Source organism: Cygnus olor, chromosome 1, assembly GCF_009769625.2.
Source record: "Cygnus olor isolate bCygOlo1 chromosome 1, bCygOlo1.pri.v2, whole genome shotgun sequence".
Classification (NCBI taxonomy): domain Eukaryota; kingdom Metazoa; phylum Chordata; class Aves; order Anseriformes; family Anatidae; genus Cygnus; species Cygnus olor.
The window spans coordinates 115,586,313-115,700,389 of record NC_049169.1 but is presented as its reverse complement, the minus strand read 5'-3'; the positions used below and the strand labels follow the sequence as shown (position 1 = coordinate 115,700,389).

Below are 114,077 nucleotides of genomic sequence, written 5' to 3'. Positions count from 1 at the left end.
ATCAAGCACACAACTCTGAGAAGAAAAAAGACAGACACACATTGAGAGAGAGAGAGAGAGATTTAAAAAATCCAGGACAAAAAAAAAAAAAAAAGGCAGCTACAAATGAAGGTGAGGACAACCAGGCAGGGACAAAACTCTCACTCCTCCTAAAATAGACAAGGAAACAGTAGTAGCTTCCAGGCTTTACAGCAGGGTAAGCATTACAGGCGGTGGATCGGTGCAACCCACAGGAAAGAAAAAGGACAGCACAAGAAGAAATGAGCTGGGAAGGGCAGGCCAAAGTGGAAGCATACGAGCAGCAGGAGAGGGCAGATTTACAGTACACTCACAGGAGTATTTTCAGTGTTTTATTGATAGCTCTGGTGTCTCTGTGCAAGAACTAGTTCACATGGAGAAGCAATACAGCCTGGGGGAACACAGTGGTCAGCGTGGATGTAGCTGCTAAGATACAACGTGTAGGAAAAGTTCAACTGAGAAATGTGGAATAGGCAGATGAGAAAAAGGAAGTGTAAAATACAAAAGGCAAAATATTTTACATGGAGTTTTCATTTTTAAAAAAATCCTTGACTTTAACAATTTGCAACTTGTTGATTTTAAGTGGTTTGGCCAGAGTGTAAGGAACACTGAGGAAAAGATTTAGAGAGTTTTTGAGAACTTTTTTGTTTGTTTGTTTTAATATTTACTGGAGAAAAACATTTGTGTTTTTCCTTTCAGAACTGTTTCTAAATCTACCTAAAAGTCAAAGGATCTGAAAGCACAAAGAAACGTATCCCAGTGTAAAATGCTCACACAACTATTGACCCAAATTAAAACCCAATAAAAACAGTTTATCCCAGACAGAATGTCACTTTGCCACTTCAAAATATGCATTGTTTTGGATGATTTCTGAATTATGCTTTCTCTCTTCCTGTGCCCTGCCCCAAATATTTTGGTAGGTGTAGTGAAATATGAGTGGAAAGGATATCGGTAGGTTTGAACAGCCCGAAGATGAAGTTGAGAAAAAGCTTATGGTCCGATCATGAGAAATGCTGGGAGCCTGGATTTCTGGAAGCTAGGAGCTGGGAGTCTTCACTATGCTGTCAGTGAAGCTGGGAAGGAAAACATAGTCTAAAAAGAAAAAAAGAAATGGAAAAAAAAAAAAGAAAAAAAAAGAAGAAGCAGTTGTACTGGAAGGAAGTTATATAAACTAAAGAGATAGTTTTCTATTTAAGTTCCCATGTGATAAGACTTGGAAGACATCAACACATATATTACTTTCAGATGATGCATCAAACAAACCACCAGTGACACTGAATTTTCCTATAACACTAAGAAATTATTAGGATCTCTGCAGCGAGTATCCAACTAAAAAATTCCAGTATTTTTTTGGAAGTGGGCTGGAAATCTCAAGAAGGATCTTACAAAAACACAGTAAAGCCCTGACCTAGGCCAGATTTCCCTTTCCCTTTCTGTTGTTTACTTTCCCTATTTAGTGGCACATCATCATAAACCCTCTCATTTTTTCTCATGTCTTTTTGTGCCTGACATTAATACTTCCCTATCTATACTGGTAATACTCACATAATGCTATTTGAGAAGAACGCAGTCAGTCAGTTTAAACAGATCTGCCTTCAGATCTGTTTAATATTGAAGAACATAATCAGTCTTTCCTTTCATGTTAGGTATACTCTGTATAATGGGTGGGATTTGTCTCTAATTTTAGCTGCCTAGAAAATTGGTATCTAAGCTAGTCATGCAGACTCTCTTTCAGTCAGTGGAGAGAAATGGGCATCCCCAAAGGAAAATTCAGTCTTCTTAAATATTTACCCTGATTTGGGATTAATTGGCTTCTAGATCATCTTGGCTTCCCAATCAACTGGGAAGGGCTCCAGACACCTAACCTGGAATAGCTATGGCCAGTGCTATAGAGATGGATGCCACCCAAGCTATGTTCTTAGTCCACTTTTGTCTTCAACTAACATTTCCTGGAATAACAAAAGAAGCTTCACACATTTATTTTATGTGAGGTTTTATTCCTGTTTTTCTATCTGAGTACTCCAACATCCTTCTTCTGAAATTCAAGGCCAACAGATTCAAGAGCAAAACACCAACTTATTTCTTAACATTTTCAGTTGAAATTCATTTCTGTGTCTATTTCTACTGTCTATTGTACTGATGGAATCAGTAGAGCATACAGCACTTGCTTTTGTTTGTCTGAGCTTTTTCATTCAAGCAAACTGAGGTGAACACTGGAAAAAAGTAACACTAAGAGCAACGGATTAGCTCAGCCCTGCAGAAGACGGTGATCCATTACTCTGGATCTAAGTAGCCCTCAGTTACCACAGCCAGTTGATCCTGAGACATGCTAGGAGGGAACAGGAAAGCACATCATCATTCTTCCTGCTCAAACAAATAGTTATCTTGTCAGAGATGGAGCATAATTTATAAGAACTCGGTGCTTTCAGTTGATGTCAACATAGTACACTCCCGTAGTTTTCATGAGAGGAGAAATAGCAAAATGTCTCCCACACGTTGCACTGGAAGCAGATAAGAGCTGAATACCTCTAGGGAAAAAGTTCCCCGTACAGAGGCTATATCAGACATATCTTTGCAACCCTACAGTGCTGCCCCACATGGCAGCTCTCCTCAGAAAGGAAATGGGATAAGAAGGGGAATTGCCTAAGCAACCAGTGTGCTCTAGGGATGGGCATAAGCTACAAATCCATACCAGGAGCAGCCGTAACCCTTTCACAATCCCTCTGCTTTTGCCATGATTTCACATGTCTTGGACCATATTCTCTAAAAAGGCCTTCAGGACTGCACACATTTCTGTGTAAACTGGACCCAAGACACATTTCATACCCCCATGTGCAGCCAGGAGGCTGAACTGCCTGCTTCATCATGTCCTGCACGCTATCTCAGCAAACCTCCACGATGCTTAACACCCTCTTCTCCAAGCCCCATGTCACCTTCATCATAACCAGACATGTGGGCGCGGTGGCTGTAAGTCAGAGCTAAGAGCAGCTGGATTTTAAGCATCGCATCCCCCTAGAGTGCACCTTTAGGGGCAGGCAGCACAGACTGTAGCCTCAAGGTTTGAGCACTAGGGAGCAAGTGACAGCACTCATGCAGTAATGGCCAAGGGGAGAAACTTCAGCAACACTGTCGTGAGCAGATTGGGTGAAAATAATATTCTCACAGCCTGACGAAAAGGCTGAAGACTCAATTCACAAGGCAACTCGACAATTAGACATGGCACAAGTCTTCTGAAACTCTTTTCTTCAGCTTAAGCTCCCTGTACAATGCCTGAAGAGAGCATCGGGCACCTGGGAAAGGAATGCACAGAAGTCAGCAGCAAACGTTAGGCAAAAGGAAATGCCAAGGAAAGACTCATGCCTGGAGGACTTGGATTAGTCTCTGAAAGCTGTTTCCAAAGGGGATTCTCAGCCATGGTACTGCCTCGTGTTTGTCTGACAGAAAGCTCCAACCAGCACCTATCCCACTACACCCAATTATCCTGCTGCTGCATGTTCATCTTGGTGCTGAAAAGGACATTTCACATTCAGCCTCTACTCAGTTTCAAGAAAGGTCATGGACAGGCCTGTGGGGCTGGACGAGGTCTGAGTCACTTAAAATAAGTATTCTCCGGGGAAAGCAGTAGGTGTCACTCCCACTGCTGTTGTTCTGCTTTGAAAATGTCGCTAAACACTAACTGAATGCAACCCTCCCCTTTGCTTTCAGTGTGAAGTGGAAAAACTTCAAGAAATCAGGGGTTTCACCCCAGGGTATACAGCTTTTCTACAAAGGACAGGAGACTCAGATTCAAGCTTCCTGCTCTAGGTTAGGTGGAGCAGATACGGTGCTTGCTAGAAAAACACTTTAACCATGGACATCCTAAGGAGACACAGCACTTTTCCCAGTCCTGTCACCCTCACCTGGTTTTCTACATGCTTGGCAGCAGAAGCACAGGAGATTTGGGATTGTAGACTCTTTCTGAGACATGTGAGACTCAGCAGACAAACGTTAATTATTCTGCAAGGCCATGGCATTTGACACATCTCAAAGATCATTTTATAAGTGACATAAAGCTCCCTCCCTTATCAATGAAAATGTATACATTTATTTCCTGCAGTACCGAAGTCCCTGGGAGATAATAAGCACGATTCCCAGGCAACAAAAACAGGCTGTTGGAGTCTCAGCCTCATGGAGAAGTTGCATGTTCTGCTTTAGCTTAGGGGAATGAAAGAAAGAAAGAAAAAAAGCACCTCAAAACCAATGACGTATTGAGAAAGTTGTCCCACTCACTCCCAGTAGCCCACGTGAGACTGACAGGGGAACAAAGAGTCAGAGCACTTATATCATCCACCTACCAGGATGGTAGAAGAAAGGAGCATAGCAGGAGCTGGGAAGCTTAGTACGAGTTTATTTGCTTGTTACATGTACTTGGCAATGCTTTTGTCCAAGATTACATCTCAGAACAAGAAATGCACGTGATGCCCTCACTTTACAAGAGGTGCCTGATCTCTGGGAAGCCTCCCAGGGAAGCAGAGCTGTCATTACCTGTAAGGCAGCCAGACCGCGGGCCCTGAACTGCACCAGGTTTGTCGTGGTTTGCAGAGTGAGCTTGTGTCAGACCTCACAGACATAACGTTTGGTATTGGTCATCCCACAGGCTTGACATGAAAGCCTTTCACAATGAGCGTTTACTAATTCACTGATAGACTGATAAACATCAAACTAAGCGGCCATATCTGCTAGTCTGACCCCTTGTACATCACCAGTCCTTCAGTCACGCTCAGTGACCCTGTATGGCAGACAGCAATGTTCAGCTACCTTCTGGACAAGCGTTCTGATTTGATTTGAAGGCATGAAATCAAGGAGGGAGAAGGTTATCTTTTATAGTTTATTCTACCATGTTGTTATTTGCTGTAAAATAATTTGTACAGTATTTGTGTGTCTACCATGGTTTCAAGCTGTTTGCTTACATGTGTAATTAATCAGGTTAAAAAAACCTTTACAGTTTCTCATTTTTCCCTCCCTGGTCCCCAAAAGATGGATATTTAGACGTAATAAGTTGCATCCAATCTTCTTTTTGATCAGCTAAACAGGCTGAACTCTTTAGAGCTCTCTGTAAGGCAGTTTCTCCAGCTATCTAATCTTTGGGGTGCTTTTTTACACCTTTTCAGCCTCTCTTTAAAACAGCTGATGCCAAAAGTTGCAGCATTCCAGTGACAATCTCACTAATCCGATATCCAGAGGTAGCATTACCTTACGGCCCTGTTCATGCACTGCTAATCCAAGCATCCCATTAACCTTTTTTGGCCACAGCATAACTGTGGGAGATTACGCTGATTTGCTTACCCTTTGATTACCAAATCCTTTTCTGAGTCCATTCCTGTTGGGATACAGCATCTTATTCTGTAGGTACGACCTTCTTTCTTTATTCCTAAAAGTGCATCTGTGCAGTCAACTACTGAAATACATTTCACTTAAATGGGCCAAGCTTATCAAGAAGTCAAGATCGTTGCGTGCAACAGTCCTAGCTTCTTTGTTTACCATTCTGCATAAGTCACACACCTTAATCAGTAAAGGAGTTATATTTACTTCCGAATCACTGATGCAAATATTTAATCACTTCAAGCCTAACACCAGAGGAATCTTAATCAAAACACATCCATTAGAAGTTTCTCCAATGATGACTGCCTTAAGGTATGTTAGTTTACCAGTTGGTAAACTATTTCGCTTATTTTATAATACTGTACAGTACTGGACGGGTTCTCATAAGATACCAAGTCAAACCTCGCACGAATGTAGCTGCATCATGTGTGAGCGTGCATATATTTTCATAAATCAGTATGGTGCCTGCTCATAAAAAATGGAGCTACGTTCTGTCTCGGGCAGACTCAGAAAAGGGCAGTATTCTCAATGCGTAGTATTATGTATTATGTTTGATGGTACAGTTCATTATTAAAGCCATTAAATCATTTTTTTTTTGCCTCAAGCTGCTGTCACACTCCCAAACCCAGTCTAGCCATTGCTCTGGCCTTTTTTAAATTCTGGTGCAACGTTTTTAGGAATAATGAAATTTCTTCAGGACTCCAAGTTTCGTACAACTTCATAAAGGTTCTCTAATGAGATATGTTATATATTTGTGTAAAAGAATGTAAACTGTCCAGGTCAGTGATTTAAAAGTTTAGTGCCAGCAAGTGCTGTGTAGCATCTCCTTCCACCCTAAGGGCCTGGAAAATACTTCTTTGAATTTATTGACTTACTCGTGCCATGCAGCTCCTTTCCGAACACTAAACAGAAATATTTGTTAAATTACTCTGCTGTTTTCTGTGGTGTTATCAGGCACGTCGGGTTCATAGCAGTCTGTCCCACGTGCAGAGCACTACTGGGACTCTTCTCTTGTTGTCTTGCTTGCACAGAGGCAGACTGGCACCAGTGGTCCCTCAGCAACCACTGGATCCCAGTCCAGTGAGACAGAAAGTCCCTAGCTGGTTCCCTGTGTTAGGCATGGTGCTTTTAAACATTACCAAACTGGTACTTGTGGATCTCCAGCAATGGTTCGCTACTGAAGCTTCTCCCATGTTAAAAACTACTTTTCTTTCCATCAAGCTGCACTCTGCATGAACAGTAAGCATCCTTTTCTTTTTTTTTTTTTCCTTCTTTTCTTCTTTTTCTGAATTAAATAATTCAGATCTGCTTTCCACATCATCTGTGCATGCACTGTGGACATCTGGAGTTTCCAGATGTAGAGTGGCCTTGGTGAGAAGCTCCTTGCAACCACACACACATATGCCCCCAGTATAACCGGTGCTCAGTGGCAGAAGGATGTGTCATGAAGGGCAGGACCACATGCCCAAACACCCCGCACTGACATTGCAATTCCTTGAACTCAGCTCAGATCACTATTCTGAGAAGAAGACGTGCCAGAGGGATGTGACAAGGTAACCCCGCATCTGATGGAAATGCCTGATGAAAATGGAGCGTCCTTTCATTGAAGATGCCTCTCCAGGTTTGTAGCAGCCTCCTAGCTTTTTGTTGGGAAAGGAAGGTGAGGAGAAGAGAGGGAAAGAAGGAGCCCACAGACAAGTCATGGATGGAAGCTTTCACTTCCCAGCTCCCGCCAGCCTGGATGGCGCGGTGGATTGAAGGCCAGCACCTGCAGCCTCCCCATCCAGAGCCTGAGCAAGCTGACAGGAAAACAAGCAGGTTCCTGCAGAGCTGTTTGACTCTGGCAGTTTTCCAGTGTAATGCTTTTGGACTGAAAAAATGACAAGCAATTTTGTACTTTGAGTCTGTGTCAAAGGTAATTCCAAAATTGAATAGCCATTCAATTGAAAATTGAAAATTGAAAAGCCCCTCAACTCCCCCACCTCTCTTAAGAGCCAAGAAATCAACTAAAATAAAAAAGAAATCACTAAATATTGTGCTTGTAACCTTAATGAAAGAATGACTAATTAAAGTCATCATGAAATAATTACATACTGCATTGTACGACATAAAGAATGAAAAGGGAGACTGTTCCCAGCTACCCATGGAGACATCATTTAATAAAAGGGAATGAGACAATTGCAATACAGGCTGTAGGACAAAGCAGGAAACCCTATTTCCTCATATTTAAGATACCGATCACTTCTGACATTGCACAAGCGAAATAAAATCGGATTACCCTTTACAGTGACCCAAGAGCTTCCTTTGCTAGAATTTTTTCAGCAGTGACAGACTGGCCCTTGTTTTCCTGAGCTGTGAATACACCTTCCATACATTTGCACCACTGAGTTGCAAAAGGCATTAAGGACATCCCAGCAAATACGGATTTATCATAGCGAAGCAGGTACCAGTTATTAGCGTGAGACTGAAAAACTTGAGGTGAATGGAGAATTCAAGCATGGCATAAGCTGGAAACTCTCTCTCCTCTAAATAAGACTTTCAGCACTTTCTGTTAGAATAAAGGGAATTGTTCACAGAGCAGTATGACCACGCTCATCATTATTAATAGCAGGTCAACCTCAAGGCTCCACGACCATAAAAAATAGGAAAGAAGGGGCGGAGGGGTTTATCCAGTTTCCATTATGCTATCGGATGAGACATCCACTGCTGCCAGCTTGCTTGTCTGAGGCAGGCGGGTTGCTAGCAGCGAGAATCAGAGCAGGCGTCTCCTGTCAGGCTTGCACAGCAATAGCACGTCCCTGCTTCTTCACCACCCTGAGAGCCCCATGCAGTAGGCACAATGAGTTTGCAAGGCTGGGTGGTGATTCGTCATGAAGGAGTGAAGCAGTCACAATTCTCCTTTGCCAGTTTCCTTAGCTCTGTCTGTCTGCACTGACAGGTCCTAGATTTACGACTAAAGGAGTGAAAAAATCTTGTGCCAGTGGTGCCTCTTAGAGCTGCAGGCTCCCAGTTGGATGCTGCTGCGGCTGAACTCCCCAGGCTTGCAAAAATTGCTGTTCTCCATCACCCAATATAGAGCCCTACCCAGGCCTATACTGTCACAGACCTGCTAACCCACCCTGCGAGGTGCTGGCATGACGGGCAAGGCCGGTACCTTCTGCCAAGGCATGCAAGCTGGGGAGGGGGTTTCCTCTGAGACCTGCAGCTGTCTCCTAATGTAGAGGTCCATGAGTTAGTGTTGGTCTAGTTTCTCTTCAGAGTCAATGGAGAGAAAGAGTCATTTCTGGGTGGTTCTAGCTCATCTGAAATAGACACCTAAAACAAGGGCGGATGAGTCATGTCCCAAAGACGCTCACTTTTCTCTGCTGACCACCACAAATGCCCTCATACCCGTCACAACATCACACAGCAAATCCCTGCCACCCACTGGGGACATCAGACCCGCTGCCCCTGAGCCTGGCAGCTCTTGGGGGAGCTGTGCCCCATGGGTTTAGGCCCCAGTCAGCAGGAGGAAAGGAAAAGGATCTTTTCTTTAAACACCGATCAGGATTTGGAAACCAAAGCACAATAATCAGGCTCTTCTATGTGACGCTGAAGAGCAAGAGAACTCACTGATAGCTGGCACTCTGCAGCCATCCATTTCCCTAGACAAGAGGAACGATTAGACAGATGAAATGACCTTAGTATAATAGTTAAAGAAAATGTCACTTGGAATATCAGACTTTTTAATTAGCTGAGAGCTAATATTTAATTACATTTTTTGATTTATAGGGTGTTTTTTTTACATAGATAATTCGGCCACACTCACAAAATTATATCTTTTTAATAGTTATTTACTTAAGCTGCTGACTCAGTGAATCCAATGCAAAAAGCCCCATGAGAAACAGCTGTAAAGATCCATTCAGTTCTGTGAGGCTTCTGAATGTGAGAGCAGAAAATGTTTTGAATGTACTTGACGTACAATTAACATTTTAATCGGGAGAACAGGATGTTTAACGGTGAAACGAGATGAACTGAAGTTTAGGAGCTGCTATCAGGCCACAGAGATGATGCCACAACAGCAGTGGCAAACTTCAGCAAACACAGCAGTCCCTGCCTCAGGCTGCCAGTGAGTCCTTCACCTGCTGCTGATATGCCACCTTGCACAAACCCAGAAGTAAGCAGAAGAGTAGAGAGTGGAGGAAACAAATCTAACCCTTTTTCTTTGATTGTTTTCATGGGTTTCAGGGCCAGGCTTTAAACTGGTATTTAGGCACTCAAGGACACAGGTAGGATCACGCTGAGATTCCCACAGACACCTTCATCCCTTGCTTTTTGGACTGCAATCCCACAGTTTAACTAGCGTAATCTAGTGACTGCTTGTGTAACTAGAGAGACGTATGGCTCTTCATGCCTGTGATGGCCCGGCCACAGAGTCTTCATCACAGAATGATGAAATGTATTCATGGTCCAGGTCCCTCTGGCTGTGAGGGGAATACCTGAGACACAGGCAACAGGGTCACAGGTAGGGACAGCAGCTCACCAGGTTGTGCCAGCCACCCTCCCAAATACAGATCGCACAGCTGCCTCTGCTGGGGATATGCTATCCTTTAGACAACAGACTTACTCAAATTGCAGGGGGCATCTCCCACTGTGCAGAGGGCTACCAGGGAAGTGCCACCCACCACCTACTCCCACTCTGGGCATCAACTTTGTGTCCTTTCACTGGTGTTCCTATGGTGTTTGTGGGGCTCAGCACGGGCAGCTCAGCCTCCCCGAACTGCCTGCTCAGCACATCTGCACATCGGCACTGGGGAGTGGGGAAAAGGAGAGGCTACATGCAATAAATCTGGAATTCTTGGACTATTTGACTTAAACAGATCTTGGAGCAGCTGGTATGGGTGCAGGGAGCACCATCTGGTGGGCACGGCTGCACAGTGCAGCATTTCCTCGATCTGATATCTTCATGAATAGTCTTCTGTCCGTGTCTAATCAATGTATTTGATTTTGTATGATTTTTGGAAGCGCGAATGTAGTGTTATGCTCATCCAGTCTCAAAGCCAAACAAAGAAAAAACACCTTTCTTTATGAAGTTGGAAGCATATATAGGAGAGGGAATAATTGCCACTAAAGTAACTTTGAAGTTGGTGTCCCCCCCCCCAACCCCATTCCCTTTTTTCATTAACCCCAGATTTTTTACACTGTTTGCTTGACTGTGCACATCTGCCGTGGGATCACACAGCTACACTGACTCTGCAACAAGTGGAACCAATCTGGAAGAGCACAGAACTGCAGAAAAAATAAGCTGGACTTGGCTTAAGCTATCTCAGTGGCCACATAGGCAATAAGTTGATTCTGTGGAAGGACCAAGTCCTCCTAAAAGGATCACGATTCTTTTAGAGTCCCACCTAACCTGCATTCACATTGCTGCCAGCAAAGGATCATTGCGAGCTGAGAAAAGGGTATTTTCCACACAAGTAAAGAAAGCTCTTATTTCTTTGTATTTCAAATATCTCTTATCACTACATATTCTAGCATAATTTCACATATATCTGACCATGCAAAGTTCAGATCTTCCCCCGCTAACAAGAGCTACTGAAGGGAGGTGTGACTGAGGCCACACAGCACAAAGCAGCTTCAGCTGCTCAGGGCATACTTTTAGCTGGGGCCATGAGACAGCCAAGGGGATGTGAGCTGGCCACATTGAGTCTTCCGCTGCAGGCTTTCTAACCATAGCACTATTATTTCTTAAATGTTTGAAAGCGGAGTCCTTAAAGAACCAGTTAACACTGGAAACAGGCATGTTTAGACAGCAAAAATGTTTAAACCTAAGCACTGTTTAGCATCAGTGCTGTTTGACTCTGTTTATGAAATAGAAACTGGCTTTCTAGCCACTGTCCTAAAACCTTGGCTTTGATCACAACATACATAATGGGAATGGCAGATCAAGTGACTAGCACTTAGAAGGTAGCTAAAAATTTGAATGGCAGAGGCTAATACCACCCTCGATAGGATAAGACCCACTAAAAAGAGAGATTGCCTTCTACCTGCAGATGGAATACCGGGTTAGGTCGGCCTTGTCTTCTAAGCCAGCATAGTAAAACTTACACAGGAAGCTGAAATAACTCTCCAGATACTTACACTACTGACACCCATGGGAAAAATACCATGTCATGAGCCTCTTTAGAGGCCAGAAGGCAAATGCTGCTGAAAAGGGGAGCATCCAAATCTTGCAATTGTTGCAAAAAGAGTGTAGCATCTTGACGGTTGTGGTGAACCTTCTCTGATGCTCTCATTTGAATGCCACCCCAAAAACTTTAGAGGGCACATCTTACAGAGGTTCACATGAGTAAAACATGTATTATCATTGGCTACATTCCTCCTGTATCTACAAAAAAAAGTGTGATACATTAAGTGATGGTTGATGTATGCTGGGTCAGTGTTCTACTTTCATATTTCTAACATACTTTGTGCTGTCCTACAACATTTGCTTTCTAACGTTGTCAAGTTTTCACTTACTGCTTAGTTTATTTTATTCAACGTTTATAACCTTAAGTATTTTGCTTCTAATTTTTCCTGTTTTGTAGAGAATCCCTTTGGGCTGGAAATCCTGTCAGTACCACAGATGAGTTGTCCCAGAACCTTTCTCCCTCTGCACCACAATCTGCAGAACTCCTTTGTTTGAAAATATTTTCTCTCCTCCTGTGTGACAGACTGTACAACAGTGGTGAGACACTCCAGCCACCTGTATCATAGCAGGGGACAAACTTCATCACAGAATCATAGTATGGCTTGAATTGGAAGTGACCTTAATGATCATCTAATTATACCCCGCTGCCATGGTGAGGAACACCTCCCACCAGACCATGCTGCCCAAAGCCCCATCCAGCCTGGCCTTGAGCACCTCCAGGGATGGGGCATCCACAGCTTCCCTGGACAACCCGTGCCAGTGCCTCACCACCCCAACTTCATCAAAGTGAAGTAATAAAACCCTCATATAGAGGGCTTAGCCCCTTGTGCCAGTCTTCAGTGAAACATGAGGCAGGAGATCTCCAGGGCCAAGTATGGTGCTACATCCCAGATGATGGCCCCAGTAACTCTTGTTGGCTCTGTTCCTCCCACCAAGGAGCCAGGCTGCCCAGCAGCCTTCACAGCAGCCCTACTGTCGGTTACATGAGAGATCCCCAGCATGGGAGCTCCATTTGAAGTGTTTGGAAATAGAGTGTAACTCCCAAAATAATGTTTAGCCAGGTGTTGCTTAATATAAGTTTCTAAGGAGATGAGACCTGTGTGACTGGGCTGACCATCAGCTTACCATCCCATCTGTCTATTCAGTTGTTTTCCCTCCAAAAATGTTGCAGCTCTTGGTCAAACTTGAAGCTGTGCTGATGCCTCCAAAGACAGGCTCAAGTACACCAAGGTTACTGAAGTTTGGTGAAAATCAAAGGTTTTTAATACTGCTTGCGCTACGGAGAAGCTCAAGAGCTGTTGATAGTACTGGCCACCCTCCCCTCCTGCAGCTAGAAGAGGCTCCAGTGTACACAGCAGAAAGAGCAGATGCTTTCAAAATACAAAATTGTAAAAATAGAGATTTTATTTGTACAACATTTTTGAAAAAAAAAAATCATTTGAAATACCACTTTTCTTCAGATATAAAGATATTTTGCAGGAGCAAGTCCCAGAGTTCCATAGTACAACCCTGCTGTACATGGTCTTTAGTTCAACATTATTTGCAAAGACATCCGAAAGGTTTATTAACAAAGAGAGATTGCTGTTCAAAGTACACCCTCAAAAAAGAAGGAAAAAAAATATTAACATAAGCAAGAATGTTCATTTGTGTTTTCAACACACAGCTCACCAGAGAACCGGTATTTACTGACAGAATACATTGTCAAATGACTGCTCAGTGAGTATAACAGCAAAGCCAGCTATGTTTAAAACCTACATGAAAGAATTCTAATAAATATTAAGCATACTGAATTTCCATCAGAGCTGGGCCATGCATTCATACCCCAGATCTAAGCAAAAGGACAGCCAAGCTGATACTACATGGAAGGATAAGGGAGAACAATTCATGCAAGAACCCTCTTTCACAGATCCCTACAACACAATGAAATAAAATAAAATAGAAATAAATAAAATAATACAAAATCTAGACAGGAGTGTAAATCACCAACACAACCTTGTGTGCAAAGATCCCCTAGGTACACACAGCCTTCCCTTCTCAACCAGCAGTGTCCATTGGCCTCAGACAGTGACAGTGCTGCTAAGCCAAGGGGAGAGGAGCATGGCTGGGTGTGACTTCCCTCATCTGGGTGCTGATACAACCTGAACTAAACCACCCTACATGCAGTCAGGCCAGCACATAGATGGCTTCACCTTTCTGCTTAACCAAGGCCCTTGGCAAGATTCATCTAGGAGCCAAGCTGTAGCTCAGGAAAGGAAGTATAAAAACCTGGCTGCACCCCAGGGAGAGCACTCCACTGCTCTACTGAGGCCCTTTGTGTGCTGATGTCCTGTTCTGGGCATCTCCTTACTCTAAGCCATGTCAACTAAACATAATCTGAAAAGACAAGGGGCACAAACTATTCAGGGGCATGAGCCACGGTCTCAGAACATCACAGGATATTCAGTGCTTCAGCGTGAATGGTGAGCATTGGCATACAGACAAAATACACAGACACAGGGAGAACTGCTTTGAGATGAAATACATAAATCCTACTGAAAATATGTACAACAATACACTACCATTTATTATTTGTTCAACATGTTCCAAGGAGAAAAATACTCCATGGAAGAAACAGACCGCAACCTCATTGGGACTGCAGCTGAGAGCCATGAAAACAGACAAAGTCTGTTTCTTTCAATTTCTCTAGTACACAGGGTCTCAAGCCACGACACGGGATCCCTTGGGCTGCTTTCAGTGGACTCCACATTGGGATTCTCAGGAGCAAGGCAAAATGGCGTTATATGACACATGCTTGCTCAGCTGTTTTTGACAGGTGAAACTAGATGAAGCATTTGTCTCCCCTCCCCCATCTTTTGGTAACATGTTAAGGCTATAAAATTACTGGTTTCCTGTTAAACCACACCTGTATCTAACATGCTATACATTTGTCACATATGGGCATTTGTTTCTTCACAGCCCAGGAATTAAGGAACCAGCCTTGAATTCAGGAGCCTCTGGATCAGGTGTCTGTTCTGCCAGAGACTCCTATGGTAAGTCCATATAGCCCAGATCTATCCCTCTTCCTTTCAGACTCAAAACTAAACTGCGTATGCTGAATTGTCCTGGGCTGGCTCATTCTGCTAACTGAAGAGAAAGAGGCATCTTCATATGGTAATAAAAATCTCAGGTGAGGTGAATCACCCTTTGCTAAGTGCATAAAGCTCAACACAATGACTCTGGGCACAGACGTGTAGTCAAGTGATGTGCTACAGGTACTAGGATCAGTCAGTTTGCTGTGTCACCTAAATATAAGAGAGTATTGAGCAGTTCAGATTCTCTTTATAGCCAATGGTTAGGAATCATTGCAATATTTATAGTGGATCGTCAGAACAGAAGTTTCTCTGTGCCTCAGTCTCCCACACATTCAACGAGGAAAATTCCCCATTCCATACCCAAGAGCAATGTCAAAAGGCTAATTCAACAGAGGTTGTTAGGAGCTCAGGAATGGACATTGAGAAGGAAAGGGTTGAGTTTTCTTAGGTTAACATAAACCATTAACAAAGACAAAAGGATTTTAATACAAATATATTAATTCCCCCCCACCCCCCCATCCAAAATATGTAAGTCAAACTGGTGGCTTATATTACAAGTGCTTGTAGACAAAATTTCCTAGGAGTTCTTTAGGTTCAACTAGGTATTTACCCGATCTTTTCTTCATCCAAATATAAACTGATATTACCAGAAAAATTACCACTAATGCAATTCCAAGTAAAACTCCAAGGACAATCACTGCCACTTTCCAGGAGGAACTTTTTTCAGCTGATGACTGAGAAGACAGAGCTGAAAATTTAAAACATATTTCGGGTATGTTAGCTAGAAACAATAAAAAGTAGGCATAAGACAGCATGGAGACCTGAGTGACAGCTGCATTTCACTTTTGGATAGCTTTGAAGTTTTTGAATAATATAAAAATGTGTTTGTATGTAGCAAAGATTTGTTAACTAGGAAATGTTATGAATGCCTCTCTCTCTGATGGTCCTTGAGCTCTCTTGGTGACATCCATTATCAGCAGATCGGAGGATTTGCTTGGTGGAAAGTGTCTGGAAGGTTCTGGAAGAACTCCAGTTCTCAGTAAAAAGTCTCTTTACAGTGTGAAAAAGGGGTGTGAAATGGAACTGTACATAATGTAACCCTCACAGTCCTCCTTATACGTGCACAAGCAACTTTGTAAAATTAATTGGGACCTAGTCTGCCATCCATACTAACACCTGCATGTCTTACTCCATGATAAAGGCTCCAGATAAAGGCAATGAAAGGCCTGTAACCCATGTAAGTGTATCTCATCACTGTAGTAAAGATGCATGTAGTAATGGTGGAAAGGCACACAGACTAATAGTGCTAGACTAAAAGTGCTAGCCAGCCTGTTACAAAGAAAGTATATTAACTTAGGTAGAAAGAGCAACTATGTTGTATGAAACCCCCCCAGCTCATAGCAGCTCAAGGTAATAAGTGTTTTACCACTACTTTGAGTATGACAGATACTGTATTTTGGACAAATACCTTTCTGCACACTTTCTACTTTCCCTCTCTGCCTCTCAGCAGCTCTGCAGTACTCTGAGTTGGTAAATACACACTGCCTCTGGTCAGGGGAGCAAGTGCCAATGGTTTTTGAGGGCTGTCCATCAGACAAGAAGAAATCCATACCCAGAGAGCAGTATTGCAGATGCCACTAGAGAAGAAACATGGATTCTCCTCATTCCCTTCTCCACCAAAAGCCCATCATTTAGGATCCATTTGGATAGTACAAAAATGACTACACACTATGACAAGAAGCTCTCTTAGCCCTCCTTCTACGTGATGAGAATCCATCCTTTAAGTCTGGAACTAGGTACATGCATTGGCTCATTAAAATAGCTTTGTAAACTACATGATAGCTGGAATATGTTTTCTGCGAATGTTTAAATAGGTTATCTGAAATATGTGAATCTCTTAAAAGGAAGAAGTTAATTTATCAGTTTTTATGCAGGGTAGGAGATCTGACTCTAATCCCCAAACCATCACAGAAAAAATGTTTTAACATCACTTACATTGTACAGTTACTTCAACTTGGTCACCAAACTTTCTCTTTAATATTTGACTTAGGTATTCCTGCACAACGTTCACACCAATGGGCTCTTGGTTTTGCAGTAGAGAAATAAAATAAGCAATCACACTCCCAGGTCTGAATCCAACCATCACGATATCAAAGTGGTCATCTTTAAGTTTGATGCGCATTTCTCTAACAATCTGTGTAAATGGAAATTGATATTTGTTCCATTGTGTCAGTCAAATGAGACAGAGCAAGAATTATTGCATACACACATCAGGATATTCACTTTCTGCATTTATCATTCCTTCAGGGCTATCTCTTTGGAATAACAAACAACTGAATAATGACAGTAATTTTTGTCTGTACCACTACAATATTTACAGAAGGAGGATTTGGGAACAATGCAGTCCGTGACTGAAAATACGAAATAAAATTTTGACAGTGAATGGGAAGTTCTTTGTGCTTATAAGAAAAGAATTTTAAATTGCTTCTCATTAAATATTTTAGTTTTGAGTACTAGGAAAGTAATATACTCCTCATCAGACAACATGCTTTGGTCAAGGCTGTCCTTGTTGAGCAAGTGATTCATATGCTGTTTTATCAAGGTGGTATTATCTTTTTCTCCTGTCACAATCTTGATTTAATAATTAATCTAAGTGACCGATGCTGCTAATTGAATAAAAAATTCTTAGCACATTTAAAGTGGCAAAGGAGATTACAGGAACTTACTTCTGTTTTGATACTTTCAGACATTGCTTTGTAGTCTTCACTGTCAGAGTCATAAAGTGTATGATTAAATGTCTGGCTTTTTAACAAAGCACTGCACGCAAATACTTGGTAATCTGAAAAAATACGTATATTAGGTGAATCTTGAGATGTCACTTTATAATTGCTTTATGGACTTTGTTATCTCATGCTATCAGCTTATAATACTAATCGATAGAAACAGAAACTAATCAAATAGAAGGAAAGAAGTATATCATGTCAGTGCATCTAATGTACTGGCTTCTGAACCTTCAGAGTTGAATCCTTTTCCTCTTCAAATTTGTCCACCATCGCAATCCTCATGACTTCTTAGTCATTCCTATTATAATTTAGGGCACATCCTACTTCCTAATTCAACAGCCATTCTCCCACTGATCTCAGCAGAAGCAAGAACAGTATATTAGATTCTGGAAAACACTGAGTATGTTTCTATCCTCCTAAGTAGGTGGATAAGCCCTAAGCCAAAAGAAGTCTTCTTTGCATAGAAAAGTCCAGTCTAAAAATAGAGGTGGAAGTTGACACTAAAGTTTGATGAAGGCAGCTTCCTTACCAAAGAAGTGTGAACTTCAGATGCTATGTGAATTGAGACAACAAAACAGATGATAAAATACTCATGAAAGATACTATACCGTGAAATGATACCCTATATTTATGAACAAATAAATTTTAAAACGCTGTAAAACTTACTTGAGCATATAACATATTTTAAGTCAGGACAGCCATGATTCTGTGGTAAGCAAAACCCAGTTCTGTTGAAACAGGAAATCGGATCTGTAAAACAAATAACAAAAAAAAAAAAAAGAGAATTGCCTCTGTGCATGGGTGATTGTTGCTAGTAAGAAAATGATGGGTTGAAAAACCCTCTCTTCACTCTACCTAGTCCATCATACCTCCAAAGTGAAATAGGTGAAAGAGATTTAATCATAACCAAGGAATCACTGACATAGCAGGCCCTTTTCCCAGTGAGAATTTAGAACTGCAGACTATAAAAATGGAGCATATCAGAAAAGAGGCAGGTGGTGGGTGGGTAGGTGGTAGTTGAGAACTTTATTGAGATAACACTGAGAACTCTAAGTTCTTATGGGGGATAAAGATACATGTTTTGCTATGTGCTTGTACTACTTGGGTAAGCTGCAGATAGAATTTTCAGAAGTAAAAGTCATTTGCAATTTCATTTGAAAACAATATGCACCATGGAGATTCAAAACCCCAGAACGCTTATCTAGATTGGCTAATAAGAATTACTTATAATGGTTCAAAATAGTAGTAAAGGCTGGTACTGCAGTTTTTATATGGTTAGCTCATACTGTGCAACTCTAGCTCCCCTCACAGAACTGTGTAATGTAATCTGTAACTCCACATAAAATTCAGATGACTTGGTGTTTATTGCCAAGATTAATCTTTTCAATTACCTCACAAACATATTTCTAGTAAGGCTTCAGACTACAAAAGGAAGCATTTTTGTTGTTGTTGTTTAGAAAATAGGGGAGCTAATAAACGAAAGCTACTGGACTGAAGCACTGAAGCAAATTGGATGGAAATTATGTTGACAATTTCTTGGCTCTGTGTTCCTAAAGCTGATGATAGAAGGGAAGTCCATAAGATGGGACCTCACATTTAACTGCTAGAATAATAGCCCTAGAAGGGTTTTGAAAAAAATCAGACAACCTATGAGAGAACTGAAAAAAAAGGTTGCTAGAAAGAGTTACATTTAGAGGTCAAGAAATACTGGAAGAAAGTAAGAAATGCAAAAAGTTAAAATCAGATATTTCAAAAGTTATTAAAAGAAATCATGAGACTTTTCTCAGCCACTGATAAAGTATGATAAAGTGCAATGTAATTTTATCAAAAGGGGACTGTGCTAAAATAACCTAATAGCTTCCTTTGACAAGCTGGTTAAGATATCTTCCAATCTTTTCCAATACAGTGCCAAGTAATTTTTTTTAGTGGAAAAAATGTACCTAAAGGAATAGGCTAATGGGAAGATGTAAATGGGTAGCTTTAAAAGAAGAAATCTTGCTCTAAAGGGCTATTACATGTGCTGTTCCTTGAGAATCAGTGCAGGCATAGAACTTGCTTTGCATTTCCATTATAGATCTTGCCAGAAAATACAGGAGTTTGCTTATAAAATGTGATGATGGCATAAGGTTAGCAGGCATCATTGACACAAGGGAGAATTGAGATACCTTCCAGAAAGAATTGGATGAAGCTAAAAGCAATGGGATGACATTTCCTGAAAGCTGGGATGAAATAATAATAGAAATGTCTCCTCTAACCTGGGATTACAGGCATTGAAAAGAAAAGGGGTTCAGTGGCTGAGCTGATCACAGCTATGTGTCACCCTCTGATGCATCGCTCAATACAATTCCAGTAGAGATGAGAATGTTAACGATGTGGTAAGCACACTCGTACAACCTTGTCTGGACTGCTGCGTGTAATCCCAGTCGCTCACATTCAAGAAAGATGACCTCCATTTCAAACAAATTAAGAATGATGGGGCCCTCCATGGGAAAGAAGAACTCTTCTTAGGAAAGGAAACTATAAAAGAACAGCTTGTCTAGCAAACAAAGGCTGAGAGCACTGTCCACAGAAAAGTTTATTAATATGGCAGGGAAGGAGAGCATTATATGGGGAAAGGAAGAGAGAGCAACTATTTAAATTAGAGGACAATGCTGGCATAAAAGCACATTGATATGGATTTGTCCTGGACTTTTAGGCTGGCAAGTTGGTAGTGTTTTCAGAACATCAGAGCATTACAACCCTGGAACTGCTTGCTATTTGTAATAGTATAGGAAAAATACCCAATGCATTTCAAGACAACTGATAAATGAGTTGATGAGAAACCTCGATAGTTTTTACCTTATAAATAAATACCTATACTTAACACACCACTTGTTGCAAACTTTGTTAAGAGACACGTATGGCTCAGCATTGCTCTAAGGGCACTACACAGCTTTTGTGTGGTCAGAGGCAGGCAGAGGAGTATTTTCAATTAAAGAAAGTTCCTGTCTGCCTGCAACATTTTTTTTGTAGAGATAGTTTACCCATGATGTGGTAACTATCAGTGCACAGACAGCGAATAAGGTCCTTCTGAATGCCCTGGAAGCTAAACTGTTGGATCCAGATGATACATACAGTCCCTAAGTGATTCGTAAGAAAGGCAGTGTCATTTGGGAGGCCGTATGCATAATATGAAAAGTTTAGTCAAAAGCATTAGATGTAGGGAAAAGATGTAAGCATTCAGAATTGCACACTTCCCAAAAGATGCTTTCCAGGTGTATCTCAAATTTTAAGAAAAATATTCAGCATATATTCTACTTTTTGTGATATAGTAGTGACAAAACTAAACAGTTTGTTTTAATGTCTATATCCTAGGACAAAATTGAAATTATAACAATAGCAATTAAAGACTTCCTGCATTCATAAAAGAATGTGCAATCTAAGCTTCGCATTACCACAATGTTTACTGTTAAATTTGCAACCAAAATATCTTGACTTTTGTACAAAATTATCTGGTTCAACAATACAGCATGGACAGAAATTTTACAGAATAAACACTCAGTCTTGCAAACTCCTGTTTAATCCGAGCAGTTCTGTCCAAGTAATGGGATGAATCAGATAAATAAAGACAACTTACAGGAACAATAGTCTACGAAATCAAATCCAAATTATACTGTAAAAAGATATTCTGAGAGTATATTCATTAAAAAGAAATGACAGTATGATCAAGGAATTACCTGTTCGGACACTCACTGAAGTCCTGCTATTCTCAGCACAAGATAATACTTTTACAGATATTGTATATACATGACCAGGAAGCAGATGTTTGAATATAGTTGTTGTCTCATTGGTGGTTTTATTTCTCTCTTGGTTTCCATCCACGAGGGAGATGGTGTAGAGAATGCCTCTCTTGCCACCCTCTGTGGTCCAGCTGAATTGTATTGCTTCCCCAGTCACATTCTCAACGTTTATGGACACTGGCACTGCAAAGTGAAAATGTTTCATGCAGCTGAGAGGGACTTCATTTCACTTATGTAATTCTAAACATTTAATATTTAATCAAAAAAAGTACAAATTTAACCAATATAATTTTTTGTTGGTTTTCTGTGGGCTAATTTCAGCTTTTCATCCCATTCTCCTGCAAGAGCAGAAAGAAACAGTTTGCTCTATAGAGGTAAATTATATATTAATGTATATTATTTGATGGCTCCAAAGCATAAATGGGTGGCATTCTGCTTGCTTCTAGTCTTTCTCACCATAACAAGGCAGCTGCTGTGATGAGTGTTCTGAGGTAGACTGCTATTTGACTCATGGTGATGTTTGATATAATCAGGTGGATGGATTCACCAAAAAGCTACCATGAAACCCTAAGTTCGAAGCAGTAGACAGAAATATAACAACTGTGCTTCATAATAACATTACAAAAATCACACAACACAGTGATAAACCACTAGAGGTAGGGGTAGGCGTTTTTGACCTTGTAGAACCTCACTGGGTCCGGAATGGTTTTACCAAGATGTAGAAACTTCCTTGGCTAATATTTGTATAATTATATGTTTGCAATGGTTATCTCAGGCTTCTCTTTCTGAAGTTATATCTGGAAAATTTACTTCACAGCTGATATGACTGATGAAAAAGATTATCATATCTGATTTTAATAACTAATCTCAGAACATTTTTATACTAGTATTCAATATTAAATATTTACTTACTGCAAGCTCCTGATGCAAATGGGGTAGCAAAAATGGAATTAGCTGTGGATCCTGTAAATCTACCTGTAGCACTTTTTGGAGGGACTGTAGTCATCTGTTCTGTAAAATAGCAATTTGGAGGCAATGACTAGAATTTCTTTTAGTTTCACCAAGTTTATGTGATTTATTTTCATAAACAACTTTCAAAAAACAAGCCCAGAAAATATGCTTCCATTGTTTGTCTGAATAGTTAGCTACGGTACCCTTTCTCATATCAAATCCCATCCATCAAAGGCCAGTATAAGGAAACATAATAAACTATTATCCGAGAGAGGGTCAGGAAGGGATAAGAATTATATGCAAATTTTTAATCTTTTTAAAAATATTATTTATTATTTATATATGATAAAAAATAGTTACGTGAAGGTGGATTCTGCTTTTGTTGACACACTCTCCCTGGAACTTGTGGACTGTTATCTGTGAATCCTTTGTTGCATTGACAGGAATAACTTGCTCCTTCAGCAGTGCAGGTAGCATGTTGCGAACAATCATTTAATCCTGGCTGACAACTATTCCTTGCTACAGTACAGTTAAATAAAATGGAAAAGGAAGAAAAATTTTTAATCAGCTATGAAAAAGAGATAAACAGAACATTATTTGCAATTGCCTAATCCCACCTAAATCCCATTTCACTGGATGATATCATTAATGAAAGATACACCACTATTTGAATTCGTAGTCTCGCATGCATTCATACCTTCTATAACAGTCCTTTTAAGATCAGCTTTCAATACTGTACTCATGTTAAGGGACTTCGTAAAAGCATCTGAAATCTCTGTCACTGTTATGTTTTCTCCTACATTCAACACAATGTTGAAGAACACAATCACACTTCCATTCCTGATGCTATTAATTACAATACGCATTTTTCCTTCCACTATTAGTTTTAGGATCTCCGTTGGCAGATGTTCTTTTATCTGCAAGGTAAAAAGTTTAAGTTATTATATTTTTTCTCCTTTAAAGCTAAGAGTTGTTACAGCAATACGCTGCCTATAATTCATTTATATATATTATATGTACATAAATTATATTATTTATATATATCCACCATAGGGTGGGAGTATGTGTAACTGCCAGACAGAATTTCATTTAAATCAGGGCTTCAGAGGACAACAACAACATAAATGAGATGTAAGGCCTCGATAAGTACTGCTTTGTTTCTAACCATCATACTTTCTTTCACAACCACACTTAAGATTATTCATACCTGGACCCTCGTGACTGTTGACATGAAAAAGAGCCCAAAAGAAAATAAATTTGGAGTTAAAATTCCTAAGGAAAATACCTCCATAATGAAGCGAGTTTTGAAGTCCTTAAATGCTTTACTTGATTTGTTCTCATATTCAGGTATGAAATCTTCATTAGTAATCCTAGTGGTTCCATTTAAGACTTTAGCAGCTGTGGAGATATTAAAAACAGAATAACCAGCAAAAGTATAGGTTCTGTTTAAAAATATTTCCTCAGATAAACACCTCTAAGGAAAAGTGCAAACCAGAGGTGTATGTGGACAGGTTAATTCCCTGCACCCCAGCTGGCCAAAGCATAACTCTTAAACACTTTTTGCCACTCACTGATCACTGTATTCCTCACCTTTTATTCGATGTGTCTCTGAGAGAAGAGGACAAGACATTATGAGAAAGGATGGTCCACCATACCCTTGGGCTGTGTGCCTCACAGCAAGGCAGCTTTGAATAAAATGCAAGAGGCATCCCTTTGACCTGCACCCCATTGACTCTGTACCTTCCAAGATGTTGATTCATGCACCAGACAGTTAATCCTGGAATCACGAATCGTGCTGTCCCATGGGAGGACAGAGCAAGACTCCAGGTATTTCAGCTGGGAACCTAACTGCACTGGCAGATCTTACTGAAAGCATTTGCCATAGAGCTGCTGCTCACAAGAAGAAGCTGAGAAGTGGGAAGTAGGAGCTGCAGGACTCCAGGATTTCCTAGGCTACATGGCTACAGGACAAACGTGTGTTTGAACCTGTCGTCTACCATGTAACCAGGAACTCAAAAGGGGGCAAAACTTGCATGTGAAGATACAAGAGCAGGGCAGGCTTGTTGAGTAGGGAGCTGTGAGAGACAGACATGTTGAACAGTGTTTCTAATTCAGCAATGTTTTGAATATGGCAGAAACATAAAGGAAGCTTTGGATCTTAGCTCCATTGAAAATCTGAAGATTGGTTTTTAGTGTCTGAAAGTTTGGCCTTCCTCTTCCTATTCGTTTCAGTTTATAGCTTATTCATGTCCAGGAAGGTGCACAATGGAAAAGGTCTTCATTGTCAGGCCATGTGTATGTCAGTCTACTAATGAAAAAAATGGAAAAGATCCTGATAAAATACCTGTCCGAACTGTCATCGAGGTACTGATATTCATAGAGCAAGTTAAAACATCCACAGATATTTTGTATTCGTGATCAGAAAGCAGGTTTCCAAATGCAATGCTGGTTTCATTTATGTTCCTGTTCTCCATCTCTCTGTATCCCTCCCACAGACGCACGCGATAAGGACTGTCTCTTGTGCCACCTTGAGGTTTCCAGCTGAACTGTATCGTTGTGCTTGTCACATTCTCCAGCCGTGTAGAGAGAGTGACAGGAGCTAAAAAGGAAAAAGGAAATCACTGTAAGACATGTTCTTATAGTATGTGTGTTCCTAGGAATGAAGTATTACTGCAAAACTCGTTGTCTACAGAAAAAAAAAAAAAAAAAAAAAAAACCACGAAAAAAATCTTTTATAAAGGTATGAAAAACCAAGTTCTTCATCATACACATGGATATGCCATCATGAATACTATGACAGCACTATGAAAACAAATTAGGGTAGGATTAACCCAATAGCTTTGTTTTCAAACCAGAAGATTATTATTTTCCAATAAAGATTAAAACCAAATAAAACCCAAAATACCATGTCTTTTTTATTTCTGAGGAAAAAAGGTCAGTTATTCTCCAAATTTCATTCCATGATAACCTTTCCATCCATTAAAAGCAAAAAGAGATTAATTATGGCATACTATATGAAGCAGAAAGGTAAACATTTGGCAAACAATAAATAAAAACTAGAACAATATTCCCAGGGGGGGAAAACAACAACCAAGAAAAAAGAGCTGTGAAAGGACAAAAACATTGTTGACAAATTCCAACAAGAACGGGATTTCAGATAAAGTACACTACAATAAAAAGAGAACTGAAGTAAACTGAAGGAATACCTTGAGTACTACGTAACACTAATTTAAAAATGCAATAAATCTAAGGAATATGTTATGAATGAGATAAAAAAGAAAAACAGAATGCAGTATTAAACAAGAAATTTAAATGAGGATTGGAGAATAAACAAGTAGCAGTTATATATTAAAATATACTTCATAATAAGGGAAAAATAAAATATAAAAAAAGAAAAATAAAAAAATGCAATTAAAAACAAAATTAAAAATATACAAAAAATATAATTAAATTAAAATATCCTAACAAAAGATTCAAAAATTTACAGTTACAACGAGAAATACTCACTACATGATCCAGACAACGGTGGATGAACAGATGCAGGTGGACTAAATTTAGCCATGTAGATAGTAGTCTGCATGCTCCCATCTCCAACTGCCACCGTGACAACGGAAGCAGCTGAAACAGATGTAAGACCAAGGGAAAAGGAAGTCTTGTCACGTGCGTCAGACGTGGTGCCGCTCACCAGGCCGATGGTGGGACTTTCACCTAAGCCTGTACGAGTCGTGGAAGGGCTAGCAGCAGAGGCCACAGCTCTAGAAGGAAACGGGCTGGCTGCGGAAGATGACGTGGACACAAAATGTGGTGTGGAATGCTCCTGCTTGAGGTTGGTAGTGGTGAGAACCGTCACAGTGCCCCGCCCAACACTCATAGTGCCAGCAGTGGACCAGGGAACAGGGGACGGGAGGCCCGTGGATGGCTGGGACGTAGCTGACAAGCTTGGCTCAGCCCTACCGCTGCTGCTGCTTGGCCCACTGCTGAACGGTGCAGCTGAGGAGACAGCAAGGGAAGGTGAGTAGCTGCTTCCTGCCGAGCTAGACGTCAGAGACATGGACTTGGCACTGCCACTCGTGGTGACCACACTGGTCGCATTGTTGTCCTGACTCACGGGTGTGTAGGCAACTGTAGTGGCCTCGCTCCCACCAGACACCCCGACGGAGCTCCCTGTCCTAGATGGCACAGTTGGCGCCGTCTGCGTCCTCACTTCTCCGGCTGCTGTAGTTACCACGGAAGCAACTGACAAAGATGTTAGAGGGAGTGAAATGGAAGTCTCGTCACGTGCGTCAGACGTGGTGCCGCTCGCCTGGGCCATGGTGGGACTTTCGCCTAAGCCAGTACGAGTCGTGGAAGGGCTAGCAGCAGAGGCCACAGCTCTAGAAGGCAACGGGCTGGCCATGGAAGATGACGTGGACACAAAATGTTGTGTGGAATGCTCCTGGTTGAAGACAGTCGTGCTGAGCAACGTCACAGTGTCCCGCCCAATGCTCATAGTGCCAGCAGTGGACCAGGGAACAGGGGACGGGAGGCCCGTGGATGGCTGGGACGTGGCTGACAAGCTCGGCTCAGCGCTACCGCTGCTGCTGCTTGACCCGCTGCTGAACGGTGCAACTGATGTGCCAGCAAGGGAAGGTGAGTCACTGCCTCCTGCCATGCTGGACATCGGAGAAGTGGACCTGGCACTGCCAGTCACTGCGACCATGCTGGTCGCATTGTTGTCCCGACTAGTGGATGTGTAGCCAACAGTGGTGGCCTCACTTACGCCAGACACCCCAAGAGAGCTCCCCGTCCTAGATGGCGTAGTGGGCGCCGTCTCCATCCTCACTTCTCCAGCTGCCGTGGTTACCATGGAAGCAGCTGACAAAGATGTGGTAGGGAGGGAAATAGAAGTCTCGTCACCTGTGTCAGACGTAGTGCCGCTCACCTGGGCCACAGTGGCACTTTCACCTAAGGCAGTACGAGTGGTGGCAGGGCTATCAGTAGAGGCCGGATCTGTAGAAGCTAACGGGCTCACCTTTGAAGATGACGTTGGCCCCAACTGTGCTGTGACATGCTCCTGCTTGAGGTTGGTCGTGGTGAGCACCGTCACCGTGCCCCGCCCAACGCTCGTACGGCCAGCAGTGGACCAGGGAACAGGGGATGGGAGGCCCGTGGATGGCTGGGACGTGGCTGACAAGCTTGGCTCAGCGCTACCACTGCTGCTGCTTGGCCCACTGCTGAACGGTGCAGCTGAGGAGACAGCAAAGGAAGGAGAGTCACTGCCTGCTGTCGATCTGGCTGTAACCGAAACAGAGCTGGCACTGCCGCTCGATGTGTCTACGCTGGTTGCACTGGAGTCGAGACTCACGGATGTGTAGGCAGCGCTGGTGGCCTCACTCCCGCCAGACACCCCGACGGAGCTCCCTGTCCTAGATGGCACAGTGGGCGCCATCTGCGTCCTCAATTCTCCGGCTGCTGTAGTTACCACGGAAGCAACTGACAAAGATGTTAGAGGGAGTGAAATGGAAGTCTCGTCACGTGCGTCAGACGTGGTGCCGCTCACCTGGGCCATGGTGGGACTTTCGCCTAAGCCAGTACGAGTCGTGGAAGGGCTAGCAGCAGAGGCCACAGCTCTAGAAGGCAACGGGCTGGCCGTGGAAGATGACGTGGACACAAAATGTTGTGTGGAATGCTCCTGGTTGAAGACAGTCATGCTGAGCAACGTCACAGTGTCCCGCCCAACGCTCATAGTGCCAGCAGTGGACCAGGGAACAGGGGACGGGAGGCCCGTGGATGGCTGGGACGTGGCTGACAAGCTCGGCTCAGCGCTACCGCTGCTGCTGCTTGACCCGCTGCTGAACGGTGCAGCTGATGTGCCAGCAAGGGAAGGTGAGTCACTGCCTCCTGCCATGCTGGACATCGGAGAAGTGGACCTGGCACTGCCAGTCACTGCGACCATGCTGGTCGCATTGTTGTCCCGACTAATGGATGTGTAGCCAACAGTGGTGGCCTCACTTACGCCAGACACCCCAAGAGAGCTCCCCGTCCTAGATGGCGTAGTGGGCGCCGTCTCCATCCTCACTTCTCCAGCTGCCGTGGTTACCATGGAAGCAGCTGACAAAGATGTGGTAGGGAGGGAAATAGAAGTCTCGTCACCTGTGTCAGACGTAGTGCCGCTCACCTGGGCCACAGTGGCACTTTCACCTAAGGCAGTACGAGTGGTGGCAGGGCTATCAGTAGAGGCCGGATCTGTAGAAGCTAACGGGCTCACCTTCGAAGATGACGTTGGCCCCAACTGTGCTGTGACATGCTCCTGCTTGAGGTTGGTCGTGGTGAGCACCGTCACCGTGCCCCGCCCAACGCTCGTACGGCCAGCAGTGGACCAGGGAACAGGGGATGGGAGGCCCGTGGATGGCTGGGACGTGGCTGACAAGCTTGGCTCAGCGCTACCACTGCTGCTGCTTGGCCCACTGCTGAACGGTGCAGCTGAGGAGACAGCAAGGGAAGGAGAGTCACTGCCTGCTGTCGATCTGGCTGTAACCGAAACAGAGCTGGCACTGCCGCTCGATGTGTCTACGCTGGTTGCACTGGAGTCGAGACTCACGGATGTGTAGGCAGCGCTGGTGGCCTCACTCCCGCCAGACACCCCGACGGAGCTCCCTGTCCTAGATGGCACAGTGGGCGCCATCTGCGTCCTCACTTCTCCGGCTGCTGTAGTTACCACGGAAGCAACTGACAAAGATGTTAGAGGGAGTGAAATGGAAGTCTCGTCACGTGCGTCAGACGTGGTGCCGCTCACCTGGGCCATGGTGGGACTTTCGCCTAAGCCAGTACGAGTCGTGGAAGGGCTAGCAGCAGAGGCCACAGCTCTAGAAGGCAACGGGCTGGCCGTGGAAGATGACGTGGACACAAAATGTTGTGTGGAATGCTCCTGGTTGAAGACAGTCGTGCTGAGCAACGTCACAGTGTCCCGCCCAACGCTCATAGTGCCAGCAGTGGACCAGGGAACAGGGGACGGGAGGCCCGTGGATGGCTGGGACGTGGCTGACAAGCTCGGCTCAGCGCTACCGCTGCTGCTGCTTGACCCGCTGCTGAACGGTGCAGCTGATGTGCCAGCAAGGGAAGGTGAGTCACTGCCTCCTGCCATGCTGGACATCGGAGAAGTGGACCTGGCACTGCCAGTCACTGCGACCATGCTGGTCGCATTGTTGTCCCGACTAATGGATGTGTAGCCAACAGTGGTGGCCTCACTTACGCCAGACACCCCAAGAGAGCTCCCCGTCCTAGATGGCGTAGTGGGCGCCGTCTCCATCCTCACTTCTCCAGCTGCTGTGGTTACCATGGAAGCAGCTGACAAAGATGTGGTAGGGAGGGAAATAGAAGTCTCGTCACCTGTGTCAGACGTAGTGCCGCTCACCTGGGCCACAGTGGCACTTTCACCTAAGGCAGTACGAGTGGTGGCAGGGCTATCAGTAGAGGCCGGATCTGTAGAAGCTAACGGGCTCACCTTTGAAGATGACGTTGGCCCCAACTGTGCTGTGACATGCTCCTGCTTGAGGTTGGTCGTGGTGAGCACCGTCACCGTGCCCCGCCCAACGCTCGTACGGCCAGCAGTGGACCAGGGAACAGGGGATGGGAGGCCCGTGGATGGCTGGGACGTGGCTGACAAGCTTGGCTCAGCGCTACCACTGCTGCTGCTTGGCCCACTGCTGAACGGTGCAGCTGAGGAGACAGCAAGGGAAGGAGAGTCACTGCCTGCTGTCGATCTGGCTGTAACCGAAACAGAGCTGGCACTGCCGCTCGATGTGTCTACGCTGGTTGCACTGGAGTCGAGACTCACGGATGTGTAGGCAGCGCTGGTGGCCTCACTCCCGCCAGACACCCCGACGGAGCTCCCTGTCCTAGATGGCACAGTGGGCGCCATCTGCGTCCTCACTTCTCCGGCTGCTGTAGTTACCACGGAAGCAACTGACAAAGATGTTAGAGGGAGTGAAATGGAAGTCTCGTCACGTGCGTCAGACGTGGTGCCGCTCACCTGGGCCATGGTGGGACTTTCGCCTAAGCCAGTACGAGTCGTGGAAGGGCTAGCAGCAGAGGCCACAGCTCTAGAAGGCAACGGGCTGGCCGTGGAAGATGACGTGGACACAAAATGTTGTGTGGAATGCTCCTGGTTGAAGACAGTCGTGCTGAGCAACGTCACAGTGTCCCGCCCAACGCTCATAGTGCCAGCAGTGGACCAGGGAACAGGGGACGGGAGGCCCGTGGATGGCTGGGACGTGGCTGACAAGCTCGGCTCAGCGCTACCGCTGCTGCTGCTTGACCCGCTGCTGAACGGTGCAGCTGATGTGCCAGCAAGGGAAGGTGAGTCACTGCCTCCTGCCATGCTGGACATCGGAGAAGTGGACCTGGCACTGCCAGTCACTGCGACCATGCTGGTCGCATTGTTGTCCCGACTAATGGATGTGTAGCCAACAGTGGTGGCCTCACTTACGCCAGACACCACAAGAGAGCTCCCCGTCCTAGATGGCGTAGTGGGCGCCGTCTCCATCCTCACTTCTCCAGCTGCCGTGGTTACCATGGAAGCAGCTGACAAAGATGTGGTAGGGAGGGAAATAGAAGTCTCGTCACCTGTGTCAGACGTAGTGCCGCTCACCTGGGCCACAGTGGCACTTTCACCTAAGGCAGTACGAGTGGTGGCAGGGCTATCAGTAGAGGCCGGATCTGTAGAAGCTAACGGGCTCACCTTTGAAGATGACGTTGGCCCCAACTGTGCTGTGACATGCTCCTGCTTGAGGTTGGTCGTGGTGAGCACCGTCACCGTGCCCCGCCCAACGCTCGTACGGCCAGCAGTGGACCAGGGAACAGGGGATGGGAGGCCCGTGGATGGCTGGGACGTGGCTGACAAGCTTGGCTCAGCGCTACCACTGCTGCTGCTTGGCCCACTGCTGAACGGTGCAGCTGAGGAGACAGCAAGGGAAGGAGAGTCACTGCCTGCTGTCGATCTGGCTGTAACCGAAACAGAGCTGGCACTGCCGCTCGATGTGTCTACGCTGGTTGCACTGGAGTCGAGACTCACGGATGTGTAGGCAGCGCTGGTGGCCTCACTCCCGCCAGACACCCCGACGGAGCTCCCTGTCCTAGATGGCACAGTGGGCGCCATCTGCGTCCTCACTTCTCCGGCTGCTGTAGTTACCACGGAAGCAACTGACAAAGATGTTAGAGGGAGTGAAATGGAAGTCTCGTCATGTGCGTCAGACGTGGTGCCGCTCACCTGGGCCATGGTGGGACTTTCGCCTAAGCCAGTACGAGTCGTGGAAGGGCTAGCAGCAGAGGCCACAGCTCTAGAAGGCAACGGGCTGGCCGTGGAAGATGACGTGGACACAAAATGTTGTGTGGAATGCTCCTGGTTGAAGACAGTCGTGCTGAGCAACGTCACAGTGTCCCGCCCAACGCTCATAGTGCCAGCAGTGGACCAGGGAACAGGGGACGGGAGGCCCGTGGATGGCTGGGACGTGGCTGACAAGCTCGGCTCAGCGCTACCGCTGCTGCTGCTTGACCCGCTGCTGAACGGTGCAGCTGATGTGCCAGCAAGGGAAGGTGAGTCACTGCCTCCTGCCATGCTGGACATCGGAGAAGTGGACCTGGCACTGCCAGTCACTGCGACCATGCTGGTCGCATTGTTGTCCCGACTAATGGATGTGTAGCCAACAGTGGTGGCCTCACTTACGCCAGACACCCCAAGAGAGCTCCCCGTCCTAGATGGCGTAGTGGGCGCCGTCTCCATCCTCACTTCTCCAGCTGCCGTGGTTACCATGGAAGCAGCTGACAAAGATGTGGTAGGGAGGGAAATAGAAGTCTCGTCACCTGTGTCAGACGTAGTGCCGCTCACCTGGGCCACAGTGGCACTTTCACCTAAGGCAGTACGAGTGGTGGCAGGGCTATCAGTAGAGGCCGGATCTGTAGAAGCTAACGGGCTCACCTTTGAAGATGACGTTGGCCCCAACTGTGCTGTGACATGCTCCTGCTTGAGGTTGGTCGTGGTGAGCACCGTCACCGTGCCCCGCCCAACGCTCGTACGGCCAGCAGTGGACCAGGGAACAGGGGATGGGAGGCCCGTGGATGGCTGGGACGTGGCTGACAAGCTTGGCTCAGCGCTACCACTGCTGCTGCTTGGCCCACTGCTGAACGGTGCAGCTGAGGAGACAGCAAGGGAAGGAGAGTCACTGCCTGCTGTCGATCTGGCTGTAACCGAAACAGAGCTGGCACTGCCGCTCGATGTGTCTACGCTGGTTGCACTGGAGTCGAGACTCACGGATGTGTAGGCAGCGCTGGTGGCCTCACTCCCGCCAGACACCCCGACGGAGCTCCCTGTCCTAGATGGCACAGTGGGCGCCATCTGCGTCCTCACTTCTCCGGCTGCTGTAGTTACCACGGAAGCAACTGACAAAGATGTTAGAGGGAGTGAAATGGAAGTCTTGTCACGTGCGTCAGACGTGGTGCCGCTCACCTGGGCCATGGTGGGACTTTCGCCTAAGCCAGTACGAGTCGTGGAAGGGCTAGCAGCAGAGGCCACAGCTCTAGAAGGCAACGGGCTGGCCGTGGAAGATGACGTGGACACAAAATGTTGTGTGGAATGCTCCTGGTTGAAGACAGTCGTGCTGAGCAACGTCACAGTGTCCCGCCCAACGCTCATAGTGCCAGCAGTGGACCAGGGAACAGGGGACGGGAGGCCCGTGGATGGCTGGGACGTGGCTGACAAGCTCGGCTCAGCGCTACCGCTGCTGCTGCTTGACCCGCTGCTGAACGGTGCAGCTGATGTGCCAGCAAGGGAAGGTGAGTCACTGCCTCCTGCCATGCTGGACATCGGAGAAGTGGACCTGGCACTGCCAGTCACTGCGACCATGCTGGTCGCATTGTTGTCCCGACTAATGGATGTGTAGCCAACAGTGGTGGCCTCACTTACGCCAGACACCCCAAGAGAGCTCCCCGTCCTAGATGGCGTAGTGGGCGCCGTCTCCATCCTCACTTCTCCAGCTGCCGTGGTTACCATGGAAGCAGCTGACAAAGATGTGGTAGGGAGGGAAATAGAAGTCTCGTCACCTGTGTCAGACGTAGTGCCGCTCACCTGGGCCACAGTGGCACTTTCACCTAAGGCAGTACGAGTGGTGGCAGGGCTATCAGTAGAGGCCGGATCTGTAGAAGCTAACGGGCTCACCTTCGAAGATGACGTTGGCCCCAGCTGTGCTGTGACATGCTCCTGCTTGAGGTTGGTCGTGGTGAGCACCGTCACCGTGCCCCGCCCAACGCTCGTACGGCCAGCAGTGGACCAGGGAACAGGGGATGGGAGGCCCGTGGATGGCTGGGACGTGGCTGACAAGCTTGGCTCAGCGCTACCACTGCTGCTGCTTGGCCCACTGCTGAACGGTGCAGCTGAGGAGACAGCAAGGGAAGGAGAGTCACTGCCTGCTGTCGATCTGGCTGTAACCGAAACAGAGCTGGCACTGCCGCTCGATGTGTCTACGCTGGTTGCACTGGAGTCGAGACTCACGGATGTGTAGGCAGCGCTGGTGGCCTCACTCCCGCCAGACACCCCGACGGAGCTCCCTGTCCTAGATGGCACAGTGGGCGCCATCTGCGTCCTCACTTCTCCGGCTGCTGTAGTTACCACGGAAGCAACTGACAAAGATGTTAGAGGGAGTGAAATGGAAGTCTCGTCACGTGCGTCAGACGTGGTGCCGCTCACCTGGGCCATGGTGGGACTTTCGCCTAAGCCAGTACGAGTCGTGGAAGGGCTAGCAGCAGAGGCCACAGCTCTAGAAGGCAACGGGCTGGCCGTGGAAGATGACGTGGACACAAAATGTTGTGTGGAATGCTCCTGGTTGAAGACAGTCGTGCTGAGCAACGTCACAGTGTCCCGCCCAACGCTCATAGTGCCAGCAGTGGACCAGGGAACAGGGGACGGGAGGCCCGTGGATGGCTGGGACGTGGCTGACAAGCTCGGCTCAGCGCTACCGCTGCTGCTGCTTGACCCGCTGCTGAACGGTGCAGCTGATGTGCCAGCAAGGGAAGGTGAGTCACTGCCTCCTGCCATGCTGGACATCGGAGAAGTGGACCTGGCACTGCCAGTCACTGCGACCATGCTGGTCGCATTGTTGTCCCGACTAATGGATGTGTAGCCAACAGTGGTGGCCTCACTTACGCCAGACACCCCAAGAGAGCTCCCCGTCCTAGATGGCGTAGTGGGCGCCGTCTCCATCCTCACTTCTCCAGCTGCCGTGGTTACCATGGAAGCAGCTGACAAAGATGTGGTAGGGAGGGAAATAGAAGTCTCGTCACCTGTGTCAGACGTAGTGCCGCTCACCTGGGCCACAGTGGCACTTTCACCTAAGGCAGTACGAGTGGTGGCAGGGCTATCAGTAGAGGCCAGATCTGTAGAAGCTAACGGGCTCACCTTCGAAGATGACGTTGGCCCCAACTGTGCTGTGACATGCTCCTGCTTGAGGTTGGTCGTGGTGAGCACCGTCACCGTGCCCCGCCCAACGCTCGTACGGCCAGCAGTGGACCAGGGAACAGGGGATGGGAGGCCCGTGGATGGCTGGGACGTGGCTGACAAGCTTGGCTCAGCGCTACCACTGCTGCTGCTTGGCCCACTGCTGAACGGTGCAGCTGAGGAGACAGCAAGGGAAGGAGAGTCACTGCCTGCTGTCGATCTGGCTGTAACCGAAACAGAGCTGGCACTGCCGCTCGATGTGTCTACGCTGGTTGCACTGGAGTCGAGACTCACGGATGTGTAGGCAGCGCTGGTGGCCTCACTCCCGCCAGACACCCCGACGGAGCTCCCTGTCCTAGATGGCACAGTGGGCGCCATCTGCGTCCTCACTTCTCCGGCTGCTGTAGTTACCACGGAAGCAACTGACAAAGATGTTAGAGGGAGTGAAATGGAAGTCTCGTCACGTGCGTCAGACGTGGTGCCGCTCACCTGGGCCATGGTGGGACTTTCGCCTAAGCCAGTACGAGTCGTGGAAGGGCTAGCAGCAGAGGCCACAGCTCTAGAAGGCAACGGGCTGGCCGTGGAAGATGACGTGGACACAAAATGTTGTGTGGAATGCTCCTGGTTGAAGACAGTCGTGCTGAGCAACGTCACAGTGTCCTGCCCAACGCTCATAGTGCCAGCAGTGGACCAGGGAACAGGGGACGGGAGGCCCGTGGATGGCTGGGACGTGGCTGACAAGCTCGGCTCAGCGCTACCGCTGCTGCTGCTTGACCCGCTGCTGAACGGTGCAGCTGATGTGCCAGCAAGGGAAGGTGAGTCACTGCCTCCTGCCATGCTGGACATCGGAGAAGTGGACCTGGCACTGCCAGTCACTGCGACCATGCTGGTCGCATTGTTGTCCCGACTAATGGATGTGTAGCCAACAGTGGTGGCCTCACTTACGCCAGACACCCCAAGAGAGCTCCCCGTCCTAGATGGCGTAGTGGGCGCCGTCTCCATCCTCACTTCTCCAGCTGCCGTGGTTACCATGGAAGCAGCTGACAAAGATGTGGTAGGGAGGGAAATAGAAGTCTCGTCACCTGTGTCAGACGTAGTGCCGCTCACCTGGGCCACAGTGGCACTTTCACCTAAGGCAGTACGAGTGGTGGCAGGGCTATCAGTAGAGGCCGGATCTGTAGAAGCTAACGGGCTCACCTTCGAAGATGACGTTGGCCCCAACTGTGCTGTGACACGCTCCTGCTTGAGGTTGGTCGTGGTGAGCACCGTCACCGTGCCCCGCCCAACGCTCGTACGGCCAGCAGTGGACCAGGGAACAGGGGATGGGAGGCCCGTGGATGGCTGGGACGTGGCTGACAAGCTTGGCTCAGCGCTACCACTGCTGCTGCTTGGCCCACTGCTGAACGGTGCAGCTGAGGAGACAGCAAGGGAAGGAGAGTCACTGCCTGCTGTCGATCTGGCTGTAACCGAAACAGAGCTGGCACTGCCGCTCGATGTGTCTACGCTGGTTGCACTGGAGTCGAGACTCACGGATGTGTAGGCAGCGCTGGTGGCCTCACTCCCGCCAGACACCCCGACGGAGCTCCCTGTCCTAGATGGCACAGTGGGCGCCATCTGCGTCCTCACTTCTCCGGCTGCTGTAGTTACCACGGAAGCAACTGACAAAGATGTTAGAGGGAGTGAAATGGAAGTCTCGTCACGTGCGTCAGACGTGGTGCCGCTCACCTGGGCCATGGTGGGACTTTCGCCTAAGCCAGTACGAGTCGTGGAAGGGCTAGCAGCAGAGGCCACAGCTCTAGAAGGCAACGGGCTGGCCGTGGAAGATGACGTGGACACAAAATGTTGTGTGGAATGCTCCTGGTTGAAGACAGTCGTGCTGAGCAACGTCACAGTGTCCTGCCCAACGCTCATAGTGCCAGCAGTGGACCAGGGAACAGGGGACGGGAGGCCCGTGGATGGCTGGGACGTGGCTGACAAGCTCGGCTCAGCGCTACCGCTGCTGCTGCTTGACCCGCTGCTGAACGGTGCAGCTGATGTGCCAGCAAGGGAAGGTGAGTCACTGCCTCCTGCCATGCTGGACATCGGAGAAGTGGACCTGGCACTGCCAGTCACTGCGACCATGCTGGTCGCATTGTTGTCCCGACTAATGGATGTGTAGCCAACAGTGGTGGCCTCACTTACGCCAGACACCCCAAGAGAGCTCCCCGTCCTAGATGGCGTAGTGGGCGCCGTCTCCATCCTCACTTCTCCAGCTGCCGTGGTTACCATGGAAGCAGCTGACAAAGATGTGGTAGGGAGGGAAATAGAAGTCTCGTCACCTGTGTCAGACGTAGTGCCGCTCACCTGGGCCACAGTGGCACTTTCACCTAAGGCAGTACGAGTGGTGGCAGGGCTATCAGTAGAGGCCGGATCTGTAGAAGCTAACGGGCTCACCTTCGAAGATGACGTTGGCCCCAACTGTGCTGTGACACGCTCCTGCTTGAGGTTGGTCGTGGTGAGCACCGTCACCGTGCCCCGCCCAACGCTCGTACGGCCAGCAGTGGACCAGGGAACAGGGGATGGGAGGCCCGTGGATGGCTGGGACGTGGCTGACAAGCTTGGCTCAGCGCTACCACTGCTGCTGCTTGGCCCACTGCTGAACGGTGCAGCTGAGGAGACAGCAAGGGAAGGAGAGTCACTGCCTGCTGTCGATCTGGCTGTAACCGAAACAGAGCTGGCACTGCCGCTCGATGTGTCTACGCTGGTTGCACTGGAGTCGAGACTCACGGATGTGTAGGCAGCGCTGGTGGCCTCACTCCCGCCAGACACCCCGACGGAGCTCCCTGTCCTAGATGGCACAGTGGGCGCCATCTGCGTCCTCACTTCTCCGGCTGCTGTAGTTACCACGGAAGCAACTGACAAAGATGTTAGAGGGAGTGAAATGGAAGTCTCGTCACGTGCGTCAGACGTGGTGCCGCTCACCTGGGCCATGGTGGGACTTTCGCCTAAGCCAGTACGAGTCGTGGAAGGGCTAGCAGCAGAGGCCACAGCTCTAGAAGGCAACGGGCTGGCCGTGGAAGATGACGTGGACACAAAATGTTGTGTGGAATGCTCCTGGTTGAAGACAGTCGTGCTGAGCAACGTCACAGTGTCCCGCCCAACGCTCATAGTGCCAGCAGTGGACCAGGGAACAGGGGACGGGAGGCCCGTGGATGGCTGGGACGTGGCTGACAAGCTCGGCTCAGCGCTACCGCTGCTGCTGCTTGACCCGCTGCTGAACGGTGCAGCTGATGTGCCAGCAAGGGAAGGTGAGTCACTGCCTCCTGCCATGCTGGACATCGGAGAAGTGGACCTGGCACTGCCAGTCACTGCGACCATGCTGGTCGCATTGTTGTCCCGACTAATGGATGTGTAGCCAACAGTGGTGGCCTCACTTACGCCAGACACCCCAAGAGAGCTCCCCGTCCTAGATGGCGTAGTGGGCGCCGTCTCCATCCTCACTTCTCCAGCTGCCGCGGTTACCATGGAAGCAGCTGACAAAGATGTGGTAGGGAGGGAAATAGAAGTCTCGTCACCTGTGTCAGACGTAGTGCCGCTCACCTGGGCCACAGTGGCACTTTCACCTAAGGCAGTACGAGTGGTGGCAGGGCTATCAGTAGAGGCCGGATCTGTAGAAGCTAACGGGCTCACCTTCGAAGATGACGTTGGCCCCAACTGTGCTGTGACATGCTCCTGCTTGAGGTTGGTCGTGGTGAGCACCGTCACCGTGCCCCGCCCAACGCTCGTACGGCCAGCAGTGGACCAGGGAACAGGGGATGGGAGGCCCGTGGATGGCTGGGACGTGGCTGACAAGCTTGGCTCAGCGCTACCACTGCTGCTGCTTGGCCCACTGCTGAACGGTGCAGCTGAGGAGACAGCAAGGGAAGGAGAGTCACTGCCTGCTGTCGATCTGGCTGTAACCGAAACAGAGCTGGCACTGCCGCTCGATGTGTCTACGCTGGTTGCACTGGAGTCGAGACTCACGGATGTGTAGGCAGCGCTGGTGGCCTCACTCCCGCCAGACACCCCGACGGAGCTCCCTGTCCTAGATGGCACAGTGGGCGCCATCTGCGTCCTCACTTCTCCGGCTGCTGTAGTTACCACGGAAGCAACTGACAAAGATGTTAGAGGGAGTGAAATGGAAGTCTCGTCACGTGCGTCAGACGTGGTGCCGCTCACCTGGGCCATGGTGGGACTTTTGCCTAAGCCAGTACGAGTCGTGGAAGGGCTAGCAGCAGAGGCCACAGCTCTAGAAGGCAACGGGCTGGCCGTGGAAGATGACGTGGACACAAAATGTTGTGTGGAATGCTCCTGGTTGAAGACAGTCGTGCTGAGCAACGTCACAGTGTCCTGCCCAACGCTCATAGTGCCAGCAGTGGACCAGGGAACAGGGGACGGGAGGCCCGTGGATGGCTGGGACGTGGCTGACAAGCTCGGCTCAGCGCTACCGCTGCTGCTGCTTGACCCGCTGCTGAACGGTGCAGCTGATGTGCCAGCAAGGGAAGGTGAGTCACTGCCTCCTGCCATGCTGGACATCGGAGAAGTGGACCTGGCACTGCCAGTCACTGCGACCATGCTGGTCGCATTGTTGTCCCGACTAATGGATGTGTAGCCAACAGTGGTGGCCTCACTTACGCCAGACACCCCAAGAGAGCTCCCCGTCCTAGATGGCGTAGTGGGCGCCGTCTCCATCCTCACTTCTCCAGCTGCCGTGGTTACCATGGAAGCAGCTGACAAAGATGTGGTAGGGAGGGAAATAGAAGTCTCGTCACCTGTGTCAGACGTAGTGCCGCTCACCTGGGCCACAGTGGCACTTTCACCTAAGGCAGTACGAGTGGTGGCAGGGCTATCAGTAGAGGCCGGATCTGTAGAAGCTAACGGGCTCACCTTCGAAGATGACGTTGGCCCCAACTGTGCTGTGACACGCTCCTGCTTGAGGTTGGTCGTGGTGAGCACCGTCACCGTGCCCCGCCCAACGCTCGTACGGCCAGCAGTGGACCAGGGAACAGGGGATGGGAGGCCCGTGGATGGCTGGGACGTGGCTGACAAGCTTGGCTCAGCGCTACCACTGCTGCTGCTTGGCCCACTGCTGAACGGTGCAGCTGAGGAGACAGCAAGGGAAGGAGAGTCACTGCCTGCTGTCGATCTGGCTGTAACCGAAACAGAGCTGGCACTGCCGCTCGATGTGTCTACGCTGGTTGCACTGGAGTCGAGACTCACGGATGTGTAGGCAGCGCTGGTGGCCTCACTCCCGCCAGACACCCCGACGGAGCTCCCTGTCCTAGATGGCACAGTGGGCGCCATCTGCGTCCTCACTTCTCCGGCTGCTGTAGTTACCACGGAAGCAACTGACAAAGATGTTAGAGGGAGTGAAATGGAAGTCTCGTCACGTGCGTCAGACGTGGTGCCGCTCACCTGGGCCATGGTGGGACTTTCGCCTAAGCCAGTACGAGTCGTGGAAGGGCTAGCAGCAGAGGCCACAGCTCTAGAAGGCAACGGGCTGGCCGTGGAAGATGACGTGGACACAAAATGTTGTGTGGAATGCTCCTGGTTGAAGACAGTCGTGCTGAGCAACGTCACAGTGTCCCGCCCAACGCTCATAGTGCCAGCAGTGGACCAGGGAACAGGGGACGGGAGGCCCGTGGATGGCTGGGACGTGGCTGACAAGCTCGGCTCAGCGCTACCGCTGCTGCTGCTTGACCCGCTGCTGAACGGTGCAGCTGATGTGCCAGCAAGGGAAGGTGAGTCACTGCCTCCTGCCATGCTGGACATCGGAGAAGTGGACCTGGCACTGCCAGTCACTGCGACCATGCTGGTCGCATTGTTGTCCCGACTAATGGATGTGTAGCCAACAGTGGTGGCCTCACTTACGCCAGACACCCCAAGAGAGCTCCCCGTCCTAGATGGCGTAGTGGGCGCCGTCTCCATCCTCACTTCTCCAGCTGCCGTGGTTACCATGGAAGCAGCTGACAAAGATGTGGTAGGGAGGGAAATAGAAGTCTCGTCACCTGTGTCAGACGTAGTGCCGCTCACCTGGGCCACAGTGGCACTTTCACCTAAGGCAGTACGAGTGGTGGCAGGGCTATCAGTAGAGGCCGGATCTGTAGAAGCTAACGGGCTCACCTTCGAAGATGACGTTGGCCCCAACTGTGCTGTGACATGCTCCTGCTTGAGGTTGGTCGTGGTGAGCACCGTCACCGTGCCCCGCCCAACGCTCGTACGGCCAGCAGTGGACCAGGGAACAGGGGATGGGAGGCCCGTGGATGGCTGGGACGTGGCTGACAAGCTTGGCTCAGCGCTACCACTGCTGCTGCTTGGCCCACTGCTGAACGGTGCAGCTGAGGAGACAGCAAGGGAAGGAGAGTCACTGCCTGCTGTCGATCTGGCTGTAACCGAAACAGAGCTGGCACTGCCGCTCGATGTGTCTACGCTGGTTGCACTGGAGTCGAGACTCACGGATGTGTAGGCAGCGCTGGTGGCCTCACTCCCGCCAGACACCCCGACGGAGCTCCCTGTCCTAGATGGCACAGTGGGCGCCATCTGCGTCCTCACTTCTCCGGCTGCTGTAGTTACCACGGAAGCAACTGACAAAGATGTTAGAGGGAGTGAAATGGAAGTCTCGTCACGTGCGTCAGACGTGGTGCCGCTCACCTGGGCCATGGTGGGACTTTCGCCTAAGCCAGTACGAGTCGTGGAAGGGCTAGCAGCAGAGGCCACAGCTCTAGAAGGCAACGGGCTGGCCGTGGAAGATGACGTGGACACAAAATGTTGTGTGGAATGCTCCTGGTTGAAGACAGTCGTGCTGAGCAACGTCACAGTGTCCCGCCCAACGCTCATAGTGCCAGCAGTGGACCAGGGAACAGGGGACGGGAGGCCCGTGGATGGCTGGGACGTGGCTGACAAGCTCGGCTCAGCGCTACCGCTGCTGCTGCTTGACCCGCTGCTGAACGGTGCAGCTGATGTGCCAGCAAGGGAAGGTGAGTCACTGCCTCCTGCCATGCTGGACATCGGAGAAGTGGACCTGGCACTGCCAGTCACTGCGACCATGCTGGTCGCATTGTTGTCCCGACTAGTGGATGTGTAGCCAACAGTGGTGGCCTCACTTACGCCAGACACCCCAAGAGAGCTCCCCGTCCTAGATGGCGTAGTGGGCGCCGTCTCCATCCTCACTTCTCCAGCTGCCGTGGTTACCATGGAAGCAGCTGACAAAGATGTGGTAGGGAGGGAAATAGAAGTCTCGTCACCTGTGTCAGACGTAGTGCCGCTCACCTGGGCCACAGTGGCACTTTCACCTAAGGCAGTACGAGTGGTGGCAGGGCTATCAGTAGAGGCCGGATCTGTAGAAGCTAACGGGCTCACCTTCGAAGATGACGTTGGCCCCAACTGTGCTGTGACATGCTCCTGCTTGAGGTTGGTCGTGGTGAGCACCGTCACCGTGCCCCGCCCAACGCTCGTACGGCCAGCAGTGGACCAGGGAACAGGGGATGGGAGGCCCGTGGATGGCTGGGACGTGGCTGACAAGCTTGGCTCAGCGCTACCACTGCTGCTGCTTGGCCCACTGCTGAACGGTGCAGCTGATTTGCCAGCAAGGGAAGGAGAGTCACTGCCTGCTGTCGATCTGGCTGTAACCGAAACAGAGCTGGCACTGCCGCTCGATGTGTCTACGCTGGTTGCACTGGAGTCGAGACTCACGGATGTGTAGGCAGCGCTGGTGGCCTCACTCCCGCCAGACACCCCGACGGAGCTCCCTGTCCTAGATGGCACAGTGGGCGCCATCTGCGTCCTCACTTCTCCGGCTGCTGTAGTTACCACGGAAGCAACTGACAAAGATGTTAGAGGGAGTGAAATGGAAGTCTCGTCACGTGCGTCAGACGTGGTGCCGCTCACCTGGGCCATGGTGGGACTTTCGCCTAAGCCAGTACGAGTCGTGGAAGGGCTAGCAGCAGAGGCCACAGCTCTAGAAGGCAACGGGCTGGCCGTGGAAGATGACGTGGACACAAAATGTTGTGTGGAATGCTCCTGGTTGAAGACAGTCGTGCTGAGCAACGTCACAGTGTCCCGCCCAACGCTCATAGTGCCAGCAGTGGACCAGGGAACAGGGGACGGGAGGCCCGTGGATGGCTGGGACGTGGCTGACAAGCTCGGCTCAGCGCTACCGCTGCTGCTGCTTGACCCGCTGCTGAACGGTGCAGCTGATGTGCCAGCAAGGGAAGGTGAGTCACTGCCTCCTGCCATGCTGGACATCGGAGAAGTGGACCTGGCACTGCCAGTCACTGCGACCATGCTGGTCGCATTGTTGTCCCGACTAGTGGATGTGTAGCCAACAGTGGTGGCCTCACTTACGCCAGACACCCCAAGAGAGCTCCCCGTCCTAGATGGCGTAGTGGGCGCCGTCTCCATCCTCACTTCTCCAGCTGCCGTGGTTACCATGGAAGCAGCTGACAAAGATGTGGTAGGGAGGGAAATAGAAGTCTCGTCACCTGTGTCAGACGTAGTGCCGCTCACCTGGGCCACAGTGGCACTTTCACCTAAGGCAGTACGAGTGGTGGCAGGGCTATCAGTAGAGGCCGGATCTGTAGAAGCTAACGGGCTCACCTTCGAAGATGACGTTGGCCCCAACTGTGCTGTGACATGCTCCTGCTTGAGGTTGGTCGTGGTGAGCACCGTCACCGTGCCCCGCCCAACGCTCGTACGGCCAGCAGTGGACCAGGGAACAGGGGATGGGAGGCCCGTGGATGGCTGGGACGTGGCTGACAAGCTTGGCTCAGCGCTACCACTGCTGCTGCTTGGCCCACTGCTGAACGGTGCAGCTGATTTGCCAGCAAGGGAAGGAGAGTCACTGCCTGCTGTCGATCTGGCTGTAACCGAAACAGAGCTGGCACTGCCGCTCGATGTGTCTACGCTGGTTGCACTGGAGTCGAGACTCACGGATGTGTAGGCAGCGCTGGTGGCCTCACTCCCGCCAGACACCCCGACGGAGCTCCCTGTCCTAGATGGCACAGTGGGCGCCATCTGCGTCCTCACTTCTCCGGCTGCTGTAGTTACCACGGAAGCAACTGACAAAGATGTTAGAGGGAGTGAAATGGAAGTCTCGTCACGTGCGTCAGACGTGGTGCCGCTCACCTGGGCCATGGTGGGACTTTCGCCTAAGCCAGTACGAGTCGTGGAAGGGCTAGCAGCAGAGGCCACAGCTCTAGAAGGCAACGGGCTGGCCGTGGAAGATGACGTGGACACAAAATGTTGTGTGGAATGCTCCTGGTTGAAGACAGTCGTGCTGAGCAACGTCACAGTGTCCTGCCCAACGCTCATAGTGCCAGCAGTGGACCAGGGAACAGGGGACGGGAGGCCCGTGGATGGCTGGGACGTGGCTGACAAGCTCGGCTCAGCGCTACCGCTGCTGCTGCTTGACCCGCTGCTGAACGGTGCAGCTGATGTGCCAGCAAGGGAAGGTGAGTCACTGCCTCCTGCCATGCTGGACATCGGAGAAGTGGACCTGGCACTGCCAGTCACTGCGACCATGCTGGTCGCATTGTTGTCCCGACTAATGGATGTGTAGCCAACAGTGGTGGCCTCACTTACGCCAGACACCCCAAGAGAGCTCCCCGTCCTAGATGGCGTAGTGGGCGCCGTCTCCATCCTCACTTCTCCAGCTGCCGTGGTTACCATGGAAGCAGCTGACAAAGATGTGGTAGGGAGGGAAATAGAAGTCTCGTCACCTGTGTCAGACGTAGTGCCGCTCACCTGGGCCACAGTGGCACTTTCACCTAAGGCAGTACGAGTGGTGGCAGGGCTATCAGTAGAGGCCGGATCTGTAGAAGCTAACGGGCTCACCTTCGAAGATGACGTTGGCCCCAGCTGTGCTGTGACATGCTCCTGCTTGAGGTTGGTCGTGGTGAGCACCGTCACCGTGCCCCGCCCAACGCTCGTACGGCCAGCAGTGGACCAGGGAACAGGGGATGGGAGGCCCGTGGATGGCTGGGACGTGGCTGACAAGCTCGGCTCAGCGCTACCGCTGCTGCTGCTTGACCCGCTGCTGAACAGTGCAGCTGATTTGCCAGCAAGGGAAGGAGAGTCACTGCCTGCTGTCGATCTGGCTGTAACCGAAACAGAGCTGGCACTGCCGCTCGATGTGTCTACGCTGGTTGCACTGGAGTCGAGACTCACGGATGTGTAGGCAGCGCTGGTGGCCTCACTCCCGCCAGACACCCCGACGGAGCTCCCTGTCCTAGATGGCACAGTGGGCGCCATCTGCGTCCTCACTTCTCCGGCTGCTGTAGTTACCACGGAAGCAACTGACAAAGATGTTAGAGGGAGTGAAATGGAAGTCTCGTCACGTGCGTCAGACGTGGTGCCGCTCACCTGGGCCATGGTGGGACTTTCGCCTAAGCCAGTACGAGTCGTGGAAGGGCTAGCAGCAGAGGCCACAGCTCTAGAAGGCAACGGGCTGGCCGTGGAAGATGACGTGGACACAAAATGTTGTGTGGAATGCTCCTGGTTGAAGACAGTCGTGCTGAGCAACGTCACAGTGTCCTGCCCAACGCTCATAGTGCCAGCAGTGGACCAGGGAACAGGGGACGGGAGGCCCGTGGATGGCTGGGACGTGGCTGACAAGCTCGGCTCAGCGCTACCGCTGCTGCTGCTTGACCCGCTGCTGAACGGTGCAGCTGATGTGCCAGCAAGGGAAGGTGAGTCACTGCCTCCTGCCATGCTGGACATCGGAGAAGTGGACCTGGCACTGCCAGTCACTGCGACCATGCTGGTCGCATTGTTGTCCCGACTAATGGATGTGTAGCCAACAGTGGTGGCCTCACTTACGCCAGACACCCCAAGAGAGCTCCCCGTCCTAGATGGCGTAGTGGGCGCCGTCTCCATCCTCACTTCTCCAGCTGCCGTGGTTACCATGGAAGCAGCTGACAAAGATGTGGTAGGGAGGGAAATAGAAGTCTCGTCACCTGTGTCAGACGTAGTGCCGCTCACCTGGGCCACAGTGGCACTTTCACCTAAGGCAGTACGAGTGGTGGCAGGGCTATCAGTAGAGGCCGGATCTGTAGAAGCTAACGGGCTCACCTTTGAAGATGACGTTGGCCCCAACTGTGCTGTGACATGCTCCTGCTTGAGGTTGGTCGTGGTGAGCACCGTCACCGTGCCCCGCCCAACGCTCGTACGGCCAGCAGTGGACCAGGGAACAGGGGATGGGAGGCCCGTGGATGGCTGGGACGTGGCTGACAAGCTTGGCTCAGCGCTACCACTGCTGCTGCTTGACCCGCTGCTGAACGGTGCAGCTGATTTGCCAGCAAGGGAAGGAGAGTCACTGCCTGCTGTCGATCTGGCTGTAACCGAAACAGAGCTGGCACTGCCGCTCGATGTGTCTACGCTGGTTGCACTGGAGTCGAGACTCACGGATGTGTAGGCAGCGCTGGTGGCCTCACTCCCGCCAGACACCCCGACGGAGCTCCCTGTCCTAGATGGCACAGTGGGCGCCATCTGCGTCCTCACTTCTCCGGCTGCTGTAGTTACCACGGAAGCAACTGACAAAGATGTTAGAGGGAGTGAAATGGAAGTCTCGTCACGTGCGTCAGACGTGGTGCCGCTCACCTGGGCCATGGTGGGACTTTCGCCTAAGCCAGTACGAGTCGTGGAAGGGCTAGCAGCAGAGGCCACAGCTCTAGAAGGCAACGGGCTGGCCGTGGAAGATGACGTGGACACAAAATGTTGTGTGGAATGCTCCTGGTTGAAGACAGTCGTGCTGAGCAACGTCACAGTGTCCCGCCCAACGCTCATAGTGCCAGCAGTGGACCAGGGAACAGGGGACGGGAGGCCCGTGGATGGCTGGGACGTGGCTGACAAGCTCGGCTCAGCGCTACCGCTGCTGCTGCTTGACCCGCTGCTGAACGGTGCAGCTGATGTGCCAGCAAGGGAAGGAGAGTCACTGCCTGCTGTCGATCTGGCTGTCACGGAAACAGAGCTGGCACTGCCAGTCACTGTGACCATGCTGGTCGCATTGTTGTCAAGACTCACGGATGTGTAGGCAGCGCTGGTGGCCTCACTCCCGCCAGACACCCCGATTGAGCTCCCTGTCCTATACGTTGTAGTGGTCGTTGTCTGCATCATGACTTCTCCAGCTGCCATGGTGACCACGGAAGTAGATGACAAAGATGTGGGGGGGAGTGAATTTAAAGTTATTTCATTTCATTTTCATTTATTTTCTCTATTCATCCTTCCATTTTTATCGGCTTTCTCATTTTTATATATATTTGATTTTTTTTTTATTTTATTGATTTCAAAATATTTATTTTTATTCTACGTCATTTAATAAATTTTAATCAACTTTTTGTATGCACTGATATTTTTTGGTCTTTTTTTTCTATGTTCTTTTGCTTCTCTAAATTTCTTGTACGTTTTTCTATGGTAAAATTGTAGAGAATTAACTAGGAAAATACTTTTTCCAAAGATTGCAATTTTTAATATATTTTGTCTTCTTTAGACTTTTTATTTTTTTTTTTTTTAGCCAAATATGTCTTCACTATACTGTTTGTCTCAGGCATGGTATAACGTTTATCCTGAATGTATTTTTTTATATATCCCAAATCATTAATTGTCTTTGGAGAAAATTCTTTTTTTGTTGTTGTTTTGTTTTTTTTTACCTTTACCTCTAATTATTAATCAATAGTAACTACTGTTGTTTGCAAGCATGAAGACTGTAACATTTATTACCCTCCTCATATTTCTTTAAAGGGAAAATCAAATCCTTTTTCTGTTGTGAGTATATACCGACTAGTTCAGACTTATTTCATTTACTTGCCCTACTTATTCTATCTTGATTTTGAGTGCTGTTTTTTTTTTTCCTTCTAAAACAGATATAGTTGTGTTTTTTTTTCTGTTGTTGGTGTTTTTTTTTGTTTGTTTTGTTTTTTTCCCCTCAGTGTAATGCTCCTTAGCAACACTTAGTTAATATCCTAGCTCTTTATTTTCGGGTGTGTGAATCTTAAAGGATCCACGCACCGTGTGTACTAAAGTAGCTAAACCAAAGAACTATACTAGTTAACTTCTTTTGGCTAACATATCTGTATAACCAAAGTGGCATTTATTGTATCATTTAGTATATCCTTAACAGTGTGTAATTTATACATATTTTGCAAAATTCCTCCTACAGACCTATAAATTTTCTGCATCCCAATACAGCTGCATCCCAATACAATACTCTCTGTATGTATCCCTTGGATTCTTAACAGCAACTACTGATAATCACTAAAGAAACTTACACTCATCTGTATTGAATGACATGGAGCTAGACAGTAAGAGTAAAATAAGGGAGGACTCTTAGTTTCTAGATCTTGCATTACAGTGAGTGAACAGCACAATTAAAATAACCCTGTCCACATTTTCTTATCATTTTTTTCCCAAAGAGTCTTTCAGGGAAGAAAGATTGGCAAAACAGAGCGTTCATTGGTCTCATAACTAAGAAATTTAAGATTTAAGACCAAAAAACATCAGAAAATCTGGTCAAATGCTATATGTTTCATCTTTTTAGATGAGTCTTCCACATACTTTGCTCTCATTGTTTTATTTACTTGCAGCTTTATGCCCCCACTAAAATACCTACTGAAATATACATATTTAAGAGAAATTTAAAAATCAATTGTAACTGTAAATATTATGTGCATTTATTTTATGTTGATTTTTAGCCACCACCCCACCACTCCCAAGATGATTGTTTCAAATCTATCTCCAGGACCTCCTCTAAATATATCACAAGGGTAAATAGTAAGATTTTAACTTACACAGAAGAGAGAAAATGAAGTGCCAAAGGTAATTCCAAGTCCCCATGATAAGTTTTCACCTCCTTACTGTACTCTTTCCATTTGTGAAACTGACATTTTGGATTGAAAGCGTCAGTAATTTAAATAGGGTGAGGCTGCATTGTTACGTCTCAGCCTCAGCTAATCCCTCACACAGGTGGGATCACAGCCAATGTAATGAAATTCTCACACCTGACTCGTACTATAATAAATTCTGAAGTTTTCCGTTGAAGTATGCTTGCTTTTCTTTAACAGAACAAAGTCTGAACGTGATTCAAAGTCTAGTGAGTCAAAAGGAAAGACTTGCAGAATTCAGTGGGCAATGTATCACACCTGAACACTGTTCGATATTTGAACAGGAGGGTATTTTAGCAATCTTGGGGCTGGGTAATGCATGACTGAGATACAGACCTTGTTTTGAGTTCAAAAGCCTAGCCCTAATCAAGAGATACAACTTTTTCCCCAACCACATTTTCCAATATTTTGAATTATTTAAGAGTAGATGTTGAAGTATTCAGTTCTAACATGTATTTTTATTGGATTAGAATGCCAAATTGCTACAAATGCACCGAAGAGACATCAACCTTTGTTTTTTCCAATACTATAAAGAGGTTGTAGCAGCCACAAATCTCTGCTAGTTCACCTCTTTGGACTAGGTGGAAAATACTAGATAACCAGGTCTCTTATTCTTACCTGAGTTTGTCCATGTTTTCTTTAGCAAGTAAGCACCCCCTAACTATAGGGAGTTGATACTGACAGACACAGCTTGTCACCTGCCCTGGGTCACATCTTCACCCACCTTCCTTCTCTTCAGTGACCAATACTGACAGAAACCACAGACCTCTGTGTGCCTGGGAGCTCATCAATGACTTAAACATTTACATTATCTCATATTTTTAATAGTCATTCCTGCCTCAGGTTTGCTTTCAGTCACAAAATACTTGGGCTGCTAAACAGACAGAGCACTTGTGGAGCTTCACAAGGGGAAATGTTTCCCTCTTACTCTTCAGCTCAGAGGGTCTTAATACCCACCTTCCTGGGGGCTGCTGCCTGTGCTGGCACAGCAAGAGTACTTAAATTTCCTGCACTCCCTGTTTGGAGTGGAGATTCTTGTATTATATATATACTTGTACTAGTTAGTCTTTAATTGATAACCTGCGCCTCCATTACAAAAAGCATTATCCTGTGTCTTTCTTCTCTCCTACATCTTCCTCAGTGGATTTCACTCTGTTTCATCATTTTGTTTCTTTAGAACTATATGGGTCCTGTTTTCCTAGTCACACAAGTTAGGACACTCATTCTCCAGCTTTCTCATCATTTGTTAGGAGAGAGTGAGGAAATGAAAGATATAAATGAAAGTAGCAGAATATGTTTCACTGTTCTTGGGACATTCACTCTGGCTTTCCACTGAAAATACTCTATGTGATGTGGTTAGGATCACAGACTTGATGAAAGACCATTACCTACCTGACAATCTGTCAAGTTTTCAAGACCTAGAATATCTATAACTACATTAATCCTAGATTTTGCTCCAGCAGATATGGTTTTTAAACTTAGTTTCATTTTGGTTTCCCTTTGACAGGCAGGTGAGATCAAGGCAAACAGTCCTTGAAATGAACCCAGGAAAATGTATTGTTGTTCTTTGGTGCGAGGCAGCAGATTTCAGTTTTGTGCTTTGTTTGATGTAGGAACTCCTGACGCAGTCAGATGTTTTCTTAGCAATCACTTGTTTACAGTTCCAACTGAAACGCTTAAAGAATGCATACGAGCTATTTTCTCTTGCAGAAATCATTGGAAATTCCATCTTCCTCTTACCCAGGAGTCCAATGTCTTCAGGCTCCTCTCTCTTTTGAACTCCCATTAGCCTCACACCACTCTTCAGCTCATGCTCTGCTTGGACACTTATGGTAGTACCACTCCACATGCGAGGGTAGTGTTTGTACCTAACCTCCCATGGCCTCTGCAGGTCCTACTTATCTGTGAACAAGCACTCCGGTCCTTTCGAGGAAAGGGCAAGGTACGCCCCTCATTACCTTTCTTAGCCAGGGTCACCATCTGTGTCACGAAATGAGCCATAGAAAACTGGCTGCAAAGTCTATCTACTAAAAACAGGTTTTTAATTATCTTAGAAGAAACACTACTGTTTTTTAGCATACAATAACACTTGACTTGTTTAAAAGGGAAGTTCTTTATGAACCAAAAGAACAAACCAAGTTTAGATTTAGTAGTATAGGCCAATTTTTACTGATATAAAGCAAACGGGATATTACCTTAACAAAATAAATAAATAAATAGATAAATAAAATCTATTCTTTGTGAGCTAGTTAAAGTAGACAAGCTATTTGTTGCCAGAACCAAGGCTCAAGTAAGCTTCCCTGTTAGGCAGCCTGGATTCCACTTTCTCTTTTTACACCTGTGACAATTTATGCCCCAAGCGCAAACTAATCTCTAATTCAGCTTGCTATACATTTTACCGTAAAAGTTGTTTAAATAAAAGTTGTTTAAAATGCAAAACAAGTTTTACCACATCCTTAGGCCTTAGCTTCCCAATAAAATGGAAGTTAAAAGAAATATAGAGAGCAGATGCAACTGGAAACGCAGTATCTTTTATTAAGTCTACTAACACAACGGGGAAAAAAATACTTGTGGACATCTAAGCCCCTCAGTCAACTTGAATCACTAGAAGCAAAAATTACGGAGAAATGTTAGTGACTTCACAGCTGAAAGAAAAATAACCTATTTTGATGTATTCATTCTTTTAATGCCAGCCATCACTGATCATTTCCAGATTCTCACCTGCCCACTTACTAGTCAAAGATGGAATTTCTTGGGGGAAATTACAATTCAGGGGAAGAATACAATACTGTTTTTAATTTCTTTTATCATGTTGAAATACCAAACTAACATATACAAGAACCAGATAAAACATATCAGTACTGTCAGTGAGGATGTGTTTCATGGTCTTGCTCTGTCAGTTTGGGGAGTGAAAGAAAAAGTGTTCTTCCAAGCACTAACTGTTCTTTCCACATTCATAAGAAGTGCCTTATCACTGAATATTATCTTCAGTTTTTATCAAGCTTATTCAAACTTATCTTCAGTTACTTAGTGGGTGAGCCTCATTTCAAAGAGTTCAGCTTACCTTAACAATGTATATCTACATTATTCAGTGGAAAGCAATGTGCTTGTTCTAATACCAGCCTGTTATATATTAACTCAAGACTGTCTCTTACCTTTTTATTTTGTATTTGCTTTCTCATTAATAACGAATGGAAGTGAGGTTCTTCCTTGTCCAGAAGAATTTCTGGAAGAATTACCTTCTCATGTAGTAATTTCAGTGCCAGAGAGAACGTTCTCTTTTCAACAACTCTTCTACTTGCAACTGATTTATCAATTTCTAATTCATTGTGATGTTCGAATCACACAAATATGAAACATATTTTCTACTGCTCACAAAAGTCATTTCTGAGTCCTCAGGCCACCTTGCATTAAACCACGCTGCCAGCTCTGAAATGACCAGTCAATACTCATTGATGATGAAACACAGTGGGTTTTATGCACAGCACATATGCATATTGAGTAGATGATAAGACAGTTCTAAGCCATGCTTTGTGAAGACAAAGATCCACTAAAAAGAAGCATATTGCACACATCCCAGCCATTTGGGGCTTGGTGCAATGTGGAGGAAGGGGAGAGGAAGGACAGTCCCAGGTGGACAAAACAAGTTTCTGGCCATAAAAAATCACAAACAAGAAAAAAAAAAAAAGACCTAATTCAAAGAAACAATTCCCAAGAACCTTAAACTCATTTGGCTTCCATCTCCCCATACCTCATTATCCAAAGCGAACACAATCACACTAAAAAAAAAATCACGGTTATCATGACAGGAAAAAAAAAGGAAACAAACAAGGGCAAGAGATGCCTTTTATTTGCCTCCTAGATTTGGGAAACTCTGATGTCCACATTGAGATACTTTTTGCTGTCGTTATATTCCTAGGAAATTTAGGACGGAAGAAATAGGAATGCTGAAGGCCTTTCTATATATGGGAGCTTGAGGCTTTAGGAAAACAAATGTCATCAAACAAGAAGTGTTGAGACTGTATTTTGTATTGTGAGTTAAGGGACTTGGAGTAGCTGTATCTCAGTGCACCTGGACCTTCAACTTTGGCAGCGGGGTAATCTGGAGGGAGACCTTTCACAGCTGAATGGGGACTTTTTATATTGGCTGCACTCCTGTGCCAGGGGTCTTTTTTCTCACCTTTTATCACCCCAGACAAAGAGCTACAGCAAAGCCTGAAAGGAGTTACCCCATATAGCAATGGAAACAGACAGGCTGCTTTCACCGTTGCAAAAATCTGTTGCAAAATCACTGAGAACATGTTTTTAAAAAGTCACTCAGCAGTACTGATTTCAAAAGCAAATGGAATCTAAACATATATTTTAGATGTGAATCATTTGCCATTGGGTTTTCAGTAAGATAAAACGGGTTTCCTAGAAACTATTCCTGTTAAAGTTGGCAAAGCATAGTACCTTTTGTGGAGGGCTAATGAGGCATGGTGTTGAGTAGAAAGCCACAGAAGTAATGAGTGTACTTTAACTAGCTCTGACGAGATGAAGCCCACATTTTCCTCCTCAGACTTGCATTGCATTATCCTAGAAAGAGCGGATGGAAGACAAATCAAGTACAAAATACAAGGGCAATAGTGAACAGCACGGATAAAGAATCGGAGTTACAGTTAGCTGAATTGTGAACCCAGAGTTCACAATGTAGGTTGGAAACTCTGCAGCTTCCAGACAGACATATCATGGATTTGTCAAAATGCTCTACTGTGGAAATAAGAATAGCATAAAACAGAGAGAAGCTTTCCACGTGGAAGAGGAGGCATGTCTTCTGGGGAGAAGGGAAGTTCTGCATTTGGACAGAGCACAAAAACAAAAAAAGCACACCATCATCAGAGAATATGTCTACTTCACCCAGCAGCTCTCCATAAAGATACCGATCCAAGCTGGCTCTAGAATCAGAATCAGGAAAGCCCAAGAAACCCTGATGTTCATCTCAATTAATTAGTCCTGACAAAAAAAAAAAAAAAAAAGATAGCATTATGCTAATGAGACTATGCTGCTGCTGTGACTTGATTACCAACTTTTCTTGACTTTGTTCTGTGCTGTGCATTAGATGCATTAATGCAGTCACAGCTATGTCAGGGACTCTGTAACACAGCACCACATAAAGCTGTGTAGAAAAATTCTTCCTGTAAGTTTGGCCCAGGAAAAGGAAGAAAAGAAAATGACTCTAAACAAGAAAGTCCAGTTCTCCACCGAGCAGCATCACTCACCCAACATCTGCTTCAGAAAGACATCCAAATAGCCCATTGCCAGATAACAAATATCCATGTTAATCACAAACCACAGATGAGAATTAAGAAATTAGCTGTGGTTTCCAGGGTAGAATTCAAAAGACAGTGCTCAGCCAGGAATTATTGCCAATAATAACAATAAAAGTTCATTACATAGAGCTGGCATCCAAAACTAAAACAGTGACTCCCAAGGAAAATCACACTGTCTTGGAGGCTTGCTGCATGATATCTAATGCCCTTCCCACAAACTAACAGAAGACTGATGTTAGATACAAAGAGATCAAGCTCCTGTCAATGTGACTACTGATACCCACTGTTTCAATGTCAGCTTCTCTCTTCATGTCTCATTCTCCTAATCCAGATCTTTTTTATTATTTTTTTCCTCCTAAATAGAGCTTACTAGCATCACTGAGAAGTTCCCCTCATGTAGGAGAAGATCTATGTTCTGTAGCATAACACTTGTAACTCTATATAGCATGTCAAACCTTCTACATATGCAGAGACATAGCTGCCATGGAGAACCACAGAAACTTTTCAAAATTTTTTCATCTTTTTTGAGGGTTACATTTTAACAGGATGTGCTATTTGAACTGACTCTTCATGAGACCACAAAATCATGGGATTTGAAACTAGTGCTGGGCATGTAGGGCATATGGCTAGAGAAGAGGGTGGGACTGTCCTTGGCAGCTCCCAGGTATCAGATTGGTATGGCTGTACTGTCATGTTGCATCTTCGGTGCCTTCTGTGAATCAATTCCTGGTGTATAAAAGTGTTTAAGCAAGGAGCAAAAGCCATGAGCACTTATTTATAATCAAGTAGGTACTTTAGTGGCTGCTGGATTACAGCTTGACAACACAAAGCTGAGACAGGAAAACATTTCAAGTGTAGAGTGCACAGGGCAAGAGTATCTATAGTGAATAAAACAATATTAAAATCATTAAAAATATTCATAATAAGTTGAGCAAACATTACGCCCATACAGACATTGGCAAAGCTGTTTGACTTCAGTGCCTAACGATTTCCACAGCACCTGCCATGTGAGATTTTCAGAACAATTTACAAACATGATTTGGCTACTTTTTACAGTGCATCTGCCCTGAAGGTTTCTCTGAGTATCATTTCCTGGATTTTCTTAACAGAGAAACGGAGTGCTTAGATTGCTTCCTCACCATAAGATAGCTTACTTACACAGAAGAGTCCCTGAAGACTATGAGTACCACTACTCAGCGTCTAGAAATATGTCCACTTCTGCTAGAGACAGCGTTCAAGTGAGTGGGTGCAGCAAAGCAATTGGTATGACAGAGAGGTGGAGGACTAGCATGCTGAAATTTCAAACACTTGGGAAACTTTCTGTTCCCCTCAAGAAAGCTTAAAAGCCATATAAATTTAAGCAATTAAAGAATGTGAAGATATGTATCCTGTTTGTTTATTTCTACATTAGGAATGCAAACAGAGTAAGCTGGGGAGAACTGTAGGCAGGAACTCTTACTGTGTGGTAGGTGGATGGGGATAGAGAAGCTTTAGCAATAATACTTTGCTAAGTCCCCTGTTTGGTTCTGAGAAGAAAGCTGTGCCACTTCCTTATGATGTATGTGTTACAGTCACAGTGTGGAACCAGCCATTTCACTGCAAGACTTAAAGTTTTGGACATTTCATCAAATGACTGCCAGCACAGGTATTCTGTTACACTACGTACTGGAGTCTGTTTCTCTCAGGCGTCTTATGTAAGATCAGGATGGCATTTCTGTAAGCACTGTTATGAACCTTGGCTCTACAGGCATCTGGTTACACTAACAGGAGACAGAGGAATTCTTTGCTGGACATTACGTGACACACAAATTTCACTTGAGACCCCACAACTTCTAACTGATCAGATTATCAGATTACAATGGATGACACCATAACAAAGTTAGCAGCCAGTATATGCCCTCCACCCCAGTGCAGGGAGACTGACCACTGATGGGTCTGACATCAGTTCACTCAGCAAAGTCTTCCCAAGGGTAATGATAACATGGGATTAAAACAAGAGCTCCTGGCTTTCAGAGAACACTAAGATACTCTTGGATTTTTTTTAATATTTTTTTCTCTTCATTTAGTTGCCTTTCTGGAATTTATTTCTCCAGCAAGGAAAGTAGGAAAAATACAGGTATTGATGGCAGATCCCTCTTCTTTTCAGATATGATCTGCAAATGATGCCTGGAAAACATCTTTCCAGACATGGTTTCCTTGAGGATGCGCTTTAAGTTCCAAAAGTTGCACCTAAGAAACATTTCACTGGTTTCTGCATCCAGAGCCAGGATATCACTGCAGGCCTGCATGTTGGAAAGGCACATATCCTTTACTCACACAACAGAGAAGCTTCATGACTGTGTCCATGCATATATTTATCTCTATATTCAAACTATCAGACTGGATGACATACTCACTTGCTATGGATCCACTAAGCTGTATCAGTAACCAGCAGCCACAGCACACTGCAGAAGAGGTCAGGATACCTCTGAGGCTTTCCTGTAGAAGTTCTCAATGATGCACAAGTATATCATTAACGCTAAGACTTTTAGTTCACTTTACCCAGTAATGCGTCATTTCAGATCACCGTGACAATATTCGATAGAAAGTTCTTTCGGCTGCCTTTCATTAAAGACTCTGAGATATACCCCTCCTCTCCAGATGGATTAAAAAGGGAGTACGGTACCTGTAGTGTGTATGAATCATAAATACTCCCTGAAGAAAGGAAGTTGCTGGAATGAAAAAACCTCAGTGCTAAGGTCTTTATGGACTATGTGTCCCTACAGTTTAAAAGTACATAGGGAACACATAAATATATGAACACATGAAATATAAACCATGAAGAACACTAGCTGTTAATAACTAACTTCCTTTTCTGGGATGTGACACATTACTGTACGGCAGAGATAATACTGTATGGCTTAAAAATAAACCTAAATCTTTTTTAGATCAATTATTGGTCATTTCACATAATGCTTATTTCTTCCACTATCACTTTTTACACTGAAATCCCTTAAGAGAAGGGACAGTCATGTCCTACAAAGGGTCAGCCAAACTAGCCTCCCTGCCCTACCTTAAGACAAACTAGCAATAATATTTGTTTAGCTTTTCTATCCACCCCTTCTTCCCATTACAGTTGAAAAGATGAAAGGAACTGTGAATTCAGCCTCGGGAAGGCTGCGCAAACCAGAAGATTCTGAATTTGTCTTGCCACAGGCTGCTGACAGACAGCTTTCTGCTCAGCTCTGCTGAGTAACAAAGGGAGGGAAAGGCACACTGGTGGGTGAGGCAAAGAGAATGGGGAAGCAGGCCAAGGAAGGAGCCTTTCCTCCTTTGTGTAATCCAGAGAACACACCATACTTTGCAGTGCTAACAGTGAAATTAAATTTGCCAACTAACCTCCAGTTATCCTGTTAATGACTGAAACAGCACGTAAAAAAATGTAGGGGGAAAGGTTTATATACAAGTGTAAAGAAAAGTACACAGCCAGGGTATTTAAATATATACAACAATACAAATAACCCTGAAACATACCACCTTATAGGTTTCTTTCTTAATTGTGTTTTTTGTTGGCTGAGTGAACACATTTTTATAAACCTGACTCCAATTTTCACTATACAGTCTGTCCAATTAAACACCACGGTTAAGATCACAACTATATAAAATTAACTTACAAATATCAGAACCTGCTCTTTTTTTTTTTTTTTTTTTTTTTTTAGGAGGAAAAATAAAGAAGTGCAAGTTCTGATCTTACCATTGTGGGTTTGTGGTTTTGTGTTTTCTTTTGTTTTGTTTTGTTTTTTTCAATACATTCTTTTCTGTGTGCTCCTGGAGCTAGGATGTTTGTAAGCACCTAATGGCATAGCTTGACAGCAGGGTTGTTGAGGCTTTTTCCCATCATCCATTATTACTATGGTGGCATGTTGTGACTGACTGCACTCTGCTGGCACTAGATACACATGAAAGAGGAAGGAGAAGACCAGGACTACACCACCTGAGAGGAATTTTGGGAAGAAACCATGGCTCAATCACGTCCCAACTCTGGGGTCCCAGGGGTCAAGTAACCAGATCAGCTTTCAGGACCAGCAGATCTCTCGGAAAGCAGGGCAAAACTGAAGGCTTGAGTAACCAGCACAGCAGGTCTCCAAAAGGTCATGTTAGCAAAGAGGCTCAGTGGACTGAGCATTTAGGTATGAGATGTATTTAGCTCTGCAACTCTCTGGAATGTTTGCAAAATAGAGGTATGGTGGCCTGTGCTGACAAACGCACACAAAATTTCAGCACTTGCCTTTGAAGTCTCAGACCTGTGTAGTGACCTCTGTTAATGAGTAGAAACCTCATACTATATTGGAACCTCATATTAGATATTGGCCTTTTCTTTGCTTAGTGCTTGTACTGGCAAATGATGTCAACTCAAGGTGTTCCTTTTTTAATCAACAGAGATGTACTTGGACAGTCTGAAGATTAACATGAAAGTGTCTTAAGCTGGAAAAGCTTCTGCCCTTTCCCATACATCTCACTAATTCTGGTCTGAGTGCATCCTCTATCGGGGGACTTCTGCTGTCACTATCAGCGGATAGTCATCTATCAGGCCTCTACTGTTTCCCAGACACCATTACTCTTCAACAGGAGATGTGTTTGTGAGATCCACTCTCCTGTCCTTCCTCCTTCCCTCTCTCCCCATGTTTACCTGTGACCAACGTCAGACCGGAAGCCATGCGTACTAACACAAAGAGCCAATGAGAAGAGATGTCAAGAGCACAAAGATTAGGTATGACCCAGCAAAAATGAGTATGACTGGATTAGTCAGTGCATGCATCAATTGAACTTACAAATATGTACTCATATTTCTTCTTTATTTGGTCCGAAACTGTCTATTTGATTTGGTGTTTCAAACTGGACAGCTTTATCCATGCTGGCACTGCTAAGTCCATGCCTATTTGTGTTTCTATTTACATACAAATTTATTCTGTACAGGATGATTAGCTGTCTGTATCTATAGACAACCTTCTAATTTTTCTTGTTTCCTACGTATTAGCGCTGGGAAGGAACAATTTCCCAAACCATATTTAGAATCACAGAACGATAGAATGGTTTGGGCTGGAAGGGACTTTAAGATCATCTGGTTCCAAACCTACCGTGGACAGAGACACTTTCCACTAGACCAGGTTGCTTCAAGCCCCATCCAACCTAGACTTGAACACTTCCAGGGATGGGGCATCCACAGCTTCTCTGGGCAACCTGTTCTGGTGCCTCACCACTCTAACAGTGAAGAATTTCTTCCTCATATCTAATCTAAATCTATCATCTTTCAGTTTAAAGCCCTTACCATTGTCCTATCACTACATGGCCGTGTAAAAAGTCCCTCTCTAGCTTTCTTGTAGGACCCCCTTTAGGGTCTCTCTGGAGCCTTCCCTTCTCCAGGTTGAACAACCCCAGTTCTCTCAGCCTGTCTTCACAGGCGAGGTGCTCCAGCCCTCTGAGCATCCCCGTGGCCCTTCCCAGGACTTGCTCCAACATGTCCGTGTTCTCATGTTTTACCACCCAAACTGTGGTCACTTGCCACCACAGGTGAGTATATTTAGCTGGTGCAGTGAATTTACTTGCTAAATTCCAGCCTTGTCAGAAGCTCAGTTTTTCAAACTGTTTTCGACCAAACTATTGTTGGCTGAAGTGGAGAGCTTTGAATCAGGAATGAAAAAGCAGCTTTCAATAGTGATGCAATCACACAGCAGGATACCTCAGAAAAATACAACTATAAATGTATTCAGGTTTTAATCAAGAGATAAAGTTCCCCCTCACGTTCTAGCTGGTCAAAACTGGAAGAAAAGAGTAGACGCAAGACAAAATTAACAACATACATAATCTTGATGTTGGCTCACTTAATACCTCCCCTTGGCTTATTTTCTTAACCTGGGGAAATTCCCTAAGACAACACAAATAGAAAGTTAACAGCTTTGCCAGTTGTTTATCAATGGAGAGGTGGAACTATAAAATGAGTCATTCTCTTATCTGTAAAGATCAGTGACACAGAAATGTTTTATTGTGTATAAATAAGAGAATTTGTAAAATACATGTTCACACAGATACGAGGATGCAGTAATTCAGAGAGCTAAAATATTGCACAGATACATCAGTACTTTCCACACAGAGAGATCACAAGGAGATGAGCAGAAAATACGTTTGAGAGCACAGCAGAGGTAAAGACACCTGAAAGAACGCTCACACTACCCTCACCCTCCAAAATTTGGCCCTTCATTTCTAATGTGTACTACAGCATGATGCACTCCCGCTCTCATTTCAACTCAGATGACCGTAAATGCTCAAATCATGCCACTGGCTGCAATAAGGGAAGAGTCATTTGGGCAGCTTAAAGATATAAAACAAGATCTGTATTATGGAAGCTATTTCCATTTGAAGAAGCATCAAAATAACTCAGTATCCAGCTCTGTAAAGAAGCCTTTGATCTGTATGGCATTGCATAGAATCTGCTGCTTGCAACAGGACAAAAAAAAAGAGAAGGCCGTAATAGGCATAAAGTATTTATGAGATGAAAACACACAGCAAACAGCAATAAATTGCAAACAACTAAATGATGATATCCATTGCTATGTTGAAGGAGAGGTCTAAAAAGGTGCGGAGGAATGAGTGAGAATATTCTTCTCTGAGGTCAGAACCACTGGCACAGATCTAAAAGATATTTACAGAAGAGAAAGCTGGAGAGGAAGCTCTTTACATGTTTTGTGTGTGACTCCTGTATTACACATGGACAGATTATCGATGATAAGCTTCCTGTGTATGTTTCTACAAATCCCTTTGATGGCTAAATCTACATATTGAGAAAATACAGATATATGTGACACAAAAAAATATGGCAAATATACTGCAGCAATAAATGCACGTTGCCAAGACATACAGAGTCATTAAGCTTTAAAATCTGCCAGAAAGGAAAACCTCTTAAGTAGTTTGTATCAAAAATATTAAACATGTTCACAATAGAAGAAAAAAAAAGTTTACTGGTAAAGAATGTGGTAGCCTGTGGTATTCTCAGTATCTGTATCTGGAACCTATTGAGTGGTATAGGAATATGTTTGTAGGGTCTAAGTATTTTCTGGGATATGAGTTAATATAAAGCTTGTGAAAGTGCTCACAGCTTCCCTGTCAGCAATTTCCTAGTGAGTTTTAGAGGCAATTAGCACTGGTATTGATAACCTTCCTGCATGTCTTTTAGGACTAATTAGCAAACATCTCACTAAGAGGGCCACATTTTCCTAGGCCGTACAGAGTAGACAGTCCCTTTCTAATATGTTCTCATGTATCTACCAGAGCTTTTAGACTCTGAGCAGCTTTCTCGCAAGTATGGAAATTCTTCCATATTCAGCCCTGGTGATTGTTAAGCGTAATTCTAAAAGCGACTGGTTTAGAAATGGAAAGATTAATCCTCCAAAAAAGGTCTGCTCATTTAGTACTAAATGTCATAGTATTTATATCAGATCATTTACCCACCACCCATATCCTACATTCAGGAAATAAAACTGCATTGATTGACAAGTTTGGGGCAGGGTTTCAAACTCTTTTGGGCAGTTAATAATTTGTCATCTACTGCTTAGCAAATAACAGGAATAATGTTCCAAGTCACTAGAAAATTCTCATGACAAAACAGAACGCTTTAATGTCCAATACTGAACAACTTGCCTCTTCTGCCAGGAAGGAAAAATCTAGCAGTACAAAATCATGTGGGGGGGGAAGTAGTATAACAACAGCACTTTCTTCAGGCATAATGCATAGCTGGCTTACCTTATTATGTGTGCTTCTGTTGCCTCCTCCTGGTTTTGTAATTATGGATTCTGGAAAAGAAAAGGAAGCAGCTGACCTTGTGGTGTTACACAATAGGATGAGAATTAAACCTAAGTATAACATATGAAGTTTAGGACTTGGGTATGCTCCTGTTGACATGAAGGGGAAATTTAGATGTTTTCCATGCCAGCTGTTCTCAACTGAAAACATTTATCCTGAAAACATTCATCCTGCTAATGCAAGGCTACTGCTTTAATGGCCCTACCAAGCTTTAACTACAGCTTTGGGTCAATGCATCCTCAGAGACATTGCCTTGCAGACTTTTAAAAATGTTAAGTAGCGTATCCAGCAAGTGGGATTAGTCGCAGTGATGAGAACTATCATCACTACCTCCTCCTCCTTTTCTGGCTACTATCTGCTAAAAGCAGCATGATCAGATGAGGTGCCTAGCTTTACACAAGACTCCAGGGTTTGCATGCTGCATGGACAGAGGATCCCATACAAAGCAATAACTCAGATAGCCAAGCTGCAGCGAAGGGCAAGACCTCATATCAGTTTCCTCATATTGCTTGCCTGCAGGCTGTAGGCCTTGCTCAGCAGATCAGCTTCTGACACTCTACTCCAAAAGGGCTATAGAGGGGAGCTTAAGATCCACAGGAGTGGTATGGTGGTATTATCGTGCCAGGGATGCATACTTACACTTCAGGATTTGTGACACCAACACCCAACACGTGGGCAGTCCGCATCTTTCACTGTATCATTAATGAGCACTGCTAAAATTTGGCTCTGGCATGAAGAATTCACTTTTGAAGTGTGGAGATGCATGTCCCAAGATCCCACGCAGAGTCCCATACTGCAGCTCTCCCATTTCTGCAGGCACAGCCCTGACAGGCAGCAGTGCTCGTGGTGTAGCAGAAGGCTGAAATGACGAACCCTGGTGCCCATCTCTGAAACTGCCTCTGCCCCACCTGTGGGCCCATGCCTCTCCCCACTGCTGCCCCTCGATCCCCCACAGCAGGTCCCATGGTTGCACAGGCCAGCTGCCCGCAAACAGCCTGAGGCCAGAGCTCAGCAGGAAACCAGCCCCAGCTGCCGTGGCTGGGCCGCCATGTTGTGGTGAGGTGTCTGGGGCTGGGGCGCGGCCATGCTCAGGGCCACCAGCATGGCATGAGTCACCCACTAGTGCCAGCCTCGGCTTTCATCCAGGCACGGCAGTGGGGGGAAGCAGCTGCTTCTCTTGCCTGGCCAGGGTACAGCCCTGCATCGGGCAGGTTCCTTCCATCTGCTCTCCTTGTCCTTGTGCTGTGTGCCCAGAGGTCAGCACCCAGCCCCTCATCTTGGCTGGCAAGGTGCTGCTCTGTAGAGTAAACTGGGGCTTTCTCCTGCTGTTTTTAGAGCAAGGTTTTGCGTAAAGCCACCCTCCCACTCTGCAAATCCCTCTGTGTCCCCTACCATCAACACAGGCATGTGCAGTGCTTTGTGAGGACCTGCCACTCATGACTGTGAAGCCATCTTTGGACAAAGCAGAGGCTGTGCAGCCAGCAGTACCACCATGTCCTCCTGGAGAGAGGCGAAACAAGTCAGGACATTAACTGTAGCTGTAGTCAGTGCATCCGTCAAGGCCTCTTGAAGGAAAAATGCAATAATAAACTTTTCCATGAGATTTTACGTAGGTATATTTTTCATATAAGGATGGTTTCCAAGGGCACCGTGAAGCACTTAATACAGCAGCTGTAATCTCGTGTTATATGTGTAACTAGATACATGCGTGCAGATAAACCTGTGTTGCCAAATATGCAGAGCGTGAATAAGTGACTGTCAGGAGGAGGTGAGCAGGGTCCATCTCACTTGCTGAGGAAGCTCTAAGGGAAAAGACAGTATTATCTGTATCTCTATGGGGGCTGAGGAAGAAGGCAACCTCCTAGAAAATTTCCTTAGAAGACAGATACATCTTGTTCAGCTGACAGTCACTGGCACGTGTTCTTTTACAAAAGAAAAATCTACTGTTGAATCACAGAAACAACTTAAGGGCTTGTTCTGTCCTTTACCAGATCTCCCATTTCTTCCATATTGTCTGCCAAACACAACAGGAACTCCATCAGGAAGTTGATATGCAAGCTGATCTCAAGCATCAGGAGCTGCCAAGAAGGGAGGCTGTATTTTTACTCAGCATCTCACTTTTGAAAAGCCCAGGTGCCATCATGTTAAGTTCAATTGCATTTCTTACTCTTAATTTCAAATTACATAGCTCCCATTAATAATCTCCTGGCTTCTCACCGCCCAATTAAGTAGCTGAGCACAGGCCTGTATAAAGAAGGTTTCTGAGAGGCAATGTGTGTCACACTTTGCACTCAGTGACAACTGGCTGAGACAGTCACAGCAGCTGGATGAATACGAATTGTGTTGGTGCTTTGCTGGGAAAGTGAAAGCAGTAAAAGCAATGATGCACTATACCAAGACAATGTACAAATATCAGGTCCTCATGTCAGTGGGAAGACAGCACCAAATATGGCTGCAAAAAAAAGAATTCACCAGCATAGGCAATATCAGGTGTTCCTTTCTCTGACATACCTGGCTTTACTCCATGAAAATACCAATAACAGCTTAAGGAATGAATTTTGGAGTGAGTACTAAAGAATAACAAACCTGGAAGTTACTAAACATGTATCTTTCCAGGGAGGTCATGCAGCCTCCAATGGTCAGAATTAAATAGTTGCAAAAGTACTGTCTTATAAAAGAAGTCCAGAGTATATGACCACAATCATAGCCTGCGCATGCTGTCACACTGGCATTGACTTTCATAGAAGTCAAATGAGATTTAGATGTTATTTTCAGGGGAGAGACTAAACTTTGCAAGGTGATGCTTCTCATACACATGTAAGACAATAGATGTGCCTTCCTCCTGTTTAAGAATAAGATGTCTCAGCTGTAGCCACACAAGAGAAGATGAAGAGAACAGGGGGTCAAATAAATGCTGACTAATGCAAGAAACAGGCAGCACTATTTAGTATCTCCAGAGGAAAAGTCAGGTGATCTTTGAATGGACTGCATAATGCAGTCTCAAACTACCTGCCAGCTGAAAATCTTGTAGAACATAAACAAAACAGCTCCAGAAGGCAATCACATCTTGTTCAACTGTTACTCTTGACTTTTACCTTACTGAAAAATGAGAGCTGAGGTGTTTGGTTTGGCCCTGCGCTATGCAAAAGCTGTTCTGTAAAAAAAAATAAGTTGGATAAGAAAGCAATTCATATGTAACACTCGGTAGTGAGTCTCTCAGGTTTGGCATCAGAACAAATGCAAGAGCTTTCTACGTGTGTGTGCTAGTAATAGCCATATTTGTTGAAAATACTGAGATGAAGCACTTCCTTCATCCTTTCAGAGTACAAAATATCAAAGGCAGCTAATAAATGAGAGCACTATTTGTGGCCAGCATTTCATATCAAAGCTTTAGGCAGTGTAAGAGGCAAAGCCATGTACTCCCTGAGTGGATTTGAAGAGTTTAAGTACTCTTGAGCATAAACCATGAAGAACTCACACTGTCAATATTGTTATTAGCTGCCAGTACATTCCCAAGGATATAGCAGTATTGTTTGCTGGAAAGATTTTACCCAACTGAAATTTTTACCCAACTGTCTCTGCCAGAAATACAGTCTCTTCTTGGCATTTAGAAGTCATCATAGTTCTGAAGTGAGCAATGTTTCTTTGTATGTTGGGATGGATTGGTGTCAGCCTGTTGAGAATACTGCTACCACATAACCTATTGCACCTTGCCTGATCCACTTCCAAGTACCAGTGAAAGTAGCTCCATAATGCCACCATACTTGGAGCTCCCCAACACTCACTGTTTTTATCGAGTTTTCCTACTTTTCCATAGATTTTCCCAAAGACTCCATCTAACAGGCGAAAGAGTGAAACGTCCCATCTAGCAAGGTGCCAAATATTCACTGTAGCATTGATAAACCAACTGGGGCATATTTTCCCTTCTCATTGTCCATAAGTTATGACCCTCCTCAGAGTTATACGTAGCAAAAGCAGACCAAACAGCCAAGGAAAAGCAACTGTCAAGAGACTGTGTTCTTCACAGGATTAAAGAAAAAAGATCGTAAAAGAAAAATGTCGCTTTTCTTTTGAAATGGGTTACTTCCAGAGTAAAGCAGGAAACAGACAAAATCACTCCTGTAATGAGTGTTATTACTTCAAGTAAGCCTACGAATACTTGTAAATTTCTGAAAGTTCTCAAATATTCATTAACAAACTTTCTCTGAATGGAAAGGGAGAAAAAAAGAGAAAAGAAAAAAAAAAAAAGAAGGAAAAAAAAAGTGGGATCAAATCAAGCTCTATTTACTGTGTAAGTGTACTATTCCTAACCATGCAAAATCCTGTCTAACACACACACAAACACACACCAAGGTAAGTTGATAAAATTACTAACTTTTTTCATTCTTTACAGTTATCATGTCAACAAAGCCAGTTACTGGGCAGCAACATGAATTTACCCTGCCCATCCTAGTACTTTTATAGCCTTGGTTATATGAAGGGCTGAGCACTAGCTGATTTAAAGAGTATAATATGAGTAGACATTTCTGGATTCATTGCAAGCACTACACCGGTGATTTATTACTGACATTTTAACACAGCATTGAAACCTCTTTGTCTTGGTGCTTTACTGTTCTTTCCATCCCATCTCCAAATGTTCCATCTGTTGCTCACTTCCCCTTTTATATTTGCATCACGATTGTTTATAGTGTACAAATCTTTGTGACTGTATTTGTATTAAGTCTCTAAAACTCTTCCTTCTGTGGATTTCAGAGGAAAAAAACACTCTGTTTCGGAAAAGGAGGATGGGAAAGGCAGAGATGGCTTTCAGAGGGTTTTGCAGCATGTGAAATGGTGCTGCACAAAGTGTCCTGTGTTATGCCCTGGCAGACCATGTTCCCAAGAACATTTTTAGTACAAGGCTGTCCACATAGCCAGAGGGAAGGGATTTGAAAACAAAAAAACCACAGCAGAGATACCCTGAAAACCCTAGCCTGAAATATCTGCAGCTAGGCCTGCTAGCACTATGAGAGATCAAGGAGAGAGGAGAAGAAATCTGCCAAAAAAAAAGAAAAAAAGGCAGAGGCCTTGAAAGGCAGCACCTCTATAACAAGGATACTACTCAGCTGTATGTTTGCCACAAGTCCTGCATGACAGGCCCCAAGGCAAACTATGTTTTGCTGAGCAGACCAAAGAAACCATTAGGCGGCTCTGTGCTCTCAGCTTTCTATCACACTGTAGCTAACATCATGTTTTTAGATCAATTGCAATTAAACATTTTCAGTTCCTCCAACTTGTTTCCTTCCTCAGCCTACAAGAAAACTTTCCAAACAGGCATTAAAAAGCCCACTCCTTTATATTTTAATGGACAAGGAAATTTTCCAGTTATCTCAGCTTTTTTCCAACCCTGCTGGGACCAGAGTTTGGCAACGTTATAACATGAGAGCAAGGAATAATGATGAGTGTTTTGCATCAGGTGTCAGCAATATGGTGTTCTCAGTGAACAATGGAGACATTAGGCACACATACTGCTGGTCTAAAATGCTTCTTAGGAAACAATGTAAAAGGTCAAGGATAACTCTTCAGATTTTATTTCTACACATTTTTAATTGTCTCAAATAATTATCTAGAGCCAGTTTTTCCTTACCAGAACAAAAGGTGGGCAGCCACAGACTGGAAAGGGGAGATGGTCAGTGCTATTCCTCCAAAAGAGTTCTCCTTGGTTGTGGAACTACTTATTTGGTAAAAGTACCCAGTCACTGGTGTAGGGAACTGCCCATGGTGTCTAAAATGAGTCCTCCAAAGCCATCAAACCTTGTCTGAGCAGCAGATGGAGTGAAATAAGTATGGCCAGAGGAACCCTACTGCACCTCATATGTAATACCTCAACCAAACATCCTGTTCTGTGCCTCAGCATGAAAAGGAGACAAAAGGAGATACGGCGCTGAGAAAATAGTGACTACTAGCCACTGAAAGACGGAAGACAGGAAAAAAAATGATGAATAAAGAAAATGTGTGGCAGCTGTGTGACGCTTTTGTGACACAGATGAGAAAAGAAGCTCTTGGAGAAAGTGCTGATGCTCTTCCCTGCTTTTCACACTTGGCTCCAGATGAGTCCACCAACATCCTCAGGGACACCAGTTTCAGACTGGATCACCACATTACTGGATTTCTATTATTGGGTTGTGAATGGTGAATACTCTTTTGTTTGTCTTCACCACAAGCCATAAAACTGAAAATATGTTTGTCCTTTGCAATGGTGAAGAAAGAGACTCTCAGTAAGCATAAGCGTGCATGTTTGGTCCTTGGTATTTGCAGACCAATGTTGTTTGGATAAGGTCATGTGTTGCATTGTGAGTGATGTTTGAACATTATGCTAATACTTCAACAGTTCTTCAGAAGCTGCCACGTTTACACAATGCATGTCTTAATGCCTATGGCTAATTCATGAGAGAAAAAAATAACAGTACAAAAACCAACAATAAGATATGACAGTGATTTTATTAAGACACCAAGACACAGCTATTCAGATAGTCACAATATCAGTTTCTGCTGAGCATGTATGTATCAAACAGAAGCTTTTTCTTTGCATTTCAATCTGAAGACTAGTGCTCAGCTTTTGTAAATAGCATAGCTCCATTGAAATCAATAGGCAAATCTCTAGTCCTGTCACTTTCAGGCAGTTTACAATTGTAAGTACTGTAAACTAGAAAAATACGTTTAGTAAAATAAATTATTCTTTCATTGTGTGCAGAAGGTAAATGTATATTTGAGAGCAAACAGCAAAAGCGAGGAGACTCATACATTATAAAAACTTAATGGTTGTGCTCATCAAACCTTAAAATTGCAAAGGTAAATTGCAGTTTCATTAATGAGTTGTAGCCAACTGATTTTATTTATTTGTTTATTTTTATACCAGGATATGGGAACTGATATTTCAGCAATGAAGAGACAATGAAATTAACTTATGGATTTTCAAGGTAAAACCTCCAAGATCAGCCACTCATTTTACAAAACATAGGCCAAATCCTTTACCTGGTTATCTTAGTACCTAACAGCAATTGAACTAAGGGGATAGAAAAGCAGATTTCCAGTGCTTTCCAGCTTGTTTTTTCCAACCCCAGAAAGGAGTCCTGCAAGAGCTGCTCACTGTGTGGAGATTTTTGTTACGGTTTATCCAGCTGAACAGATTGTTGTGGTATCCAGCGGAGCACGGAAACTAAACCTTTGCTGCTGCAGTAGTGGTAGGGTCTTGCAGCCAGCTGAAATACGGCTCAAATTTATATCTACTGTATTGCAATTGGAGTGCTCTCACTTCAATAGGCAGCACACAGTGTACCTCAACTGCACAATCACTCTTGTCCAATTAAACAGATATAAGTAGGTACCAATTGAGTTATCTGGAAAAATATGAATTGCCAGAGTCAAATTTATTTATTTTTTTCCCACCAAGCCCTTATCAATTAAAGAATTTACAATCAAATCTCAAAACTCATGCTGAAGAACATACGGAGCAGGCTAAGCCACAGATTCATGATGCCTTTTCTTTATTTTGTGGCAAATCAACTACTTGTTCTTCAGCTTCTGTATACTTAAGGCGTTGCACAATTAGGTCTTCAACATTGCTGCAGCTCAAGGTTTCAACCTCACCTTAAGTAAATAGTGAATAACAAAGTAAAAATGAGATCTCTCAAAGAGTTTGCTGATTTACTTCCTGGAATATTTATAGAAACACGAAGCTGTGAGTAGTAACGACACAAGTGATGCCAAGAGGGGAAAAATGCAATGTGGCACAGTGGGACAGCCAAATCTTGGAACTTTAATAGAGAACTGTGAAGTCTCTCCTTTTTCCCTTGTATTTTTTTTCCATGGAAAAACTGCCAAGGAAAGTGATTTCAACCTGGAGCTGCAGTCACAAATAGTTCTCTGGACATCAGGGAAAAGCCAAATTGCTAACAACAACAACAACAAAAGTAGGGATACAGAAGCCTTTTACTTGTGACATTAATTTGGAAGAGCCAGTGTTGCAACCAGTTGTAACCACCATCATGAACAGTAATGAAAGCCAAATGCTGAGTAAAGACAAGCTTCAATTCTCTGTGAAGAGACACATTCCAACTAGGAAAAAAATAAATAAATCACAATTAAGAAATGTAATGAACTACCTTACAAAGACAGTGAGGTGTGTAGGGAAGGAGAGATGAGTTGTTCTGGCATTTAAAAGGAGCCATTACTTGAGACTACAACATGGAAATTATATATAAACATTATAAGCCTGAAAATATCCTTTATGCTACAACCTCATTGCATAAGTCCGTAACTGCCATTAATATCAAGTATTGCAGTCACTCATGACCAAGAATGCAGAATGATGAGTGAAGATAAGCCAGTCTTCTCTCTGCAGAGAGACTCAGAGGCTTTATGCATAGGTTTTAATTTAATGGACCTAGATATGCCCTTTACACTGGGCTATGGCTCCCTAGCGGGACCTGTAACGCTGCACCAAGAAGGCTGCACCAAGACGCCCCGGGTGCTTTCCCTTCGGGCTCCAGACTGGCAGTCCTGCCCAGGTTTCAGGAAGCAATCAGAGCATCGTCCTCACCTACAGAGGTCTCACGGAAGCTGCCCACAGATGACTACAGAAGGTGATGTTTGTAATATAAGACATGGGGAAACAGGCTATTCAAGAATTTGAAAGTATGTAGCTGGGATACCGGTTTCCCTGTCCTTTCTCTGTCATGTGCTTAAGAGTCACTGCACCCAGTGAAGCAAACTGTTATCTGCAAATACCATCATGATGAGTCTAGTGAATTTGCTGTGTCATGGCAGCTGCCTTGTCGTGTGTGAGGCCTCCACCAGGAAAGAGTTACTCGCTACCTGGGGCAACACTGTCAAATAAGCCCTTGCCCAGGAACAAAATGAGATCAGATCCGCAGTAAACATCCTTGAGTTGTGAAGCAATGTTAGGTATTATTTTTCAGGAAGCCAGCTTTCTAACCTCTTTTTCCTGTTCTTAAAGGCACAGAGATACAAACTGTGGTGAGCAGCTAGATTTTACAGAAAGAAAAAAAAAAGTGCTGAATCCTACAGCATTCTGAAAAAGTGTTAAGTTTCTAAATTGCAGAGGCAGAACTTGTTGTAGTGGTTAACTACTCGGAGAAGTCTTTTCAGACTCTCTGCAGGTACTTGCAAGCACCACTTATACATTAGCAACAGTTGCCATTGTTTATGTCTAATATCCCACCATTTTTTTGAAGAACAGCCCCCTACAATAAATAAAATGAAACCCAAGCTTTTGCAGAAAGGGATAACTTCTAAAGCAAATTAGCTTCTGAAGCAGGCTTATAAAGAGAGCGACAAAGTTTCCCTCCTTTATTATACTAACCCATGATCCAAAACTAAAAGCAATATGCTTTTTGTGGATATGGTTATCCACATGGTTCTTCAAAAGTGGCAAGTCATTTACTATGACTGAGACTAAAACCATGAAGAAAGATGAGGAAGAGAAAACTATCCTCCTCCTCCATGTTCTGCAGCATCTGAAAACAGGCAAGAATAATAGGAATTTTCACCCAGTACAAAAAGGACAGGAGGTTTGAATAGCCTTAAGTAGAGGATGCTCATCTGCAATATTTAACCATTTCAGGAAGAGCTAAAGAGCTAAATAAAGTAACTTTCCATAATTCAGTACTTACTGGTAACTTGGAAATCACTAATCATAGAACACTTGGTAGCTGAAGTTGTCGGACTTGATTCTGAAGTTGTATCTTCCCATCTTTCGCTGGTACTGGAAAATGACAAGGCTCACAACTCCCACCACAAAGCCAAACACAGCAACAACAATAAGGATGATGTATCCAACTCCCATCCCAGACTCCTTCTCTGTGTTTGAATCAGATGCTAAAAAAGAAAGAGGTTAAAAACAGAAGCTTTGAAACTCTTTTTTTTTTTTTCCTGGGGTAAAAAGACAGTCAAGCTGTATAACCTTGCCTACAGATTAACCAACATGTGTGCCAAAGCCCAGAGCTGTGATACAGCATTGATTCAGCCTTTTGGGGAAGGTAATTCTCATTAAAAGGTCTATGAGCCACAGTCCCCCATTCATCTATGACTGTTAAAAACTCTTGATTTGCATTTATCTCATGGGTAAACCTTCTTTAAACACAAAACATTTAGGGAAGGATTCTCCATGTGTGCTGAGTCTCTAAGCTCCCATTCTAGTTAGCAGAGATCTGGCCAGTGCAGCCAGTGGAGCCACACTGAAGAAGTCACCATGGGCTCAACTCTGTAGCCTGAGTACAGACATTTAGTGCCACTTGAGAAGCCCAAGGATGTCTACAATATCTGCACAGGTCTGGCAGAAATGTCATGGGACCTGCAGGAGACCTGTAGTCCTCTGGAACAGCACCAAGACTGGTGGGGAAGGAGGGAGTGTGTCACCAGAAGCCGTCTCAAGGAGCACAAGATGCCTACGTGTGGGCAAGGGTCAAGTCCCTTGTTGCCCTAGGCTCCAGTGACCATCAACAGAACATGTTTGCCTGGTTCACATATAGATACTCCAATGTAATTGTCCAAATCTGCAAGCAGAATCCCCTCTCACGTAACGTTATACCTCTGTTTCTGTTTGTACATACACTCTTGCATGCTTCTAATTCATTCTTGTGAATGTTCGATGTACCTACAAAAGCATCTCTTTGCATATGTTTACGGGACAGCACTCATAGCCAAGCACTTGTGCAGTACCTGATGTGCACAGAAGACAACTAGTGATGCATACATGCCAGTAATTAGAAACAAGATTTTTGGCCAAATGGCCCTGTCAGCAGCCATGGAGGCACATGTTGGCAGAGTCCAAGCTACGTAATGTCCAGGGATCATTCCAAGACAGGCCAAGGCAGTGTTGCACAATATATTTGCGCCTATTTTGAATTTTGGTATCAAACAAAGGAATTAAAAAAGAAGACGCACAGTCAAAATGATAACCCCATAGCCCAACACAGATAGGACAGGACTTCCTGAATATAACGTATCAATGGCCTTTTCTATAGCATGTGGCTAGTAGTATAGGTAGAGCAGTTAGGACTTTTTCATGTTTTAATGCAGCAGCTTACCTGACATAGCAATTCACATTGTCTCCTTCAACACAGAGCTGGATATCACTGCCTATGTCTAGCCTCACACTCAAAATGCAATGTGAATATCCAAACTGGAAAAAAAAAAAAAAAAGACTACATCTTGTAGCACCACACAGCTACAGCTTTGCTGTATTGCTGTCGTGCCACCTGAACAAAGCTCCCCTCACCAGAGTTCCTTTCGTGTGATGGCCATTTTTCAGCATTAGAAATGCATCAGGGTCTCCAGTGCAAATGGGAGTGAAACCTACCTGGTGCAAGTGTTGTACAAAGAAAGTGCTGTACAAATTCATTGCTAAGTTTTAAAAAAAGAACTAAACCAGACATGAACACTGAAGGCCTATTCTAACAGACTAATACTAACACATAAGGGAAGAAAAGTACAATATGCTGCGTCAGAGCCTGTTTCAAGTTCCAAAAGAACACTGTGGCCATTACAGTAGAGGGAAAAAAAATACCCCAGATCCATTATCAATCCATCACTAACCTATCTCCACAGACAGAAAAACTTAAGTGACTGGCAAAACAGGCAACCAGCAAGAGGAAAGAGGGTGAGTTCTGTCTATTGACAGTAGCCATGTGTTAAAACTGTGATGTTGCTGTGTACAAATACTCTCAATGAGTGTTTTACGCTAATACAATACGAATGCAAATGGCTGGAGGAAGCCAAATGAACGAAAATGTTAGAGGCAGCAGTTGCCCTTGAAAACATCACTTGGGGTAAGTGCAGAAGAGGCAGAAGCATAACAAATTAGACCTTGCTTATACACAGAGCTGATGTTCGCTCTCTATTAGCCTGTACTGCACCACTCTGCCAGATTGACCAGGGTGCTGTGTATCAGCTAGGCTGTGCCACCTTCTCTCACAGTAATAACGAAATCAATATCAGGGAGTCTAAGGAAATATGGCAATGCAATCTCTTATCTCTTCTGATTTTGGACTTCAGAGCTCAAAATAACCGTGGTCTAAGAACAGTGTAAAGTACACCAGAAAAACTGATTGCAATCTAAGAGATGCAAGCCGCTTTTGCACTGTACAATTGTAATTACTGCTTGATTGTGTGGCTGTTGCACTTGCTATCCTGTGCAAACAGCTACACTTTTTTCCTCTCTCTTTCATTGCCTTGACAATCTGATAGTCACTTCATCAAGGAGGGCACACGCTTTTCCACACTGTCACATGGCTTCAGTGAGAACTTCTGCTCCTTGGAAAAATACACAGAGAGTTTTGTTTCAACACGCTTTCAGGTTCCTGTGCAGTGAAAAAGAATCTTAAAATGGTGCTTACTCTGCATCCCCTTTTTACAGGCACCTGTTTGTAACTCACCAGCAGATTTACACAGAGGTCCCCAGGATGTTCTGTGGGTAGCGATGATTTCACCGGTTTTCAGGGATCGAGCCGCGTGGCATCTCTGCAAAACCAATTCAGACTCCAACAAGTCACATGGCTAATTAATAATACAAATTAACACTAATTAATAATACAAAGCCTTCTGATGAGAATGGAAAGCCCAGTGCTGTTCTGACCCACTGAGGTTTTTGTTTCTTAATGTTATGTGTTTGTTTCACTGAAATGAGCACCCAATGAAAGTTCAAAAGAAATGGCATTAGAGAAACATCAGTCTGAGATCTCTATTTTGAAACACTGGAAAACACTGCTGCGAACAGACATTTCACATAGACAACCTCTTTCTTTTCATTAACTCTCCATTTGTTTTGGAGAAAGCTTAAAGGTTGGATTAGATGATCTTCGAGGTCTTTTCCAACCTAAATGACCCTATGCTTATGGGAGAATAAACTTCTCGCTATTTCTATATGCCAGGGTTTTACAAACATTTTCGTTTGGATGCTTCTACTGCACATGGCAGGCATAGAAGATTCTACAACCAACACCAGGATCAGCAGTGGCAACATTTGCCCCCTGCCAAGTTGTGTCCTTTGAAAACAACACACAGCTCTTCAGAAATATGTGGACTACTCATCTGGGAACTACTGGTTTGAAAGCTGTGCCCAGTGAAAGGCTGGGGATGGGCTAGCTGCTTTAGCTCTGTGTGAGTGACATTTGCACAATAGAGAGCACATTCATCTTCTGGATACTTCCTTGGTAGTGCTGTTCAGTTTGTTTTCTGCCCTTTTGTCCTAAGTAGGTTATTCAGAAGACACTGTGATTCTCCTGGAGGTGCACACAGTATCAGAGAGACTGCAGTACCATGCTATAACCAGAAAAAGAAAGCATCTCACCAGCATTACCAGACTCATTGCACTGAGACCTCTACAGTCCCCTCTCAGCAACAGTGTCTTTAGCCAGGCCAGCCTCTGAAAAATACCCACGTAGCTGCAACTTTGGCCTGCCCTTGAATAGATTTCCCAGTACTTGTCTTCTACAGTACTTCTCCCACGTAACGTTTTAATCTCTACCTAAAATACTGAATACTCTAACTTTTCCTAAGGGATAAATTTTGTACAGGAGAAAGAACAACATATTTCCTTTTTTTTTTTTTTTTTTTTTTTTCCTAAATACGTATGAGTAATATAGAATATACGAAGGAAGAGGGCCTCACTGATTAACCCTGCTGTGCCTTGTTTACTGCAGATGTCAACCTTCATTAGACCTCTAGGCCTCATTTTGGGCAACCATTACCCCATCACTGACCCCTGTAATGCAGATCATAGCCAGGCCTTCAGTTAGCCGAATTCTTAAACTCTAATCCATGCAGCTAAAGCCTGCCCTAACAGAAAACCCGGCAGCTCCTAGCAAAGCAATTGGTTGATTCCTTGCAGCAGCAACACCAGCCCACACAACCCGTGTCCGGCCCATCCCTTGTATTCCTCTGCCTCGCACGTACCACTGTGTCCCTCCTCAGCTGTGCAGGACACTGCTTGAGCAACCACACCGTGAACCTGGGGAGGGATCCACCACCTCCATGGGGGGCATAGCCTGGGGATTGCTCATGCACTGATTTTTAACACACAAAATCAGCTCTGAAACCTGGGGCCATCTTTCTAGCTGTCAGTCGTGTGTCCTGTTCCTACCTTTTTTATTATTATTATTTTTTTTAATCTGGAGGAAGCTTTGCACTTTGAGAAAGGAAACAAGCATTTTCTGCTGGCCACTTTGAATCTTTTAGGAAGAGATTGGTTACTTTATAATGAGCTTAAAATGAGTTATTTAGAGCTAGAGGAAAGTGTTAAACAATGGAGGAGCAGCAAGCTGTTAATGAAAACATCCTTGACAGAAAAAAAAAAATCACAGGAAGGCTGGCAGAAGAAGGGGAGAATTCCTGTGTATAGGTTATAAAGGAAAAAAAAATCAGCAAAAACTGATGTATTATTTTCATTTATTTCCATGGTAGCAACACATTTTTAGATTAAGCAGTGTGTATCACTTACTTAGAAATAAAAGAAACAAAAAAAAATGCTTTGGAGCACAGTAGGAAGACAATTAGGAACTGAAGTTTTTTATGAGAACAGTGCTTGGTTTCCTACTTTAAAAGCAACAGGGTTTTAAAGAGCCCTGTTAAACTCTATTAGATTCACAGCCCTGGAAACTTAATGCCATGGAGCTTCCTCTGTGGCACCTAAACTCTGACTTGGAGGAGCAAATCTCTAGGGGAAGAAGAAAGGATAGAAAGACATCCCAAATCAGTTTGGTCAGACACTGAAACTGCCAATAAGGGTGGTAGTTTTTCTGTGGCATGTCCATCTGAGGTGGCACATTTCTGAACAGCCTTTCTCACTGTAACTTCTGTTCTTCATCTTCTGGCCACCCCTAGGCAGAGGTGAAGTCCCATAACTTTCTGACACCCGTTTCTGTGCATGATCCATGCTTTTCACTGCAAGGATAGAAACAGGAAGAAAGGGGGATGCTTCCACATGGCTGTAGTCCTTTCCCACTCCTCCCTACTCTCAGCAGGGGATGAAGGAGCTATTTGAAACCCTGTTTGGAAACATGGCTTCTTCAATTCCACAAAAGGACTGCATGGCAAAGGAGAGAGAAAAAGCACATAGCAAAACCCTTACCGTCCTGCAGGTGCTTCCTGGTGTCTCCATACAAATACGAATTTTGCAGTGTAAGTAAACTACAGAATTGTTGACAAAGGAAAAAATTTTCAGCTTAAACTGTGCTTTGCTTGAATTCCCATTCTCTAGCAATGTGGTGTACGTATTTGGGATAGGACAGCTGAAAGGGAGAAGAAAATACACACATATCAGGTAGGGCTATAGAAGACATGTTGTGGTTATAGCACTTAACTCAGGTTGTAAGACTCCTTTAAAAAGCCACAGCCACACACTCCATGAAGCAACTCTCCAGCAGTGCAGGGGTGACAAGGGGCTATTTGCTGCTTTGCTGTCACAGTAAGCAAATAGAGCAGGAGATATGAGAGGTGGTTGGGGGGTTGCAAAAGAAGGGAAAGAGTGACAGAAAGAAGGATTTAAATGTGGCTTCACCAAACAAAAAGTGAAACTAACAATATATTAAAAGGAATGGCTTTTGTTACTGAGTAAAAAGACTATTCTGTATTTTAAGGTGAAGGATGAGCATAGGGGACATGATATCAAGGTAAAATTAGGTATCCAAACAGGAACAAGCCTCCTCTACCAGAAGCTGCATTAATACTGTCTGTGAGTCACAACACACAGAAATCAATCAACTTACACCTTCAGTGATGAGAGTTACATAAGCTCATGGTAATATCCAAATCATGGAGAAATGGGTGAAACACACATTTTTCAAAAGTTCTTTCCCTATTGGCCATGAAAACCACCTATTTATTTTGGTCAAACGTGCAACGCCTTTATGGGGAAGACAACCAAACTAAAACAGCTACCACATTCCACTTTAAAAATATTTTCTTTTCGTGCCTACCTTCCTTGTTCAGAGAAGGTGTGGCCAGTCAAAATGGTAAGGGACAGTGTATATGAATGATGAAAACACACACAAAAGGCATTTAAAATATAACACATCCGTAGTCAGTACCATTCAAGGTAGGGCACACGATATTTGCAAGTGGCATTTGCTGTACCTGTTGCTGATAAAAGTAAATGAGAGGGGATCCACTGAATTGTTAGTCGGAGTCGCCCAGCAGTCAGTGAGGACCACCTTCAGCTTGCTGTCTGCTCTCTGGATCCCCACCTCAATCAGTATGTCATCACTGGCAGAGACACTGAAATTTTTTGGTATTGGGGAGTTTCCAATAAACAACTGCATTTCTGTTCTGAAGTGTCCAGATCCATGTAAATCCTCAAAAATGGTGTAAACTCTGAAACAGGAAGTAACCACTTTTAAAGACCACAAGTTGGAGTGTTTCTGTAAGTCATAAAATGGTGCCTGTTTCTCCACCTCTTGCACATATAAGTAGTGAAAGATGCCCAAGAAGCTAGAGAAGTGTTCAAGAGAAAAGGGTGAAAATGAATCAAGTTCTCAGTTGAGATGGTAGGAACCATGGAAATGAAAAAGGGAGAAACCAGATGGCGTAATGTCTTGGCAATATAAATAGAGCAGATAGAAATATCTGAGTGCACCTGAAGGAGAACAAGACTATGAGATGCCTTAAAGTTCAAATAAGGAGAGTAAAACCTTAGTGCAGAAGACAAGAGCCTAGAAATTTAAGGAAAAGGAACAAACCTGAACAGTAAGTGAGAGATATGAGAAAATTAGGGGTTAAAACTTGCCATCCTCAACAGCAAACCTAGCACCCACATAGCAGTCTGTATGCCTGCCTCAGTTGAAGAGACATCGTTGTTATATTTAAAAAGCAGGTGAATACTCTTATTGCTAAATGTGGTTGCCCAGGAAGGCAAAGAGCAGGAATCCTGCCTCCCAAGGCTGCACCGGTAGCTCCCAAAGCTTTATTTTCACCGATGGTTTAGCTGGGCAATGGCCAAGCTTGGTGGCTGTTGGGTCTGCTGCCACCTTAGATGGAGTATGACAGAAGCACACAGCAGGGATCACCTGAGAATGGGACACTTAAGAAGGCAGACTATTCAGCACAGAAAGTACTGTCAGTGGGTCCAGCTTAGACCCCTTTCTTAGAGGGGGGAGAGATGGGTGATCTCTCCCATGAAGCAGCATTGAGTCACACACCAGCATTTCAAAGCAGAGGGAGATGTTCCTTACCCCTCTGCAGTGTATCCAGAGGAAGTCAAGAGATTGTTTTGAAACACACAGTGAATGGGACTGGCAACTTTTAAGTGGTGGATCACTCCCAGAGCAGAAACGTCATTCCGAAGTATGGTTTTCACTACGGTATTACTCACGTTCTGGAAAACAGAAAGAAAGCACAACTTGTGAACACCACTGCTTCTAGGGGTATAGCAGCTTCAAGGACTTTGGAATTCTCCATTCTTCAGACAGATTAAACCTCCAGCATCTTTGTTGCTGTAGAGCTAGACAAGGAAAATCCATGAGCCTTCCTCCTCTTCCTCAATCTGCAATGATCACTGATCCACGAGGGATTTTCCATACTTGGATTTGTTCTGAGCATAGAGTTTGGTTTGGGATCCATAGAGGCAGCCATCAATCTTTGCCCCATTACTGGGAACAACTGGGGTGTTCCCTAAATATGATGCTCAGATTGCTCTTAAGAAAAGAGAAGCTTCTGAGACAGCTGCAGGAGGAACCTAGAGAGGCATGGGAAGTGGGTCTCAGTTGGGAGAGACTCTTGAACCTTCCTGCCTGACCCCAAAGATGCCCTTCTCTTTCTTGCTTGCTCCCATACCCAAACAGAGGGTTAACTTTCCACTTACAGGAAGTTTTCTTTTTCCAAAGACATTGGAAACATGAAACACGTTGCACAACATTTCAGCAACTAATAGACTCCACTTCCAGCTAAGGAACAATCATTGCCCCTCCACCCACCCCGCTCCACCTCCCACCCAAGAGAGGGAGAAAAAAATTCTTCAGGGTTTCTTCACATTCCCTGTCTGAGGGGACTTACGGTTTCAACTTCAGTGCCACATTCACTCCAGCCAGCCTGCAGCACAGCATGAGTGCCATTGCTGATGCTCACGTTGCAGCGAGGCTCCCCCAGGTACAGGGAGGACTCAGGGATGGATTCCTGATCTAAAAATCCCTTCTGGATGGCAAGGACAATCTTCTCGATTTCACAAAACACTCTCACCGCATCTTTAATGGAAACCTCCTGGGCAGGTTTAACAAGGGGGACGGGAGACGCTTGAGGAGGAACATCAGGAGCTGATGCAGAATCCGCGGTGAGAGGAGGCAGCACCACACTGGAGAACTTGGTGTCCTCCAGAGCCTTGTGCTCAGTAGCAGAGAAGTTCAATGAAGCAAGGGAGGAAACATAAGTCGAAGTCTGCAAATACGTTGCAGGTAAAACTGTGTTGGGTACAGGTTTCTTGTCCATCACTGTTGCCTCCTGGCTGGTAGGAAATGCTGAAGAGTGCCAAAAATAAAGGACTGATGTAATTTACAGATTCAGATTGATTTCATAAGGTAAAAGCAAACACATATGGGGAAATTCACAGTTTCCTAGTTTGTGTGGGTTTTTATGTTTGGTTTTTGTTTTGTTTTGTTTTGTTTTAACCAGCTCTACCTGTTGTCAAAGCTGTGGCTGTTTCTTTTTTTGGTTGGTTGGTTGGTTGGGGTTTTCGTTTTTTTGTTTCTGTTTTTGTTCTTTAAGAAAGAGCCCGTGAGATATATATGGCACGAGTGAGAGAAGCCTAAGTGCTTTATTTCCTGAGAACTGCAATAATTAATGTGTTTGAGTAAAGCTCGTACATACAGCTTTTGGGTGATCAGTGCTTGCAGAAGATCCACAACTGCAAGTTGCTGAGCAGCGTTCAGATTTTTTTTGCCTAGTATTGTGGAAGACTGCACACTTCTGGCTACGGGATGCAAACAGGAACAGAGTCTGTTAAAAAAACTGGCCCCACTTGTGAGAAGTTGGTATCCAGAATATATGACCCTGAATGCTTTGGAGACATCATTTTGGGGGTGACATGCAGGACAAACCTTATGTATCAGGCCCTTATTGCACACATGTACCCTGAGAGACACAGTAAGGAGCTGAACAAATGCTCTGGTAGGAATCTTTAATGATTCCAGGAAGAAAGTGAACAGGGGAAATGGTGAAGCAGAGACAGAGATCAACGTGTATGCCAAACATCCTGCTTCCAGCACAGGCTCTGGGGTTACCATGGCTCTTTGGCAGTAGAAACAACCTAAGTATCTGACTTAGCACCCAGATAATAAACTCAATTTGCAGTGGAACAGGATGCGTCTCATTGCATAAAAAAATCTCTTAAGCAGTTTTTAATTAGTTGTACATACAAATAACATTTATTTCCCAAGCAACATATATATACGTATATATGTGTGTGTGTGTATACATGTATATATATATATATACATATACACACATGTCCTTCTGGAGCTCCCCACCTTTCACGAGTGTCCCAAACTGAAAAGATGCTGATTTGAATGTAAGCTGAAAAAAAATTCCGGGCTCTTTTCAAGTTGAGTTCCCCAAAAACTCATTGTCACACTACTAAATGTGTTGGTTAAACAAAACTGAGCAAAGGTTGGAATCAGTTCACAAATCCTTGTGACTTCAGCCAATGAGTATCTTATCACTGCGGTTACAAAAACATGTACAAGTACAAATTACGGAAGAAACCTAAAAGAATTTAGAAGCTTAAAGACTCATTACATGTCAGCTAACAAATGATTCCAGGAAAGACAGAAGAAACTAGATGAATTGACTGTTGCAAAACACTCATCTGTAACACTATGTTAACTTTTTGTCCCTGAGGCAATACAGAGGTCATACTATGCACCTGCTTTCTATGACCTTTTCTGTTAACTCTGCTCTCTCTGCTATCCCCTCTGCTACTGCTAATGGAAATAACTAACATTCCTGATAATCATATCTACTTTTAATGGCACATATGAGAAAACAGAAATATTAAAATAATCTTACAGAGACAGCATTAAATATTAATATAATAACTCAGATTATTCAAGTCAGAAATGCTTAAATCCACTGCAAGACTCTTTCCATTAGCATGTAGTTGAATAAAACAAACCAAATTGATCCCTCACAAACTTCAAGGCCTGTGGCAAGTGTGACTTTGATCCAATAAAGATAATAATGATAAGAGTTAGGTTAGCCATTAGATAATAATTTTAAAAAATTGCCTTCACAGTTTCTTCCAGGCCTTTCTGGATGCACATCAGCAAATCCGTCATTGCAACTGCACTGGTAAAACCCAAGTGTGTTATAACATGATGCATCCGGGGAGCAGTCATCTTCTTCACTCTTGCATTCATCATAATCTGTTGGGTATATTTAAGGTGGAGAGCATACAAATCAAAATGTGTTGATTCTGAAACAGGAGCATGACCATATCATCATGATATCACGGTGGGATTGTACTTCTTAGGTGTGAAACTCTACTGTAGGTGTCAGGTAGCTGATGGATGTAGAAGAGGTGGGATATTGGAAGCACAGCCTGATTGCATGGACACTGGCATAACCCTCCAGCAGCAGTGCTGCCAGTGCTGCTTAGCAGATGCTCACTGAGATGTAGGTACCCCACTCCAGAGCTCGCATCCTTCTAAACTGACCAACAGCCCAGGGCAACATTTCTAGCACCACCACCATCTGCCTCCCCCATTCTACCATCCTGAGGAGGTGGTTAATAAATGCCCAGCATGAACGAAGCAGTTTGGAAAGCAGGGGGTCTGTGTGACTAGTCCAAGTTGCAATCTAATTGAAAGAAAAAATATGCTTTTCTTCCCTTTCTCTTCCTAAGGCCTAATCACTGCTGCTCAGATATGAATGTACCACCATCAGTGAGATTCAGAAAGCAGCAGTAACCAAGCACCTGCTCTATGGGGACCTATCCCTGAAACAAGCCATCTGTTCTAACACAGCTTCCAGGGGCAGGCGCTCCACAAAGCATGAAATAACCATCATTTTACTAATTAACATAATATGCAACTTTCCAGATTCACAGCTGTAAGGATAACAGGCAAAGAGAATGTACAGGATAGGCCGTATACATGCTTCTGATGTCATTTTGCTTGAGATTTTAATTGACAGGTTATAACAATAATATTTGGACAAACTTATCATGTTGAGGATACAGAATTTGATACTGTTTTCAGAGATGACACATCAATTTGTAGAACAGGATTCACCAGCACTTAGTCAGAAGACTAATTTTGATTGTTACTGACTTAAATCACATATAAAGAAAACGAGGTTTTACAATAAGCCATTGTGCTGATCTTGGTAAACTGTGTGCTTTCATCTGAACTGCCAGCCCACAGGTTTATGAGGGAAACACACACTCCCAGTGCAGGAATTCACATTTTCATTTATTTGTTCCTTGGTTTCTATCTCATGCAAAATTATCAGCGCGAAGGAGAGGGTAATGTGTTTCAAAATAAATTTAAACAGAGCTGGTTATGTCTGTGTACGTGGACCTGTTTCCACTGGTAGATTATAAAACCCTCAGTTTGTGATCACAGTTTCTAATATCTCCATATCTTCTTCTCTATAAAATTATTACTAGCTATAAACTAAAAGACTAGTTGGTTCCTATCAGGTGTACCTCACTTCTTATTCAATCTTTTGATGTTCTCTGAAAAAGCATATTGGATGGATAAGCAGAAGTGATAAAGGAGAGAGAACGGTGTCTCATCCATGTGTTTTACAGATGTTTTCACATCAAAAAATAAAGAATAATAATAGGTTTTATCATCTTTTCTAACTGAAGAACTAGTAGGATATAAGCTGCTCCTTACCATTTATGGAGAGACTGCTCTTGTCAACTGTGAAATAGGAGCTGTGTTCAAAGGCATCACGAAAAGTGGTGATGATGTAGTAGATATCCACATCTTCTGCAATCAGTAAATGGAAACTTACCACCGTGCTCCCATTAGTAATACCAGTTATCAACACTTTAATCAGACCAGCCTCCATTTGCTGAAGGACCTTAAGGGGCAGAGATTTGTGTACCTGGAATAAAAACAAAATGCATGTGAAAATGGACAGGTAGAAGTAATTACATTTTTGGCATTGTACAATGCCCAAAAGATAATATTATGCATTATAATTGCACTTCATACTCTGGAGGGAAGCAGCAGAAAAATCACTCTTGTTTATAACATTTCCACTCTACAGCAGCTGAAGGAAATGGTGTATACTTAACTGTGAGCATTAGACAAGATAAGTGATTAAGGTACCTCATCTGCCATTTGGCACAGGTCCTTGCAGAGGCCTCTGATATCAGCAAGGGAGGGAGGAAACTGCAGGAGTCGTAGCATCATAGAATCATTTAGGTTGGAAAAGACCTTCAAGATCATTAAATCCAACCACCACCTAACACTACCAAGTCCACCACTAAACCTATTGAGAAATCAATAAAATTCACAGTCTGTACACAGTAGCCTTGCAGATCACTTGCGGCTTAAGGGAGAAAACGCCGCCTTTGTTGAAGCATGCTGGGCCTTAGTCCCAGTAGCCTCCTTGACTGCAGAGGAGAGCAGGACGGTTGGCTTTCTGCAGGATGGGAAAACACGGCTCTGCTTGAGGCTTTCAGCTTCTCTGCCTTCACTTCAGACGGAGACACCAGAGAGAGGAACAGACTGGGGGTGTGTATTCAACCCCTTCCTTTCCCAGTCTTGCAAGCCAGGTACCTCTGGAGGGCAGCCGCCCACAGAAAGATCTCCTCCTCCCACAGGAGGGCGGTCATGGGGCACGGCTCCCAGGCGCATGCAGGAGCCTAGGGAGCACACAACAGCTTTGGCATTTCCAGCACCATTCATTCCACCTCCAAGCCCAGCACCAGCCAAAGGAGGAACAGACACAGGCCAGATGGCATCATCTCCCAGGACAAACCCAAGATGTGACAGAAGGCTAATATTAATTCAGCTGTAAACAACATGTTGAGAAAACATTACACACAGAAAGGCAGCCCTGCTTCGGAGAAATTGGGGGAAAAAAAAAATCCACAAGTGTTTCCCTCTTCTTCTGGTTGCCCAAACAAGGGGCACAACAGGACTGCACGGGACTCCCTGCCTACCTGCACATCCCAAGGGAAGCAAAGCATGCACACACACACGTGCAGAGGTTTGCACTCCTCCTCTGACCCCAACATCTAGCCACAATGCATGCAGAATGCATACATTCTCATGTACACGGATCCCTGTGTTTTGTAATACCTTCCCCACATGTCTGGCAAGTCTTTTTAGATCCTTCCACATTTACAAATAAAAAGTACAGTGACAGGAAGCGTGAGATGTAGCTTTCAAGCCTGGATGAGGCAGGTAGTACGGGCTGTTCTGAGCTGTTGGTATTACCATCGTGCTTAGAAGCTGCCAGCAGAAGTGCAACAGGAGAGTGTCTGTGATAAAGGAGCTGCTCTCAGCAACACAAGGACAAATCCCCTGCCGTCCTTGTCATCCCCTCCTCTTCCATCAAGACACAGGGCTCTGGGATGCATGCCCCTTTCCCTTTCTGCCATTTTGCAACCACGTGCTGAAAAGCTGGGGGTCTGGCCTAAGTTTTCATCTTTTCATCGTTTTTGTCTGAACTTGTGGACTTTACATACACACACCTGTGACATCCTCCTAGCCCATCTGATTTCACCAGGATTCCCTTCTCATCTTTCTCCTGAAGATTTCAATTTATTGATGCTTCTTTTTACCTCATGTTTGGGATTTTTGTTTGTCTGTTAGTTCGGGTGTTTTTTGTGGTTGTTGTTGGTGATGATGTTCGTTTTGTTTCTGTCTTTATCCATATTTTTCCTCAGAAAGCAAGACTCGGAGCTTGACAAGCTTGACAAGCATTCATTTGTATTTGTCACCACTAGGTGACACTGCAAAACCCTTTATTCTGAAGGCTGCCTGATTTCACTACAGGTACCACACCCTAGGCCGTCAAAATAATGGTTGATGAAGTGAGGCTAGAAAAGAGAGGAAAAAAGACTGAACTTTTCAGAAGGAACTAACTAAATACATAATACCCTTGAGTATGAGATTTTCTTGCTAGAAAAATAAAATATCTTGCCATCCATAATTGCATCTGCCATTTCTGTAGCATGCAGAGGAAACACTGGCAATGCCAAACCAGAAGAAATAGGTATGCCAGAAGAAGAGCCACAAGAGAGGAACACGAGCAGAACTAACACCAGCACCGGGGGAAGGGAATGCCTCTTGGTAAAAGAAACGAGAGGCAGATTAAGTATGAGTTAAGGGTGAGACGGAGCCCACACTAAAACCAATGTGCAAGCCTGCACAGCCAGCAGAGCCAGGAATGTGCTGGCATTATGGAAACCGAAAAGAAGTGAGTAAAAGGTACATCACTATGAACAGAACAATAAGATAGCCTGCATGAGCCATGGTATTTCACCCACAGAGCTCACCCCCCTGTCCGTGCTTTGGCTGCACCTTCAGAAAGAAGGTATTGGAGCGCACATCTGCCCAGCTACTACCAGCAGCAGCTTTAAGGATCTCCCAAATTGGGAATAAACTCAAATTAACAGAGGGCATGAAATTTCACTGGAATAGTGAAGCTGCCTTAATCGCTGTATCAACACTCATCACACATTCAGATAGCTTTCATTGCAATTATTATAAGTGCATTAAGCTAGATCAAATGAAGGCTACATCAGTTCCAACTGAGGGGTCACCTTGATAAGGCACTATCGGTTATTAGTTTTACACTTTCTGTCAGTCAGTATTTATGACACCAGAATTCAAATCAGCCTTTGGCACTCTGGAATTTAATGCACATCAATGAATGCATTCTCAAGTCAGACCTTTTGTTTTCCTGCCTTGTCTTCTTGAGGACAAGCCCTAGTTCTCATGATGTTCCTTTTGGCTCTTGCAGAAGAGAGGCTGAGCAAAACCCAGGAGGACCAAAACACTTTCTTACCCTTAGCTATGTTGTTCTTCAGTTGCAATGCAAGGAGGATGGTGAAGCTAATGTGGACAATGGCGGTGCCAGTTGCCACATCAAGTTTTTACTTCGTTCTCATCTACACATTATTTAAGGAACAGTATTTCTATTTGCTGTGCTGCCAATTTAACCACGTGGCACTTAAGTGCTGGGACAGCTCTACACTAAAGAACATTATCCACATGAGGATTTATAAATTCTCTCAATTGTAGATGGTGACTCCAAAGAGGTTTAAGAAAAATCATTGGCAAAATTTATTTAACTGGAACTTGATAGTGCTTTTAAAACCCATGAAACTTTCTCTATCCACTTTAAAAGATCAATTTCCGGCCCTTATAACCTGGAAAGGAAATACGCAGTCCTTTTTATTTTCCTAAATTTCCTTTTCTTTGGTGTCTGGAAACAGAACGTTTGTAATAAAACACTCCTGGCATATTTTGCTGTAGTTGATACCATTATATATACATTGTCTCAGAGGTAGATGGAATGAGCATTCACACACCTTGCTTGTGGCCAGTCCACAAAACTGTGCTGGAAAAAGGAGTGGGTGCCTTATAATCACAGGTGGCTGTTTTCTGCCTGGAACTTTGAGAGCTGGGTAAAACTGACACAAAACCTCTTTTGGCTCCTTTATGTAATCATTTTACAGATTTTCCAAACACATTTGTATCCATGGTTTTCTGGATGTATTATTTAACTGAATACCCCACAAAGAAAATATATGATTTTAGCCCATTTTAATAATGTGCTATCCCAAAATAGCCTTGGTCAGTGAGTGATGCTGAACGAAAGTGAGGTCAGAGGAGAATCACTCCCTCTTCACTTTGCTAATCACGTCCCGTTGGTTCTGTGGCTGGTTTTCTGACGCGACAGCTCGGGGCCAAAACAACTCAGAGAAAGCTGTGCTGCACTAACACATCCAGAAAGGTGCAAATAAGTAATAACCAGTGGGAAACCTATATGATATCCAAGAAAACATCATGCACAACTAAACAGACCACACATTTCCCTCCTTACAGTTTCCATGCTGGCCTGAACTCTGCCAAAAGTGTTGCCAGTGCCTCCCCCTGCAGACAGCTGTTTTGGTGACAGGCTGTGACTCTGTACACAGTGAGTGTCTGGGGATGCTTCAGCAGTGTTTGAAAAGGCAGACAATTGTCAGCAATGGATTTATCTTCACAGTTATCAAGGCCTCTAAAAACACAGACAGAGAAGGCAAAACAGCCTAGCATAACCAGTGGTTTCCAAGCAGAGTTGTTTGAGTAAACACCAGCAGGAACACACTTCTGATAACTTTAGCAAGAAATGAGGAGAGAGATACTGTCAGAGGCAATGCCTCAGCATTAAGAGAGTGCTAAAGGAGCAGCTGACATGGCCATGTGCTTTGATGTCCTGTGCTCTAATTAGAGGTGAGGGCAGAGGTGACTTAGCAAGAAACCACTTACTTTCCAGATATGGGGCTACAACAAAGGATGATTATAAGGAATGTCAGCCTTAACATGCTGTGACAAAAGGTAATCATAATCATACAGCTCATTAATAAGCTGCTGCACAGGACAAGGATAGCACAGCACTTTGCAAATATCCATTAACTTTTCAGCATATCCCCGGAGGGAGGAAATAAATAAGCCAGTATAACCAGATACGAGAAGCAGGGGAAATGGAGGCTCCAGAGAATCCCCAAATCCTGGTCTCAGTCTAAAACACTGCTGCGGTCTCAGTCAGGACTCAGACCTCCAAGGTACATCAAGGGATGCACATGTGGCATAAATCCTTCATGGGAAACAGATCAGACATGATTTCATCGAGACCAGTAGCAGCTCACATCCTTCTTAGCCACTTACTTCATCGACAAAGAGCTGCGCAAAGTTTTGATATTCCTCACTGCTTGCATTGCTAAAGCCCGGAGAGTATTTCACATTTGTTATCCGCACCATCCCATTAAGTTTCTGGACAGCTGTGAAGTAAGAAAAAGACAATTTAAATACATGCTCCATGGATGGTAGCCCATGGACAAGTGTGTGACAGTCATGGGCATGCATGGCCTCATGGGGTGTGCATAACAGCAGAAGGCAAGCCCTCCAAAATGTAGTCAGGAGATCAACTACCTAAACACAGGTGTTCAGCACCTGGCTCTACTCTCTCTGGCCTTTGGATACCTCTCAAGAAGGACACAGACCTCCTGTGGGACTTATATCTGCCAGCTCTGTCTTGGATGCTCTGGGGCTTCTGAAATGTTGATGTATGGCAATGTTCAGGCACACAAACTGCTCTCCTAAACTCAGCTCCTGTCCCAGCTCCCTCTACACACAATGGGGAGGCACCAGCCCCTCCAGAGGGCAAATCTTTCCATGGTCCTCCCTCCGTCCTTGGAGGAAGGCTGGACAGCTGCCTGGGATTAGACATCAGCATTTTAGACAGCTAGTGTAAGAAGAGATGGAGCCCAACAGAGTGTAGACCTCCTCCCTGAAGGTGTATATGCTGAATAACATTAAGACAGTCTCAAAATGTTTTTGGTCATTTCTTGACGTTACTGTTTTTGGCATTGTTACCACAGACACTGAAGGTGATCACAAGCAGAAGAGAAAGGACTTCTAAAGGCATGATTCATACCCCTAGCATCGTTTATGGGCTAGCCAGACAAGCTGACTGATATCACGCCATCCCATGACCGTTGCCAGCTAACTGTCTTCACACTGCCTCCCAACTACCAACAGATCATCACCGCTAGCATTATTAAGATCTAACACGTCATGTCTTTTATGACTATAGGATTGTCTTCATCAAGGTCTTCAAGGACACTACCACCTAGCTAAGGATTCTGTTTAAAATTGTTTCTGAATCAAGCTACCTGTTTTTATTTTCTGGTGCACCAACTTGCTTTCCTCCTTGCATATTTCTGTCCTGATTTCAACAGTATATAAGACACCAAGTTCCAGCCCTGAGACTGTCATACTCCTACACTGAGTTTTACTCTCCCATATTAGCTGCTTTTACTGAAGCAACAAGAATGGAAAGCAGGGCCCTGTGTAGACTGTATGGATCCTGCTACATCAAAGTTGGTCCTAGTCATACTGAAGACAATAATTCTTTGAGCAGGGACAGGTGCTAGAAGAAAAGAAATAGTCATCAAGCAAAGCTTTGCAGAGGAGAGGAGGAAGTCGTGCCTACTTAAAGCAAGCCACAGCAGGCTTCCTTTATCCCAACATACTTCTGATCCCAAAGGAACCCTCACCACCACCACCAGCAAGATCAACAGATTTGGGCTTGCTTTCTGCTATGGCTTGTCCAGCCATGTAAGCACAGGTATTTAGGAGATAAACCACATTACGGTATCTGATGGAGAGAGGGGAAAATGTTCTGAACAATTTTCAAATGAAAAAATAAAAATCAGCATTTGAAAGACATGACAGACTAAAGGTTGGCTGTTAACCTTCCAGGTCAGAGATGTTGCCACAAGGAGGAGCTCTGTATTAAACTTCTCCAAAAATGGGGTTTTGCCCTCTGAATTTCCTGCCTCATCCTAGTGAGACAATGCAGTGGTGGCTCTTTATCTTGTTCCCCAGGCATCACCCCTTCACAGGCTTCTTTCCCTGCAAAAGCTGGGCAAAATGACTTGGCTGAACATTTAATTCATCAGGAAAAAAAAAAAAAAAACAGGTTTGTATAAACTGAACTTGTTTGTGTAGAGTTCTTCAATTTGTTTTCCAGATGGAAGAAAATGACCCTTGGTTTTTGTCAGTTAAAATGAGCTATTTTGATGTTTTCCAAAAAAAAAAATTTTTTTGTTGTTTTCTTTAAGAAAAAAAAAATATATATATATTCTTCCCTACTTTGAAAAGGGTGGGGAGAACAGAAAGCAAAGCTGTAAATGGAATTTTTCAGTTCAGGTCTATATGTTGTTCAGTCCAAAATGGTTCTTTCCCCCATTTAGCCAGCAAGAGCTCACAAACTGGTTATTTACCTGGCTCTGTTCCTTGGTCTCACCAATGCCAGGCAGAGCAAAGGATACAACATGAAGGAGAAAGAAAACAAAAGCAGAAAAGAAGCATTGTCATGGCTGCCCAGAGACAGCAGGACTAGGGAAGTGGACGCTGTGGCACTGGTTATCAGGACTGTTGGTGTACTGGTGCCACAGGAAAGCCTGGAGAAGCAGCAGAGCTGCCCTTGGATGACCAAAAAAAGAGTTTCCAAGGAGAAAGGGACGAGGGGGAACCAGAAGTGGGGCTGAGTGAATGAAGACCCCCAGGAACATGAGATCATAGGGCAAGGGAAGAGAAAAGAGCAGAGGAGTGTGGTTTGGGATCGGAGAGGTGTGAAAGGCCTGAGAGAAAGAACAAGGACAAGCTGAAACAAAACCGAAATAGGTATCACGAACTTACACACTAAAGAAAAAATACCTTTAGTGATGGGCAGGCACAGCAGCATTCCTATCCCAAACAAAACCATAATTTAAAGGCCAAATCTGACTCTAACCTTGAAATATGATTCAGAAAAAATCCCCTGAAGAGCTGTAGTACATCTGCCCAAACCCAAATAGATGAAGCCCTCACTGCCAGCCCAGTTACTCACAGTTAGAGCTCTTGTAAAAGTGGTGCATGGGTTTCCACATAGCTCTTGCCCTCTGGGAGATTTGTGGGGCTCTGCCATGGATTCATGCTCCATGGAGGGGAATAGGAAGGCAGGTTGTCTGCCCTCACAGGTCTCTAAAATAACTCCGCGGGCTGCTGCTGCAATAGCCTGGTGCCAAAGTACTCAGGAGAAACTGAGATGTGTGGCAGCAGGACAAGCAGCATATGTTTCAATGAGCCACACACAGCACGCTGTATGATTTGCTCTGTCTGCTTCAGGAAGGAGAAATGTAATGTCGATAAAGCTAACTGTCAAATAAGCAGAAAGTGAAATTATTTTGACATGCCAATTTAGAAAAAAAGTGCCAATTCCTGCAAGAAAATACTTTTGGCACAGACAAACTAATTTCAGACACCTTCAACCCAGACCACTGAGGACAACTGTGGATCTTTTTGGACTCTGAGTGACGTTTTGTTTCCCACATAGTTGCATTGCCATGCGTGCATGCCCTGCTGGATTCATACTCACTGCGGTCCACAGTTGAGCTTGGCGTTGAGCTGGAAGCTGAAGAGAAGCCTGGCAAAGCTGGCGAGCCCATGGTTGCGGTGTATTTCTCAGACCAAGAGCTGTTCTCTCCTGCTGTCTCTGTATGTGTGTCAAGAGTGGCATTGAGGATGGAAGCTCCAGCATCCCCTGTGACTGGTGGAGCTGTGCTGGGGCTGCCTTGAGAGCGGACTTGAGGCCCTCCAAAAGCTGCATGACTTCTAGTGGTACTGGAGGCTGTCTGATTTGATAACACTGGCAATGGTGAGCTCCTTTGCTCTTGAACTGCCGTGTCCGTGGGTGTATTTGTGAGAGCAGCCACTTGCTGTGATGCATCAGGGGAAGCCTCTGCCACCGAGCTTTGCTGTGATGGACTTACGGCAGTCTGCTGCTCTCCCGTCACAGTCGGTTCCTCGCTGGCTGCCATCTCCCTGGCCATGGGGCTGCTGTCACCGCTGAAATCTGCGTGTGGTTCTGTGTGTGGTGCCAGGCTTTTTTTCCAAGGAGCTGGAGGAGCACTGGTGGGAGAATGACGGTGGGGTGCTTGCTTCTCACCCTGGGGCAGCACTGTAGGCAGGTGTATGGTGGTGCTTATCTCGGAGCCTACAGTGGCCACTGTCTCGGTGACAGAGGGGAAAGCAGAGGTTGCAGGGCTTACTTCAGGAGCAAACTCTGTGCTGTCTGCTACTTCGAGAGCCGTCATGTCACTGAGAGGGTTCACGATCTCACCTGCAACACAACAGACACACTTGCAGTGGAACCTGAATTTGGACAAGGAGGCACCAGGGCATGCCAGGTCTGGCCTGAAAATTGGGCTGAGACCACCCAGACACGTGCATTACAGAAACAGGTCTTGGATATTTCATTAGGGCATTGTAGCATATATGATTTTTATGGTATTGAATCTCATTTGTGCCTACACGAAGAAGCGGATTTGATTCCTGGGTCTCCTCTTCTGGATGGCAGGCTATGGATCATTACAGTGGAAGAAATTAGGCACACAGATACCAAAAAAGCAAAAAGCATGCCTCATGTCTCTCTGCAATCAGTCTTCAGGCTATCAAGGGGGTGCTCAGAGAGATTGTATGCAAAGACATATATAGGGTTCATCTTTGTGTTCAGAGAGGTTCTCCTTCAGCTAGGGACTGCAAAGGTGCATCTATATACACTTTGTGTGCTATATAAATATTTTTGAGAAAAACAGGTAGAAAAACATGACTTATTCCAACTTTTCATGGCAAAGGAAAACTACATGCCAGTCTTTTGCTCACCCTCACAGTTTCTTCCAGGTCGGGATGGATTGGTGTCCACGGTTGTCTTGCATCTGCACAGGTACGAGCCCATCACATTGATACAATCTGCAAACGCGGAGCAGTCATTCTCGGCGTGGGAAGCACATTCATCCCAGTCTGTAAGAGCAAAACCAGATCAGTCAGACAGCCCTCCAACTGACTAAGCTAGAAATCATCACAAATCAGTCCTTTCTTCAGCATTTGAATTTAAGAATGTGGTCTGCCTTTTTCATCATTTGCCTGACAGACAAGCTCTGAGTGGTGCAGAATGCTATCTGTGTTCTTGTGCTGTCACATAAAAATTAACATTTGTCCTTGTACTCTTAAAAATATTTTCTCCAGGTACGGATTATTTTTTCAGATCTTTTTTAGAATTATTCTTTTTTAGAATTAAAAACATTTTAAGTGAAAAAATATTGTAGGTTTGTACTACAGCTATATCATAAGCATATAGTTCTGCATACGGTACCTCCAGATCAACTGGATAATGAAGAGTTCTGTTACCACTAGCTACCACTAGCTAGAATATTAAATAGAGTCTGAATCCAAATTGTTTTCTGCATCAGATAAAAGGTAAATGCAAACAACTCCCACAAAAAAAAAGCACTCTTCAACTCTTAACAGAGGAAGTGCTAGGGGCAAGAACTCTTAATAATTTATTTATTTTCACAGGTAACACTACACAGCTGTGATCCTCTTTCTGGTAGTCTCAGAAAAAAGGTCCTGGTTCAACAAGGCATGAATATTCTGTAAGGGTGTTCCTTAAATCTAATTTCAGCCACTCTGAATAAGTTAGAGGTGCTCCTTCCATGGAGTTATGTACCAGATTTATGGCTGAGTATCTTCACTCTTGAAGGATTTTGTTCTGGAGTCTTATACTACCATTTGCACCCTGCTCCAGCAGACAGGCAAAGTATGAGTTAACGCTTTGCACATGAATAATCCCAGTGAATTCCATGTGACCTCTCCCTGTGTGCACTCACTTGTGCACATACATACATTCACTGCCTCAGGGCAGAAAGTGAGGGAGAGCAGAAAACTAGACTGAGCACCATGTCTTGGGTCAAATAATTTTGATCAGAGGCTAGAAAATTGTTTTGAACAATGTGTTGCCATAAGTGCTTGTTCTGCAAACACGCAGAGATTAGTCACTGTGATTATTACTCAGAAACAAAGGAAAGTCCCAGTCTAGAAACAGAAAGCACAGAGCATGTGTACATGCACATACGTGTGCGTATTTTTGCTTGCACACAGGCTTCCCCAACCTCGATTCAGTTCTTTTTTCTTTCTTCCCCATTAGATAATTGTTGCCATTAGATAATTCCTTGTGCCTATGGCCACCATCTCCCTGTTAATCTACAGCTTAAGCCACTCAGAGGGAATACAGGAGCATGCAGGACTGACTAAAGCACCAGCAATGAAAGTGCTCTCCCTGATGACTTATTATGCTACAAGGTAAGTGTGGCTCTCAATGGCTTCAAACACCACCCAAGAGATGCTCCAGTGCTAATTGCGAAGTAACTTACATTCTCTGGCTCCACGGGCTCTGGGGGTTTCCTTTCCCATTACTTAGCACGACTTTTTAAGCAGCCCATCTCTGATAGCCACATTCAGCTACACATCAGGCCAAAACACTGATCTTGTCTCCTCAGTGCTCCATGGCAATAGTACATGCACTCTCTGGCCTCTCCCATTTGGCAAGTACCTTCCCCACACACAGCTCAACCAACAGTCCCACTCCAAGCATTTTAAAAAAACACCACTGTGTTGCTCTGATAACACATTGTACCTGTAGGGGGTATATGCAATGGGTAAAAATCCATGGAACTCCTTGCCAAATGGTGTTGCAGATGTGAAATGTTCACGTGACTTCACAGGGAGCACAAAATTTAAAATTCAGCTCAATAGATGGAGGAGAAAACCAAAGAAATCACTTTGGATTCAGGGAATCCCGGAGCTGAAAACGGTTGGTGGCTAACAGAGTGTTAGAGAGGGACATTGCCTACACTTGCCATATTCTTGCATGATATCATGCTATATGGGCCTTGGGCCTGACTCCGCAAAGTCCCTTTCTCCTTCCTTACCATGCCTCACAAAACAAACAGTTTAGCGCCTCTATTAACCATGGCAGAAAGTTTACTAATTATATGAGACTACAAAGAGAAATGCCATTGCTCCACTCCCTGCAGTTCTGCTATCCCTCCTGACTTTTCATCTTTGCAGTTCCAGAGCTGAACTCTCTCCTCTGCCACAGTCACGAAACCAAGTACGTTGCCTTTTGGTGGCCACCAAGGATCCAGGTGGCATTGCTCCACAGGTGCAAGAGGAGCCATGTGGTCTTACTTCCAAAGGGCCCATCCCAGGGTGCTCAGGGGTAAGGAAGCAATAGAGCCTATTATACAAATCCTTTCTTAAGTCTCCCTCCTTGGAGATCTTCAAAGGCCACCTGAACATGGTCCTGGGCAGCCTGCTCTGGGTGGCCCTGTTGAGCAGGGGAATTGGACCACATGGCCTCCAGAGGTCTCTTCCTACCTCAACCACTCTGTGATTCTGTATTTCCTCCATGCACTGCACTCTTTGGCCTTATTTTCCACATCTGACTTTAAGAAGCTCATGTCAAACAAATGCTTCTCCGCGCAGAATTAGCTCTAGCCCTAAGGAGGAATGGGGGAGTTGGCTGCTCTCCTGGATAAGAGTGCTGCTTCTGGAAGCCATCTGGCTTTCGTGCAATTAAAAAAAAAAAAAATCTTACTCCTTCTTCTCCACTCCTTCAGCCCCAGGACACTCAGAGTCCCTGTGCAGGCAGGAGAATATCAATAATGTTTGTAAAGGATTTTGGCACGTCTGCATCTTGCAATTCAGTTCCTGTTAGCACTGTGATGTTTGCAAGCTTCAGGTGCAGTTTGTCTCTTCTTTTTTTTCCTGTTCTCCCTAACCTCTGTATGCTCTGCAACTCCAAAGGGAGTTTTCCCTAATCGCAGCAAATAAGCTTTTAAGGGCTCAGTACATGGAGAGAGAAGAATAGCCCATTTTGTTGACTTTGGCAACCCTTCGAGCTCTGGCTGGCTCTGCCAGTTGGGAAACCTGAAGCCAGAACTTAGCCCTTTGAAGATAAAAATGGTGATTACTGAAGATCAAACAAAGGCCTAGTTTAACATAAATTCCATACGTGTTTCTTCAGTCCTATTCACTGAGAGGACATTTGGGAATTTCTCCGACTAGATTTCCTAAACCCTGGCCCAAGTACAACTCCATAGCCTTGAAGCACAAAACCATTTAGAGGGCATGAGTATCTAAAGGCTACAAATATCCCAAAGCAATCCTGTCCTCAGCTCAGTGTGAGAAAGATCTTTCAAACTTCCCACAGCTCACAAAGGAGAGAGAGAAAGGAAAATTAATGTGGAAATTAAGGGCTCCTCTGCTCCTTAAACACCATGGAGGGAAGCAGTGCCTGCAGCTACCAGGGGACAGACAGTGCTCCTCCTTTTTTGTGGCTTTCCCTCCAACAAACCATCTAAACTCCACATACTTTGTCTTCCTATGAAGTACTTTTCAGGAAGAATGCTGGTGATACTGTGCATGATCAAAATATCAACACTCTTCTGTTGTCAAAAATAAATAAATAAATAAAATTTAAATTACCTTCTATTGCGGAGTTCTGCTGATCCACCAAAAGTACAGAGCCATTGTACAGGTAAGAAAGCATCGGGGCAAAGGTGGAGGCATCAACTGGAAACTCAGGATCCTGCACAGCAACTCTGAGCCTCACAATGATGCTCCCAGCTTGCACGGATTCAGTCTGCACTTTCAGTTTCCCAGTCTCATATAAAGCAGTAATGTTAGGTGGAAATGAATTCACAACCTGAGTAGAGTTAGAGAAGCAGTGACAATCAGAACCCAGCAGCAACAGATGATTTTTTAAAACCACAGTGGTACTGTTTTCAAAGGTTTATATACATGCAACATTAGTAGGAAATGTGGTAAAAAGAAAATAAAAAAAAAAGTCTCAAAGCGTTTCAAAGATTGTTTACACACACGGAAGTGTGAGTCTCCTTGGTGCACCTAGGTACCTTTTAAAATAGTACCCATCTGACCTCAGGCAATCTGAATGTGACCACTGTACATTGGAAGACCCAACTGCATGGATGCAGGCTGGTATGTGCCACTTGGTGGTAGTGCCAGACAATGGTTCAGGAAATGTTTCATTTACCAGCACAGGAATAATTTTAGCTCCCGGTGGTTATTTGAAACTCACCAGTCCCAGCCCAGCCTGCAGCTGAGTCCAATGACAAAGGCAACTCAGGGTGAGAGGCAAGAAAAATGAAGGGGATAACTTCAAGAAAATGTGTTCGAGACAGCCCACCTTCAAGGAAGTATCACAATTACACCATGGTTGATTACCAATCAAGTAAGTAGACACATGAATTGAACAAATGGTGTTACTCTGAACATTAAATACTGGTGTCAGTATATGAGCTGTGCAGGGGTTAGCAGTTTTGCCTCACATCCCTTGAAAACATCTCTGTGCTTGAGCCTTTTGTTCATACCTCCAGCTCAAAGCATGCCTTTGAGCATGCAGAGCAGCACCATAAATCAACTCATCTTTGCTCCCGTTCAGCCAGTTTGCTCCAAAAATTCCTACATACAAGCTGTTTAACTGACCTAAGTTCAGATGTGAGTGAGGAGGCAAGAAAAAGAGGAGAGAGGAAGTGAGAAGGGGATGCTGTGCTCCCAGTGAGGCAGAAGCAACACAGAAAGGCATCACTCCTTTTCCTTCCCAACTTCATAATGTCAGGTAGGTCTGCGTCAGCCTCAGAGGAGATTCACTGACAAAAATCCTCCTGCACAACAAAAGCAAGCAATTTGCAGCTATGGAAAATAAAACCACGTCAGGAGGTTTGAGTTGCAATTTCTCATGAGCCTCTTCTGGGCTGCCTTTGAAAATACAGCTCCAATGTTGTTGCAGTATTTATGTATTTATTTTCCCCTCAGATTTATATTGACAAATGTTTATGAGTCCCCCTTTGTTTTGGGAAAGTCTAGTTTTGGATCAAGATCTGAATTCCTCTGTCTGGGCCCTGTACTATAGAGCAAAACTGTAAGAGGCTGCCTGTTTGGGAAGCTGAGAGCTGGAAGCAGAGTTCATGACTCAGGTTTTGTTGATGGCTGATTACACCTGAGCATTGACAATGGCTGCACGTGGGCGTGCAATGAATGGGGCTGGAGAAGAAAGCCTGGCCCCACCGCTTTGCTTAAAGAAAAAAGCTCTGCGAGCAGCCAAACACTTAGTGAGAGGACAGCACTGAAATGAATGCCAGCAATGTCATTTCAATAATCCATTAAAAAGCCTCAAGTCAATTTAGTGTGAGTTTACTGCCAAAGTAAAGATCCAAGGAAAGGAGTCCCTGTTGCATGCCTGGATTTCTAATTCCTTTACTCTTCTGTAAGGGAAAATTCTCATAAGCTCCATTGCTAATAAGACCAAGGGCTTGATCTGTTTAGTCAGTTGGATTTTGTTTTAATTATAAAGAAAGGTCATAGGAAACAATATTATAATTTCCAGGGGACATTTGAGCCAGGCACAAAATACTCTATTTCATTAAATAAATTCTAAATTGAAGAAAAATACATTACCCAGATATACTTTAGCATTACCTCTGTAAGCAACAGTCTTGAAAATTCTTCATATGCTGAGCTGCTGGCATCACGGAAATCTTCAGTGAAATTGTAGTTGAGAATCCTCACAGTAACACCAAATATCTTAGCCTCTGTAGGACACAACATCAAAACACATACTGACAAAGCAGAAGAGGAAAAGATCCAGTCAGAACTGATGCACCCAGACCAAAATGTTAGATGCATAGCCCAGCACTGAGAGCCAGCAGGAACACAGTGTTAGTGTTGGATCTGTAGCCACTATCACCTGCATGGCTGTTTACCTGTTTTAACATTTTGATGGGAGATGCTGGTTTTTCCACAGGCTTCATAGCTGATCTCCACTGAATACATCACGCCTGCTTCCAGTCCAGACACATTCATTTTCATTTCCTCTGTTTTCAGGTTTTGTACAATCTCCTCGCCCTTGAACACTTGGACTTGGAAAGTATGGTTTAGCGTAGACTCGACATGCCAGGACATTTCAAAACTATTGCTGGTAACACTGAAGATTCGGTGGTTTCTAATTGCAGAGGGATCTATCGCAATCCCAGAAAGAGTCATCACAGAAAAAGCAACATTTCTTCTTTAAAGCACTGTGATATCACAAATCCTTTATAAACAAGCACTTTGACAGTCAATAGGGGAAGCTCCTCTTTACATTATGTCAGGACAGATTTGGTTCCCTCGTCCACGAACCATCCCGCTAGACTGATTAATTGGGTGTTTACTCTTTTTATTTCATTTACTATATATTTATGTGTTGAATTTCTATTAACACTAATAACCATCCAGTGAGCTACAGGTTCAGGCAGCAGAAATAAGTTTGGAAGAGCGAATCTGTGTACTCTACATGTATTTACACCTGCTTTGCTTGTCACTTTCATCATTAAAATGCACCTCTTCAGGCAAAGGCTGCCTTGATTTATGCCTGGAAAAACCCCACAGACAGCAGCTTTTACAAGCTGGGGGCGAAGCAGGGGTGAGCATTTTACCTATTTATGCCATGCTAGTCCAGTGCAATCATTGTCATGTCAATGGGAAAAGACAGAACCCTTCAGAGACGATTCCCCTCCTCAAAGGAGGAGGAGGTGTCTAAATCAGGTAGGGTGAACTGCCTTCTGGCAGGGACTGCCTGTCCCCACCAACTAGAGGGAGAGCTGAGATGATGAGGACAGACTGGGCACACCTCCTGTAGACAGCTGGGGTCGGGTAAGAAGAACATCAGCCCCCACACTAAACTAGAGACCACAGCATGCTGCTGCCACAACATCCATTCTTTCATGCTAATGGCTAGCCTAAGGAAAAGGGTTGTTTTCTTCAGTTATTTCAACGGGAAACAGTTGTTTCCAGGCCTCCGAGCCGGGTGGGTGCCAAAAGCCTCCAAAGCCATGCCACCCCTGCTCTAGAAGGACTAGCTTCAGCTTGGATCAGAAGCTGTGGATAAAGATGAAGATCAAGAAAATTCAGCCTGCCTCTGCGAACTAGACAAAGAACTACTTAAAGCTATTTCCTCCCACAAGAAGAACAGGATGTTGTTAAAAAAAGATTGTGACCATTCTCATCTGAAAGGACTGAAGTCACTGATACAAAGATAACTCTGTCAGGCTTTGTTCCCATCACAGTCCCTCAGACAGCTGTAGTGCATAGCGGGGAGCATTCACAAAGGCTAACTTATATACAAGGTAGCTGTGGCCAGGTTCTCTGACTCGTGCCCCACCAGACTCCCATGGCCAGCAGGAGCTCCTGCACCAGTGGCAGATCCTCCTGTACCTCAGTGCGGGACAAGCCCAGGATGTGCATTCAGCAGAGCCCAGGGACAAGTGAGTGGTGCTGGCCTCCCACAGCCGTTGCTGGCATGCTTCCTCATGCTGGACAATTTGGGTTACCTGTGACAGGACCTGTGCTTGAATGGCATACCAGGCACCAGTGGCTCAAGCCAGCCCACCTCTTCCAGCAGCAGCCATGGGGGTAACAGTGGGGCTTCTCCAGGGGTCACCTCACAGCTCCACAGCCCCTGATCCAAGTCTCCCATTACAGGACCCTCTCTCCTGCTGTTTCTGTAGGAGGAGATTCACTCCAAAACTACCATCAGCTTTTGTGAACACCCTCTTGTAATTCAACTAGCCCCAGGAAAAGGGGATCACAAAGTGCCTGAATTAAAGCAAAACAATATTCATTCAGATCCAAAGTTACTTACAGCACCCAGCATCTGTAGATTGGTTAGTTGTGGACAAGAGACTTGAATTACTTATAGATGGAGAGCTATTGCTAGCATTAATGGGATTCAGTTCTGAGCTTGGAGTAGACAATGCCATGCCTAAGGGACAAACAGCATTATCAAAGAGTTAAAGCATTCCTAACAAAGCAAATCCAAAGTAATACCATTCACATTTTCACCAGCTGAAAAGTAGCAATAGAAGTAATATAAATAGAAATGAAAAAAAAATGTATTATCATATCACACAAGCATAAAGCAATACATTATCTTAATTTTTGAGATTAAAGGATTGTTAAATTGTTTTCTAACTAGAGCATTGGATCTGCAAGCACTGATTTATCTCATTATCTTTAAGCCTATTAGTAGGCTCATTGGTGTCTGTTGGCTGTAAGTACATGCCTATATTCGTTGCTGAACTGATGCTGAGAAGAATTATTTCATGCATCACCGAAATCCAGCTGCCTCCAGCAGAGGACTCACTAACAGTGCTCAGGGTGGGACTGGACAGCTATGGAGTCCAGGCTGCAGTCACACAGTCAAAACAGGAAGGAGACTTCATGTACAAATAACGTCACTAATCACGTTCCCCCGGGAGGCTGGCGAGGAGTACTGACAGTGAATGACTTGCTCTGAGAAGTAGTCAGGGTCTGATGCTAGAAGTTTTGGCAGGTGAGTAAGGACAGCTCTAGGTGAGATATGAGAAACAGCCTGGAACTTTTAAATAAATACACTGCATTTCGTCATAAACAGCTAGCAAGATGGCTTATAGTTGCTCCTGCAGTTGACAATAAAGCCCAGCAGACACATTCTCTGTACTTCCCAAAGTGACACCTACATTTCTTACCTTCCTTTCCTGTGCTCAGCTGGTGAGGGTTGACATCTGCATGTTCATGCTCAGGGTTGCAGCTGTAGTAACCCTCCAGATTTACACAGGTGTTTTGCTTAGGACAAGCATTGAATTCAGCGTAGGAACATTCATTGACATCTAAGAAGAAGAACACTTACACAGATACTGACAGCAGCATCAAGATTGATCTGCAGTGTATATAGACCTGCTCTGGGTAGGATAAATTCTGTTTAAATCTGTAGTAACTCTGATTAAGCAATTCCAGATTTATGTGGGTGCAATGAAATCAGAATGTCATCCTTCGCTGAAACTAGCCCCCATTTGGTTATAACCCCATCACTTTTTAGTCAGATTATTTGGGTTAAGATGAAAATTAGCAGCAGCTCTCTCTTATAGTTCCAGGGTGCTATCCAAACCTGAGAGAAGTTCATGGCAGAGGAAGGAGATCTACCCAGGGATCTCACTGAAAGCTGGATGGAGTTTTCAAAAGTAAATACAGAAATAGAAGTGATGACAAATAGTGCTTATGGATGTGTTTCAGGAGTGAAAATATTCACATAACTATGCAATAATAAATAGATTAAATTAATTTAAACCAAACACATTTAAATATTTACCTAACATTTAAAAAGTAGGTTAATAAACAAATACTCCCTTTTTCATGCAAGATTGTGGAAGCATCACAAGTCCATAAAAACAGAGTATATCTGATTCCCAAGAATACTTCAAACACTTGAGAGCCTGTTTAATACAACTAGCGATTGTGCTACAAACTTGAATACCTTTGCTTTTCCATATGAAGAAGGGCTATGTTATTAGGAGAAAATAAATTTATTTGAGGAAGCAGAAGTATTCCACTCCAAACTATTTATTCTAAAATTAACTACAACCCTCTCTTCATCCTATAATATCTGGGTTATGGCCATATTTGCAAAGGTTAGAAGATCCACTACACTTTGTTTTTGAAAGCCAATTGATAGCCGTGCAGACAAAATCCCAAGTGAAGAGGGATGAAATCCCAAGTGAAGAGGGATGAAGCCCCTGAACCTTTTCCCTGAACCTTCCCTCAGTGACAGGATTATAGTAAATAACCTTGCACATCCGTGTCAATCACTTCATAGACGCGCTTCACAATGTCTTTCAAGGAAGAAGAAACCTCTGCTAGTGGAGCTGGTTGATGCAGTCCGATAAGAACCTGAGATGCCACTGTCCCAGAGTATATTTCTGCTTGGTTACTCTGGATATGGTGCACAGAGGCATTCAAGGGCTGTAATGCACCAGTAATCTGGAAAACAGGTGAGCAAACACTTTGGTATCTCATTTCTTTATCAGTACAGCTGTATATAAATGAGACATAATCTATGCAATGATTATCATCAGAAACTGAGTGCAGAAAGCACCAGTTCAGAAAATTCAGGAAAGCAGTAACATTTAGTTATATATGTATGCAAGGTGAGCTCTTCTTATCATGACATTTCACAAAAGAGTTACAGTATAGTAAATCCAATTTAAGGAAGGTGTGGAGCTGCATGTCAGATCTTACATGCTTAGACAGGAGGATATAACACAAGAAAATATGGAAAAGTCTCTTTGACATGTAATGCTTAAACACCAAAATTGCCATAGGCAGAATATATTTCAGACAGGCTATTAAAGTGCATCCAAGCTGTTCAACACTCCTCATGTCAAGCAACTAAAAAGACTGCTGGCAAAGGGAATAGAAAGAAAAGGGAGAAAAGCAGTAGACTGAGGAAGAAGGCTGGTACTGCGAGCCATGGAGAGACCTTAGGACTGGCCAAGTCATCACAACTGCGAGTCAGGAACCAGATAAGGGTGGTGGTGATGGGCTGAGCATTAGGACTCAGTACAGCAGACAAGGCCTGGAAAACATTCCTTTGAGTAGTGGTTCATTGCTAATCTTCATTTCTTATTTCCTATTTTTTGAGTGTTCAACTCTGCCATAGCTTGCTTTAGACCAGCTGTAAGAGTCTTAGTAGATCACTGTGCACGACTCCTTACCACACAGGGACCGAGCTAAGGTTTCTCACTTTTTTAGGGTATCAGAAGCGGGAATTCAGGTAAGAGGAAGGATTAAATCCATGCAACATCCCCACATTGCTGCTACCATCCATGTTCTCCTGCCTGTCAATGCTAAACTGGGATGGGAGAAGTTTCCTTTGCTACTTGCCCACACCTAGATGGAAACTGTGGAGGATCAGAAATGAAAAGAGAGTGACATAGGGAACTGTCTCCTTGGGTACCTTTCAAAGGCCACATCCAAGCCTGGTCTTCTCCATGAGGTGGTGACATGTACTAGGGAAAAGGCCTGGAGGGTCTTTGTCCAAGTTCATTGATGCCTTTCCTAAAAACCACTCAATGGACAGAGAGATCCCCCTTGTCCCAACGTGAGTTTAGTTTGCAGCCTGGCTCCTTCCTGTAGGCCCCTCCTTAAAGAAGTGAGCCAGAAGGGCAAACACCTCACACCCTTGTTATGGTTTGTTTTTTTGGTCGCCTCAGATTCTTCCTCCCTGTGGCAGCTGGGGTGCTGAGAGGCAGGCCGCGCTGCTGCCCTGTGGGCCTGCACATGTTGTTACTATCGCCACTGCTCATCCACGCAGGAGGCAGAGCCTCCGACTGATGGAAAAAGCAATTCCCTGCTGTCTCCTGGGGCGCTGCTGCTGTGGCAGGGGTGACAATGAAATGTCCTTGCTCCAGACACAGTCCCTCACCACCAGCCTGGGTTCTCACTGGGTTTTGGCGCCGCAGAATCCACCTCCCTTGTAGCTCCCAGTGTCATGGATCTGAGCTCTCTCTTGAAAGGTTCAACTCAAAACCAAACTATGCAAACCATGAAATCCAGACACAGTCTGTCATAAACCCAAAACTTAGTTGAGCTGAAGCTGGAGTAGAGCAGGAAGAAAACTATTTCAGACTATGAAAGCTTTCTCTGCCTCTTGGCAGAGATCTGAAAAATTTACTATAGAATCTGCTAGATCGATTTTACTTGAGCCCTGTGAGGATGAGGCTGAGATTCACCAACCAGGAATATATGAGGGCCAAAAAACAGGGGGAGCAGCTGGCAAGGTGGTGCCCAGCTTGGAGGACCATGGGTTCCCTCCTGGGCTGAAGCAAGTGGTAGTCAGTGAGTAACAGAGGTGTGAACATGATGCACAACACATGAGAGTGCTTGAGTTTGTACGTACCATGGAGTGCAAAACGCGTGAATGATTCAGAAGGTGGGAATCCACTCTGATTAATTCATTAAAATCCATCTTCACCAGCACTGTCACGTTGTACCAGAATATCCTTTCTGAAGTGTACAAAATAAAACAGCCAAGTTATCTGAGGTAGGATGCTATAGAAAGCTACAGAGCTGTAGGCAGGCTCTGAGAAAACAAGGCAAACTTTAACTTTGAGATTATGAAGGGCCCGTGTGCATCAAACAGCTGCTGCTCCAGTCACCATATGCTGCAGACAGCAGCATCAGCTGAGGAGGAGAAGCCATGTGAGGTCCAAAAGAACTGTAGCACCCCCAGCTCAGCCCCACAGGCTCAAGCACTGAAAGCGAATATCCTGGAGCTAACCCAAGGCAGATTCCCATATTTGTTTTATGAAGAGCTATGGTAACAGTTGTTGTTCTGCCCACTCCCACCCTCAGAAGGAAAAAATAAGCACATTTCTATTAGAAGCAGTCTTGAATTTATCAGTAACATACCCTCTGGCTTTGGATCCACACAGCCCTCTCCTTTGGATGAGTTGCAGCACTTTTTAAGCCCTGGACATTCAGCATCGAACGTGCAAGGATAATCAGAGGTTTCCATATTCTCCATTGGACAGATACCAGGTCTTGAGGCAAATACACTGGACCTGTTGAGCGCTAAGTAACAAAAACATTTTGGAGAACAAAAACACAGAAAATTGTTTCCATAAAACTGTGCCATTTAATTTATAGCAAACACTTCCTCCTCATTTTAGAAGTGTGTCTGTTCTGAGGTTTTCATGGTGACAAAACAGGAGCCTAAATGTCTTTATTTCATTTCAGAAGTGTAAAAGTTCTCAGAATTTTCTCACATTCATGACATTTCTGCTACAGAAATCTTGAACTGATAATTTTCCACTAATAAAAATGTATAGACAGATAGATAGGCAGAATGGTAGATTAGATAAATAGATGGATTCTAAATGTGAAGAAATTGGAGCACTGCAAGACAGAAAATGTACGTGGTGCCAGCTATGACTAATCCAAATGCTGTATAATGATCAAAGCAAACAAGTAGTGTCTATGCTAGAAATCAGGAGTTTTTATTTAATCTTTTCCATTCATTTTGTGGTTACAACTTTTTGATCCTACAAATTCTTGATCCATTAACCAGGCAATTAAAGTCAGCCTGGAGAAAAATAAAAGTTACTCCTGTCATAGAAGGCTGCAGTGTGGGAAAACCACATTCAACATAATAAAGTCCACAGCAAATGAAAGGTCTATAGCAAGCTATAGATCTATCATGAACTGCTGTTTCTGAGGGTTTCCAATTTCTGTTATCCCAAGGCTCTGAATAAAAGTAAATCTGAGGTTTCTGAGAAGCAGAAGGGAATAATGAATCTATGACTTTTGGCCTCAGCAAAGTAAGCTTCTTAAAAAGGCAAATGATACCAATTCAACGAGTTTTAAACTAAATCTCTGTCACTTGCTGCCACATGCACAGGCCAAGTCCCCCTCTCTTCCAGTCCATGGTAGACTGGAGCTGATTGCAGAGAGCCTTGGCAGATTCCATAACAGATCTCATGCTTAGCACTCCAAATCCTCAGTTCAATCTCCAATCTAGGGATAGAGCTCAACACATGGCATGCAGAACTCAACATGTATAATTTTCAGGCACTTTTGCATCTGGGCATGCAGTCATGTTTGCATAAAGAAATAGTACATTACAAGCAGTGGTTTTAAGATTATGGTCTATGCCTTCTAGGGGTCCAACAGTATGCTTTTCAAGGGTCTCTGAAAGTTAATTAAGAAAATTAAGCTTCATTTAATAATAGGGGTCCACACCTCTGCTGAAAAACCTGCCAAAACCCATAAGCTGGGGAACAGTGAAGGCACCGAGATGAGACCTCTCAGCAGCATTCAGGCTATTTGCACATGTAACTTTAAAGATTTGCATGCAGAATATATAGGACAGCACCTCTGCACACTCTTTTATATTGCATTTCATAGACTCTGTTTGTAAACCCTCTGCACAATCAGCAAGCGTACTCTTTAACGGGACTGTGAGCATCTTTCAAGTAGAGTTGGTGTTAGACTCACAAGAGCTCTGGGCAGCAAATAAGGAAACTCTACCCTGTGCAGTCTGACTCAAGATACTTCTGGGTCCAGCAAGCCCCATAGTCCTGTTCTGCTTCCCAGCATGGATCAGGACCCTCTGCTTCTGACTCTGGGACTGGCGCTGCAGGTCATTCCCTCAAATAGGTCCTACTGCTGGAAAGCCTCTTCCTGATTTCTAGTCCAAAGTCACAATAATATCTCAGTCACCCCTAAATGAGCCAGGTGAACCCTGGTAAACTGGACTCAAGCACTAAAAATCTCTTCATCTCTAAGATTCAGGTGCAGTTCCAGCAGGTTTTAAGTTCAAAGCAGCTTTTCCAACCCAGGTCCTTTTCTGCCACGCTGAACTGTGGTGTAAACGGTTTAATGGGTCACGTGCAATCTCAGAAAACACTATTGAGTCCTGGCTGAGTGCCACCCTAGCCATTTATCTAAAATCTAAAGGTCATCATTTTCGCATCAGCGGAAACTGGGAGGGATTCTTATCACATTTCTGCCTAATCATGCCAGATGCACTTTGCAAATTTGATTTACTCTTTCCACTTCGATCATCTTTGAGGATGGTCACCCAGAGCTACGACACTAACCAAGCAACACTGCCAGCACCAGGGAGCAAGCTGGGCAACTTGTCCATCAGTCAAAGTATAGACTTTCCTCCTCTGTTATCTGCATAAGCGTGCAGAAGGAGAAATGCAGCACTCAGTGCTTAGCAACTGAAAGCAGTTACCAACCTGTCCCCAGGAGAGCCACCAGGCTGGGGGATGTTCCAGGAGATAGGTGCTGAGGGACAGCATTGGCTCAGTTGCAACCTCCTTCCTCTCCCTCCTGACACTCAGAGCCTCCGGGTTTCACCCAGAGGTGTGGCGGAGCAGGAGGCCAAAACTCTGCACTCATCTCAGGCATCAGAAGGTGGAGACAAATCTATGATATTACAGAAGGAGTTCCTGGCAAAGCCTGTTGCAAAGGCAGACTGACAGTTTTCATCATACAACCCTGTTTTCAGGGTCTTTGAGCGTTGCTAGCCTTTACCTGCTCTGATGGATGTTATCCGCCCTGTCCAGGGCTTAAACGGGATGGAGGGCAGAGTCTGGATGTGCAGGCTCAGCATCTGTCAAACACTCAGTGCCCTTTCCCATGAAAAGCCTTATTATTCGCTGCAACATATTCAGGAGCCGGGGGCTGAAATTCGGCAAGGACACAGCTGTGGGACGATGGGGGAGCACAGCCTTCCAAGCACAAAAGCAGCCTGTGCATGTTCAGGAGAAACTTGTTGAGATTTAGCCAGAAGGGGCTGATCCCAGCAGCACCACCATGACGTAGCCATGCTCTGCCATGGTGCCACTCATATCAGCAAATGATGAAAGCTATCAGGGGCCCATGGTGAGCCCACAGCCATCCTGGGGCTTAGAGCAGTTGGGAAAGGCGAAGGGTGGTGAGCTGAGTGGGGCAAATAGCTTGCAAGGAAAGGCTACTAAGGAGACTGGGGACTTTGCTATAGAAAGGAGTAGGCTGAGGGGGTTGCAATTAGGGTTTACAAAATTTCTGGGGACAGCCCAAGCAGTGGGGACAGCCATGCCACAGCTCCCCATTGCCCCAGTTAGACCCAGCATGCACGATCTGCACACAGGGGCTGAAAGGTCCCGGCCCTGCTGGAGAGCTACCGGGACACCTGAAATTAATTTTTTATTTATTTTTTTTTACTTTACAGTTGTTTTTCTGAAAATCTGAGGAAGTTATTCACATAAAGCACTCTCCAAATGAACTTTGCAAATCAAGTTCTCTCATAAAGAAACTCCAGATTAAACGTATCTGGGCCTTCTTATTTCAGCCTTTTTGTATATGTGCCAGAAAAAACAGCCTTCATCACACGCTGATGCACTCTTTGTCTTCCTGGCCAGGGATCAGTCAGGGTGAGATGGTAGATAAGGAAGGAGCCTCTTGCCTGTAGCTCTCTGGTTTCACCTTAGGTAGCATGGTAGAAGGTGGGTACCAAACCAGCCACCAGAAGTAACCACACCACTCAGGCAGATAAAACCTGCTTGGAGAATTGGACCCTGCCTCTGCCTATAAAAAAAAATCCTGCAAAATACTGGGGAAGTCTCCTCCAAGAAGCTCATAACCACCTTTCAGATACATGGGTTTCACAGGTCCAGGAACTGGATCCACAGCTCTGTGATCTGCTCAGCAATCGCGGGCTGCTCACCATCACCATCGAGGGCACCGGGCTCCACACTCCAAGCACAGTGGTGCTGAAGGCAGCATTGGGCACTCCAGGGATAAAAATATATAAGCAAAGAGTAGAAATCACACCCATGGTGTCTCAGAGTGGGCACACAGAATGATATGATCCAAGTCTCGCTGCAGCTGTGAAAGGCAGAAAACCTCCCTTCCCTCCCACAGGCTTCGTGAAGATAAATAGCTGTCTGGGCATCACCCTGGGATTCACCTCAGGAGGTGATAAATAATTCTCTGTTTGGAGAGAGGCTTAGCAGAGCACTGAAACATGCAGTGAAAGCAGAGGCCAGGACAGCACTGCTGGGATACCCGTTCGGGGGCCTTTGTGCCCCCTGAGCACCACATGGAAATGTGGTCCTCAGGGCAAGGCAGCGGGGGTCAGGTAATTAACAGGGTTTATTTCCATGCGTAGGCAAAAGGAGAGGAAACAATGATTTTTTTTTAATTTAATTCTAACTTTAGAATTAATTCTAGCACTTTTTAGAGTTTAGGTACATAATTTTTAAAAAGTTAAAGTAGTTTGTGTGTATGCACACATACATATAGTACCATCCTAATGGACTGATAGACAGCAAGTGAGAACTACCAGAGTATCTTGACTTGTGATATAGAAATTTTTGCCCCAACAGTAAATAATAAGAAAAGCAGAGCTTGTTGTATCTCAGGCAGGGGTAAAATGTTTCCTTTCAGGAAGAAAGCAAGGGGAGCGGCAAGGACCAGGTTTCTCTGAAAGGTCATGCAGACCCTCCAGCTCCTGGTAGGATGGAGAGTATGCCAGCATGGATAACATCAAGAAGAAAATAACAGTAGTTTAACAGCATGCTGTGCTGTAATTTCAGCAGTTCCAGTTTCTCTTTTCATCATTTATTTAAGACTGTGTCTAGACAGTGCATTACCGTTCACAGAATATATGACTAATGCCCTGAAAAGCAAAGATACTGGAATAATCTAAACAGAGAAATCACCTAGAAGCCAGACAAAGCCTTTTATGGTTTAAAATATTCCCAGATTTACTTTGACAGAAAAAGAGTCAAGGTGACCACAGTATTTCATGGACAATCTTGCCTAGAGTGTATATCAACAATGTGGCAAGGGCAGATCAGAAGTTCTGCAGCCAAGCTTTACAGGAGATTTACAGATTTGTTAATGTTAGAAAAAAAAACTCACTGACACTTCTCAAGCCTAACATTCCTTCAGAGGTGCTTTTAAAAGGCATACAATTGTACCGCAAAAAAATATTTAAAGTGTTACCAGGATGCCTTCTTCTCCACCCAAGAAGGTGGTCTTGAATTCTGGAGGCTCTGAAACACTTTGAAAATCATGATCCCTCAGGGAGTTCCTTGTGCAAATAGAGGCAAACAGAACTAGCTGGTCACCCTTCAACATCTGGCTGACACAATTATTTTCTTGTACTAGGAAATCAACAAGCAGTTTTCTCCAACTGCTTCTCCACCTTGTCATTGGATTAATTTATTTACACTACATATGTGCACACATGCATGCAGATGCATGTATATTGAAATGACCTTCCTGAAGTTGCTATTCAACACTAATTAGATCTTCTGGAGAGTTTTCCCAGCCTGGAACTGCTGCTTGGAAAACATGCATTATCAGCAGTGGGTCCTATGCCCGTCAAGCTAGCCTGCCTGGAAATACTGTAAAATGCAGGTCAAATTGTGCCCTGGCTGACACTCCGCCACAGCCACAGAGACAAAACAATTGCAGGATACGGTAAGTGAGGGATGATGTGTGCCTAATTATGCTTTTCTTCTTCTTCTCTAGCAAATTGTTTTAAGAACAAATACAACACAACAACCACTTCTATGCTTCGACCTTTCTGTTAAAAGCATTTTCCTGATAGATACAATATTCTGCTAGCATATGTTGCAGAAAATACCTTGCAAAAATATTTGGAGGTTCATTTTTCTAATGCTCTGAAGCAATTTAAATATAGGATGAACACATTCTTCTTGATGCATCCCATGACAAGACATACACCTCATACCCTCTCACATTACATTATATGATCCAATGCAGGAGCAGGTTTGGGGACATTCCCATAGAACTGAGTCACTCAAGTCCTGTGACACAAAAGGAGGGCCATGGCTGCAATAGGACCTTTCCTTTTTGATCTTTTGTTACAGTGTTGACACTGTATAAATTCCCATGACCATAACATGAAAAGGGGAAATGGAGAAAATGCAACGTCATGCTGAAAACAGGAGACAAAATTATGTCTTGCAGAAGTGTGCTGGATGCTGGAACAATCCAGTGCTGTCCTATTTAATCCAAGATCTACTCCAAAATCAATCTGAGATTAGATCTTGGATTAGATAATGTAATTCAGACTAAAAGCATACAACTTTTAATTTTAAAAACATTTAAAAAAAAAGTTACAGGGGTATAATTTGAATCTTCTCAAATACATATAATCTAAGGCAAAATGCTACCTGAATAGTTTTTTTTTTTTTTTCTTTTTTTTTTTCCAAGCACAACTTCAGCTTGATTACAGATGTTCTTAAAGGGCTTAATATAAAGAAAACTAAATTCCTCTTTTATCAAAAAGGATTCACAACAGCTTCCGCTCCATTTTAATGCTATTGAAATCATACCAGTTTATACCAAACTTACTTGGGTAGACCAGTTCCCATTGGGACTTTGTCACAGGAACCCTTTGGAAACTTTTTGGAAACCCATTTTCCCCGAGGAATTCCTTCCACCTGTGACACAAGTCTTGCTAAAATTAGGAATTTCTTGCTGACACCTGCTAGTTCTGAATTGGGAAGTCAGAATAACTTCCATCTCGACTCAAAGATGATTCCCAGGTAGGGTCTTGTTATAACTCAGAAGTTAGATCAGATCCACTAAAAGGTTCACTACTTTCAACAACTTAGCCCTAGATAACCAAAGAAGCACCTGAGAAAATGGGCCCTAATGTAGCTTTGATAGGAAAACAGTTGGTACCATCTTGGCCAAGGCCACAGGTTGTTTGAAATTAACACCAAAACTGAGCTAGAAGCGTGGGAAATGACCTTGCTCCAAAACAAAGGAAATATTATCGTAAATACATCCTAAATTACTTTTGAGAAGAAAGCTCCTAGAGTAGATGCAAGCACACTGACAGCAGACACAGCACACAGCAAGGCTGCATGAGTTATCCCACTTGGCCACAGATTTTGGCCTGAACCAGGACAAGTAATAAGCCCTTCTAGGGATAACAAGCAAGTGCTTTCTTCTTGGTCACCTGGAACTGGCCAGGAATTTGTGAATAAGGTTGGCAAACAGGAAGAACCAGGAACATTAGTGTTTCATGTTTACTCTTTCCCATGTTAGACTGAGTTTACTGTGGATTTTTGCAGACTCACTGATTTGAGTGAACAGGAACATATTTCCCAGCACTGAACTAAGCCTTTACATGTCTCAGTTTACGTGAATCCTCTTCTAGCAGAAGCTTTTATATTAACTATTAATCTGACTAAAATTTACCTAAAGAGCAGTAGAGTCCAACTTGTTCATATCCTTCACAGCAATCTGTAAGGTTGATGGTCTCAGGGACTTCAACTGTATGATACTGTGTTTTATAGTATGTCCGGGGACATACCATCCAGGGGATCCATCCACCACAGGAAGTGTTCTTCTCATAGGACTTTTGGTAGGCAACCATCTTAAACACATTTTTGGTCAGGCTATAGTTGCACAGATGATAGCCTAGCAAAGAGAGGCCTTTTTCTAGAAGAAAAATAATAATAACAATAATAATAATAATAATAATAAACAGGAAAGAGAGGGATCAGTAATAACTTGTCAGCCCGCAGCATAAGTTCCCTGCAGTATCTAGTTAAATATGCTGTTATGAGAAAGCAGTGACAGAATCAACACAGATGAATGACTTCCAGGGAGGCTAATGTTAGGAAGAATGTCACTTAAGAAAATGGACAGAATAAAAAATTAGTAGTGACTGCTTGTCATGGGAATCATTTCAGTCATAAAACGATCCATATTGGCAGAAAATTCAAAGAGCTCTCAGGGCCTTCAGGTACAAAGCAGAAAAAGGGCAATTTAACTCAAGTATGTGTAAAGTAAATTAATACACATCAATAGAAATTAACAGTGGAGCAGAATAGGCACTTCCAGAGCACAGTCATCCAAGCATTTTAGATGTCCACTCCAGGCTCATGCTGCTGAAGGGTTCATCTGGCTGCGCTGACCATAACTGGAACGAAGGGTGAGCAACTCATGGGCAGATGAGTCATGGGAGATGTCTGGAATAAGACATCCTTCAGACACCGCCCTAGGCTAAAATTGTGTGCTCATACATCACTGGGGAGGACTTTCAGGTATCTGAAACAAAAGGTATTCCTGGAGCTTCTGTGTTGCCTGTCTGCATTTGTAGTAGACAGTATTAGACCAGGTCCTCTGAGAGCTGCTGTGGTTCCTCAACTTCAATGTAAATGAAGTTAGAGATAAGTTCATTAACTACATAATTTCACATGGGTCTGAGAATGGGACTCAATTTCTGAGGTTCTGAAACAGGTCATGAGGAGTATTAAAGTTAGGTTTCTTACATGCTTCACTTAAAATTGAAGTACTTAAGCAGGAGCAGTAAAAAGAAAACACCACCACAGATAGGGTTGAATTAGCATTGAGCAGCCTACAGTCATCTTACAGACATTAGGCTGTCCCTTAATAAGATGTTATACAAGCCATAGGGCTGAGTCA

General features: G+C 44.9%; 3 protein-coding genes across 3 annotated transcripts; all 3 read right to left on the bottom strand.

Moving 5' to 3' along the window:
• Positions 1-15,146: 15,146 nt before the first annotated feature.
• Positions 15,147-26,122, bottom strand: LOC121061733. The gene is made up of 11 exons (XM_040541057.1): positions 25,640-26,122; positions 24,477-24,731; positions 23,418-23,530; positions 22,830-23,049; positions 22,493-22,651; positions 22,094-22,192; positions 21,119-21,364; positions 18,069-18,152; positions 17,346-17,458; positions 16,615-16,813; positions 15,147-15,367 (listed from the first exon to the last, which is right to left on the bottom strand). Exons 1-11 carry the CDS (start codon positions 26,001-26,003, stop codon positions 15,171-15,173), a joined length of 2,049 nt encoding a protein of 682 aa, XP_040396991.1. The 5' UTR covers positions 26,004-26,122; the 3' UTR covers positions 15,147-15,170.
• Positions 26,083-46,100, bottom strand: LOC121073808 (mucin-19-like). Its single transcript, XM_040565232.1, has 2 exons — positions 26,173-46,100; positions 26,083-26,122 (listed from the first exon to the last, which is right to left on the bottom strand). The coding sequence occupies exons 1-2, from the start codon at positions 46,098-46,100 to the stop codon at positions 26,083-26,085; spliced, it is 19,968 nt and encodes a 6,655-aa protein (XP_040421166.1).
• A 22,021-nt stretch (positions 46,101-68,121) lies between these two features.
• Positions 68,122-113,320, bottom strand: UMODL1 (uromodulin like 1). Its single transcript, XM_040530451.1, has 21 exons — positions 112,845-113,320; positions 105,522-105,683; positions 105,010-105,116; positions 102,899-103,091; positions 101,804-101,944; positions 100,939-101,058; positions 99,023-99,277; positions 98,739-98,851; positions 96,726-96,945; positions 93,063-93,200; positions 91,777-92,520; positions 88,521-88,633; positions 83,520-83,733; positions 81,906-82,043; positions 79,684-80,141; positions 78,864-79,006; positions 77,770-78,006; positions 76,766-76,925; positions 74,073-74,157; positions 71,310-71,514; positions 68,122-69,711 (listed from the first exon to the last, which is right to left on the bottom strand). The coding sequence occupies exons 1-20, from the start codon at positions 113,020-113,022 to the stop codon at positions 71,327-71,329; spliced, it is 4,107 nt and encodes a 1,368-aa protein (XP_040386385.1). The 5' UTR covers positions 113,023-113,320; the 3' UTR covers positions 68,122-69,711; positions 71,310-71,326.
• Between the last annotated feature and the right edge of the window lie 757 nt (positions 113,321-114,077).

Bases quoted from the DNA above. Each gene is read 5' to 3' on its own strand.
- LOC121061733 (XM_040541057.1), bottom strand. From the start codon at position 26,003: ATGAGTGTTGGGCGGGGCACTGTGACGGTTCTCACCACTACCAACCTC. The intron at 22,652-22,829 runs GTATGAATGCAT...ACTGTACTGTAG, and splicing joins TAAAAGGACTGTTATAGAAG to CAAGGAATAGTTGTCAGCCA. The intron at 22,193-22,492 runs GTAACTATTTTT...GCTATTTTACAG, and splicing joins AAAGCAGAATCCACCTTCAC to AACAGATGACTACAGTCCCT.
- LOC121073808 (XM_040565232.1), bottom strand. From the start codon at position 46,100: ATGGCGCCCACTGTGCCATCTAGGACAGGGAGCTCCGTCGGGGTGTCT. The intron at 26,123-26,172 runs GTCTAGCTCGGC...CTGTCTCCTCAG, and splicing joins GCCAAGTCCATGTCTCTGAC to CTGCACCGTTCAGCAGTGGG.
- UMODL1 (XM_040530451.1), bottom strand. From the start codon at position 113,022: ATGGTTGCCTACCAAAAGTCCTATGAGAAGAACACTTCCTGTGGTGGA. The intron at 101,945-102,898 runs GTTATTTACTAT...TCTTCTTCTTAG, and splicing joins GATTGACACGGATGTGCAAG to ATGTCAATGAATGTTCCTAC. The intron at 96,946-98,738 runs GTAATGCTAAAG...AACTCTACTCAG, and splicing joins CAAGACTGTTGCTTACAGAG to GTTGTGAATTCATTTCCACC.